The sequence below is a fragment of the Dama dama genome, chromosome 4 (assembly GCF_033118175.1).
Source record: "Dama dama isolate Ldn47 chromosome 4, ASM3311817v1, whole genome shotgun sequence".
Classification (NCBI taxonomy): Eukaryota; Metazoa; Chordata; class Mammalia; order Artiodactyla; family Cervidae; genus Dama; species Dama dama.
The window spans coordinates 30,375,717-30,492,923 of NC_083684.1; the positions used below are offsets into that span (position 1 = coordinate 30,375,717).

Below are 117,207 nucleotides of genomic sequence, written 5' to 3' on the forward strand. Positions count from 1 at the left end.
CAGGAAGATCCCCTGGAGGAGGGCATGGCAACCCACTCCAGTATTCTTGCCTGGAGAATCCCAAGGACAGGGGAGCCGGGTGGTCTATGGTCCACAGGGTCGCAAAGAGTCAGACACGACTGAAGTGGCTGAGCACACAGCACACAATCTAGGACCAAGTAAGTGAGAACATACAGTGAGGGGAAAGGCAGCCTCTTCAATAAATGGCGCTGGGGAACTGGACAGCAGCATGCAAAATAATCAAGCAGGACTACTTCTCACACCATAATCAAAAACAAATTCAAAATGTATCAAAGACTTAAATGTAGGACCCCAAATCTTAAAACTTGTAGAAGAAAACAGGTAGTACATTCTTTGACTTTGGTCTTGGTAATGCTTTTTGGATCTATCTCCCCAGGTAAGGGAAACAAAAGCCAAAACAAACAAATGAGGTTACATCAAACTAAAAAGGTTTTATACAGCAAAGGAAACTATCAGCAAAACAAAAAGTCCACCTACAAAATGGGAGAAAATATTTGCAAATGATATATATGATAAGAGTCTAATATCCAAAATACACAAAGAACTCACAGAACTCAACATCCAAAAAAAAAACAAAACATGATTTTAAAATGAGCAGAGGACCTGAACAGGCATTTTTCCAAAGAAGATATACAAAGGCCAGCAGGCACATGAAAATATGGTAATGTCGCTAATCATCAGGGAAATAAAAATCAAAACCACAATGAGGTATCACCTCACACCTGTCAAAATGGCTATTATAAAAAAGACAACAAATAGCAAGTGTTGGTGAGGATGTGGAGGAAAGGGAACCCTCGGCTCTATTGGTGGGAATGTAAATTTGGTGCAGCTACTATGCAATACAGTATGGAGAATCCTCAAAAAATTAAAAATATAACTGCCATATGATCCAGAAATTTTACTCCTGGCAGTTTATCCAAAGGAGACATAAACACTAGTTTGAAATGTTTCTTGCAGAATTATTTACAATAGGTAAAATACAGAAGCAGCCTAAGTGCCATCAAAAGACGAATGGACACTGAAGATAGGTATATATACACATATGTATATGTGTGTGTGTAAATATATGTGTGTGTGTATATATATATATATATGCTTAACCCTAAGAATGAGATCTTGCTGTTTTTGACAATGTAGATGGACCTAGCAGTTATTATGCTAAGCAAAATAAGTCAAAGAAAGACAACTATCGTATGATTCCCCTTATACAAAACAAATGAAAAAACAAAACAGAAACATAATCATAGATACAGAGAAGAAACAGGTGGTTGTCAAGGAGTGGGGGTTGGGTAAAAGAGAAAAATAGGGGAGGGAGATTAAGAATTGCCAACTTCCAGTTGTAAAACAATGAGTTGTGGATGTAAAATGTCCAGCATGGGGGATATAGCAAATATATGTGCTATTGTATAGTGAGAGATAGTAACTAGATTATCATGGTGATTTTTTGGAAACATGTAGATCACTATGTTATGTAATAGGAACTAACCGAGTGTTGTAGGGCAATTACACTTCAAAAACAAACAAACAAGCAAGGCTGTGCTGTGTTCAGCCGTGTCTGACTCTGCGACCCCATGGACTATAGCCCTCTGGGGTCCTCTGTCCATGGAATTGTCCAGGCAAGAATACTGGAGTGGGTTGCTATTTCCTCCTCCAGGGGATCTTCCTGACCCAGGGATCAAACTTGTGTCTCTTCCGTCTCCTGTATTAGCAAGCAGATTCTTTACCAACTGCACCACCTGGGAAGCCCAAACAAGCAAATAAACTAAAAAACTCATAGAAAAGCAGATTATATTTTTGGTTACTAGAGGCAGGGGTGGGGAAGGTGAAATAGTGTGAATGTTGTCAAAAGGTACAAATTTCCCATTATCAGATAGATAAATACTAGAGAGATGCAATGTACAACATAATAAATTAACACTGCATGCATGCATGCTAAGTCACTTCAGCCATGACCAACTGTTTGCAACCCTGTGGATTGTAGCCCACCAGACTCCTCTGTCTATGAGATTCTCCAGGCAAGAATACTGGAGTAGGTTGCCATGCCCTCCTCCACGGCCTCGTCCCAACCCAGGGACTGAACCTGGGTCTCTTACATCTCCTGTATTGGCAGGCAGGTTCTTTACCACTAGGGCCACCTAGGAAGCCCGGTAATTAACATTATAGTATGTTATATATGAAGAGCTTCCCAGGTTGCTCAGCGGTAAAGAATGTACCTGCCAAGCAGGAGACACAGGTTTGATCCCTGCTTTGGGAAGATCCACTGGAGAAGGAAACGGCCACCCACTGCTGTATTCTTGCCTTGTTGTGCAGTCTACTCAGTCATGTGCAACTCTTTGCAACTCCATGGACTGCAGTGTGCCAGGCTTCCCTGTCCTTCACCATCTCCCAAACTTGCTCAAACTCATGTCCACTGAGTCAGTGATGCCTTTCAACCATCTCATCCTTTATCATCCCCTTCTCCTCCTGCCTTCAGTCTTTCCCAGCATCAGGATCTTTTCCAATGAGTCAGTTCTTTGCATCAGGTGGCCAAAGTATAGGAGCTTCAGCTTCAACATCTGTCCTTCGAATGAATATTCAGGACTGATTTCCCTTAGGATGGACTGGTTGAGTCTCCTTGCAGTCCAAGGGACTCTCAAGAGTCTTCTCCAACACCACAGTTCAAAAACATCAATTCTTCGGTGCTCAGCCTTCTTTATGGTCCAACTCTCACATCCGTACATGACTACTGGAAAAACCATGGCCTTGACTATCAGACCTTTGTCAGCAAAGTAATGTCTCTGCTTTTTATACACTGTCTAGTTTTGTCATAGCTTTTCTTTCAAGGAGCAAGCATCTTTTAATTTCATGGCTGCAGTCACCAGCTGCAGTGATTTTGGAGCCCCCCAAAATAAAGTCTGACTGTTTCCATTGTTTCGCCATCTATTTGCCATGAAGTGATGGGACCAGATGCCATGGTCTTGGATTTTTGAATGTTGAGTTTTAAGTCAGCTTTTTCACTCTCCTTTTTCACCTTCATCAAGAGGCTCTTTAGTTCCTCTTTGCTTTCTGCTGTAAGGGTGGTGTCATCTGCATGTCTGAGGTAATTGATATTTCTTCTGGCAATCTTGATTCCAGCTTGTGCTTCATCCAGCTGGCATTTTTCATGATGTACTCTGCATATAAGTTAAATAAGCAGGGTGACAATATACAGCCTTGACATACTCCTTTCCCAATTTTAAACCAGCCCATTTTCCCATGTCCAGTTCTAACTGTCGCTTCTTGACATGCATACAGATTTCTCAGGAAATTCTTGCCTGGGAAATGTTATGTATGAAATTTGTTAAGAGAGTAAATCCTAGAGTTTTCATTACAAGGGGAAAAAAGTTTATCCTTAATTTTGTATCTGTATGAGATGATGGCTGTTCACGAAAATTGTGGTAATCATTTCATGATACATGTAAGTCACATCATTATTCTGTAACCTTAAACTTATACAGTGCATATGTACTTTTATTGATACTTTTAAAAACTGTTTCTGGCTTCTGAATTTGCAGAAGATCAACTGGATCAAAGGCGGTGCCCTATTAACATTACTGTCCTTTGTTCTACAAATTCACTTCTGGAAGATCACATCACTTCTTCAACAATACAGGTACATGTATTTCACAGACTCTTCTGCTTTTTCATCATTCTAAAAGCATTAAATATTTAATTACTTTCTTGTTGCAAACTTTAAAACTTCTTTATTTACAGAAAAATCCTTTATTTTTTTTTCAGATGATCTTGAATTGAATTACTAAATCAAACCCAAACAAAACTTGAAGAGATAAATCAGTCTTCACCTGTGAATTTCCTCTCATCCAGCAGAGGGCAGCAATGTAAAAGGGGAAAAAATTTCCCTTCCCTCAGGGCTCCTGGGACGCAGGTGCTGTGATAATGCTAGAGCTTAGGAGGAAAAGAAAACCATACAAAATAGTTAAGTTGCAAACCATCACCATTAACCATTGTCTCTTTTCTCTGTAATATTTGGAAAGGGGAAAAGTATAGTTCATTACCTCAAGGGCAGGAACAGACACTCAGATGTAGAGAACAGACTGCTGGACACAGTGAGGGAAGGGGAGGGCAGGAAAATGCAGAGAGTAGCATCGACATATACACGCTCCCACAGAATGGCTAGTGGGAAGTTGCTGTCTGGTACAGGGAGCTCAGCTCCGTGCTCTGTGATGACCTAGAGGAGTGGGGCAGGTGAAGGCTCCAGAGGGAGGGGTGTGTGTATATAAAGAGCTGATTTACATTGTTGTGCAACAGAAGCTAACACAACATCGTAAAGCAGTTATACTCCAATTAAAAAAAAAAGTCTGACTGAAATGACTCACAGGCAGAACAGAGTTTGGGGCCAGCGGTCTTTTCCTTTCCTATTTTTTCTAGTTTTCTATCAATCCCTCTGGGCCTCGACGGGTCGGAAGCAGTTCCTTCCCCAGCAGATTCTCTTCTTTCTACTCCTCCCTCAGCGGCCCTTTGCGCTGTGGACCTTTCTGCCTGACCGCCCAAAGCCCGTTCCTCCTCCCCGTCAGCCTCTGGTCTTGGCCACAAGTCATGGGCTCCCCCTCCTGGCAGAGGTGGGGTTCAGGACCCAGACCTGGGAAGCTGCCCTGCCTGGGCGAGCGCTGCCCTAAGACAGCTCCAGCGCACCACAGCCCCGTGCTCTGCGAGTTTGCAAGTGTGTGGCTCATTTCATCCCCTGGGAAGGGAGGCGTGGGGATGAAAAAACCTAACTTGTCATCTGATTGTGTTCAACGACAAGGGGATTCCTGGGCAAAGAGATTGCTATGCTGTGTGGATGAACTGAGTCTTACATTGGGGCCAGAAGGAATGGGGGAGTAAAAGCCAGCAAAGCTGTGTAGGAGCTTGGCCATAAATGCGCAGGACAGGGCGGGAGTCAGCCCAGTGTGCGGCGGGGCCGGTATTGTCATGGATGCTGGAGCACAGCCTCGAGGCTTAGAGAACAGTTTGTATACCTTGACCTGTAGGAAATAGATCTCTTTGTTTACAGTGGGATGATTGATAAAAGGTGAATTTACCTACCTATCCATTCATTCATCCATTATCTATCATCTGTATCTATCTATCAGGCTTCCTTGCTGGCTCAGATGGTAAAGAATCTGCCTGCAATGTGTGAGACAATGTGTGAGTTCAGTCCCTGGGTTGGGAAGATCCCCTGGAGAAAGGAATAGCAACCCACTCCAGTATTCTTGCCTGGGGAATTCCATGGACAGAGGAGCCTGGTGAGCTACAGTCTATGGGGTCACAAAGAGTCGGACACGACTGAGCGACTAACACATACACGCATACATCTATCTATCGTCTATGTATCTGGGCCCCTTTATAGACATACCTCATTTTATTGTTATTGAATTTATTGTGCTTCAGAGATACTGCATGTTTTACAAATTGAAAGTTTGTGGCAACCGTGTGTGGAGCAAATCTGTTGGTGCTATTTTTCCAAAAGCATTTGCTCACTTTGTATCTCTATGTCACATTTTGGTAATTCTCACAATATTTCAAACTTTTCTTCATTATTATATTTATTATGACGGTCTGTGACTAGTGATCTTTGATTTATTATAATTGTCTTCTGGCACCAGGAACCATGCTCTCATGTTCACATAAGATCACGAATTTAATAAATGTGTGTACTCTGACTACTCCACTGATGGACCATTCCCCTCTGTCTCTCCCTCTCCGCAGGCCTCCCTATTCTCTGAGACAAAGCCGTATTGAAATTTGGCCAATTAATAACCCTACAATGGCCTCTAAACATTCAAGTGAAAGGAAGGATTTCACGTCTCTTTAAATCAAAAGCTAGAAATGAATAAGCTTAGTGAGAAAGGTGTGTTGAAAGCCAAGACAGGCTGAAAGCTAGGCTTCTTGTGCCAAACGTTAGTCAAATTGTAAATGCAAAGGGAAAGTTCTTGAAGGAAATGAAAAGTGCTACTCCAGTAAACACAAATGATAAGAAAGCAAAACAGCCTTATTGCTGATATGGAAAAAGTTTTAGTGGTCAGATAGAAGATCAAACCAGTCACAACATTCCCTTAAGCCAAAATCTAATCTGGTGCATGACCCTGAGTTCCTTTAATTCTGTGAAGGCTGAGACAGGTGAGGAAGCTGCAGAATAAAAGTTTGAAGCTAGCAGAGCTTGGTTTATAAGGTTTAAGGAAAGAAACTGTCACCATAACATAGAAGAACAAAGAAGTGCCAAGAAACTGCAGCAAATCATCCAGATTATCTAGCTAAAATGATTAGCAAAGGCAGCTGCACTATTGACAGATTTTCAATATAAACAGCCTTCTATTAGGAGATGATCCATCTAGGATTTTCACAGCTAGAGAGGAGAAGTGACTATCTGGCTTCAAAACTTCAGAGGACAGGCCGACTCTGTTGTTAGGGGCTAATGCAGCTGCTGACTTTCAGTTGAGTCAATGCTCATTTACCATTCTGAAAATCCTAGGGCGCTTAGAAGAATTATTCTAAATCTACTCCGCTTGTGCTCTGTAAATGGAACCACAAAACCTGGATGACAATACATTTGTTTCCAACACGGTTTGCCAAAAATTTTAAGCCCACTGTTCAGACCTGGTGCTCAGGGAAAAGAAGGATTCCTTTCAAAATATTACTGCTCACTGACAATGCACATAGTCACTCAAGAGCTCTATTTTCATGCTGCTTAAACATCCATTCTGCAGTCCATGGATCAAGGGCTAGTTTAAACTTTCAAGTTATGTTATTTAAGAAATACTTTTTATTCAGGTTATAGACAATACAGGTATTGATTCCTCTGATGGGTCTGGGCAAAAGAAATTGAAAACCTTCTGGAAAGGATTCATCATTCTAGATGCCATTAAGAACATTCATGATTCATGTGAAAAAGCCCAAATGTCAATATTAACAATAGTTTAGAAGAAGCTGGTTCCAGCTTTCATGGATGCCTTTGAAGGGTTCAAGACTTCAGTGGAGGAACTAACTGCAGATGTGATGGAAATAGCAAGAGAGCTAGAATTAGAAGAGGAACCTCATGAAGTGACTGAATTGCTGCCATCTCATGATAAAACTTTTTACCTTTTTTAAATTGGAGGATAATTGCTTTACAATATTATATTTGTCTATGCCATACATCAGCATGAATCAGCCATAGGTATACACAAGTCCCCTCTCTCTTAAGCCTACCGTCCACCTCCCACCCCCATCCCACCCCTCTTGTTTGTCACAGAGCACCATGTTTAGGCTCCCTGTGTCACTCAGCAAATTCCCACTGGCTACCCATTTAACCTACGGTAAAGTATATGGTTTTTGTACAGTTCTTCTGTATATTCTTGCCACCTCTTCTTAATATCTTCTGCTTCTGTTAGGTCCTTACCATTTCTGTCCTTTATTGAGCCCATCTTTTCATGAAATGTTCCCTTGGTATCTCTAGTTTTCTTGAAGAGATCTCTAGTCTTCCCCATTCTATTGTTTTCCTCTATTTCCTTGCATTGATCACTGAGGAAGGCTTTCTTATCTCTCCTTGCTATTGTTTAGAACTCTGCATTCACATGGGTACATCTTTCCCTTTCTCCTTTGCTTTTCACTTCCCATCTTTTTGCAGCTATTTGTAAGGCCTCTTCAGACAGCCATTTTGCTTTTTTACATTTCTTTTTCTTGGGGATGGTCTTGATTCCTGTCTCCTGTACAATGTCACGAACCTCCATCCATAGTTCATCAGGCACTCTATCAGATCTAGTCCCTTAAATCTATTTCTCACTTCCACTATATAGTCATAAGGGATTTGACTTAGGTCATACCTGAATGGTCTAGTGGTTTTCTCCACTTTCTTCAATTTCATTCTGAATTTGGCAATAAGGAGTTCATGATCTGAGCCACAGTCAGCTCCCAGTCTTGTTTTTGCTGACTGTATAGAGCTTCTCCATCTTTGGCTGCAAAGAATATAATCAGTCTGATTTTGGTGTTGACTATCTGGTGATGTCCATGTGTAGAGTCTTCTCTTGTGTTGTTGGAAGAGGGTGTTTTCCATGACCAATGCGTTCTCTTGGCAGAACTCTATTAGCCTTTGCCCTGCTTCATTCTGTACTCCAAGGCCAAATTTGCCTGTTACTCCAGGTGTTTCTTGACTTCCTGGCCATGTGAAGTCATCAGACATCCTGGAATGTGAAGTCAAGTGGGCCTTAGGAAGCATAACTACGAACAAAGTTAGTGGCAGTGATGGAATTCCAGTTGAGCTATTTCAAATCCTGAAAGGTGACGCTGTGAAAGTGCTGCACTCAATATGTCAGCAGATTTGGAAAACTCAGCAGTGACCACAGGACTGGAAAAGGTCAGTTTTCATTCCAATCCCAAAGAAAGGCAATGCCAAAGAATGCTCAAACTCCTGCACAATTGCACTCAGCTCACACACTAGTGAAGTAATGCTCAAAATTCTCCAAGCCAGGCTTCAGCGATACGTGAACTGAGAACTTCCAGATGTTCAAGCTGGTTTTAGAAAAGGCAGAGGAACCAGAGATCAAATTGCCAGCATCTGCTGGATCATCGAAAAAGCAAGAAAGTTCCAGAAAAACATCTATTTCTGCTTTATTGACTACGCCAAAGTCTTTGACTGTGTGGATCACAATAAACTGGAAAATTCTGAAAGAGGTGGGCATACCAGACAACCTGACCTGCCTCTTGAGAAACCTGTATGCAGGTCAGGAAGCAACAGTTAGAACTGGACATGGAACAACAGAATGGTTCCAAACAGGAAAAGGAGTACGTCAAGGCTATATATTGTCACCCTGCTTATTTAACTTATATGCAGAGTACATCATGAGAAATGCTGGGATGAGATGGTTGGATGGCATCACCGACACAATGGACATGGGTTTAGGTGGACTTCAGGAGTTGGTGATGGACAGGGAGGCCTGGCTTGCTGTGGATCGTGGGGTTGCAAAGAGTTGGAGATGACTGAGTGACTGAACTGAACTGAACTGAGCTAATAATCTTCACAACATCTTCACCAGGAATAGATTTCATCTAAAGTAGCCACTTTCTTTCCTCATCATTAGAAGCAACTACTCAGCTGTTGAAGTTTTTTTTTTCATTTATTTTTATTAGTTGGAGGCTAATTACTTTATCATGAAAACATGTTCATGTTCAGTTCAGTCACTCAGTCGTGTCCGACTCTGTGACCCCATGAACCGCAGCACGCCAGGCCTCCCTGTCCATCACCAACTCCTGGAGTCCACCCAAATCCATGTCCATTGAGTTGATGATGCCATCCAGCCATCTCATCCTCCATTGTCCCCTTCTCCACCTGCCCCCAATCTTTCCCAGCATCAGGGTCTTTTCCAATGAGTCAGCTCTTCGCATCAGGTGGCCAAAGTAAAGTACTGGAGTTTCAATTTGAACATCAGTCCTTCCAGTGAACACCCAGGACTGATCTCCTTTAGGATGGACTGGTTGGATCTCCTTGCAGCCCAAGGGACTCTCAAGAGTCTTCTCCAACACCACAGTTCAAAAGCATCAATTCTTCAGTGCTCAGCCTTCTTTATAGTCCAACTCTCACATCCATACATGACCACTGGAAAAAGCATAGCCTTGACTAGATGGACCTTTTTTGGCAAAGAAATGTCTCTGCTTTTAAATATGCTGTCTAGGTTGCTCATAACTTTCCTTCCAAGGAGTAAGCGTCTTTTAATTTCATGGCTGCAATCACCATCCGCAGTGATTTTGGAGGCCAGAAAAATAAAGTCAGCCACTGTTTCCACTGTTTCCCCATCTATCTGTCATGAAGTGATGGGACCGGATGCCAAGATCTTAGTTTTCTGAATGTTGAGCTTTAAGCCAACTTTTTCACTCTCCTCTTTCACTTTCATCAAGAGGCTCATTAGTTCTTCACTTTCTGCCGTAAAGGTGGTGTCATCTGCATATCTGAGGTTATTGATATTTCTCCCAGCAATCTTGATTCCAGCTTGTGCTTCTTCGAGCCCAGCGTTTCTCATGATGTACTCTGCATATAAGTTAAATAAGCAGGGTGACAATATACAGCCTTGACGTACTCCTTTTCCTGTTTGGAACCATTCTGTTGTTCCATATCCAGTTCTAACTGTTGCCTCCTGACCTGCATACAGGTTTCTCAAGAGGCAGGTCAGGTGGTCTGGTATGCCCACCTCTTTCAGAATTTTCCAGTTTATTGTGATCCACACAGTCAAAGACTTTGGCGTAGTCAATAAGGTAGAAATAGATGTTTTTCTGGAACTCTCTTGCTTTTTCGATGATCCAGCAGATGCTGGCAATTTGATCTCTGGTTCCTCTGCCTTTTCTAAAACCAGCTTGAACATCTGGAAGTTCTCGGTTCACGTATCGCTGAAGCCTGGCTTGGAGAATTTTGAGCATTACTTCACTAGTGTGTGAGCTGAGTGCAATTGTGCAGGAGTTTGAGCATTCTTTGGCATTGCCTTTCTTTGGGATTGGAATGAAAACTGACCTTTTCCAGTCCTGTGGTCACTGCTGAGTTTTCCAAATCTGCTGACATATTGAGTGCAGCACTTTCACAGCGTCACCTTTCAGGATTTGAAATAGCTCAACTGGAATTTCATCACTGCCACTAGCTTTGCCCATAGTGGTGCTTCCTAAGGCCCACCTGACTCACATTCCAGGATGTCTGGCTCTAGGTGAGTGTGAGTGATCACACGTTCGTAATTATCTGGATTGTGAAGATCTTTTTTGTACAGTTCTTCTGTGTATTCTTGCCACCTCTTCTTAATATCTTCTGCTTCTATTAGATCCGTACCATTTCTGTCCTTCATTGAGCCCATCTTTGCATGAAATGTTCCCTTGGTATCTCTAATTTTCTTGACAAGATCTCTAGTCTTTCCCATTCTATTGTTTTCCTCTATTTCTTTGCATTGATCACTGAGGAAGGCTTTCTTATCTATCCTTGCTATTGTTTAGAACTCTGCCTTCAAATGGGAATATCTTTCCTTTTCTTCTTTGCCTTTCGCCTCTCTCCTTTTCAAAGCTATTTGTAGGGCCTCCTCAGACAACCATTTTGCCTTTTTGCATTTCTTTTTCTTGGGGATGGTCTTGCTTCCTGTCTCCTGTACAATGTCATGAACCTCCGTCCATAGTTCATCAGGCACTGTGTCTATCAGATCTAGTTAAAATAACTAGATTTAACTTTATTGTTAAAATAACAATAAAGATTTAGCATAATACATAAACTTCATTGGTAAAGCAACAGCAGGATTTGGGAGAATTTGACTCCAATTTTGGAAGGAGTCCTACTGTAGGTAAAATGCCATCAAACAGCATTGCATGCTACAGAGAAATCATTCATGAAAGGAAGAGTCAATCAATGCACAGACTTCACTGTTATCTTTAAAAATTGCCACAGTCACCCCAATGTTCAGCAACCAACACCCTGATCAGTCAGCAGCTATGAACATCAAGCTAAGACCCTCTACCAGCAAAAAGATTATGACTTGCTGAAGGCTCAGATGATGGTTAGCACTTTTTTTAGCAAAAAAAAAAAAAGTATTTTTAAAATAAGGTATGAGCATTGATTTTTTTTTTAAACATAATGCTATTGAATACTTAATAGACTACTATGAAAGAAAGAAACTGACGTCGCTTAGTTGTGTCCGACTCTTTGTGACCCCATGGACTGTAGCCTACCAGGCGTCTCCGTCCATGGGATTTTCCAGGCAAGAATACTGTAGTGGATTGCCATTTCCTTCTCCAAAGGATCTTCCCAACTCAGGGATCGAACCCAGGTCTCCCGAATTGTAGGCAGACTCTTTACCATCTCCGCTTGGAAAGTCCTAATAGACTGTTAGGGTGTAAATATAAGTCTTATATGCGCTCGGAAAACAAAGAATTCAGAGATTACCCATCTCCTTACTTTCAGTTTGTGTGCGTCTTCAGATCTGAAGTGAAGTGTTAGTCGCTCAGTCATGTCCGACTCTTTGTAACCCCACATGCAGGGGCTCACCAGGCTCTTCTGTCTGTGGGATTCTCCAGGCAAGAATACTGGAGCGGGTTGCCATTTTCTTCTTCAGGTTAGATCTGAAGTGACTCTCTTTTCTCTTCTTGTGTTTCTTGAATCCCTATAATGTGAATGGTATTCTGATTGATGTGGTCCTATAGGTCCCTTAAGTTATCTTCATTTTTAAAGTTCTTTTTTTCTCTTTGCTGCTCTCTTTGAGTAAGTTCCACTGCCCTGTCTTCCAAGTCACTGATTCTTTTCGACACTTCTTCCAGTCTGAGGCTGAACCCCTCCAGTGTATTTTTTGGTTCAGTTATTGTATTCTGCAGGCCTCTGATGTGTTTGGTACCTTCTCGTGTTTTCTCTTTGCTGAAATTCTGCTGTGTTCATCCATTCCTCTCCCAAATTCAGTGACCATCCTCATGACCATTGCTTTTAGACTTCTACTGGGTAAATTATCTATTTCTATTTCATTAAGGTTTTTCTGGGGTTTTATCTTGTTCTTTCATTTGGAAAATATTCCTCAATCTCCTCATTTTGTTTTGCTCTCTGTATTTGTTCCTATGTATTTATATAAGGCAAAATAGCTATCTCTCCCAGTCATGAAGTAACAGACGTGAGTAGGAGATAAAACAGCATTTAACCTGACCTAGCTTGGGTTGTCTCTTACTCTTTTGTGATTATCTAAGCAACCTGATTTTTTTAAATTTTGGGTTTAGATTTTTTAAAAACTTTCTATTTTATATTGGAATATAGTCAATTAACAATGTTGTCATAGTTTCAGGAAGACAGCAAAGGGACTCAGCCACATACGTGCATATATCCTTTCTCCCCCTAACTCCTTTCCCATCCAGGCTGTCACATAGCATTGAGCACAGTTCCCTGTGCTATACCATGGGTCCTTATTGGTTATCCATTTAAAATATGGCAATGTGTACATGTCGATCCCAAACTCCCTAATATCCCTTCCCCACATCCTTCCTCCCTAGCAACCATAAGTTCATTCTCTAAGTCTGTGAGTCTATTTCTAAGCAGCCTGATGTTTTTTCTTGATAGGTGCCAGTTTTTGAGGGTGTCAAGAACTCTCTGATTTTTCAGACCCCTGGGACCCAGAAATATAAGACTCCTTGCCACCAGAGTGAACCACTGAGTGGGTGTCCCCACTGTGGCCTGCGTGTGTCTGCTGGCTTTGGGGGAGGGTCACAGGAGCAGTGCAAGGGCAGGGTACTTGCCCAGCCAGGCTTGGCAAGACTGTAGACACCCACCCAACTGGCCTTGGAGGGACTGCATAAGTGGTTCAGGGGTGAGGCACTTGCTTGGTCAGCTTTGGCGGGGCCAAGGGAAAGTTCCAGATGCCAGATATCCCCCCCCGGAACTAGCAGGTCAGGGGCAGAGTGCAGAAAATGTGTCTGCCAAGATGATGTTAGCAAGGTAGAAGGAGAAGCAAAACGGGTGCCCACCGGTGCCTGTGTCCCCAGAGAGCATCCCAACAGGTTCCTGCCCCTCCAGCAGATGCTTAAGGATTACCAAATAAATCTTCTTCACAAGTGGTCTAGGCATCTTTCAAGCTGCTGCTTTTGTGCTAGATCCCAAGCAAGTGAGTTTGAGCATGATCTCTTTAAGAAAGAAATCTCCATTCCCTATAGGCCCATAGTTCTCCTGAAGAGGAGCCCTGCTGGGTTTTAAAATCAGGCATCCTGGGAGCTGTCTCTCTAGTTCAGGTCCTAAGGGCTAGTGGGCACAGGCCCCTCGCTCCTCAGCGGTAAGCAGTGTGTTTGTGAGATCCCTCTGCTTGTGGGTCACCACACTGGGGTGGGGTTTGGGGAACACCATGACTCTGCCCAGCCAGCCCATCTTTATGTGGCCCTCTGTTGTAGAGGAGCTGATCTACTACCATTGGTTACCAGTGAGATATTTTCTTCTGTAAATTTCCTATCTCTAGCTGTGGCCTTTCATTCTTAGAGAAGTCCCTATAGCATTTATTGTAAAGCCGGTTTTCTGGTATTGAACTCTTAGCTTTTGTTGTTTAATCGCTAAGTCATGTCCGACTCTTTTGTGACCCAGGGACTGTAGCCTGCCTGGCTCCTCTGTCCATGGGATTTCCCCGGCATGAATACTGGAGTGGGTTGTCATTTCCTTCTCCAGGGAAAATCCAGTTTTCCCTACCCAGGGATTGAACCTGCATTGGCAGGTGGATTCTTTACCACTGAGTCACCAGGGAAGCCTTCTTGTAGCTTAAACTCTTTATCTTATTTTCAAACCTGAATGATATCCTTGTCAGGTAGAGTATTCTTTTTTTTTTTTTCAGGTAGAGTATTCTTGATTGTAGGATTTTTCCTTTCATGACTTCAGATATATATGCCACTCCCTCCTGACATGTAGAGTTTCTGCTGAAGAGTCAGCTGATGCTTCATGGGAATTTCATTAGGCATAACTAGTTAGTTTAAACTTGGTGCTTTTAATAGTCTCTCTCTAACTTTTGACATTTTGTCATGTTGTCTTGGTGTGGACCTCTTGGTTTGATCTTCTTTGGGACACTCTGTGCTGCCTGGATCTGGACTTCTGTTTCCTTTCCCATATAAGGGAAGTTTTCAGCTATCATTTCTCCAAATAGAATTTCTGCCCCTTTCTCTCTCTCTTCTCTTTCTGGAACCCCTATCCTGCAAATGATAGTATACTTGATGTTGTCCCAGAGGTCTTTTAAACTTTTCTAATTTTTTTTTATTCTTTTTTTTTCCTTTTGCACTTTGGGGATCCCCACTACTCTGTCCTGCAGTTCCTGATATGTTCCCTCGTATCACCTATTCTACTGATGATTCCTCTAGCATGTTTTTAATTTCAGTTGTTCTATTCTTCAGCTCCAGTTTTCTTTATACTTTCTCATTCTTTGTTGTGCTTCTCACTGTGTTCATCCAGTCTTCTCGAGTTTGTTGAGGCTGTTTATATTCATTACCTTAAACCCTTTATGGAGTAGATTGCTTATCTCCAGTTCTTCTAGGATTTTATCTTATTCCTTCCTTGTAACATGTTTTCCTTTTGCCTCCTTTTCCCTAGCTCTGTTTTTATTTTTTGTATTAGATAGGTCAGTTACATCTCCCAGTCTTGGAGAAGTGGCCTCATGCAGCGGTTCTCCTGTGGGAGCCAGCAGCACACTCCCCTCAGGTCACCAAGATTATAGGCTCCAGTGGCGTCACCTGTGAGGATGCCCGAGTCCTCCTGTTTGGCAGGGCGGACCACTGCGGGCCCACGGTAGGTGGGGCTGGTCCCTGGGCCAGGTGGCTGCCAGCGGATCGTGAATTGGGGGTAGGGCCCAGGGCTGGTTTCAGCCCATTCATGGCAGGGCCATGTGCCAGTAGGTTGGGTGGTTTTACAGCTGGTGCTGACCTGTTGATGGGTTCTGGGCCTCCTGACGGGCAGGGCTGTGTCCCAGAGTGGCTGACTGCTCAGCCTGAGGGGTCCTGGGACTTGTGCCAATTAACTGGGGGTTAGTGAAGAGGGAGTGCTAATGGACTAGAGGGAGGGCTCCCAAATGGCACTTGCTAGCACTGGGGTCCTGGTGGTAGAACAGGAGCCCATAAATGGCTCCCACTATAATACTTTTCCTTAGGGGGTATCCCAGTTGTCTCCTGCCTCTTCAGGAGACTCTCCACGATCAGCAAGTGTATCAGATCTAGGCTCCTTTCAAATGACTGCTTCCTTGCTGGGTCTAAGAGTATGTGATATTTTATGTGCACCTTTCCCAAGGCCTCCAGTTCCCCTGCATGCTGGCCTTCAAAGCCAGAGATTCTGGGGGCTGGTCTTCCTGGCGCAGGTTCCACAGATTGGGGGCTCTGATGCAGGCAGGACTCAGACTCCTGGCTCCTTGGGGACAGCCTCTTCAGGTGTGCTTCTCCTCCCGGGTGTGGGCCACCTATGCAGGGGGCGTGGGTCTTCTCCATCCATCCTCTTGCATTGCTGCTTCCTTCTGTGTATCTTAGTTGTGGAAAAGCTTTTCTGCCAGTCTTCAGGTCATTCTCATTGTTACCCTATCTGGAGTGCCTGTTGGAGGAGGTGAGTTCAGGGTCTTTCCACTCCACTGTGTTGGCCACTCCCTTAGAAAATTATTTTCCTGAAAATAAGTTACTCAGTGGGAAAAGCATACCACTGATGACCAGCTAGTAATATAAGGATGGGAGTGCCTTGTCCACCATCATGACCACTAGGCAGGTGACCAGGCATTGTCTTCATCAAGGGTCACTGCTACTGCAGTCAATTCCTGGAACTTCAGGAGACTTTTCCTTTTGACACGCAGATCTCTGGACAGAAATAACATTATGTTGAGGCTTCCAGGTTCTTTCTGATGCCCCGTTGTGATCAGGTGATTGGATTCCCCAGATGCAGTCCAGTTCTAGGAATGGCTGAATCAGAGCCCACGTGGGGAACTTTGGCCTGGGTGGATCTTGGAGGGGAGAGCTGCACTCTTGATGCACAGAAGTTGGGGATACCTACACCCCCACTTTAACAGTTACCTGGCACCTCTAAGCCAGAGGGCTGTCTATTCCCTCCATTCTGCATCCATCTGTTGGGGGCTCCCTCTTCCCCACACATTGACTCTCCCTCTCTCTGCTCTGAAAGTAGTAATCATTGTTCTGTCATCCTTCAGCTTCCAAAATATTGTTGCCATCATCTCTTCTGTTTTGTTCGGACACAGCAGCTTGTGCCTTAACAAATGTTATTTTGCTCTCCTTTTAGAAAAACTTGAAAAGGGAGTGGAAGTAAATGCATGGGGTTTTTTAATAGATTTTTCATAATATTTATTTATTTGGCTGTGTCGAAGCTTAGTCGTGTTATGTGGGATCTTTTGCTACAGCCTATGGACTCTCTAGTTGTGGCGGGCAGGCTCAAGAGTGTTCACGTTCAGTAATTGTGGCCTGTGGGCTTAGTTGCTCTGAGGTATGTGGAATCTTAGTTACCCAACCAGGGATCAAACCCGCATCCCCTGCATGGCAGGCAAATTCTTAACCATTGGACGACCAGGGAAGTCCCCATAAATGCAAGTTTTGATCCTTCTTCTTTAATAGCAAATGCCAAACTGCTTTTTTAATGAACACTTAAAAACAGTATCATATATGTTTCTACATTTTTGACTGCTCCATAGCATCCCACAGTAGAAATACTTAATAAATTATTTAACCATTTACTTTGTTGGTCATAGGTTATTTCATACTTTTTACTACTATCAGTATCACTGAGGTGAACAATATGATACAAACATCTTTGAGCACATTCAGAATTATTCCTCAGTAGAGAATAGCTAGGGAGAAGGCAATGGCAACCAACTCCAGTACTCTTGCTGGATAGTCCTCCCTTGCCTGGAAACTTCCTCCCATGGTCGGAGGAGCCTGGTAGGCTGTAGTCCATGGGGTCGTGAAGAGTCAGACATGACTCAGCAACTTCACTTTCACTTTTCACTTTCATGCATTGGAGACGGAAATGGCAACCCACTCCAGTGTTCTTGCCTGGAGAATCCCAGGGACGGAGGAGCCTGGTGGGCTGCCGTCTATGGGGTCGCACAGAGTTAGACACGACTGAAGCGACTTAGCAGCAGCAGCAGCAGAGAATAGCTAGGGCAACCCAGATATCCTTTGTAACTTTTTGGATGTGCTCAACTGCTTCAGTCGTGTTCGAAGTCATGTTCAGCTGGAGCGGATTGCCATTTCCTTCTTCGGGGGGATAGATTTTGCCAAATTTCCCCAAGAAATGTATTAATTTATCTCCTATATCAGTTGTGAAACTTCCTGTTTTTCTTGCCAATACTTGGCACAACCACTAAAACTGTCATGAGGTGATTCCTTGCCAGTTGGATAGGTACAGTTCGATACGTATAGTTTTAATTTGCATATCTTGATGTTCATGCTTATTGTACTTGGGAGTAACATTTTTATATGTATGTGTAGCTTGAAGGGTACTTGAACCCTGGGCGATATGTTGGGGGAACCGTGGGCTGATTCAGCCTCTGCCCACACCGCACACTTGTGCCCAGTCTCCAATGTGCTCATGACCTGCTTCCTAGAAGGACAAGACAGTGATTCAGGGGGATCTCAGTGGGTTACAACTTCCCATGGCTCCTGTGACCTTTCAGAGCAAGAGACAAGAGCTCACAACAATAGATCCTGGGATCTGACAAAACTTTTTGGCATCTAGCATTTTGGAGATTCTTCTGTCATTATTCTTGCTGAGGTCTGTGGGAGCCCCTAAGGAAACACTTTCACCTGCAGAGAACTTAGCCATGTTTGGGAAGGAGAGCTCACCTACCTCCATCTTAGTGAATGTATGGAAGGTTCCTTTTAGAGTAACCCTCTTGGCCACTCCAATGGCTTACATGCTTTTCCCATATTCTACTTTCAGAAACACTCTTGGTATCTTGTCATCCCCATCATCTGGGGTGAAACCCATCTCTCCTTAACTTGGTACTTTTCAGAGTAAAAAAAATTGGTCTCTGTCCTTTATTCACCTCTCAGCCCCTGCTGCCCACCCCCAAGAAGCCTCCAAATCCACCTTGCACTGCTGCTAATGTCCTTTCTTCTCTGTTCTCCAAATCCTGCTCACCTCTTAATATCCAGTATGATCAGATGTATTGGACAGACTTGGGCTTTTATAAAACTAAACATGTATAAATATATATGTATGTTCTGATGGGCTTTCCAGTTGGTTCAGTGGTAAAGAATCCACCTGCAATGCAGGAGGCACAAGTTCAATCCCTGGATGGAGAAGTTCCACTGGAGGAGGGCATGGCTACCCACTCCAATATCCTTGCTTGGAAAATTTCATGGACAGAGGAGCCAGGAGGGCTGCAATCCACAGGGTTGAAAAAAGCCAGACATGTGATCCTGAGCACACACACAGGATCTCATGATAATAGTAATACAGATGGTATAATATAATGGCAAAAAAGCATGATGTTATTATGAGAACAACTGAGGTTCCAGAAACACTACACATGTCTAGGCTGCAGTGGAAAGTGTCGTATAATTCTATATTCACAGAATGTCGATTCGGAGTGAGTGGTGCATGAGAGATTCCCTCACCCATGGCCGCTCCTGCCTCTCACCACTCCCTTTCCAGAATAGTTGCCCAAATGCCACCCAGTGGAGTTCCCAGGTTTCTGATCTCCCAGTGCTGTGTTCTACATCATGAAGGCTTTGTCCGATTAATCCCATGGTTAACCAGACAAAGCCCAGTAAAGGACCCAGCATGACACAAGCTCATACTTGTCCAGTGCTTGTTTTCGTATGTGCTCCCTGTACATCTTTTGAATAAATTGATAGAGTTGGAAAGGTTTTGTCTTCTCTCCTAAGACCTGCCCAACTGCTTAGGAGTTAAGGTCAGTTCCTAGGATTTTACTTTCCAGATCATCTAGTTTCACATGGAAACCTTAAGGAGTTACCCAAAGGAAAGGAGATCATCCCAATCAATCACCACTGACACCTAAGAGCTGTGTTACTTATAGCGGCTGTGATGTCATAAGATTATACACACTAAGCGAAACTGAGGTTTGGCTTCAGGTTTGATAGGCTTCAGCCTTACCCACTTCTGCAGAGTCATCATGAGCCAGGTATGGGCATCCATAACTATAGCCATTCAGAGCAAGGTCTGGGAGTGGCTGCCTCTCTTTTTGAAATTGTGGGTGTTGCAAGTAGATATGTGATTGAACCATGAAATGAGGAGAATAATTCATCCCTTCTTTTTATATTTTGTTAAGACAGCACCCCACAGTCTTCATGGGCTAACAGCTAGGGTTGTGTTCCCAGAATGGAAAGGCCAAATGGCCAGGGCATAAGGCTGGATGGTTATTCCTTGACAGGCGTAGGCATTTATGAGTTTCAGTGTGAGTGTAAGTGTGTGTGTGTGTGTGGTATGTAAGTGATTAGAAACAGCCTTGTTTTTTGCTTAGGTAGACCACTTGGATTGTTCCACATGGATAGAAATAGAGGCTCCCTTTTTAGGGTGCTCATATGACCCCTGATTCTTTCTCAAATAAAAGTAAGGGAAGAAATCACGCTTCATAGAAGCAATCTTCTCTGAAGGCTGATCCCAATTCTGTTACAAAGTCCTCATCTGTAACACAGGGCTTCCCCTCACTGGCCTGCCATTGTGGCCAGAATGAGTGCAAGTGAGCATCCTTTCTAGAATGTGGGTCTCCAGAAGCTTCATTTCAGCTATAACGATACCCTTAGCCAAGAACCCATGAGCCTTTTCAGGATTATCTTGTGTTTTATAGCTGCTGGTTGCTCAGCTCTCTCTGATGTCAATATTGGTCTGGCCTGGACAAAAGCAGGCTTGCTAAATGACATTGTCAAAGCATGTGAGCATAACGGAGGTACTGCCGCCTCTTACTGTGCTGGCCTGGCTACAATTCATAAATGAAACTATAAAGTCTCTTTTTCTCTCTCTGTATGTTTATATGTATAAATATGTGTGCTGTAGATGTGTGTGTATTTTCTACCTCTAGATGGTATTTCCAAAATTAACTTGTAAAAAGAGCTCTATTTAATTAGTTTAAGAAAAATTAAGTGCTTATATAAGTCAAACTCTCAGAAATATAATAGAAACCAGCACAAATGTTTCTCAAGTTCATATGATCTAAAATAATCTTTAATAAATAAAAGCTAGTTTAAGTTTGTTGGGTATGTTAGTAAACATATCTTGTGCCACATTGAAAATTTTGCTATAAAAATTATGCTTCTAAAAATATATTGAATGAATTTTTAAATTTTTAAATAAGTTGAATGAGTTTTCATATCAAAAGTGTGTGCTCCGTTGTTCAGTTGTGTCGGACTCTGTGTGACCCCATGGACAGTAGCCTGCCAGGCTCCTCTGTCCATTGGATTCTGAGACAGGAATACTAGAGTGGGCTGCCATTTCCTTCTTCAGGGTATCTTCCTAACCCAGGGATCGAACCCACGGCTCCTACTGCCTCTCCTGCATTTCAGGTGGATTCTTTACCCTTGAGCCACTGGGAACATTCCCAATATCAGAAGTAAGCTGGTATAAACTAAAAGTTGGTTTTTTCACTGTTAAAGGGAAAATGTTTTATTGAACTATTGGTCCGATAGTGAAAGGTTTTTCTTTTCCTTTTAAAATGATCTGCCTAGAAAACAAACATTTTGAGACTTGTTAAAATAATCAGGTGTATTGTATGTTGTCTTTAATTACTTAAGTAAAACTAGTCCTCTCAATAGTAAATGAGGTAAGTTTTGCTCAGAATATATAACCTTCCATATTTGCTTGAGAAGTCTTTGTCACTTTGGTTTATTAGATAACTATGTATTGTTTCATAGTGACCTGTGATTCTAGTTGACTGTTTTTAAACCTTTTGTTGTTTTTCACAAACTTCCCCAAAGTCAAATTCTAAATGAAACCTTTTGACCTAAACTAACTTTGGGATCTTTTGAAGGATTCCTGGAACACCTTTAAAAATTTATTCTCTCTCATATGTAAAGATATTATTAGATTTATTTGATGTGTTAAGTTACATGGAAAACATTGTCAGAAAAGAAGTAAAACTAAGCGTTTTAATGTTGTATTTATGTTACTATGTATTATGTGTTCCAAAAATTGCATGAAATTCCTAAAAATCTGAAATGTCTTAGTAATTCCAGTTATTATCTTAAAATGTTGTGTGTGTCATAGAAATAACAAAATTTCTGTATCAATCACATTGTAATGAAATCTAATTAGATCTTTCACCATGGTTATTTTAAGTCTTTTGTCATTTACAGATAGTTCTTGTTTTACTTGGATGCTTTTGAAAAAGTATTCCAACAAAATGTCTCATCTTCAGAGAAATTCATACACAAGTGCTCTAAAATACTGAATGTAATAACTTTTGATCATACCACCAAACTGGGTAACAATTTTCAAAATTCTAAGGAAAAGCTAAATTCATGAAATTGCTAACAAAAGATCAACAAGAATTAATTATGTAGCACTAAATGAATTGATAAAGATCATTATAATTTTTGATTTTTTGTTTGAAATGTTGCTGGTTTGCTTATGTTTTATTCTTCCAAATTTCAGGAAACCTGTCTTCTTTCTCTTGAAGTGATTGACAAGTTAATCAATTATACCCTTGTGAACAAAGATGAAACATTTACTTTTTCTCCCTACCTAACCCCTTCAAAATTCAGAAACTCTTGAGTATTCTTTTCATGGCAATATAGTTTATTTGAGTAAGTTCAATAAGAATCTGTTCTCCTTGTAACAGAACACAATAACATTGGACATATTATCAGAGCTTTGACGAGTAGTTGTAGGGCTCGATTCCTCAGTCATGTCCAACTCTTTGCGACCCCATGAAATGTAGCCCACCAGGCTCCTCTGGCCATGAAATTTTCCAGGTAAGAAAACTGAAGTGGGTTGCTGTTTCCTTCTCCAGGGGAACTTCTGGACCCAGCCATTGAACCTGAGAATGTCATATTTAAAAGAGATGTTCAGTTCAGTTCAGTTCAGTTCAGACACCCAGGCGTGTCCAACTCTCTGTGACCCCATGAATCGCAGCACACCAGGCCTCCCTGTCCATCACCAACCCCCAGAGTTTACTCAAACTCATGTCCATCGAGTCGGTGATGCCATCCAGCCATCTCATCCTCTGTTGTCCCCTTCCACTCCTGCCCTCAATCCCTCCCAGCATCAGGGTCTTTTCCATTGAGACAACTCTTCACATGGGGTGGCCAAAGTATTGGAGTTTCAGCTTCAGCATCAGTCCTTCCAATGAACAGCCAGGACTGATCTCCTTTAGGATGGACTGGTTGGATCTCCTTGCAGTCCAAGGGACTCTCAAGAGTCTTCTCTAACACCACAGTTTAAAATCATCAATTTTTCAGCCCTCAGCCTTCTTCACAGTGCAACTCTCACATCCATACATGACCACTGGAAAAACCATAGCCTTGACTAGATGGAACTTTGTTGGCAAAGAAATGTCTTTGCTTTTAAATATGCTATCTAGGTTGGTCATAACTTTCCTTCCAAGGAGTAAGTGTCTTTTAATTTCATGGCTGCAATCACCATCTGCAGTGGTTTTGGAGCCCCCCAAAATAAAGTCTGACCCTGCTTCCACTGTTTCCCCATCTATTTCCCATGAAGAGATGGGACCAGATGCTATGATCTTAGTTTTCTGAACGTTGAGCTTTAAGCCAACTTTTTTACTCTCCTCTTTCACTTTCATCCAGAGGCTCTTTAGTTCTTCACTTTCTGCCAGAAGGGTGGTGTCATCTGCATATCTGAGGTTATTGATATTTCTCCCGGCAGTCTTGATTCCAGCTTGTGCTTCTTCCAGCCCAGCGTTTCTCATGATGTACTCTGCATATAAGTTAAATAAGCAGGGTGACAATATATAGCCTTGACGTACTCCTTTTCCTATTTGGAACCAGTCTGTTGTTCCATGTCCAGTTCTAACTCTTGCTTCCTGACCTGAATGCATGATTCTCAAGAGGTGGGTCAGGTGGTCTGGTGTGCCCATCTCTTTCAGAATTTTCCACAGTTTATTTTGATCCACACAGTCAAAGGCTTTGGCATAGTCAATAAACCAGAAATAGATGTTTTTCTGGAACTCTCTTGCTTTTTCGATGATCCGTTGGATGCTGGCAATCTCATCTCTGGTTCCTCTGCCTTTTCTAAAACCAGCCTGAACATCTGGAAGTGCACAGTTCACGTATTGCTGAAACCTTGCTTGGAGAATTTTGAGCATTACTTTACTAGCGTGTGAGATGAGTGCAATTGTGTGGTAGTTTGAGCATTCTTTGGGATTGGAATGAAAACTGACCTTTTCCAGTCCTGTGGTCACTACTGAGTTTTCCAAAGCTGCTGGCATATGAGTACAGCACTTTCACAGCATCATCTTTCAGGATTTGAAATAGCTCAACTGGAATTCCATCACCTCCACTAGCTTTGTTCGTAGTGATGCTTTCTAAGCCCCACCTGACTTCACATTCCAGGATGTCTGGCTCTAGGTGAGTGATCACACCATCGTGATGTATAAAGGCTCAAATATGACCAGACAACTTTAAGGAGCTGCTTGAAAAAGTTGACCTGTTACCTTGCTTACAGGTTTCCCAGCAACCTTACCAAGTAGTAAGGAAAATAACTTCCTGGCAGACTCAGGAACCTCAAGAAGAAAGGAATTTACCCAAACAATAGTACTGGAGGCTTCCCAGGAGACACAGCTGTAAAGAATCTGCCTGCAGTGCAGGCGATGCTGGCTGGATCCGCGGGTCAGGAAGACCCCCTAAGGAGGAAATGGCAATGAGCATCACCAACATCGCTGATTCACTTTGCTGTACAGCAGAAGCTAACACCTTGTAAAAAGCAACTATATGCCAACAGAAATTAATTTTTTTTAAAAGACTTAATACTTTAAACCCGAAACCTTTCTTTTTCTTCTCTTCCTTCCCTCTACTCTGGCAATGGCCTGGAAAGATGATGCCATCATCCATATTTCCAAGACCATTGCTAAAGGGAGGAAGTTTTCAGGCTGCTGGATCTGTCATTTTTAAAAAACTCTTGTCTGTCCATGATGCCCGGGTCACCCTGATCCATTTTTTTGTCTCTGTTAACAACCCCAAATTTGGGAAACCTTGTGTCCAGGCTGTCCGCAAGAAAATTGTACATGAAGAAAGGGTAAAACTGCCTAGGTGGTCTACAGACCCTTTTACTAGCCTCCATGGCTGTCACCTTTCCAATCTTGAGCCAAAGATTCAAATGGGAATTACCAGGAGGCATTCAGTGTTCAAGACTTGCTTCCTTTGAAGGAATGCATAAATGTAAATGGTTAGGAATAAATGTCAATAAGGCTATGATCAGGAACCTCTCCTTTACTCTTGAAAGTATTACAGAATCTGCTGCTAAAGCAATAGCTGCCCAAAAAAACTCCTTAGACTCTCTATCCAAAGTTGTTTCTGATAATAGGATAGCCCTTGATCATCTTTTTCTTTAATTTATTTTTTATTGAAGAATAATTGCTCTACAGAATTTTGTTGTTTACTGTCAAACCTCAACATGAATCAGCCATAGGTACACATATATCCCCTCCCTTTTGAACCCCCCTCCCATCTCCCTCCCCACCCCACTCCTCTAGGTTGATAGGGAGCCCATGTTTGAGTTTCCTGAGCCATAGGGCAAATTCCCTATTTTTTAAAATAGCCATCTATTTTACATATGGTAATGTAAGTTTCCGTGTTACTCTTACTCTCTCACCCTCTCCCCCCTCCCCATGTCCATAAGTCTATTCTCTATGTCTGTTTCTCCATTGCTACTCTGTAAATATTCTTCAGTACCATTTTTCTAGATTTCGTATATATGCATTAGAATATGATATTTATCTTTCTCTTTCTGACTTACTTCACTCTGTATAATAGGTTCTAAGTTCATCCACCTCATTAGAACTGACTCAAATGCATTCCTTTTTATGACTGAGTAATACTCCATTGTGTATATGTACCACAAATTCTTTATCCATTCATCTATCGATGGACATCTAGGTTGCTTTCATGTTCTAGCTATTGTAAATAGTGCTGCAGTGAACAATGGGATACATGTGTCTTTTTCCCCTGACCATCTTTTTTTTCATTTATTTTTATTAATTGGAGGCTAATTACTTTACAATATTGTAGTGGTTTTTGCCATGCATTGACATGAATCAGCCATGGATCTGCATGTGTTCCCCATCCTGAACCCCCCTCCCACCTCCCTCCCCATCCCATCCCTCTGGGTCATCCCAGTGCACCAGCCCTGAGCACTTGTCTCATGCATCCAACCTGGACTGGCGATCTGTTTCACACTTGATAAGCCTGATCATCTTTTAACTGAGCAAGGAGATATCTGTGCTTTGACCAACACCACCTACTGCACTTGCATTAACATTTCTGGGCAAGTAACTTAGTTACATATGATCAATTACATAAGATCACTGAGCAAGCCACTTGGCTTAAAAAGCTGACTCCTTCGAAGATTCTTTCTTGGACAGATTTGACTTTGGTTTAGGTCTTGAGGACCATGGCTTTACTGTGTGGTATGTGTGTGTGTGTGCATGCATGTGCATGCACACCCTCACATGCTTGGTCACTCAGTTGTACCTGACTCTTTGTGACTCCATAGACTGTAGCCTGCTGAACTCCTCTGTCCATGGGATTTCCCAGGTAAGAATACTGGAGTGGGTTGCCATTTCCTCCTCCAGGAGATTTTCCCCACCCAGGGATTGGATCTGCTTCTCTTGTGTCTCCTGCATTGAGTGCACTCCAAACATTGAGAGTTACTGTGCTTATTACAATCATAATCATTTCCGTGAGTGCACTGTATTCTCTCAAAAGTTTTAAATACATGTTCCCAGCTGCTAAGGACCAAGCAGACTCAGACTGGAATGTTGGAAAAGAGGGAAAAAGAATAACCAGTTAAGTATCATGAACTTGAAGCCATGACCTATGACTGTCATGGGGATTAAACAAGAAAAATTGTTGAGCTCTGGACACCACACAAAGGACCTACAGAAGTTGTGACCTGTAGCCAAGAGTGGAGCTTAGATCTTGCCTAGGTGCCTTAGATCTTCATCACATCTCTCAGTTTAGCTAAGTGTTTGATCAAAAGAGGACAATTTTTAAAAACAAAAAACAGGCCTCAAATGCAGTCACTTCTGCTAAGCCCTCATCATCAGATGAAGATTTAGTACCTTACCTAATTGGAGTTTCAACCTTCCCCAGGAATGGAATCTTAACCAGTCAGTCTTGAATTTCCTGGCCAGCACCAGTGAGGTAATATGCCTCACAGACCCTTTTGTCCCCTTGAAGAAAGATGACTGCCCAACGTCATCATTTTTCATTTGTTTATGATTTGCTTGTCCAACTCCCTCTCTCCCTTTCAGAACTTTTCTGCTTGCTCGATGGATTTCTGCTTTGTGTGTGAATCATTCGAAAAGCCAATTATATCTTCAAATTTATGAAGTAGAGCTTTGTTTTTTAACATAGTATACTATACATGATTAGATTTTTTAAATAATTTTCTTAAAATATAATTCAAGTACCATAAAATTCACATTTTTCACCAAGTTGTTTAACCATCACCACTATCCAATTCCATCCCCAGGAAAATTGTCATCACTCCTAAAAGAAACCTCATACCCATTAGGAGTCATTCCTTATTACCCTCATCCCCAGCCTGCAGAAACCTCTAATCTACTTTGTTTCTGTGGATTTGCTTGTTGTGAACATCTCATAAATAAAATCATTCAACATCTGGCCTCCTGTATCTGGCTTTTTCCATTAGCATGATGTTTTCAAGGTTCCTCCACATTGTAGCAAGCATCCATCCTGTATTTCTTTTTATGCCCAAATAATGTTCCATTGTGTGGATAGATTATTTTATAGATCATAATAGTTCTTTGTCCATTCATCAATTGATGGACATTTTGGTTGTTTCCACTTTCAACTCTTTTGACGAACGCTGCTCTTTGTGTGCAAGTTTTTGTATAGACATATTATCAGTTATCTTGGGTACATACTTAGGAGTGAAATTGCTGTGAAATATGGTAAGTCTGAGTTTAGTTTTTATTTATTTATTTGTTTATGTTTGGCTGCACTGGGTCTCCGTTGCTGCACGAGGACTTTCTCTAGTTGCAGGAAATGGGGCTACTCTCCATTGCAGTGCGCAGGCTTCTCAGTGCCGTGGCTTCTCTTGTTGCAGAGCACAGGCTCTAGGGCATGTGGGCTTCAGCAGTTGCAGCACACAGGCTCAGTAGTGTGGTGTACAGGCTTAGTTGCTCCACAGCATGTAGGATCTTCGCAGACCAAGGATCAAACCTGTGTCCCCGGCGTTGGCAGGCTGATTCTTAACCACCAGACCACCAGGGAGTCCCTAAGTTTAATTTTTAATCAACTGCCAAGCTGTGTCCCAAAGCAACCTTAACTATTTTATGACCTGTATTTTCCCCTTAACAATGGATCATGACTGTATTCTCTTGTCCATATGTAGAAGTTTGCATCATTAGTTTGATTGAATGGATAGTATTGTCTTAGCCAGCTAAATATCAACATCAGACCGTATTTGGAGAATTCTCTTTTGTTGGACATTTAATGATTCTATGAAACAGATTTTGAGCATCTTCTTTGCATCCCCACCAGGAAGATGACACTCTCCCAGGTATATCCAGAGCACTTTATATATATAGCACATGTCCCTATATATGGTGCTTTCATATTGCATGGCAAGCCACACATAGCTTCCCCCATCTATTTTATCTATTACATGGGGAACTCCTCTGGTCGCTAGAACGTATCTTAAATGTACCTTTGTATCCATACTTCCTAGCAAAGAGCCAAATATTTGATAGATGTTTGCAGAATGAATGAATAAAGGAAACAATGAATAGATGGAAAGATGGATGGTTAGAGTCAGGGACTGTGAAGAGACAGTATTCCTTTGCTATGAGAACATTCTGTCCAAAATCCTTGCCTTGAGAAGTAGTGAGTCCCCAGACCCTGGAGGTGTGCAAAAGGAGGCTGAGTTAATTGTCAGGAACACTGTAAAGTTAATCCAGGCATCAAAAGGGAAACGGGATGAAATTTAAGATGCTTCCAAAGTGGAAAGCATGGAATTCTATGAAACAGAAACCTGGGAAAGCTAAGAGATTTGCCATATGTTCTCCAACTGGACAGCTGTGGGCCTAGGAGTCACTCTGAAAGATTTTGAGTTGTTCTGAGGACCACAGACCAAAGCGTCAGTTCAGTCAGTTCAGTCGCTCAGTCGTGTCTGACTCTTTGTGACCCCATGGCCTGCAGCACGCCAGGCTTCCCTGTCCATCACCAACTTCCAGAGCTTACTCAAACTCATGTCCATCAAGTTGGTGATGCCATCCAACCGTCTCATCCTCTGTCATCCCCTTCTCCTCCTGCCTTCAATCTTTCCCAGCATCAGGGTCTTTTCCAATGAGTCAGTTCTTCGCAACAGATGGCCGAAGTATTGAAGTTTCAGCTTCAGCATCAGTCCTTCCAATGAATATTCAGGACTGATTTCCTTTAGGGTTGACTAGATCTCCTTGCAGTCCTACCATCTCTCAAGAGTCTTCTCCAATACCACAGTTCAAAAGCATCAATTCTTTGGTGCTCAGCTTTCTTTATAGTCCATCTCTCACATCCATACATAACTACTGGAAAACCATAGCCTAGACTAGATGGACCTTTGTGGGCAAAGTAATGCCTCTGCTTTTTAATATGCTGTCTAGGTTGGTCACAGCTTTTCTTCCAAGGAGCAAGCTTCTATTAATTTCATGGCTGCAGTGATTTTGGAGCCCAAGAAAATAAAGTCTCTCACTGTTTCCATTGTTTCCCCATCTATTTGCCATGAAGTGATGGGACTGGATGCCATGGTCTTAGTTTTCTGAATGTTGAGTTTTAAGCTAATTTTTTCACCTTCCTCTTTCACTTTAATCAAGAGACTCTTTTGTTCTTCGCTTTCTGCCATAAGGGTGGTGTCATCTGCATATCTGAGGTTATTGATGTTTCTCCCAGCAATCTTGATTCCAGCTTGTGCTTCATCCAGCCTGGCATTCCGCATGATGTACTCTGCATATATGTTAAATAAGCAGGGTGACAAGATACAGCCTTAAGGTACTCCTTTTCTGATTTGGAACCAGTCTTTTGTTCCACCAAAGTGTGCCCTTGTCTAAAGACCTCAGTTTGCTTATCCCTGCTTTGGGTAGCTCACAGTGCACTAAGGTTAGAATCCAGGAAAGGAGAGACACTTGTGAAACTAGTGGTTGAACAAGTCAGTGACTATCTGTAGTTAGGGAGTTTAATGCAGGCTCTTCTGATAAAAGTCAAAATCTAGCAGGGCGGGGCCTGGACGGGCTTGGCCGCTGAAACTTCAGCGCTTGCATCTTGGGGAGCAGGGAGAGCTTTTCTGCTGTCTCCTCATCAGGCTCTTGGGCGGCGGGGGCGGGGCTGGGGAGAGCCGGATGGGGCGGGGACTGGGCGGCCTCATTCATAGGGCCCTCGGTAGGAGCAGACACCTGAGGACGCAGAGCTTGCTGTCCCCTCACGATGTGGCTCGTCGCTCTGGTCCTGACTTCCCTCGCCATTTCCACGGCTTGGGGTGAGTCCTCCTGAAATGCAAATAGCGGGCGGTCTTTGGGAATCCTTGTGGGGGACCAGGGGGAGGAGAAGCGTACAGGGCAAAGCAGTGACAAGCCTCCGGGTCCGCAGCTGCCGAGTCCCGCTGCAGCGCGCGCTGTCAGGACTCTGAGGCTCGGCCAATTCCCGGCGGCGACAGGAGAAGAAGGGGAGGGTACACCCTGGGAGCCGCAGCTGCACCGGCCGTGCCACCTGCAGGAGGGCAGCCAGCTCACCTATCGCTGAGCAGCTGAGGACTTTGGCGAGCTCCGTGTGTTTCCCCCTTGATCATTAGTCCAATATAGCTAAAAGTGGGTTGCTGCTGCTGCCGCTTAGTCACTTCAGTCCTGTCCTACTCTTCGCGACCCCATAGACGGCAGCCCACCAGGCTCCGCCATCCCTGGGATTCTCCAGGGAAGAACACTGGAGTGGGTTGCCATTTCCTTCTCCAATGCATGAAAGTGAAAAGTGGGTTAGTGGAGTATTAATGTCCACTCTGGAGTCAGCGTGGGTGGGTTCCCATCCAAGGCAGCACTCTGTAGCTGTATGTTCTTAGACAAGGGATGTTTCTTTTCAGTGTCTCAGTTTTGCACCGCTAAAATGAGGGTGAGACTTCTATCTACATCATTGGGCTGTTGTAAGTGTGAAATGGGTTGTTTCTAAAGAGTGTCTGGAATTGGAGAAAGTGAAAAGACAGTGATTCATAAGTAAAAGAGTTGTTTTAACTTACAGTATATTAATAGACACTCTGAGGTGTGGTAAAACCCATAGATCAGGAGCCAATTGCCTTTTTTTTTCATTCATTTTTATTAGTTGGAGGCTAATTACTTTACAATATTGTAGTGGTTTTTGCCATACATTGACATGAATCAGCCATGGATTTACCTGTGTTCCCCATCCTTAAACCCTCTTCCACTTCCCTTCCCATCTAATCCCTCTGGGTCATCCCAGTGCACAATAGTTTCTTTTTCCCAGTTTCCCAGAGGAGGGGGTGTGACACCACCTGGTGGGCTAGAAGGTGAAGCACCAGGTGTGTGAGGGGCAGAGGAAGAAGGGAGGAATCAGGGCAAGAACTTTATCTTGGTTGGTGGACTGGGCTGGATAGGGTGAGGGAACTAGCTAATCTCCCCATGCTCTAGGGCTTAGGGACTGCCCACTACTGTTAGGTACTTTGCCCTAGAATGATTAGGGCAGGATGATAGTGGCCATTGTGGAGGGCCTGATGAAGAATGTGTTTGGGGTTCAGCCTCTGGCAGGCTAGAAAAGAAAGTTCATTCCTGTCTCGAGGGATCAGCTAACTCTGGGAGGGGCAGTCCCCCCAGAATCAGCAAGGCTCCCGGTATCAAAGCATCAGAATACACAGCATAGAAGACATGGTTACTACAAGGGTGCAGCAAGAGCCCTCAGAATGCATCTGTACCATTGTGTAGATGGAAAAACCGAGGCTCAGAGAGGGAACGTATGTATCCAAAGTCAGCTGGAAAATGACGCTCTGAATTCCATCCCTGTCTCCTGAGTCCAGGCCCAGTGCTCTGGCTGTCAGTGATCTGACAGCACTGTTTACACTGGGTTTAACCCTCCCCCTGGTGCTGTGACAGTGAGAGGCCTGAACTGAGGGTAAGAGCAGAGTAAGAAGCACATTAGAACTGATTATCCCCTTTCTGCTGGTTTATCTGGGTAGAGTCAGTCTCTTTCCATCTTTTACAATTCCATACTGGCTTCCTCCATTTCTTCAGGTGCCTCTTTTGTAAAATGGACATATTAATGTTTCCCTAGAGAGGCTTTTGTCATTGGAATGTCCACGTGGCACAGAGAAAGTACTCAATACACAGCATTACGTGTACCTCACGTGGTAACCGCTGCAGTTACCATCGTTGCCTATGCCCCACAGCTCATCACCCACTTTTCCACCTTTGCCAATTGGGCATCTGTCCACTTCACGTGTCTTGAAGGCTGTCATCAATGTGTCTATAAGACCAGATCTGGGTTATTCTTCTCTGTTCTGGCCACACGCTTTGAGGGAGAGGTTGTCCTTTTGTCTGTATCTAAAGAGGAACAATTGGGAGGGTGAGAGGCTGGAAATCATTTCCTGTAGGATGCTTAAACAAACTGCAGCTGTTGAGGATGGACAAGAGAGGATTTGAGAGATGAGCATGAACTGGGGTCACACTAAAGCCACCTGCCTCATGAAGGTGCAGGATGTCCCCGAGCAGCGAGGACTGGGTCTCACGTGGCAACGGTAGGAGACGCATTTGAGCCCAGTGAGAAGGAACTATCTGCTCCGTGGGAACGGGACAGACAGAATGTGACCCCCAGTCTCCCTCCCTCTGGTGACCCTGTGAGTTAGGAAGGACAGTTAGCTTCACTCTCTCTCAGATAAGAAGCTGAGGCTTAGAAAGTTGAGAGGACATTCAGGATCACACGGCAAAGGTAACAAAGTCCACCCAGAATCCAGTTCAAACCTTCACCACTGACGTGTCCTCATTTCCTCTCAATGTCCACCAGGGCTGCCACCCTCACCACCTATTGTGGAGACTTCTCAGGGCAGAGTCCTGGGAAAATATGTCAACTTGAAAGGATTTGCACAGCCTGTGGCCGTCTTCCTGGGAATTCCTTTTGCCAAGCCTCCTCTTGGATCCTTGAGGTTTGCTCCGCCGCAGCCTGCAGAGCCATGGACCTTCGTGAAGAATACCACCTCTTACCCTCCCAGGTAAGCCGGGGTGTGGCTTTTGGCATCTTTCGGCGGGGATGTTAGTCTCAAAGGGATGCAGGAAGGAGCCAAGGCAATCCTCTGAGTAGCTGATACTTTGTTCTGGAATCTGCAAGATATTGTAGATCCTTACCAGCATTCCAGAATTCTCACAGCACTGTAGAGCCTTTTATTCAACCAATATTTCTGGAGTACCTCCTGTGTGTCAGGCGTGTTCTAGTTTCCTGAGATCCATCAGTGAACCAAACAAAGATCCCACCCTCATGCAGCTTGCCTTTGTAGCAGGGAAAGACAGATCCTGAGCAATATGCAAGGTAACAGATTATATAATATGTAAGAATAGGCTAGTCGGACACGACTGAGCGACTGAACTGAGCTGAACTGAAGAATAGGCTATAAAACAAGGAGTTGAGCAGTGATGGGGGTGGGTCAGAAGTAATGATTCTGTGTATTCTCCTGTCTTGATCTTCACTGCAGCTGAGGAGTGAGGTGGACCAGGAGGTGTGTGGATGGGGAGTCTTTGGGGTATCACAAGTTCCTAACTCCCAGGTGTGACTGCTGCCTAGTAAGGAGGAGAGCAATGGTTGGTGTGTCCTAGTCACTGTGTCCATGTTGGGCAAAGAAGTCAAAGCCATCCCCCAGAACACCTAGGACATCTACATGCGTGGATCTCTGGGGATTTCCAGGATCTGCCCCATGCCGCTAGTTTCCACTCTTAGGTGAGGTCCAGAACCACGTCATTAACACAGAGAATGATGTGTCTGTCACTCTCTTCACTTAGGGAATTCCTAAGGTTTTAGGAACTCCTTGCAGGAAATAGGAAGACCAAAGATATATTTCTTATTATATCACAGTATCATATCACACAATACAGTTACCTTTTTTTTTTTTTTAAAACATAATTTTAAAATTTTATTTATTAAGTCTTTATTGGCTGCGCTAGGTCTTTGTTGCTGCACGTGGGCTTTCCCTAGTGGCAAGGAACAGGGGCTACTCTGCTGTTGAGATCCAGTGGCTTCTGTTTTTGGTGGCTTCTCTTGTGAAGCACGGGCTGTAGGGCTCGGACTCAGTCGTTGTGCACCCGGGCTTTGCTATCCCACGGCATGTGAGAGCGTCCCAGGCCGGGGAGCAAACCGATGTCCCTGCATTGCAAAGCAGACTCTTAACCATTGGACCACCAGGGAAGCCCGATACAGATACTTTGGATGTCTGCTTTGCTCATTTGTATCATGAACATGGTTATATGTCATTACACGTCACAGCCTGACATTAGATTACATTGGGTATTGAGGTATAGCTTATTTACCCAGTCTCTTATTTGGGACTGTTAAGTTCTTCTTGATATTTTTGATAGCATCATTAGCACTGTGATGAACATCCTCTAGCCAAACCTTTATGCACATTCACAGTAATTGGGGCTAAGTTCCAAGAAATGACATTTCTGAGTAAAAGAGTATCCCCTTTTGTTAAATTTCCTTTCAGAAATGTTCCAACTACACTCTTTCCATTAATATATGAAAACTTTCATTCACCAGACCCTAGCCAATGCTTGAGATTATTAAAAAATGTTTTGGCTATTGGATAGGCAAAATAATAATAAATATTAGCATAATTATTTATGTAATTTTAGAGTTTATTCTGCATTTATCTCCATACTAGTGATGTTGCACTCTCTTTCCCATTAAATTTTTATTGTCTCCTTTTATGAATACTATATCCCCTTGCCTTGGTGATCTGGGGAAAGCTCCCCGAGATGGAAATCAGAAGGGTCTCTTTGGGGCTATGACAGTCCCTTGATGGCTCTGTCATCCAAGCACCTCAGTGCTGGGGGCCGCCATGCCTGCTTTCTGGAAATCTGGAAATGTGGTTTATAATGTCCTCAGAAACATAAGCTGTTTATAGTCCTGGCTGTGTGACCTTGGGCAGGTTCTGTAACCTCTCTGTGCCACAGTGTTCTCAACTGTAAAGTGGGGATAATAATAGAAGCCATATCATGGGTCTGATCTGAAGAATTTTTAAAATACTTTTATTTATTTTATCAGTTATTTTTGGCTGTGCTGGGTCTTTGATGCTGTGCGGGCTTTATCTAATAGCAGACGGCGGGAGCTACTCTCTAGTTGCAGTGAGTGGACTTCTCGTTGCAGTGGCTTCTCTTGTGGGGCACCGGCTTCAGTAGTTGAGGCTCCCAGGCTCTCGAGCACAGACTTAGTACTTGTTGCTCAGAGGATTAGTTGCCCCGTGGCATGTGGGATCTTCCCAAATCAGGGATCGAACCTGTGTCTCCTGCACTGGCAGGCAGATTCTTTACCACTGAGCCACCAGGGAAGCCCCTGATCTGAAGATTTTGTGGTTGTTCAGTCCATAAGTTATGTCTGAATCTTGGCAACCTCATGGACTGTAGCCCATCAGGCTCCTCTGTCCTCCACTGTCTCCTGGACTCAAATTCATCTCCCTTGAGTCAGTGATGCTATCTAACCATCTCATCCTCTGCCACCCCCTTTTCCTTTTGCCTTCAATCTTTCCCAGCATCAGGGTCTTTTCCAACAAGTTGACTCTTAGTATCACGTGGCCAAAAGTATTGGAGTTTCAGCATCAGCAACAGTTATTCCAATGAATATTCAGGGTTGATTTCCTTTAGGATTGACTGGTTTGATCTTCTTGCAGTCCAAGGGACTCTCAAGAGTCTTCTCCAGCACCACAATTCAAAAGCCTCAATTCCTTAGCCTTCAGCCTTCTTTATGGACCAATTCTCACATCTATACATGACTCCTGGAAAAGCTATAGCTTTGACTGTTTGGACCTTTGTCGGCAAAGTGCTCTCTCTGCTTTTTAATATGCTGTCTAGGTTTGTCATAGCTTTCCTTACAAGGAGCAGTGTCTTTTAAATATTAAGTATTGCCTGTTACCACTGTTGGATCTTTCAGATCCTTTATTTGGGCAATGCATAACACTTGACAAGATGAGCTGACAGAATCTTAGCATGTCAGTGCTGCAAGACCCTTATAAAAATCATTCCCCTCACTTAGACATGGCAGACTGGGACCCAGAACAGAGAAGGAACCGCCCAACGTCACCCAGCATGTAAGTGGCAGAGGCAGAACTAGAACCAAATTCTCCTAATGTTGCACCACAAATATTTTGCCCTTGGCCTGTTGCATGCCTTAAATGATAGCCAACAGAGTGGCTTCTCACCGTTTTTGGAAATCTCCCGTTAACTGGAACTCCTGGTTGACCTGTAGAGGAGAGTGAGCACCCTGGACTCGCTATGCATCAGAGAGCCAGCTGCAACCAGAGCATGCAGGAAATGATCCACTTCCAGGCTCATAAGTAGCATCTTCTTGACACAATGCATTCCGAAGTCTCCTGAAAGGGGGAGGTGCCAGGCCTTCTCATTAGTCCTCTCCCCAGAAACCTTAGTGAGCCCTAGAGCCCCCTATCCTGACTCCCCGCACCCCGCCCCCAGGTAGCCGCTTACCCATTCCAGTGTCTGGAATCTGGTAAGACAGCTCTGTTTACAGGCTTAATTCTCCCAGTTCAAGACCTGGTCTCACTACAGGAGACATCTCCTTGATCAGCTCTTATTGAACAGCAGGAGTTCTTCTCTTTCCTTGCCCCTCCCAGGTGCTCCCAAAGCACAGTGTTGGCGGAAATGTCCTCTGAACTCATTAGCAACGGAACCGAGAGCATTAAGCCTAAATTTTCTGAAGACTGTCTTTACCTAAATATTTACACCCCTGCTGACTTGACAAAGAGAAGCAGGCTGCCGGTAAGCGGTGGGAATCCCTGGTCAAGGCTGGTGTAGACTGGAAGGGGATGAAGGTGGTGTTAAGTGTGGGGCCTTTTGGGCCAAGTGTCTTCTGGGGCCCCGGGGCTTTCTTTAGCACCACGGCCAAACCTCACATCAGGCAGCGCAGGTTGCCCACACCTGTTTCCCCTCAGCCAGAGTAGGGCTCCTGGGGGAGATGGCTTCACATCTGTAATGTATTTTAATTTTTCTGATGTCTCTCATGCTAATAGATGGATGAGAAGGATGACTTTTAATTACTAGATTAGAAATCTGATACCCAGAGAGTGTAAAATGTCATTTTCACAAAGTTAGAGCTGGAAGGAATCTTGGAGATGAGCCAACAAGCCAACCCTTCCTTTACAGACAGAGAAACTGAGGCCCAGTGAGGGGAAGGGGAGGTCACAGAGGAGGGTTGGCAGGACTGGAGCGCGGGGCCCCTGGAACAGCCGAGACCTCTCTGACACAGTCTAGCATGGAGCCTGTGTGTGGCCTTTCCTCAGCACACAGAGACCCTCTCTGACAGCTTTCTGTGTCACAGGTTGGAGGGCAGAGCCTGGAGCAACAAGCTTCTCCTGTCCTTTCCTTTGCCAACTATCAAGATTTTCTTGTAGTAAATTTCACTTCCTAATTATCTTTGGCCCAGGCTAGTGATGCAGTGAGTCAGCATTTCCAGAATAAATGGAGCCCAGAGACAGGGCAGCCTTCCAGACTCAGGTTGGAGGGTGGGGCTGGTCTGCTAGAAAAGGAGGGGTCAGTGGGGGTAGAGACAGGGCTGGGCGCACCCAGCCATCTCCCAGGAACACCCCTGGCATGGTGCCCAGATGTGGAGGAGGGTGTCTGAACTTGGGACTAGAAGCCTGAAGAGGTGGGGACAATTGATCACTCATGCATTCATTCACTTGCCTGTGACATACTTAGTGCTCCCACACACGTACTAGGAGTGGGGATGAAGAGAAAAGAGGAACGTAGAACTATGACCGCATAGCCCCTGCCTTTGAGGATGGGCACCGAGCTGGACTGGCTTCTTCAGCAAATCACTGCTGACCAGCCCTTGGCTCAGCCTGGACTCAAGAGATGAGTGCAAACTCAGTCCCTCCACCCGGAGGCAGTCAAGGATCGGAGGTGCTGGAGGAGCAGGGGCTCTGGGAGCCCGAGGCTGGAGAACCTCTACTGTGGACACAGACTCTGGAACTGCAGAGTCTGGGTGTAAATACTAGTGCTGCCTTTTACTGCCTGAGAGACCTGGCTCTGTTTCCTCAAATCAGGGATAATCACACGTGAGTTTTCAGTGATGAATATGAAGATTTATGGCAGTGTCTGGCACAGCACACGAGGCAACTTCCTGATGCATTAGTTAGAGTGGAAGGGAAGGAGTTCCTCCTGCCCCAGCAGCCAACCTACGGCACCATGGCCACTGGCTACTGTGTGCTGGGTGGCTCAACATATGGACTCTGCAGCCAGACTGCCTGGGTTCAAGGCTGCCTCCACTGCCTAGTAGCTGCGTGACCTCGGTGGTTAAGTGCCCCCGTTTTCCTGTCCATGAAACGGGATAATAGTAGTCCCTCGTTCATGGATGGGTTATTTTTAAATGCTTAAATTTTAAATGCTTAAATTGGCACATAGTTCATGCACAAATTTTTTGTTAATAAAATCATTACAATATTACTTTAGGTATTCTCACTTTCTTGCTATGTGAACTCCTTAAATTTGGGGACATGCATTATGAATGGCCTCAATTCTTACCGCAGTCCCTGGCACCTAGTAGGTTTTCAGATCACATTCATCAAATGGTTGAAGACTTCTTGGAGGAGGTGGTTTTTAGGCTGGGCTTTGGAGGATGGGTGAGATTTGGGGAGCAGAAGGAGGCAGTAGGAAGGTATATTAATATGAGGTACCACCCAGGGCATAGGCTTCTTGACATGATCATTCATTCACAGGAGAAGTTTAATTCACCACACAAAAGGTAACTAAGATGAAGCTGAAACAAGCTTTTAACCAAGGGCTTCTGCGTGCTGAGTGTGCTGAGCTGTGTGAGGGGTCCAGGAGTGAGGGTGTTGGGAGTGTTGGGGAGGAGATGATGCGTGAGCCTCGGCTGATCCCATGATGATGTTCTGAGCATGAAGAGCGCTGAGAGCAGGTGGCCCTGGGGCAGGGGAGACAGACAGGGGCAGCCAGGGTGCCCTAAGTTGGATGGTGGCCTGGGCCACAGCTGGAGACGGGTAGGTGACCAAACCAGACAGCCTCTGAGGTCTTCCCCAGCTCTGCTTCCTGTAACCTGTGTGGTTGCGTACCCCCCCATCCAGGTGATGGTGTGGATTCATGGAGGAGCTCTGCTGATGGGAGGAGCACCAATCTATGATGGGCTGGCCCTCTCTGCCCATGAAAACGTGGTGGTGGTGACCATTCAGTACCGCCTGGGCATCTGGGGATTCTTCAGGTAAGACCCTGGACTCTCCTGGTGGCACATTGTCCCCAGTGTGGGGGTGCCAAGACCACACTCTGGTCATGTAAGCCCTCAAGGGGATCCTTGCTAGGCTCCCTACTAAGACATTTGTGTCCCCTCCTAATTGGGCTCCTCTTACCTTCTCATTCCCCAGCCATCCTGGTCCACTTACTCCTGAGCTCTTACACATAAAACACCTAATCTACCTGACAAACTCCAGAGTGATCACTTAAGACATAAATGGAATCTTGTCATCTCTGCAATGGCTTCCCATCTTACTTACAATGACATGGATGTCCTCACCCAGACCCTCAGGACCCTCTGTAGCTGCATGTCCTAGACTCACACTTTTGTTCACTGGACCCCAGGGACTTTGCACTTGCTGTTTCTTCCACCAGGTATTCCCTTCTTTGTACATTTGTCAAGTCCATGTGCTCATAGGAAATGCTTAATAAATAGATGAAGGATGGATATGTAGAGCCCTACCGCAGAATAGGATGGAAGGAGATGAAGACCCCGTGTCAGGGCTATGGAAGCCCAGTCCTTTCCAGAAGGCTCACCTGGACCCCCAGCCCCATCTCTGGTCCTCAGGGCCCTGCCGGGACATCTCTGCTCCCAACCCCACCCTGTTCTCTCACTCACAGCACAGGGGACGAGCACAGCCGCGGGAACTGGGGCCACTTGGACCAGGTGGCCGCACTGCGCTGGGTCCAGGAGAACATTGCCACCTTTGGAGGGGATCCAGGCTCTGTGACCATCTCTGGAGTGTCAGCAGGAGGGGAAAGTGTCTCCGTTCTTGTAAGTCGTCCTGGCCCTGCTGTGGCTGCTGATGTGACCCCTTGCAGACCAGCCCATCTCGTCCTGGGATCTTTATTCCAAGACTTGGATTCAAGGCTGACCCAACTCTGCGCAACATCAGACGGTGGAAAGTTAATGGCCAGACTCCCTTGAGCCCCCGGGAAGCTCAGGGTCAACTGAGCCTCCGGGGCCGTAGCTGTAGCCACAGCTGCGACAAACACATTCTTCCTGTCCTGTGTCGGTTGAGCTCATCCTCTCCTTCTTAATCATTTTAACATTAGGACACTTAAAGTTTAACTTCTCTTTGAAAATAGAGGTGGGTGTAAATTATTAATAAGAGTAGGCAACTGTAAAGATGGACAAAGTGTTGTTATTTGGCTTGAAACCAATTCAGGAGGATGCAAGCACTAATAACAGTTTGGGGGTGCCCTCTGAGGGCATCTGGTTGCTTGTTCATGCCCAGCAGGGAGGGCAGCAGTCTCTGGGGTGAGGGATGGAGCTGGGCTGGGGGGAAGGAGAAGAAGAGGGATGTGGATTGGACAGGCGACAAGGGACACAGACGGGACCTGGGAGTGTGGTGTGGGGAGTGCTAATGAGGGAGACGCCAAGGGAGGCAAAGATGGAAAGTCAGATTAGAAGGGGCTGCAGCTGTGAGAAACCTTCCAATTACCTCACTACTGAGCACTATTACTGTCTTTTAAAACATGCGGGATCATAGTTGAATATTCAGAGAAAACTTTTTTTTATTTTATAAAATGGAGAAAAAAGAAAATCATAGATAACCCCCCCAAATAAAAATTCATCCACAATCCCATAGGCCAGTGGTTCCCACCATGGACAGTTTCGTTTTTCCAGTCTTTTTTCCATGCTGTTGTGCTGTTCTGTGCTTGGTCACTCAGTCATGTCCAGCTCTTGGCGACCCTGTGGACTATAGCCCACGAGGCTCCTCTGTCTACGGGGATTCTCCAGGCAAGAATACTGGAGTGGGTTGCCATGCCCTCCTCCAGGGGATCTTCCAGACCCAGGGATTGAACCCAGGTCTCCTGCACTGCAGGCAGATTCTTTACGATTTGAGCCCCCGAACAGCCCTTTTCCCATGAATCACCCTATCTATCATCTATCTGTATCTATGAGTTTTTAAACAGAAAAGCTTCCCTTAGATTATAGCGTATATGTTTCCCTAACCCTTAATTATTATTTCTTATGTTTTGTGTGCATGGTCATAAGTATTTCCTTGTAAGAATGAAAATACCTTATTTACCCAATGTCATATATTAAAACCTAGTGTTATTTCCACTCTTTACTGTTACAAATAACATGAACATCTTAGAGATTTTTGTTTGCTTCCAGAGAATTTTCCTTAAAAGCAATCCTGAGTAATGGAAATGGGAAATCAAAACTGTATGTTTAAATCGAAGCTAGAAACTTCCAGCTGCCTTTCAGATACTTTGACTGTTATGATCAGTGCATGCCTCACTCTGTACGCCTGGTTCCCTCTAGCAGAGGTTTTCTGGGAGAAGCTGGACTCTCCGGTCTCTCTAGGGAACAAGGTCAGTCAGGTCAAGCAAGGACCTGTCATGTCCACTGAGCCCCATGGTATCCATGGGAACAGCCCAGGACAGGGCTATGGATGGGTAGATCTCTTGAAGACCCCACTCCCCGTGAGCATAAACTCCCTTTCCTGCCACTCTCCTCCCAGGTTTTATCTCCCCTGGCCAAGAATCTCTTCCACCGGGCCATCTCAGAGAGTGGCGTTGCCCTCCTTCCTGGCCTGGTCAAGAAGGACTCTAAGGCTGAAGCTAAGGTAGGTCTCACACTGGACCGTCCCTACAGCATGCTCTGCTCTGCTGAAGTTGTCAAGGCCCTTTCTTACCACAGCGTCTGGCTGACATCCTCAAAATATCAGAGAAGTGAGGGTGGCTGACCAGGAAGGGTGAGGACACACCCCGCCCCACCTCCCGGTTCTCCTGCTAAGCAAACTGGGGCAAAGAGCAGAAGTACTTGTCACGGTCAGCCGGTGACGAGGGCAGAGCTGGACTCGGGCTCATGACTCTCGACTGCCACCCCCGGTGCACTTTGCCCTGACCATGCGTCCCGACGTGTGCCAGGTGTGGTGCGGGGCTGCACAGTGGGCAACGGCCTGTCATCTGTGTTGCCTCCCTCAGTGTCTGAGTCTGCTGAGCTCATTGGGCTCATGTGAGCCTGGAGTGGATTTTCCCTGGGGGCTTGTGACTGGGGTAGGTTCCTGGAGCATTCATTCATTCATTCACTCAACAATTAGTTTTGATATAATGTGACATCTGGCAACGTCATGAAGCTTCTATTATAATTTAGGAGATAGAGTAGTAATCATACAGCTGCAAAACTTATAAAATGTCAACTGTGACGAGCAATAGAGAAGAGGTACCTGATGTCAAAAGAATCCAAAAGGAGCACTTAGTCCAGTGGGTAGGGAGAGGTTATCAGGAAGGGCTACTGGAGAGAATAGTGATCAACAAGTTGAGATGAGAAGATTAAGCAGTAAATTACTTGGTAAGAAAAGAATATCCAGGAAGAGGGAACAGTGTCCTGTGTCCTGTGGCAGGAGCAGGTATCTCAAGTGAGAGAGGGAGGAAGGCCAATGTGGCCAGGGCAGAAAGTGCAGACAGGACCTGCAGAGAGCTCAGGATGGGGCCATCGGCAGGGCTACACTACATAGGACCTCGTGGGGAGCTTGTCTTTATTTGGAGAATGTTAGGAAGACAGGGCAGGGTGAGCAACACGAAGACCCTGCTGAGGAGTGTGCCTCAGAGAGTCAGTGATGTGGAGCATTTTGGTCAGGCTGGTTTGGTGGAGGGGTGGGGGCAGCAGCCACACTTAAAGGGAGGAATCTAAGACAATGAAGGAATCTAAGATTCTTATTCTTGCCCTCCCTCCCTCTCTCTCTCTCTCTCTCTCCCAACTCTGTCCACTACTTCCAGTCATTTCATTTATTCAGCAAACATCTTCTGAGCTCTGATTGCATGTCAGACACTGGACCAGGCTCCAGGCAGCCCGTGCACCCTCTCCAGGGTCCCACCATCCCGGCTCCTGACGTCTCCCGCATCTTCCCCTCTGGCTTCACTTTGCAAGTGACTGGCCTGAGGCCACATGACTGATAATTGGATGAGCCCAGATTCAAAATTAGACAGTGGGATCCTGGATTCCACGTTTTTAAGCTCCATACCCTGATGCCTGTCTTCAGTTTCAAGAATATTGTGCCCATTTTAACAGACATAAAGTAACAGTGCAGAGGCTGTGTAATTGGCATGACTGGGACCCAGGACCCACACAAACTGGTCTGGAGCATTTTCTTTTTCTTTCTTCTTCTTCCTTTTTTTTTTTTCAGTGTTTTGAACTTTAATTTTATCATTGTTTTTTTTAAATTATTAATTTTTTTTTTTTTTACTGTGCTGGGTGTTTGTGCTGTGTGCAGCCTTTCTCTAGTTGTGGTGCACAGGCTTCCTACTCTGGTGGGTTCTCTTGTTACCGAGCACGGGGTCTGCGATGTGGGGGCTTCAGTATTTGTGGCGCCTGGCTTTAGTTGCCCCACGGCAGGTGGAATCCTCCCAGACCAGGGATCAAACCCAGATCCCCTGTATTGGCAGGCGGATTCTTAACCACTGGACCACCAGGGAAGTCCTGGCCTGGGGTGTTTTCTGCTACCACGGGCTGCCTTTAGAAATGGAGGTTGGGACAGAACACCTCGTACTAATGGAGGGAGGAGACGTGTTTCTTGACTGCTGTCACCTGTGATCTCTGTAGCGAATTGCTGCCTTTGCTGGGTGCAAAACCACCACCTCGGCCGTCCTTGTTCACTGCCTGCGCCAGAAGACAGAGGACGAGCTCTTGGAGATAACGCAAAAGATGGTAAGAGCATCCATTCTCTTGGAAAAACAAGCCCCCCACCCTGGAAACGTGGCTGCAGGCTTCACCATTTCATCTTCAGTCCTCTTGCCCTAGAAAAATTACCTGGGATAGTTTCTCACCTTCCAGGACCAGTGTCAGCCTCTGAATCTGATTGGGGAACTGTTTTTCTTTATTATTATGAAATATCTCGAACTTTAGCAAAGTCAAAAAAAGAACGTAATGAACAATTAATAATCCTCTAGATCTATCAAAACTTATTTTTTCTATTCTCATTTTTAGATATATTTTTAAAACTTAAACATTGTATATTTCAGAGGTAACTACCATCCTGAACTTTAGGGACAGAAATATGACAAACAAATATTTTTGGAAAGATTATCACAATTTATCTTAGTTAACTTAGAAACCACTTCATTTTTAAGCCAATGGTGGGCCACTTTTCTAGATTTTTTAAGAGTCTGCCTCAGTTGTTATTCTAGGAAAGCTATACATCAAACCATTAATCCATCCAACCATCCATCCATTTATTCATCTATCCATCTATCTTATCATTCCTCTATCCAGTCCACAAATCCATTCAAAACTTTTCATTCATCTGTTATTAATTATCCATGCACCATCCAGGCACCGATATCCTCACTCCATCATCCATCCCTCCAAAATCAGGGATCCATCCATAACCCATCTACTATGTGTCATCCATGTATCCACTTGTCCATCTGACTCACCAGTACTCCACATACTGACCACTTCATCCATCCATGTATCTATGTTAAGTGTGGGAAGGGAGGGGTGGTAACAAGGAGGGTGATGCGAATGTGAATCGGGTATATAGTCCCTGCTCACAAGGAACGTTCCAGGGAGAAACACACCCACACACTTTGTGGGTTCTGTATGGTAGGAATACAGAGAGGGGAAGTGTCTGTTATACTAAGCAAGGATTTCACAGGGAAGGTGACCTGTGAGGCTTGATGGATGTCTGTGGCAGTGTCTCATCACAGAGAAGCCACAGTAGGACGGACACCCGGAAATACAGCACCAGCACCAATAGAAATTGTCCTCTGTGTCGGGGAGGGTTTGAAAGAAAGCCCAGAGTAACCGAAGCACCTGGGCTCTCTGTCTGGACTCCGGAGGGTATTCCTGGACCCCCAGAAACAAGTCTCTAACACTGGACTCTGATCTCTTTCCAGTGTGGCCTTGGGACTTAGATCCTGGCTTCTCAGGCTCACATGATGTGACCAATATATTCAAAGAATGAAAACACAACTGCTTTCTAATGCCTGAAAGGATGTAAATTTATTTCAGCACCTCTCAATCTGGCACATGAGGTCCAGTTTGTAAAGGGAGATTGGTTGGGGAACACATGTAAATCCATGGCTGATTCATGTCAATGTATGGCAAAAACCACTACAATATGGTAAAGTTATTAGCCTGCGACTAATAAAAATAATTGGGGGAAAAATAAAAAAATAAAGAGCAAAAAATTAATTCATTAAATAAAGGGAGATTGGTGACATTGGTAAAACCTGGAGCCTCTATAATCCTCCTGAGTTTCCTGAGATCATGTGGAAGTGTTTCCATGATTACCTTCTCTCGCTAACACACACACACAGACACACACACACACACGGATACACGCACCTGGATTGCAGGGCTACAACACATAATGGAGAGACCGTTTTTGGTGACCTCATACATACTGGTCAGGCCTGTTAGCTACAGTATAACAATAAAGTCAGTACAGTCGTGGTAAACTTACAACAAAGAGGATTTTCAGTGAGTTTGTATGAGTCAGGATTTTCTAATGCAAGATGAGAAAACTCATCTCAAAGTGCTTTGAGAAGAGAGGAATATGTTGTGACAGAATCTTCAGGTAACTCACTGACAAGTCCAGGAGTGGATGGCTTCAGGCATGGCTGGATCTGGATGCACTGTGTTATTAAGAATCTGTCTCTATCCCTCAGCTTTTACCTTTCTGTGTTGGCCTCACTGTTAGACAGATCTGGCCCCTAAGGAAGTTAAACAACAATACTCTAGTCTTACATCCTATCTGCTTAGAAACCCTCTTTCCCAACAACTCCAGCAAAAGTTTTGGGTAAACTCTATTGAATGGACATGGGCACGTGTCCATCCCTGAATTAATCTCTGTATTCAGGGATTTGGTACACCTGAGGTCACATACAGATGCCTGTAATCATGGAGTGAGAGTGGGGAAGAGGGGGTCCCCGAAAGGAAAATCGGGGTGTTGTTTCCTGGAGGAACAAGAAGGGGAAACGGGTGGAGGGCAGGGCAGGCACCAACAACAGTCCTCTGGGAGCTCCCCTCCCCCATCCCACCCCTGCATCCTGAGCTGGTGCCCAGGGGAGGGAGTCCTGCCCGCTTCCTTTCAGCCCAGCCAGGGAGGGGCCAGGAGGGAGCACTTGGTACCTTTGGGCACAGCTCACAGAGGTCAGCTTTCCTCCCAGGAAGCCTCCTCACCACAACCTCTGTCTTTGTCTTCACAGAACTTTTTCACTCTTGATTTCTTGGGAGACCCAACAAAGGTAAGGACCTTTGGTTTCTTAATTATGGGTTTTAAGTCTTGACACCTTTAAGCTCCAGTTATATATGAATGACAGAATTCTCCCATGCAGAGTCATAGTAGCTCCTTGTGATTACCCTGCTGATGTCCGGAGAGGGATAGAGTGCTGTCCAGGTGGCCCCGAAGGAGACCAGTCATCAGAGTAGAACCCAACACTCCGACCACGAGGCCAGTGCTGTCCATCGTCAACTCTGTGTCCCTGTCCCCAACCAGCCCATGGTCTTGTTTACATTCCTAAAATCGCCCTATTGGGAGAAGGTGAAGGAGAAACCTCCACTGCGGCGAGTGGAGATGACTGGGGAAGGGGCTCTTCAGGAGCCTTCACGAGGAGCCTGGATCGCCTCCTGGGGGGTTTCAGGTTGACTGTGCAAGTCGCACTGTTTGCAGGGATGTGGGGAAAGGAGCCATGAAATTCAGTCCTCAGGACACCACCCTCCTCCCAGCCACGTGTGAAACTCCAACAGCAGCCTCCATCTCCTTCGTCTCCTCCCACCTTCCAACGCTTCCTTCACCAGGTTCTGATGGCATTGCTTCTGTGGCGTCTCGGTCCTGGCCTCTCTGCAGATTCCTTGGGGAGTCTTACCTTAAAAGTTGTAGAGAGGATCAAAGGAGACCTAGTCAGTCAACAAATTGGGTTTTTTTTTAAGTATTTTGCATTTTTTTAAGTATTAAGTTGATTTGCAATGTTGGGCTGGTTTCTGGCATATAGTGAAATGATTCAGTTATACATACATATACACAATCTTTTTAATATTGTTTTCCATTATGGTTTATTACAGGATATTGAATATAACTCCCTCTGTAGGGGCTTGTTGCTTATCTGTTTTATATATAGGAGTTTGTATCTGCTAATCCCAAACTCCTCATTTATCCCTACTCGGCCCCTTTTCCCCTTTGGTAACCACAGTTTGTTTTCTGTCTGTGAGTCTGTTTTTGTTTTGTAAATAAGTGTATTTGTGTCATATTTTAGATTCCACATATAACTGATATCATATGGCATTTGACTTTCTCTTTCTGATTTACTTCACCTAGTATGGTAATCTCTGGGGCCATCCATGTTCCTGAAAATGGCATTGTTTCATCCTTTTTCATAACTGAAATATTCCATTGTATATATGTTCCATATCTTCTTTATACATTTATCTGTCGATGGACATTTATATTGCTTTTATGTCTTGGCTACTGTAAATAGGGCTATTTGGAACATTGAGATGTATGTGTCTTTTTGAATTAGAGTTTTCTCTGGATATCTGCCTGGAAGTGGGATTGCAGGGTCATATAATAATGATATTTTTAGCTTTTTAGGGAACCTCCATACCATTCTCCATGGTGGCTGCAGAAATTTACATTCCCACCAACAGTGTAGGAGGGTTCCCTTTTCTTCACAGAGATCAAACAAGGAGCTACTTTTTGTCTTTTTGTTTCATCTCTAATACCACTAACGTACGTTTTCATGGTCCTGTTTAGTGCCACGATTTGTATTCCTGAGTTTTGTGCTGTCAGTTTTGCTGTTTAAAATAATCCCTGACCACGGGCAGAAGGGCTGTCTAGTGTGCCTAAGTGCAGGCAGCCTACGAAGCGTCTGACTTGTGAGAAATACGAGTGAGAGACAAACTGCCTTCAGGCCTGGGTGACAGTGTTAATGAGTCAACAATGCAGAGCATCCGGAATAAGAAAAGGTTATTTGCCAATCAGTGCCTTGAGCTGCTTAGGAATATGCTAAAGTAACCTCTATAGCGTGTGACGAAGCCTTGAGAAACAAGCTTTGTTTGTGATTTTATGAGATGAAGGTGAATAAAAAAAAGCATAGTGGGCGGCACTGTTGTGAGGCTGACAGCCAAGGGCTTTAGAGTCGCATCACCCAGGAAACCGCTGAGTCCTTGTTGGCTGTTGTCTTCTTTTCTTTCCCTAGCTCCTTCTTCTATTATTTACTTAGTTTTGGCTGTGCTGGGTCTTCACTGCTGCACGGGCTTTTGCCCAGTTGCAGCGTCATGGTCTCCTCTCTAGTTGCGGTGTTCAGGCTTCTCACTTCTGTGGCTTCTCTTGTTGTGGAGCACAGGCTCTAGGCACATGGCAGCCTCTGGGCTTAGTTGCCCCGAGGCCTGTGGGATCTTCCCGGACCAGGGATTAAACCCCATGTCCCCTGCATTGGCAGACAGTCTCTTAACTGGGGGACCACCAGGGAACTCCGTCACAGTCACTTTTTAGACTTAAGTACCACAAATAATGAGAGCTGAATGAGACTGGAAAGAGACATATAGATGTGTGTGTATATATATATATATATATACATACTTCAAATATATGCACATTATATTATATATTTTTATACCAAATTGACTGAAGATCTGGCCCCATCACCTGACCCCTGCTGCCCCTGGTCAGAGTTCTCCCCTCTGGGGTCCACACAGTTATCCCCCTTTGTTAGGACTCAGGTGTCTGATACTGGTCACGGGCTTTAGCAGGTGGAGAGGGAGATGCGGTGTGACCTGGAAGGGGAAGCACAGACCCTACTCTGCCCTCTTCTCCAGACCTATCCTTTCCTGCCCACCGTGGTGGACGGAGTGGTGCTGCCAAAGATGCCCATAGAGATGCTGGCTGAAAAGAACTTCAACACCGTTCCCTACATCGTCGGAATCAACAAGCAAGAGTTTGGCTGGATTCTGCCATTGGTGAGAAATTCAGGCCTCATAGACTTATCTCCCGTGCCCGTCACATCACCCTCCCATCTGTGGTCACAGACCTCTCTCTGGGACCAGGGCAGCTGTCCCCTTCATACAAGTTGACATTTCCATGGAAACCATCTCTGATGGTCCACACTGTCATCTGGGTGCTGCAGTTCTGGGTACCCGCATCCCCACACACTCTCTGATTGTCCTCCCATCCATGAATCCCGAAATGTCGGTTCCAGGAGGGCTGGTGAAGATCATCACGGGGCAGATGAAAAACCCAAGGCCTGAAAAGAGGAAGGGGCTCGGGAGTTAAGGAGAGTGGGGCTTGGAACCTGCAGCCTCTCTCCTCAGGCTTGCTGCTTTCATACTTTCTCCATAAAATTACCCCCACCCCACCCATGCTCTCAGTCATCTCACTGGAAAGATTCAGAGGAGCCTGCTTCCTCCTGAGCTAAAATTGACTTCTAAAATTAGGAAGGGCTTTCCCTTCTGACAGAGATAAACAAAGCCAGACCCTAGGTGAAGTGGTAACAGATTTGATTCAGTTACGTCGCTGCTAGAGGGAAACGATCCATCCTGAACTGAACCCAATCCCTGAAATGAAAGCCTGGAGCTTATTTAATGAGTGGGTGGGAGTGGGGTGGGGTGGGGTGGATTGTCCATGTGACTGGACCAGCCTGTTATCCTCTCAAAGAGTTATAAAGTAACTGCTCTAAGAGGGAGTTCAGGGACCAACCTGCCTATCATCAGGTTTTGATAGAACAAATAGTAAAATTTCCTGGCAGCCCAGAGCTCTTTAAGGGGGCCTGTGGTCATCCTGGGGACATGGCCTTAAGGTTCCTTTAGCTGTCCTGGAGTTTGGTCAAGTCTCTTAGGGCCGAGTTTTAATGGAGTTGTTATGTGCAGAGTTCAATGGTTCTTCAGAATGATTTCAGAGGTTATAGCAAAGGACCAAGGTCATAATGGCAGGATTTGGGGCTCTCTCAGTTATCTGACTAGCAAAGCTGCCTGTAAAGCCCCTGGGTCAGGAAGATCCCCTGGAGTAGGGAATGGCTACCCACTCCAGTATTCTTGCCTGGAGTATTCCACTAACAGAGGAGCCTGGTGGGCTACAGTGGATGGGGTCGCAAAGAGTCAGACACGACTGAGCTACTAACACTTTCACTTTTTTTTCCAGTTCTCTGACACAGGTGGGGTACTGGTGCAGTCCATGTCATCTGCCCCAGAGCCCTTCATTTCAACACTAGGCTCGCTGAAATTTTCCCTCTCTCTCTCGACCACTCTGGGGACTCTAATCCACACACACACGCATACACACACAGACTAGGACAGCTTCCCTTAACAATTACATTATCCTTTTTACACTCCCTGGTTTCTGGATATGAAAGTCCATTTGAGTCCAAAACTCATCAAAAACCCATGTCCTACGAAGACATGACAAAGTGACCTTCAGCCTCCATTTAGTTTGGTCTGTGGGTCACTTTGGTTTTTCCTGCTATTCCCTGATGATTTCACAATTGCTTAACCTTTGTTTTAACAGCTCATGGGCTTCCCACTCTCTGCAGGCAAGATGGACCAGGAGATGGCCACGTCACTGGTGTGGAAGTCCTATCCCATCCTTGTAAGACTCTAGGAATCACAGGAACTGGCTGAGCACCAAAAGGGGAAGGGGCTTGTTCCCAATTGCAGAGCAGCTAATGGCAGAATGAAGACTGGGACTCAGGGTGGGGGTGGTTCAGCTCCTACTTTTCTGCCTTTCCGCCTCACCACCAGAGGTGGGCAGGAACAGTGGCCTGGGGCCTGAGAGGTTCACCACTAATGCAAGCCTTCCTCCCTGGCTGGGGAAGCCTGGGCTATTGACTAGACTTGGTGGTCACTTTAACTTTTGATCTATTTCAGAACATCCCTGAGGAACTGGCTCCAGTGGCCACTGACAAGTATTTAGGAGGGACACATGACCCTGTCCAAAAGAAAGACCTGCTCCTGGACTTGATGGCAGATGGGTTGCTTTGTGTCCCATCTGTGAACACGGCCCGTTACCACAGAGGTGAGTCTTCGACATTGGACAGGAGAGGGACACTGACCCCACCAGCTTCACACTGTATTCTGTCTTAGCCCTCAGCATAGAAAGATATAAGAAAACGTCAAGGTCCATTCCATATAGCCAGGGGCGGGGCACTGTCCTATTTTGATTTCCACCAGAAGCAGACTCTGAGAAAAGGGTCTAAATGCAGGTAGTGTATTTGGGGTGATCCCAGGTAACAGTGGTAGAGGAGTGGGAAAGGGACAAGAATGGAGAAGGAAGTCAGCCTACACGGTGCTGTCAGGCAAGTGTCCCCCATGGACACCTGGAGCTGGGGAGCTCTGGGAAACCAGCAGAAGACGTGGTCAGGGTTTTCCCGAGTGAGTGACAGGAGAGCTGGCGTGTTTATCCTCCAGCTTTGATGAGTCGTCAGCTGAAGGCTGTTCCCAAGGGCAGTTAATTCCCTGGTGCTTTGACCTACTGCACATGTGGGCAGAGTGGTCTCTGGCTGCCGAAGACCTCAGGCAAAGAGCTACAGATGCAGGAGGTGGAACTCCGGCCAGTGTGCCCAGAAGCAGGGGACATGGGGAGACACCTACAGTCTCTGCCCCGGGGTCTCTCACCTGAATTACAGTAGTCTGTGGGGCCACAGGGCAAATATTGGAGGTTTTGTCTTAGAAGCCTTCCAAGGTCAGAGCTAGTCAAACCAGTTTGTTAACCAGTGGAGCTGGGGATAGCGTGAGGCCAAGCGTAGGATCAGGAATGTTGCCTGGGACCAAGAAAACCCAAAGGACTGAGCCGAGGGAGGTATGGGGCAAGTGGTCTGGAGAATGTTGATGTCTGCAGCTGGCCTTGTTCCATGCCAGTGTGTGCTGGGTCTATCGCAGGATCTTTCAGCGCATCCCAAGACTGTGTGTGAGGGGGCCCTAGGGGCATGAGGCCAAGGATGGAGGAGCTCACCTGGACAGGAGGTGTCCTTTTGGAGTGCCTTGCTGAGGTCCTCACAGGACCCTCCCTTTCCAGGAGCTGTCTCTCACCTAGGGTGCAAGGCAGGACGTGGTTCTCTGACCCAGACCACTCTTTCTAAGCATGCTAGAAGGGTTTTAGAATGTGGGACTGTATAAGCATAATAAAAAGTAGCTACAGCTGACCTACCAGGTCCCCCCAGTTCAATATAGTCATGGATAGATGCTGGTTACCCTTCCTCCTCCCCAGGGTCTTGATGAAGCTCTTCAGCCAGGGGCTGCCTGGGGTCACAACTCTTCTTTCACAAACTCGGTCTTGTCTCTCCATACACGTGGTTTCCTCCGCCTCATTGTCTGTTCAGTCATCCTGGATGCATCAGGACGTGTCAGACCCCCATCAGAGTCATTTTTGCTTGGACTTCCCAGACTTTATCAACATTATGCTTTCCTTTTTTAAACTTTTCTTACTTAAGTCTTTTTTTTATACAGAAGAGAACTTATTCTGAATATAAAAATTAACGTCTTACAGTTGTAGCACATTTTGAAAATACGGAAACACAAAGAAGAAACTAGAAATTTGTAATTTCTAGTCAAGTTTCTAATCAAAGCTAGCTCTGACCTTGGAAGTTTTCAAAATTCATAGAAATATCTGCTATTAATTTTTGACATATTTTCTTCCTTAATCTTCCCATGCCTTACATATAATTAAATATTAATTTTATATTGTGTTTATTTTCATGGAATCCTATATGGTAAGCATTTCCTCAATGTCAATGAAAACTCATAAAAAGCACCCATTATCTCATGGAATAATACATTAAAATTTACTTTAGTATTCCTGTCCTATTGGATATTGAGGCAGGCTGACCATACTTTGATGCTATAAAACATTATGCTCAGCCTTATGTGCATATATCTTTATCCAAATCTCTGATGATTTTTTTTTAGATTTATTTACTAAAGGTTTAATTACTAGGCTAGCTTGTAGGACCATTTTAAAGATCTTGATATATATTGTTAAATTGCTTCCAGTATATCAGAATGAGTATTTCCTAATTCTCTCTGTTGAGATACTCAGATTAAAAAATAAAAGTAATGCTGCCAATTTCATAAGCCCCTCCTTACCACATAAAGAAAAAAGAATATCACACTGTTTAAATTTGTATATTTTTTTATTGCTAGCTCTTTCCTTCCCTCTGCTTTTCTTATTGTTCCTAAATGTTATTATTCAAACATGTGCCCTACTTATTCTTTTGAAGACTCGTGTTGTGGTTGTAGGAATTTAATAAATCTCAGAAGTTTAAGGCAGAAATGTTAAAAAGAAAAAAATGAACAGAAATATCTTTTGGGCAACATGCTCCCCAAAATAATTTCTCCCGTTCATGAAAGTTCTTTCCCCTATGGTTAGATCATGAATTCTTTCTAAAACTTTAAAATGTCAGAGCCAAGGTTGAAGCCCCTCCTTATGGCAATCTCTGCTTGACCTTGAAGTAAAGTAAAATCGTTCAGTCGTGTCCTACTCTTTGTGTCCCCATGGACTGTAGCCTACCAGGCTCCTCTGTCCATGGGATTTTCCAGGCGACAGTACTGGGGTGGGTTGCCATTTCCCTCTCCAGGGGATCTTCCCGACCCAGGGATCAAACCTGGGTCTCCAGCATTGCAGACAGATTCTTTACCATCTGAGCCACCAGGGAAGCCCACACCTTGAAGCAACTATTTAATAAGAGGCTTGTGGGCCCACAGAGGACTACTTCCTCCAAAAACCACCTCTTGCTAAAGCAAAGTGCAAAGGTGGGAAATGGGGAAGGCAATGAAACAAAATAATTTACATCCTCCTGTCAGGATGGCACATATTGTTAAACTACTGTGTGGGGAAATTTTAATGATATGAGGCAATTATTATGGTCATATGTAATAACACATACAATAGTATCATAATTTTATATGCATAAGTGGAATAAGTTCTGAAATATTAACAGAGGTTTCTCTGAGCAGTGCGATTGTAAGTGATCATTTTGTTCATTTTCCTTTTTTTTTTTAGGCATTTTCCAAATGTGATAGTATCCCCAAGGTGGGGAGGGGATGTTGTGCTATCTCCCCACCAGTCTGCCTTAGGGCCTGACCCTTCCCCATTAGAGTCACTGGCTGTGGCATAATGATTAATGCAAAGCACAGAGGTCCCCAGGTGGGGAGCCCATGAGTTAGCCCTGAAGGAACAAGATGGGCATCTCTGCTGAGCATCAGCAGGAAAACTGACATCTTCCTGGGGCTTCGAGAGGGGAGAGGAGCGGGGAGGAGAGAGCCCAGGAGAGAGGGGCTGTCCCCTTCCTCAGCCCCTTCTCCCCTCTGCCACTGCTGCACACTCCCCAGGCCACGCAGGAAGCAAGACACATGAGAGGACAGACACAAAGGAAATGAAATGCCAGACTGAGGTTTCCCGAGACACGGGGAGCAAATTTTCCCCTTTCTGCAGAGGTTTGTATTTAAGTCTGCACGTTCAGGCTCACAACTTGAATTTACTTCACTCTTGTTGGAATACATGTGAGAATCACTGGCAAGGTTCAAAAATGGACATAATGGAAGACACCTGTCAGGCTGCAGGTATTCTCAAAGGAAATGGAAGACTAGCCTGTTAGCAATGAGATGCAATAAAGTGTGCATGTATGGACATCCTTGTGTGTGGATGCATCAAAAGGGGCTTGTGTGAACTGACCCAGTGCCCCTATAATTTATTTAGAATGGAGCTACTCAAGGTTTGAACCCACTCCAGTACTCTTGCCTGGAAAATCCCATGGATGGAGAAGCTGCCGTCTATGGGGTCGCAGAGAGTCGGACACGACTGAAGCGACTTAGCAGCAGCAGCAGCAGCAACTCCAGGTTTCACCATTCATTCATTCACTCCTCACTTACTCATTCAGTAAATACACAACTCAAATCCTTTTCCGCCTCCCCCAACTACGCACCCTTAAGCAAGTGATGAAAAATTTCCAGAATTTTTCATGTGCCCATAACCAGGGGCGTCCTGTAGGAACACACAAGGCTGGCACACGGTTGGCTCTCACAGTGGGCAGCTGCTACTAATGCTGTTGTTGTTCACTCAGGACTCGGCCTGCCCCCAGTTTCTGATTGCTCACAGCCCCCCGGAGACGGACACCATCAGGTGTGTGTCTACTGAAGGGAACTGTGTATGAATCCATGTTTTCCAGATGCTGGAGTCCCGACCTACATGTACGAGTTTCAGTATCGCCCAAGCTTCTCATCAGAGCTGAAACCCAAGACGGTGATAGGCGACCATGGGGATGAAGTCTTCTCTGTCCTTGGTGCTCCAATTTTGAAAGGTTATGGCCCTTTGGTGACTATAAACTTGGAGTTAGGAGATCGGGGTTCAAGTTTGTTTGGTGACCTTGGGCAACTTTCTCCTTCTCTCCAGTCTTAGTTTCCCAAATTCACCATCACAGGGTGGAAGGACAAAGGTCCCAGCCATTCTCTTGCTCTAACGTACCTGATGGAGAATGCGTATCCTTGTGCCCTCACCCATGGTCACTCTAAGAATCCAGACCTGGGCATCAGCAAGACGGGAGCTCGGTCGCCTGCAGGGCCCTGCTCAGAGCTAGAAGGCTACCACTCACTCTGCCCTCACAAGAACACATCAGAATGTGCGTGAGGGTAAAGTTAGAGTTGTTATTACCCTTGAATCCGGACTAACATGTGTGTCTCTATCCAACCGTCTATCTAAAACTGGTATCTTTTAATATCGTAATATATCTAGGTGGTAATATATTTTTAAAAAAACTTTTCACAGATGTCTTCAATGCCTTAACCATTAGCAATTACAGACAAATTGTGTGTGACACATCACAGAACTATTCATTACACACAGTGCCTCTGGGCATTTCCTGGTTGGGTGACTTTTGCGGGATCTTGCAGCTTGGTTATTTTCCAGATTCTGTGAAAATATGTGTGGATCAAGGACACTGAGAAAAGACCCAAAGGAGAGCATCCTGGGAGGTGGGGTTAGTCTAGCAGAAACCCTGGGGTATGTCCCTGAAACACTGAAGGGGGAAGGGCAGTCAGGACGGCACAGAAGACAAGGCGATATGCTTCTGGATCGACTCCAGCCCTTCATGAGCCCAGCCTCAGTCCCCAGACTGTCAAGCTTGAAGTCCACTTGTGTTACCCAAGATCTTCTTAAAATGCAGGCTTAGACTCAGTAGGTCTGGAGTAAGGCCCCCATTTCTGAATTTATTAACAATTTCTCAAGTGCTGCTACTGCCCATGAACCACACTTTGAGCAGCAATGGCTTTGTCCCCTCCCCACAGATGGTGCCTCAGAAGAAGAGATCAATCTCAGCAAGATGGTGATGAAATTCTGGGCCAACTTTGCTCGGAATGGGTGAGCTGCCTGCAGACATGGAGCGCGGTTGGGAAGGGACAGGGCGTGTCTGTTGGGTGGGGGGAGCTTCCAACGTGTGATGGTCATGCACCCCGCCCTGTGACCTCTCAGATGAGAGCTCCCCATGATGGACTGGCTGCCCACGACATGGTCAGCCTCCTGTCTCTGGAGGCATATGAGCCTTTGGCAGAAATGAAACCATGGGGTCCCTGACAATCTCAGAGGTCCAAGACCACACAGCAGCTTTGGGGAATTTCTGTTTGATTTTGTTCCAGGAACCCCAATGGGGAGGGGCTTCCCCACTGGCCAGCATATGACCAGAAAGAAGGGTACCTTCAGATTGGTGTCAACACTCGGGCAGCCGAGAAGCTGAAAAGTGAGAAAGTGGCTTTCTGGAATGAGCTTCTGTCCCAGGACGCAGCAAAGAAGGCCCCACAGTCAAAACACGTTGAGCTGTAAACAGGGGGTTTCTATAGAAGTGTTTATGTGCCAAAGAGGCGTCTTATTGTGAAGTCTGAGGAATTATCCGATGGGAGTGGCAGAGGTCAGGGAGGGGGAGTTTCTGTTTCTGTGGCCTCAATTTGGAAATAAATGTTCTTTTGGAGACCAAGTCGATGTCTTTGTCTTGCGCTGGAATGAAGCCATCCTCCTCAGTGAGAGAAGGATGAAGACAGTGGGCACCATTGGCAAGAAGGTGCTCTGGCTGTTCTGGCTCCACCTCTGAGCGTGCAGAGTGGAGCAGGCTGGGCCCTGGGAGGTGCTGAGGGGGACACTGCATCTGCTCCATGCCTCTGGGCCATGCACAACTCCAGTGAGAGGATGTGGGGAACCAGAGTGCCAAGTCCCCCTCGTCCATGTGGTGCTGCCTGTGGAGATGGAAGCAACACAGACTGAGGATGTCCCTGGAGTGGGAAAGAGGGGACTGCGCAAGGCGAGACTGAGGCATGGCTGCCTGGCCCTTCCTGGCCCTCCCGCAATCTACACTTCTTCCTTCAACTTACGGATTGTCCTTCCAGGCCCCTCCCTGTGGCCATCTCTTCCAACAGCTCATCTGAACCCTTTCTGAGGCCTGGACCATATCAGGTCCAAACAGTGACCACTTTGGAGGGAGTCCCTGAAGTATCACCTGAAAACTGTCTCTTTCAAAATGGCTGGGGTAATTTCTGGCTTCTCTTGGGATGTAGAAATCTCTAAGAAATTTACAGCCAACCTTTCTGCAAGAAAAATCTGGATTATTCACAGCTTCATGACTTCTGATTCATTTAAAGAGGTTGCAGGACAATTACCCTGAAGTCTGAAGGAAGATGAGCACCGTGGAAGAGAGATGGGACATGAACATTGGCTGACTGTCTGCTGACAGGTGGAAAATGGAATCACCATGTGTGTGAGTAGAGTGACTTAAAATGAGAATCAAGTGTTAAAGGGCAACTGTGGGCGAGTATGGGAGTATACAGTCCTCAGAAACCAAGGACCTACAGGGGTGTTTACACTCATTGCAGGCCCTTCTGCCTGGACCTCTATCAGGGAGCTTTGAGAAATACTGGTAACAGGTAGTAAGATCGGAGAAAACCTGCCCTAGAGGGGCAGGCTAGAAGCCCTGCTCATACACTTCTTCCCCTAAGAAATGAAATCTCTTAACCACTGGGAAAAGGCAGCACACCCATCGCCACCTTTGGGTCCTGGGGACGGCCTACTGAAGTGGGGCAAGAGGAAAATTTTAGGTTGAAAGCTGGATACATTTTTTTTTAATCAGCAACATAATTTAGCTATAGTTATCCAGGATTTTACCTACTCCCACTTCAATGTCATAGATCTCAGCTTTTGAGTTTGCAAGTGAGGACTTTATAGGTCAAAAAGGAATGGACTTTTACTGGGTGTCTTCTGCCACCGAGTGGTAATTTAGTTCATTGCAAACTGTGGGAAAACCCATTTTAGTCTTAACTAGTCAATGGGACTGAGAAGGCAATGGCACTCCACTCCAGTACTCTTGCCTGGAAAATCCCATGGACAGAGGAGCCTGGTAGGCTGCAGTCCATGGGGTCGCGAATTGTCGGACACGACTGAGCGACTTCACTTTCACTTTTCACTTTCATGCATTGGAGAAGGAAATGGCAATCCACTCCAGTGTTTTTGCCTGGAGAATCCCAGGAACGGGAGAGGCTGGTGGGCTGCTGTCTATGGGGTCGCACAGAGTTGGACACGACTGAAGTGACTTAGCAGCAGCATTAGCAGCACTCAATGGGAAATAGATGAGGAAACAGTGGAAACAGTGTCAGACTTTATTTTGGGGGTGCCAAAATCACTGCAGATGGTGAATGCAGCCATGAAATTAAAAGGCGCTTACTCCTTGGAAGGAAAGTTATGAGCAACCTAGACAGCATATTAAAAAGCAGAGACATTACTTTGCCAACAAAGGTCTGTCTAGTCAAGGCTATGGTTTTTCCAGTGGTCATGTATGGATGTGAGAGTTGGACTATAAAGAAGGCTGAGCACTGAAGAATTGATGCTTGTGAACTGTGGTGTTGGAGAAGACTCTTGAGAGGCCCTTGGACTGCAAGGAGATCCAACCAGTCCATCCTTAAGGAGATCAGTCCTAGGTGGTGGCAAAGAGTCGGACACGACTGAGCAACTGAACTGAACTGAACTGAATAGTTTCAGGCGGACAGCAAAGGGACTCAGCCACATATATCCATGTATCCTTTCTGCCCCTAACTCCTTTCCCATCCAGGCTGTCACATAGCATTGAGCAGAGTTCCCTGTGCTGTACAGTGGGTCCTTATTGGTTATCCATTTTCAATATGGCAATGTGTACATGTCGATCCCAAACTCCCTAATATCCCTTCCCCACATCCTTCCTCCCTGGCAACCATAAGTTCATTCTCTAAGTCTGTGAGTCTGTTTCTAAGCAGCCTGATTTTTTTTCTTCATAGGCGCCAGTTTTTGAGGGTGTCAAGAACTCTCTGATTTTTCAGACCCCTGGGACCCAGAAATATAAAACTCCTTGCCACCAGAGTGAACCACTCAGTGGGTATCCCCACTGTGGCCTGCGTGTGTCGGCCGGCTTTGGGGGAGGGTCACAGGAGCAGTGCAAGGGCAGGGTACTTGCCCAGCCAGGCTTGGCAAGACTGTAGGCACCCACCCAACTGGCCTTGGAGGGACTGCAGAAGTGGTACAGGGGTGAAGCACTTGCTTGGTCAGCTTTAGTGGGACCAAGGGAAAGTCTCAGATGCTGGACATGCCCCCTGGAACTAGCAGGTCAGAGGCAAAGTACAGAAAACCTGTCTGCCAAGCTGATGTTAGCAAGGTAGAGGGAGAAGCAAAACGGGTGCCCACCGGTGCCTGTGTCCCCAGAGAGCATCCCAACAGGTTCCTGCCCCTCCAGCAGATGCTTAAGGATTACCAAATAAATCTTCTTTACAAATGATCTAGGCATCTTTCAAGCTGCTGTTTTTGTGCTAGATCCCAGGCAAGTGAGTTTGAGCATGATCTATTTAAGAGAGAAATCTCCATTCCCTATTGGCCCATAGTTCTTCTGAGCAGGAGCCCTGCTGGGTTTTAAAATCAGGCATCCTGGGAGCTGTCTCTCCAGTTCAGGTCCCAAGGGCTAGTGGGCACAGACACCTCCCTCCTCAGGGATAGGCAGTGTGTTTGTGAGATCCCTCTGCTTGTGGGTCACCATACTGGGGTGGGGTTTGGGGAACACCATGACTCTGCCCAGCCAGCCCATCTTTATGTGGCCCTCTGTTGTAGAGGAGCTGATCTACTACAATTGGTTACCAGTGAGATATTTTCTTCTATAAATTTCCTATCTCTAGCTGTGGCCTTTCATTCTTAGAGAAGTCCCTTTAGCATTTATTGTAAAGCCGGTTTTCTGGTATTGAACTCTTAGCTTTTGTTGTTTAATCGCTAAGTCATGTCCGACTCTTTTGTGACCCAGGGACTGTAGCCTGCCTGGCTCCTCTGTCCATGGGATTTCCCCGGCATGAATACTGGAGTGGGTTGTCATTTCCTTCTCCAGGGAAAATCCAGTTATCCCTACCCAGGGATTGAACCTGCATTGGCAGGTGGATACTTTACCACTGAGTCACCAGGGAAGCCTTCTTGTAGCTTAAACTCTTTATCTTATTTTCAAACCTGAATGATATCCTTGTCAGGTAGAGTATTCTTGATTGTAGGATTTTTCCTTTCATGACTTCAAATATATATGCCACTCCCTCCTGACATGTAGAGTTTCTGCTGAAGAGTCAGCTGATGCTTCATGGGAATTTCATTAGGCATAACTAGTTAGTTTAACCTTGGTGCTTTTAATACTCTCTCTCTAACTTTTGACATTTTGTCATTTTGTCTTGGTGTGGACCTCTTGGTTTGATCTTCTTTGGGACACTCTGTGCTTCCTGGATTGAGATTTCTGTTTCCTTTCCCATATAAGGGAAGTTTTCAGCTATCATTTCTTCAAATAAAATTCGTGCCCCTTTCTCTCTCTCTTCTCTTTCTGGAACCGCAATCCTGCAAATGATAGTATATTGATGTTGTCCCAGAGGTCTTTTAAACTTTTCTAATTTTTTTTTATTCTTTTTTTTTCCTTTTGCACTTTGGGGATCCCCACTACTCTGTCCTGCAGTTCCTGATATGTTCCCTCGTATCACCTATTCTACTGATGATTCCTCTAGCATGTTTTTAATTTCAGTTGTTCTATTCTTCAGCTCCAGTTTTCTTTATACTTTCTCATTCTTTGTTGTGCTTCTCACTGTGTTCATCCAGTCTTCTCGAGTTTGTTGAGGCTGTTTATATTCATTACCTTAAACCCTTTATGGAGTAGATTGCTTATCTCCAGTTCTTCTAGGGTTTTGTCTTATTCCTTCCTTGTAACATATTTTCCTTTTGCCTCCTTTTCCCTAGCTCTGTTTTTATTTTTTGTATTAGATAGGTCAGTTACATCTCCCAGTCTTGGAGAAGTGGCCTCATGCAGCGGTTCTCCTGTGGGAGCCAGCAGCACACTCCCCTCAGGTCACCAAGATTATAGGCTCCAGTGGCGTCACCTGTGAGGATGATCAAGTCTTCCTGTTTGGCAGGGCGGACCACTGCGGCCCACGGTAGGTGGGCTGGTCCCTGGGCCAGGTGGCTGCCAGCGGATCCTGAACTAGGGGTAGGGCCCAGGGCTGGTTTCAGCCCAATCATGGCAGGGCCATGTGCCAGCAGGTTGGCTCTGAGGTTGGGAGGTTTTACAGCTGGTGCTGACCTGTTTATGGGTTCTGGGCCTGCTGATGGGCAGGGCTGTGTCCCAGAGTAGCTGACTGCTCAGCCTGAGGGGTCCTGGGACTTGTGCCAATTAACTGGGGGGTAGGGAAGAGGGAGTGCTAATGGACTAGCGGGAGGGCTCCCAAATGGCACTTGCTAGCACTGGGGTCCTGGTGGTAGAACAGGTGCCCATAAATGGCTCCCACTATAATACTTTTCCTTAGGGGGTATCCCACTTGTCTCCTGCCTCTTCAGGAGGCTCTCCATAATCAGCAAGTGTATCAGATCTAGGCTCCTTTCAAATGACTGCTTCCTTGCTGGGTCTAAGAGTATGTGATATTTTATCTGCACCTTTCCCAAGGCCTCCAGTTCCTCTGCATGCTGGCCTTCAAAGCCAGAGATTCTGGGGACTGGTCTTCCTGGTGCAGGTTCCACAGATTGGGGGCCCTGGTGCCGGCAGGACTCAGACTCCTGGCTCCTTGGGGACAGCCTCTTCAGGTGTGCTTCTCCTCCCGGGTGTGGGCCACCTATGCAGGGGGCGTGGGTCTTCTCCATCCATCCTCTTGCATTGCTGCTTCCTTCTGTGTATCTTAGTTGTGGAAAACCTTTTCTGCTAGTCTTCAGGTCATTCTCATTGTTACCCTATCTGGAGTGCCTGTTGGAGGAGGTGAGTTCAGGGTCTTTCCACTCCACCATGTTGGCCACTGCTTAGAAACTTGTTTTCCAAAAATAAATTACTCAGTGGGAAAAGCATACCACTGATGACCAGCTAGTAATATAAGGATGGGACTGCCTTGTCCACCATCATGACCACTAGGCAGGTGACCAGGCATTGTCTTCATCAAGGGTCACTGCTACTGCAGTCAATTCCTGGAACTTCAGGAGACTTTTCCTTTTGACACGCAGATCTCTGGACAGAAATAACATTATGTTGAGGCTTCCAGGTTCTTTCTGATGCCCCGTTGTGATCAGGTGATTGGATTCCCCAGATGCAGTCCAGTTCTAGGAATGGCTGAAGCAGAGCCCACGTGGGGAACTTTGGCCTGGGTGGATCTTGGAGGGGAGAGCTGCACCCTTGATGCACAGAAGTTGGGGATACCTACACCCCCACTTTAACAGTTACCTGGCACCTCTAAGCCAGAGGGCTGTCTATTCCCTCCATTCTGTATCCATCTGTTGGGGGCTCCCTCTTCCCCACACATTGACTCTCCCTCTCTCTGCTCTGAAAGTAGTAATCACTGTTCTGTCATCTTTCAGCTTCCAAAATACTGTTGCCATCATCTCTTCTGTTTTGTTCGGACACAGCAGCTTGTGCCTTAACAAATGTTATTTTGCTCTCCTTTTAGAAAAACTTGAGAAGGGAGTGGAAATAAATGCATGGGGTTTTTAAATAGATTTTTTAAAATATTTGTTTATTTGGCTGTGTCGTGCCTTAGTCATGTTATGTGGGATCTTTTGCTATAGCCTCTGGACTCTCTAGTTGTGGTGGGCCGGCTAAAGAGTGATCAGGTTCAGTAATTGTGGCCTGTGTGATTAGTTGCTCTGAGGCATGTGGAATCTTAATTACCCAACCAGGGATCGAACCTGCATCCCCTGCATGGCAGGCAAATTCTTAACCACTGGACGACCAGGGAAGTCCCCATAAATGCAAGTTTTGATCCTTCTTCTTTAATAGCAAATGCCAAACTGCTTTTTTAATGAACACTTAAAAACAGTATCCTATATGTTTCTAATTTTTGACTGCTACATAGCATCCCACAGTAGAAACACTTAATAGATTATTTAACCATTTACTTTGTTGGTCATAGGTTATTTCATACTTTTTACTACTATCAGTATTACTGAGGTGAACAATCTGATACAGACAGCTTTGAGCACATTCAGAATTATTCCTCAGTAGAGAATAGCTGGGGAGAAGGCAATGGCAACCAACTCCAGGACTCTTGCCTGGAAACTCCTCCCTTGCTTGGAGACTTCCTTCCATGGTCGGAGGAGCCTGGTAGGCTGCAGTCCATGGGGTCTGAAGAGTCAGACACGACTCAGCGACTTCACTTTCACTTTTCACTTTCATGCATTGGAGAAGGAAATGGCAACCCACTCCAGTGTTCTTGCCTGGAGAATCCCAGGGACAAAGGAGCCGCGTGGGCTGCTGTCTATGGGGTCGCACAGAGTCAGACACAACTGAAGCAACTTAGCAGCAGCAGCAGAGAATAGCTAGGGCAACCCGGATATCCTTTGTAAGTTTTTGGATGTGCTCAACTGCTTCAGTCATGTTCAAAGTCGTGTTCGGGTGAAGCGGATTGCCATTTCCTTCTCCGGGGGGATATATTTTGCCAAATTGGCCCAAGAAATGCTGTATTAATTTATCTCCTACATCAGTTGTGGAACTTCCTGTTTTTCTTGCCAATACTTGGCACAACCACTAAAACTGTTGTGAGGTGATTCCTTGCCGATTGGATAGGTAGAGTTTGATACATATAGTTTTAATCTGCATATCTTGATGTTCATGCTTATTGTACTTTGGAGTGACATTTTATATCTATGTGTAGCTTGAAGGGTACTTGAACCCTGAGCCATATGTTGGGGGAACCGTGGACTATTTCAGCCTCCGCCCACACCACATACTTGTGCCCAGTCTCCAATGTGCTCCTGACCTGCTTCCTAGAAGGACAAGACAGTGATTCAGGGGGATCTCAGTGGGTTACAACTTCCCATGGCTCCTGTTACCTTTCAGAGCAAGAGCAAAGAGCTCACAACAATAGATCCTGGGATCTGACAAAACTTTTTGGCATCTAGCGTTTTGGAGATTCTCCTGTCATTATTCTTGCTGAGGTCTGTGGGAGCCCCTAAGGAAAAACTTTCACCTGCAGAGAACTTAGCCATCTTTGGGAAGGAGAGCTCACCTACCTCCATCTTAGTGAATGTATGGAAGATTCCTTTTAGAGTAACCCTCTTGGCCACTCCAATGGCTTATATGTTTTTCCAGATTCTACTTTCAGAAACACTCTTGGTATCTTGTCATCCCCATCATCTGGGGTGAAACCCAACTCTCCTTAACTTGGTACTTTTCAGAGTAAAAAAAAATTGTCCTGTGTCCATTATTTACCTTTCAGCCCCTGTGGCCTAACCCCAAGAAGCCTTCAAATCCACCTTGCACTGCTGCTAATGTCCTTTCTTCTCTGTTCTCCAAATCCTGCTCACCTCTTAATTCCCAGTATGATCAGAAGTCATGGATAGATTTGGGCATTTATACATATATATGTATGTATATTTATGTATATGTTCTAATGGGTTTCCCAGGTAGTTCAGTGGTAAAGAATCCACCTGAAATGCAGGAGGTGCAAGTTCAATCCCTGGATGGAGAAGTTCCCCTGGAGGAGGGCATGGCTACCCACTCCAAAATCTTGCCTGGAAAATTTCTTGGACAGAGGAGCCTGGAGGGCTGTAGTCCACAGGGTTGCAAAAATTCAGACATGTGATCCTGAGCTCACACACAGGATCTCATGATAATAATGAAACAGATGGTATACTGATATGGCAAAAAAGCATACTGGGTCACTCAGTTGTGTGTGACTCCTTGTGACTCCATGGACTGTAGCCTGCCGCACTTCTCCATCCATGGGATTTCCCAGGTAAGAATACTGGAGTGGGTTGCCATTTCCTCCTCCAGGAGATTTTCCCCACCCAGGGATGGGATCTGCTTCTCTTGCATCTCCTGCCTTGAGTGCACTCCAAACATTGAGAGTTATTGTGCTTATGCAATCATAATCATTTCTGTGAGTGCATTGTATTCTCTCAAAAGCTTTAAATACAGGTTCCCAGCTCCTAACGACCAAGCAAATGATCTCCCTAAGACTGTAATGTTGGAAAAGAAGGAAAGAGAATAACCAGTTAATTATCATGAACTTGAAGCCATGACCTATGACTGTCATGGGGATTAAACAAGAAAAGTTGTTGAGCTCTGGACACCACACAAAGGACCCACAGAAGTTGTGACCTGTAGCCAAGAGTGGAGCTTAGATCTTGCCTAGGTGCCTTAGATCTTCATCACATCTCTCAGTTAAGCTAAGTGTTTGATCAGAAGAGGACAATTGTTAAAAACAAAAACAAAACAGGCCTCAAATGCAGTCACTTCTGCTAAGCCCTCATCATCAGATGAAGATTTAGTATCTTACCTAATTGGAGTTTTAACCTTCCCCAGGAATGGAATCTTAACCAGTCAGTCTCTAATTTCCTGGCCAGCACCAGTGAGGTAATATGCCTCACAGACCCTTTTGTCCCCTTGAAGAAAGTGACACTGCCCAACGTCATCATTTTTCATTTGTTTATGATTTGCTTGTCCAACTCCCACTCTACCTTTCAGAACTTTTCTGCTTGCTAGATGGATTTCTGCTTTGTGTGTGAATCATTTGAAAAGCCAATTATATCTTCAAATTTATGAAGTGGAGCTTTGTTTTTAACATAGGATACTAGATGGGATGTTTAAAATAATTATTTTCTTGAAATATAATTCAAGTGCCATAAAATTCACATTTTTTAAGTGCACAATTAAGTGATATTGCATATTCACAAAGTTGTTTAACCATCACCACTATCCAATCCCATCCCCAGGAAAATTTTCATCACTCCTAAAAGAAACCTCATACCCATTAGGAGTCATTCCTTATTCCCCTCATCCCCAGCCTGTAGAAACCTCTCATCTACTTTGTTTCTGTGGATTTGCTTATTGTGAACATCTCATAAATAAAATCATTCAATATCTGGCCTCCTGTATCTGGCTTTTTCCATTAGCATAATGTTTTTAAGGTTCCTCCACATCGTAGCACGTATCCCTCCTGTATTTCTTTTTATGCCCAAATAATATTCCATTGTGTGGATAGATTATATTATAGATCATAATAGCTCTTTGTCCATTCATCAGGTGATGGGCATTTTTGTTGTTTCCACTTTCAACTCTTTTGACAAACGCTATTTGTGTGCAAGTTTTTGTATAGACATATTATCAGTTATCTTGGGTACATACCTAGGAGTGAAATATGGTAATTCTAAGTTTAATTTTTATTTATTTATTTATTTATGTTTGGCTGCACTAGGTCTCTGTTGCTGCATGAAGACTTTTTTTTTTTTTTTGGTAATTAGTATGGTTTTTTTTCCTATTTATTTTTACTAGTTGGAGGCTAATTACTTTACAATATTGTAGTGGTTTTTGCCATACATTGACATGAATCAGCCATGGATTTACCTGAGTTCCCCATCCTGAACCCTCCTCCCACCTCCCTCCCCATCCTATCCCTCTGGGTCATCCCAGGACACCAACCCCAAGCACTTATCTCATGCATCCAACCTGGACTGGTGATCTGTTTCACACTTGATAATATACATGTTTCAATGCTGTTCTCTCAGATCATCCCACCCTCGCTTTCTCCCATAGAGTCCAAATATTTGTTCTATACATCTGTGTCTCTCTTTTTCTGTGTTGCATATAGGGTTATTGTTACTATCTTTCTAAATTCCATATATATGTGTTAGTATACTGTATTGGTGTTTATCTTTCTGGCTTACTTCACTCTGTATAATGGGCTCCAGTTTTATCCATCTCATTAGAACTGATTCAAATGTATTCTTTTTAATGGCTGAGTAATATTCCATTGTGTATATGTACCACAGCTTCCTTATCCATTCATCTGCTGATGGACACCTAGGTTGATTCCATGTCCTGGCTATTATAAACAGTGCTGTGATGAACATTGGGGTACACATGTCTCTTTCTGATCTGGTTTCCTCGGTGTGTATGCCCAGGAGTGGGATTGCTGGGTCATATGGCAGTTCTATTTCCACTTTTTAAAGAAATCTCCACACTGTTTTCCATAGTGGCTGTATTAGTTTGCATTCCCAACAACAGTGTAAGAGGGTTCGCTTTTCTCCACACCCTCTCCAGCATTTACTGCTTGTAGACTTTTGGATAGCAGCCGTTCTGACTGGCGTGTAATGGTACCCCACTGAGGTTTTGATTTGCATTTCTCTGATAATGAGTGATGTTGAGCATCTTTTCATGTGTTTGTTAGCCATCTGTATGTCTTCTTTGGAGAAATGTCTGCTTAGATCTTTGGCCCAGTTTTTGATTGGGTCATTTATTTTTCTGGAATTGAGCTGCAGGAATTGCTCATATATTTTTGAGATTAATCCTTTGTTTCTTCATTTACTATTATTTTCTCCCATTCTGAAGGCTGTCTTTTCACCTTGCTTATAGTTTCCTTCATTGTGCAAAAGCTTTTAAGTTTCATTAGGTCTCATTTGTTTATTTTTGCTTTTATTTCCAATATTCTGGGAGGTGGGTCATAGAGGATCTTGTTGTGATTTATGTTGGAGAGTGTTTTGCCTATGTTCTCCTCTAGGAGTTTTATAGTTTCTGGTCTTACATTTAGATCTTTAATCCATTTTGAGTTTATTTTTGTGTATGGTGTTAGAAAGTGTTCTAGTTTCGTTCTTTTACAAGTGGTTGACCAGTTTTCCCAGCACCACTTGTTAAAGAGGTTGTCTTTTTTCCATTGTATATTCTTGCCTCCTTTGTCGAAGATAAGGTGTCCATGGTAGGTGGATTTATCTCTGGGCTTTCTATTTTGTTCCATTGATCTATATTTCTGTCTTTGTGCCAGTACCATACTGTCTTGATGACTGTGGCTTTGTAGTAGAGCCTGAAGTCAGGCAGGTTGATTCCTCCAGTTCCATTCTTCTTTCTCAAGATTGCTTTGGCTATTTGAGGTTTTTTTGTATTTCCATACAAATTGTGAAATTATTTATTCTAGTTCTGTGATGAATACCATTGGTAGTTGATAGGGATTGCATTGAATCTATAGATTGCTTTGGGTAGTATACTCATTTTCACAATATTGATTTTTCCAATCCATGAACATGGTATATTTCTCCATCTGTTTGTGTCCTCTTTGATTTGTTTCATCAGTGTTTTACAGTTTTCTATGTATAGGTCTTTTGTTTCTTTAGGTAGATATACTCCTAAATATTTTATTCTTTTTGTTGCAGTGGTGAATGGTATCGTTTCCTTAATTTCTCTTTCTGTTTTCTCATTGTTAGTGTATAGGAATGCAAGGGATTTCTGTGTGTTAATTTTATACTTGCAACTTTACTATATTCATTGATTAGCTCTAGTAATTTTCTGGTAGAGTCTTAAGGATTTTCTATGTAGAGGATCGTGTCATCTGCAAACAGTGAGAGTTTCACTTCTTTTCCTATCTGGATTCCTTTTATTTCTTTTTCTGCTCTGATTGCTGTGGCCAACACTTCCAAAACTATGTTGAATAGTAGTGGTGAGAGTGGGCACCCTTGTCTTGTTCCAGATTTTAGGGGAAATGCTTTCAATTTTTCACCATTGAGGATAATGTTTGCTGTGGGTTTGTCATATATAGCTTTTATTATGTTGAGGTATGTTCCTTCTATTCCTGCTTTCTGGAGAGTTTTTATCAGAAATGGATATCGAATTTTGTCAAAGGCTTTTCTGCATCTATTGAGATAATCATATGGTTTTTATCTTTCAATTTGTTAATGTGGTGTATTACATTGATTGATTTGCAGATATTAAAGAACCCTTCCATTCCTGGTGCATGAGGACTTTATCTAGTTGCAGCAAATGGGGCTACTCTTCATTGCAGTGCACAGGCTTCTCAGTGCAGTGGCTTCTCTTGTTACAGAGCACAGGCTCTAAGGCATGCAGGATTCAGGAGTTGCAGCACACGGGCTCAGTAGTGTGGTGTACAGGCTTAGTTGCTCCACGGCATGTAGGATCTTCCCAGACCAGGGATCAAACCTGTGTCCCCTGCGTTGGCAGGCTGATTCTTAACCACCAAACCACCAGGGAGTCCCTAAGTTTAATTTTTAATCAACTGCCAAGCTGTGTCCCAAAGCAACCCTAACTATTTTATAACCTGTATTTTCCCCTTAACAATGGATCATGACTGTATTCTGTTGGCTATACGTAGAAGTGTGCATCACTAGTTTGAGTGAATGGATAGTATTGTCTTAGCCAGCTAAATATCAATGTCAGAGCGTATTTGGAGAATTCTTTTTTGTTGGACATTTAATGATTCTATGAAACAGATTTTGAGCATCTTCTTTGCATCCCCACCAGGAAGATGACACTCTCCCAGGTATATCCAGAGCACATTATATATACAGCACATGTCCTTATATATGGTGCTTTCACATTGCATGGCAAGATCCCCATAGCTTCCCCCACCTATTTTATCTAGTACATGGTGAACTCCTCTGGGCACTAGAACGTGTCTTAAATGTACCTTTGTATCCATACTTCCCAGCATAGAGCCAAATATTTGATAGATGTTTGCAGAATGAATGATTAAATGAAACAATGAATAGATGGAAAGATGGATGGTTAGAGTCAGGGACTGTGAAGAGATAGTGTTCCTTTGCTATAAGAACATTCTGTCCAAAGATCCTTGCCTGGAGAAGTAGTGAGTCCCCAGACCCTGGAGGTGTGCAAAAGGAGGCTGAGTTAATTGTCAGGAACACTGTAAAGTTAATCCAGGCATCAAAAGGGAAACGGGATGAAATTTAAGATGCTTCCAAAGTGGAAAGCATGGAATTCTATGAAACAGAAACCTGGGAAAGCTAAGAGATTTGCCATATGTTCTCCAACTGGACAGCTGTGGAGCCAGGAGTCGCTCTGAAAGTTCTTGAGCTGTTCTGAGGACCACAGACCAAAGCGTCAGTTCGGTCGCTCAGTCGTGTCTGACTCTTTGCAACCCCATGGATTGCAGCATGCCAGGCTTCCCTGTCCATCACCAACTCCCAGAGCTTACTCAAACTCATGTCCATCGAGTCGGTGATGCCATCCAACCGTCTCATTCTCTGTCATCCCCTTCTCCTCCTGCCTTCAATATTTCCCAGCATCAGGGTCTCTTCCAATGCGTCAGTATTTGCATCAGGTGGCCAAAGTATTGGAGTTTCAGCTTCAGCATCAGTCCTTCCAATGAATATTCAGGACTGATTTCCTTTAGGGTTGACTGACTGGATCTTCTTGCAGTCCAACCATCTCTCAAGAGTCTTCTCCAACACCACAGTTCAAAAGCATCAATTCTTCGGCGCTCAGTTTTCTTTATAGTCCAACTCTCACATCCATACATGACTACTGGAAAACCATAGCTTAGACTAGACGGACCTTTGTGGGCAAAGTAATGCCTCTGCTTTTTAATATGCTGTCTAGGTTGGTCACAGCTTTTCTTCCAAGGAGCAAGCATGTTCTAATATCATGGCTGCAGTGATTTTGGAGCCCAAGAAAATAAAGTCTCTCACTGTTCCCATTGTTTCCCCATCTATTTGCCATGAAATGATGGGATTGGATGCCATGATCTCAGTTTTCTGAATGTTGAGTTTTAAGCCAATTTTTTCACTCTCTTCTTTCACTTTCATCAAGAGGCTCTTTAATTCTTCACTTTCTGCCATAAGGGTGGTGTCATCTGCATATCTGAGGTTATTGATGTTTCTCCCAGCAATCTTGATTCCAGCTTGTGCTTCATCCAGCCTGGCATTCCACATGATGTACTCTGCATATAAGTTAAATAAGCAGGGTGACAATATACAGCCTTAAGGTACTCCTTTCCTCATTTGGAACCAGCCTTTTGTTCCACCAAAGTGTGCCCTTGTCTAAAGGCCTCTGTTTGCTTATCCCTGCTTTGGGTAGCTCACAGTGCACTAAGGTTAGAATCCAGGAAAGGAGAGACACTTGTGAAACTAGTGGTTGAACAAGTCAGTGACTATCTGTAGTTAGGGAGTTTAATGCAGGCTCTTCTGATAAAAGTCAAAATCTAGCAGGGCGGGGCCTGGACGGGCTTGGCCGCTGAAACTTCAGGGCTTGCATCTTAGGGAGCAGGGAGAGCTTTTCTGCTGTCTCCTCATCAGGCTCTTGGGCGGCGGGGGCGGGGCTGGGGAGAGCCGGATGGGGCGGGGACTGGGCGGCCTCATTCATAGGGCCCTCGGTAGGAGCAGACACCTGAGGACGCAGAGCTTGCTGTCCCCTCACGATGTGGCTCGTCGCTCTGGTCCTGACCTCCCTCGCCATTTCCGCGGCTTGGGGTGAGTCCTCCTGAAATGCAAATAGCGGGCGGTTTTTGGGAATCCTTGTGAGGGACCAGGGGGAGGAGAAGCGTACAGGGCAAAGCAGTGACAAGCCTCCGGGTCCGCAGCTGCCGGGTCCCGCTGCAGCGCGCGCTGTCAGGACTCTGAGGCTCGGCCAATTCCCGGCGGCGACAGGAGAAGAAGGGGAGGGTACACCCTGGGAGCCGCAGCTGCGCCGGCCGTGCCACCTGCAGGAGGGCAGCCAACTCACCTATCCTGAGCACCTGAGGACTTTGGCGAGCTCCGTGTGTTTGCCCCTTGATCATTAGTCCAGTATGGCTAAAAGTGGGTTAGTGGAGTATTAACGTCCACTCTGGAGTCAGCGTGGGTGGGTTCCCATCCAAGGCAGCATTCAGGAGCTGTGTGTTCTTAAACAAGGGATGTTTCTTTTCTGTGTCTCAGGTTTGCACGGCTAAAATGGGGGTGAGAACTCTATCTACATCACTGGGCTCTTGTAAGTGTGAAGTGGGTTGTTTCTAAAGAGTGTCTGGAATTGGAGAAAGTGAAAAGACAGTGATTCATAAGTAAAAGAGTTGTTTTAACTTACAGTGTATTAATAGACACTCTGAGGTGTGCTAAAGCCCATGGATCAGGAGCCAATTGCCATTTAAGAGATAGTTTGTTTTTCCCAATTCCCAGAGGAGGGGGTGTGACACCACCTGGTGGGCTAGAAGTTGAAGCCCCAGGTGTGTGAGGGGCAGAGGAAGAACGGAGGAATCAGGGGCCAAAACTTTATATTGGTTGTGGGGTGGGGTGGATAGGGTGAGGGAACTAGCCAATCCCCCCATGTTCTAGGGCTTAGGGACTGCCCACTACTGTTAGGTACTTTGCCCTAGAATGATTAGGGCAGGATGATAGTGGCCATTGTGGAGGGCCTGATAAAGAAGGTGACTGGGGTTCAGCCTCTGACAGGCTGGAAGAGAAAGTTCTTTCCTGTCTCCAGGGATCGGCTAACTCTGGGAGGGGCAGTCGGCGGAGAATCAGCAAGGCTCCGGGTATCAAAGCATCAGAATAGACAGCATAGAAGACATGGTTACTACAAGGGTGCAACAAGAGCCCTCAGAATGCATCTGTACCATTTTGTAGATGGAAAAACTGAGGCTCAGAGAGGGAATGTATGTATCCAAAGTCAGCTGTAAAATCACGCTCTGAATTCCATCCCTGTCTCCTGAGTCCAGGCCCAGTGATCTGACAGCACTGTCTACCCTGGGTTTAATCCTCCTCATGGTGCTGTGACACTGTGAGAGGCCTGGAACTGAGGGTAAGAGCAGAGTAAGAAGCACATTAGTGCTGATTATCCCCTTTCTGCTGGTTTATCTGGGTAGAGTCAGTCTCTTTCCATCTTTTACAAATCCGTACTGGCTTCCTCCATTTCTTCAGGTACCTCTTTTGTAAAATGGACATATTAATGTTTCCCTAGAGAGGCTTTTGTCATTGGAATATCCACGTGGCACAGAGAAAGTACTCAATACACAGCATTACGTGTACCTCACGTGGTAACTGCTGCAGTCACCATCGTTGCCTATGCCCCACATCTCATCACCCACTTTTTCACCTTTGCCAATTGGGCATCTGTCCACTTCTCGCCTCTTGAAGGCTGTCATCGATGGGTCTATAAGACCAGATCTGGGTTATTCTTCTCTGTTCTGGCCACACGCTTTGAGGGAGAGGTTGTCCTTTTGTCTGTATCTAAAGAGGAACAATTGGGAGGGTGAGAGGCTGGAAATCATTTCCTGTAGGATGCTTAAACAAACTGCAGCTGTTGAGGATGGACAAGAGAGGACTTGAGAGATGAGCATGAACAGGGGTCACACTAAAGCCACCTGCCTCATAGAGGCGCAGGATGTCCCCAAGCAGCGAGGACCAGGCCTGACGTGGCAAGTGTAGGAGACGCATTTGAGCCCAGTGAGAAGGAACTGTCTGCTCCATGGGAATGCGAGAGACAGAATGTGACCCCCAGTCTCCCTCCCTCTGGTGACCCTGTGAGTTAGGAAGGACAGTTAGCTTCACTCTCTCTCAGATAAGAAGCTGAGGCTTAGAAAGTTGAGAGGACATTCAGGATCACACGGCAAAGGTAACAAAGTCCACCCAGAATCCAGTTCAAACCTTCACCACTGACGTGTCCTCATTTCCTCTCAATGTCCACCAGGGCTGCCACCCTCACCACCTATTGTGGAGACTTCTCAGGGCAGAGTCCTGGGAAAATATGTCAGCTTGAAAGGATTTGCACAGCCTGTGGCCGTCTTCCTGGGAATTCCTTTTGCCAAGCCTCCTCTTGGATCCTTGAGGTTTGCTCCGCCGCAGCCTGCAGAGCCATGGACCTTCGTGAAGAATACCACCTCTCACCCTCCAATGTAAGTCGGGCGTGTGGCTTTTTGGCATCTTTCTGTGGGGATGCTAGTCTCAAAGGGATGCAGGAAGGAGCCAAGGCAATCTTCTGAGTGGCTCATACTTTGTTCTCGAATCCTCAAGATATTGTAGATCCTTACCAGCATTCCAGAATTCTCACAGCACTGTAGAGCCTTTATTCAACCAATATTTCTGGAGCACCTCCTGTATGTCAGGCGTGTTCTAGTTTCCTGAGATCCATCAGTGACCCAAAAAATTATCCCACCCTCATGCAACTTGCCTTTGTAGTAGGGAAAGACAGATCCTGAGCAATATGCAAGGTAACAGATTATATAATATATAAGAATAGGCTAAGTGCTTTGGAATAAAAGAAGGAGTTGAGCAGTGGTGAGGGTGGGACAGAAGTAATGATTCTATATATATTCTCCTGTCTTGATCTTCACTGCAGCTGGGGAGTGAGGTGGGCCAGGAGGTGTGTGGGTGGGGAGTCTTTGGGGTATCGCCAGTTCCTAACTCCCAGGTGTGACTGCTGCCTAGTAAGGAGGAGAGCAATGGTTGGTGTGTCCTAGTCACTGTGTCCACGTTGAGCAAAGAGGTCAGCCGTCCCCCAGAACACCTAGGACATCTACATGCGTGGATCTCTGGGGATTTCCAGGATCTGCCCCATGCCGCTAGTTTCCACCCTTAGGTGAGGTCCAGAACCACGTCATTAACACAACGAATGATGTGCCTGTCACTCTCTTCACTTAGGGAATTCCTAGGGTTTTAGGAACTCCTTGCAGGAAATAGGAAGACCAAAGATATATTTCTTATTATATCACAGTATCATATCACACAATACAGTTACCTTTTTTTTTTTTTAAAACATAATTTTAAAATTTTATTTATTAAGTCTTTGTTGCTGCACGTGGGCTTTCCCTAGTGGCAAGGAACAGGGGCTACTCTGCTGTTGAGATCCAGTGGCTTCTGCTTTCGGTGGCTTCTCTTGTGAAGCACGGGCTGTAGGGCTCGGACTCAGTCGTTGTGCACCCGGGCTTTGCTATCCCACAGCATGTGAGAGCGTCCCAGGCCGGGGAGCAAACCGATGTCCCTGCATTGCAAAGCAGACTCTTAACCATTGGACCACCAGGGAAGCCCGATACAGATACTTTGGATGTCTGCTTTGCTCATTTGTATCATGAACATGGTTATATGTCATTACACGTCACAGCCTGACATTAGATTACATTGGGTATTGAGGTATAGCTTATTTACCCAGTCTCTTATTTGGGACTGTTAAGTTCTTCTTGATATTTTTGATAGCATCATTAGCACTGTGATGAACATCCTCTAGCCAAACCTTTATGCACATTCACAGTAATTGGGGCTAAGTTCCAAGAAATGACATTTCTGAGTAAAAGAGTATCCCCTTTTGTTAAATTTCCTTCCAGAAATGTTCCAACTACACTCTTTCCATTAATATATGAAAACTTTCATTCACCAGACCCTAGCCAATGCTTGAGATTATTAAAAAATGTTTTGGCTATTGGATAGGCAGAATAATAATAATTATTAGCATCATAATTATTTATATAATTTTAGAGTTATTCTGCATTTATCTCCATACTAGTGATGTTGCACTCTCTTTCCCATTAAATTTTTATTGTCTCCTTTTATGAATACTATATCCCCTTGCCTTGGTGATCTGGGGAAAGCTCCCCCGGATGGAAATCAGAAGGGTCTCTTAGGGGCTCTGACAGTCCCTTGACAGCTATGTCATCCAAGCACCTCAGTACTGGGGGCCGCCATCCCTGCTTTCTGGAAATCTGGAAATGTGGTTTATAATGTCCTCAGAAACATAAGCACTGCATAGTCTGACTCTTCCTGGTCGTGTGATCTTGGGCGGGTTCTGTAACGTCTCTGTGCCTCAATTTTCTCAACTGTAAATTGGGAACAATAATAGAACCCACATCATGGGTCTGATCTGAAGAATTTTAAAAATAATTTTATTTACCGTTTATTTTTGTCTGTGCTGGGTCTTTGATGCTGTGTGGGCTTTATCTAGTTGCGGACAGCGGAGGCTACTCTCTAGTTGCAGTGAGTGGGCTTCTTGTTTCAATGGCTTCTCTTATGGAGCACTGGCTCCAGGGCACGCAGGCTTCAGTAGTTGAGGCTCCCAGGCTCTAGAGCACAGACTTAGTACTTGTGGCTCAGAGGCTTAGTTGCCCCGTGGCATGTGGGATCTTTCCAGATCAGGGATTGAAACTGTGTCTCCTGCACTGGCAGGCAGATTCTTTACCACTGAGCCACCAGGGAAGCCCCTGATCTGAAGATTTTGTGGTTGTTCTGTCCATAAGTTATGTCTGGATCTTTGCAACCCCATGGACTGTAGCCCATCAGACTCCTCTGTCCTCCACTATCTCCTGGACTCAAATTCATCTCCCTTGAGTCAGTGATGCTATCTAACCATCTCATCCTCTGCCACCCCCTTTTCCTTTTGCCTTCAATCTTTCCCAGCATCAGGGTCTTTTCCAACAAGTTGACTCTTAGTATCACGCGGCCAAAGTATTGGAGTTTCAGCACCAGCAATAGTCATTCCAATGAATATTAAGGGCTGATTTCCTTTAGGATGGACTGGTTGAATCTACTTGCAGTCCAAGGGACTCTCAAGAGTCTTCTCCAGCACCACAATTCAAAAGCATCAATTCTTTAGCCTTCAGCCTTCTTTATGGACCAATTCTCACATCTATACATGACTACTGGAAAAGCCATAGCCTTGACTCTACAGATCTTTATCGGCAAAGTGATGTCTCTGCTTTTTAATATGCTGTCTAGGTTTGTCATAGCTTTCCTTACAAGGAGCAAGTGTCTTTTAAATATTAAGTATTGCCTGTTACCACTGTTAAATCTTTCAGATCCATTATTTTGGCAATGCATAACACTTGACAAGATGAGCTGACAGAATCTTAGCATGTCAGTGCTGCAAGACCCTTATAGAAATCATTCCCCTCACTTAGACATGGCAGACTGGGACCCAGAACAGGGAAGGAACTTGCCCAACGTCACCCAGCATGTAAGTGGCAGAGGCAGAACTAGAACCAAGTTCTCCTAATGTTGCACCACAAATATTTTGCCCTTGGCCTGTTGCATGCCTTAAATGACGGCCAACAGAGTGGCTTCTCACCGTTTTTGGAAGTCTCCCGTTAACTGGAACTCCTGGTTGACCTGTAGAGGAGAGTGAGCACCGTGGACTCGCTATGCATCAGAGAGCCAGCTGCAACCAGGGCATGCAGGAAATGATCCACTTCCAGGCTCATAAGTAGCATCTTCTTGACACAATGCATTCCGAAGTCTCCTGAAAGGGGGAGGTGCCAGGCCTTCTCATTAGTCCTCTCCCCAGAGACCTTGGTGAGCCCTAGAGCCCCCTATCCTGACTCCCCCCTCCCCACCCCCAGGTAGCCGCCTACCCATTCCAGTGTCTGGAATCTGGTAAGACAGCTCTGTTTACAGGCTTAATTCTCCCACCCCAAGACCTGGCCTTACTACAGGAGACATCTCCTTGGTCATCTCTGATTGCACATCAGGAGTTCTTCTCTTTCCTTGCCCCTCCCAGGTGCTCCCAAAGCACAGTGTTGGCGGAAATGTCCTCCGAACTCATTAGCATTGGAACCGAGAGCATTAAGCCTAAAATATCCGAAGACTGTCTTTACCTAAATATTTACACCCCTGCTGACTTGACCAAGAGAAGCAAGCTGCCAGTAAGCAATGGGAACCCCTGGTCAAGGCTGGTGTAGACTAGAAGGGGATGAAGGGGGTGTAAAGGAGGGGCATCTTGGGTCAAGGGTCTTCTGGGACCCCGGGGCTTTCTTTAGCACCACGGCCAAACCTGACATCAGGGAGCACAGGTTGCCCACACCTGTGTCCCCTCGACCAGAGTAGGGCCCCTGGGGGAGATGGCTGCACATCTGTAATGCATATTTGAATTTTTCTGATGTCTCTCACGCTAATAGATGGACAAGAAGGATGACTCTTAGTTGCTAGGTTAGGAATCTGATACCCAGAGTAGGTAAAACATAATTTCCAATAAAGTTAGAGCTGGAAGGAACCTTGGAGATAAAGCAACAAATCAACCCTTCCTTTACAGACAGAGAAACTGAGGCCGAGTGAGGGGAAGGGGAGGTCACAGAGGAGGGTTGGCAGGACTGGAGCGCCGGGCCCCTGGAATAGCCGAGAGCTCTCTGACACAGGCTAGCATGGAGCCTGTGTGTGGCCTTCCCTCAGCACACAGAGACCCTCTCTGACAACTTCCTGTCACTTGGTATCACAGGTTGGGGGGCAGAGCCTGGAGCAACAAGGTTGCACTTTCCTTTGCCAACTATCAAGATTTTCTTGTAGTAAATTTCACTTCCTAATTATCTTTGGCCCAGGCTAGTGATGCAGTGAGTCAGCATTTCCAGAATAAATGGAGCCCAGAGACAGGGCAGCCTTCCAGACTCAGGTTGGAGTGTGGGGCTGGTCTGCTAGAAAAGGAGGGGTCAGTGGGGGTAGAGACAGGGCTGGGCGCACCCAGCCATCTCCCAGGAACACCCCTGGCATGGTGCCCAGATGTGGAGGAGGGTGTCTGAACTTGGGACTAGAAGCCTGAAGAGGTGGGGACAATTGATCACTCATGCATTCATTCACTTGCCTGTGACATACTTAGTGCTCCCACACACGTACTAGGAGTGGGGATGAAGAGAAAAGAGGAACGTAGAACTATGACCGCATAGCCCCTGCCTTTGAGGATGGGCACCGAGCTGGACTGGCTTCTTCAGCAAATCACTGCTGACCAGCCCTTGGCTCAGCCTGGACTCAAGAGATGAGTGCAAACTCAGTCCCTCCACCCGGAGGCAGTCAAGGATCGGAGGTGCTGGAGGAGCAGGGGCTCTGGGAGCCCGAGGCTGGAGAACCTCTACTGTGGACACAGACTCTGGAACTGCAGAGTCTGGGTGTAAATACTAGTGCTGCCTTTTACTGCCTGAGAGACCTGGCTCTGTTTCCTCAAATCAGGGATAATCACACGTGAGTTTTCAGTGATGAATATGAAGATTTATGGCAGTGTCTGGCACAGCACACGAGGCAACTTCCTGATGCATTAGTTAGAGTGGAAGGGAAGGAGTTCCTCCTGCCCCAGCAGCCAACCTACTGCACCATGGCCACTGGCTGCTGTGTGCTGGGTGGCTCAACATATGGACTCTGCAGCCAGACTGCCTGGGTTCAAGGCTGCCTCCACTGCCTAGTAGCTGCGTGACCTCAGGGTGGTTAAGTGCCCCCATTTTCCTGTCCATGAAACGGGCTATTAGTAGTCCCTCGTTCATGGATGGGTTATTTTTAAATGCTTAAATTAATACTTGGCACATAGTTCATGCATGAGTTCTTCAAATTTTTTGTTAACAAAATCATTATAATATTACATTAATTATTCTCACTTTCTTGCTATGTGAACTCCTTAAATTTGGGGACTTGCATTATGAATGGCCTCAATTCTTGCCACAGCCCCTGGCATCTAGTAGGTTTTCAGATCACATTCATCAAATGGTTGAAGACTTCTTGGAGGAGGTGGTTTTTAGGCTGGGCTTTGGAGGATGGGTGAGATTTGGGGAGCAGAAGGAGGCAGTAGGAAGGTATAGTAAGATGAGGTACCACCCAGGGCATAGGCTTCTTGACATGATCATTCATTCACAGGAGAAGTTTAATTCACCACACAAAAGGTAACTAAGATGAAGCTGAAACAAGCTTCTAACCAAGGGCTTCTGCGTGCTGAGTGTGCTGAGCTGTGTGAGGAATCCAGGAGTGAGGGAGGTGGGAGTGTTGGAAAGAATATGATTCACGAGCCTTGGCTGATCCCATGATGATGTTCTCAGCATGAAGAGCGCTGCTGAGAGCAGGTGGCCCTGGGGCAGGGAAGACAGACAGGGGCAGCCAGGGTGCCCTGACTTGGGTGGTGGCCTGGGCCGCAGATGGAGAATGCGTAGGTGACCAAACGAGACAGCCTCTGAGGTCTAACCCAGCTCTGCTTTCTGTAACCTGTGTGGTTGCGCACCCCCCAATCCAGGTGATGGTGTGGATTCATGGAGGAGCTCTGTTGTTGGGAGGAGCATCACCCTATGATGGGATGGTCCTCTCTGCCCGTGAAAACGTGGTGGTGGTGACCATTCAGTACCGCCTGGGCATCTGGGGATTCTTCAGGTAAGACCCTGGACTCTCCCGGTGGCAAATTGTCCCCAGTGTAGGGGTGCTAGGACCCCACTCTGGTCACGAAAGCCCTCAATGGGATCCTTGCTAGGCTCCCTACTAAGACATCTGAGTCCCCTCATAACTGGGCTCCACCTACATTCTCATTCCCCAGCCACCCTGGTCCACTTACTCTTGAGCTCTTACATAAAGCACCTAATCTACCTGACAAACTCCTATTATTCCTACAAAGCCCAACCCATTGTTATCTCATCTGATCTACTTATCTCTTTTTCACTGTGCTGCCTGGCATGTTGCTCTGTCTCTAAGATGATAGTCACAGCACTTGTAACACAGCACTTGGAGGCTCGCACACCTTATCTCCTGGGAAGTAAATGTATATCACCAAGTGTGAAATAGATGACCAGTCCAAGTTCAACGCATGAAGAGGGCACTCAAAGCCGGTGCAGCGGGACGACCCAGAGGGATGGGGTGGGGACGGAGCTGGGAGGGGGGCTCAGGATGGGGGGGACACATGCACACCCGTGGCTGATTCGCGTCAATGGATGGCAGAACCCACCCCAATATTGTAAAGTAATTAGCCTCCAATTAAAGTAAATAAATTAATTTTTTAAAAAAAGGAAAGGGCAGATTCATGTGGGAGCTCTGTGGAGCCTTGTGGGTGAAGGAACAGGTGCCTGGAACTGGGAGGTTGTAAGGAGCATCTGACTCCAGGGGTACATCTACCGGGAGGAGCGTTGGGCCCACTCAGACCATTTCCTTCCTGGACTTTGGCACATGCATGAGTGAAGGCTGAGTCTCCCACGTGGATTCTCCATGGACAGGAACCAGGTCTCCAGCAGGCAGTTACTGAGCTTTTCCTGAATGCACTGGCGCCAGGACCTCTTACCCTGAGATGCTGGGGGGTGGGCCGGGGGAGGGGTGGTCACCTCCCTGCAAAGACCTGTGGGCCAGGGGAGGGTTGTCCCAGGGGAGTCGTGCCCCAGGAAGTATCCCCTTCACAGAGGTCCCTCAGCTCTTCCCCCCACAGCCCGTGTCTGCTCCCAGTGACAGTGTAACTGCACATACTCGCCCCACTTCCTCTCCCCCGGCCTCTCCTCCACCACGTGAGCCAGGGTTTCCCCCTGACCAGACACCAGACTACTCTGGTCCAGGTCACGTGCCCCAGCATCTCTTGGCCAACCTTGGCAGATCCACACATGAGCCCTCAGTTCTTCTTGAAAAGCTGACCTCTCTTGGCTCCTGGCCACCTCCTCCCTCAAGGGTGCTCCTTCTCAGCTCCTCCCTGGCCCTCCTCCTCCTGTCTCAGCCTCTGTGTGCATCTTCTTCTCTGTCCCACTGATTCCTTGAGTGACCTCAGGGAGGATATCCAAGCTTCCTACTTTTAGTCCCATTTCTCCACTGAAGCCCACAAGTACACCGTGAAGTGCCTCCTACCTTCCCCATGGGACGTCTGAGGGCACCTCACTCCTCCACAAACAAACATAACCCTTGACTCCCACCGTCCCTCTCTGCAAACCCTCCTCCTCTCCCCACAACAGGGCCTCCTGCTCAGCTATTGGCAAATACACCCTTCCAGTTACTCTGGATAAAAACCTTGTGGTTGCATGAATTCTTCTTTTTTTCACTCCCCACATCCAGTCACCACCAAATCCTCTTGGTTCCACAGTAGCCAGAGTGACCATTTAAGACATAAATGGAATCTTGTCATCTCTGCAATGGCTTCCCATCTTACTTACAACGACATAGATGTCCTCACCCAGACCCTCAGGACCCTCTGTAGCTGCATGTCCTAGACTCACACTTTTGTTCACTGGACGCCAGGGACTTTGCACTTGTTGTTGCTTCCACCAGGTATTCCCTTCTTTGGATATTTGCCAAGTCCATGTGCTCATAGGAAATGCTCAATAAATAGATGAAGGATGGATATGTAGAGCCCTACCGCAGAATAGGATGGAAGGAGATGAAGACCCCGTGTCAGGGCTACGGAAGCTTAGTGCTTTCCAGAAGGCTCACCTGGACCCCCAGCCCCATCTCTGGTCCTCAGGGCCCTGCCGGGACATCTCTGCTCCCAACCCCTCCCTGTTCTCTCACTCACAGCACAGGGGACGAGCACAGCCGTGGGAACTGGGGCCACTTGGACCAGGTGGCCGCGCTGCGCTGGGTCCAGGAGAACATTGCCTACTTTGGAGGGGATCCAGGCTCTGTGACCATATTTGGAGAGTCAGCAGGAGGGGAAAGTGTCTCCGTTCTTGTAAGTCTTCCCGGCCCTGATGTGGCTGCTGATGGGACCCCTTGCAGACCAGCCCATCTCGTCCTGGGACCATTACTTTCAAGACCTTGATTCAAAGCTGGCCCGACTCTGTGTAGCCACAGCTGCGACAGACACACTCTTCCTGACCTGTGTTGCTTGAGCTGATCCTCTCCTTCTTCAACATTTTAACGTTTGAGCTCACATCACTTCTCTTGAGATTAGGGGTGTGTGTGAATGATTAATCAGAGAGGCGACCATGAGGTTGGTCTGAGTGTCCTGGTCTGACTACAGTTCAGGGAGACGCGAGCACTGAGAACAGGTGGGGGCCCCCTCTGAGGGCAACTGGTGGTTTGTCCATGCCCAGCAGGGAGGGCAGCAGGCTCTGGGGCTGAGGGATGGAGCTGGGCTGGGGAGAAGGAGAAGAGGAGAAGGGATGGGGATGGGACAGGGGACAAGGGACACAGACGGGACCTGGGAGTGTGGTGTGGGGAGTGGGAATGAGGGAGACGCCAAGGGAGGCAAAGATGGAAAGTCAGATTAGAAGGGCCTGGGAGCTGTGAGAAACCTTCCAATTACCTCACTATTGAGCACTATTACTATATTTTTAAAACATGTGGGATCATACTTGAGTATTCAGAGAAAACTTTTTTATATTTTATAAAATGGAGAAAAAAGAAGATCATAGATAACCCCCCAAATAAAAATTCATCCACAATCCCATACCCAGTGGTTCCCACCATGGACAGTTTCGTTTCTCCAGTCTTTTTTCCATGCTGTTGTGCTGTTCTGTGCTTGGTCGCTCAGTCGGGTCCAACTCTTTGCAACCCTGTGGACTGTAGCCCACCAGGCTCCTCTGTCCACGGGGATTCTCCAGGCAAGAATACTGGAGTGGGTTGCCATGCCCTCCTCCAGGGGATCTTCTAGACCCAGGGATTGAACCCAGGTCTCCTGCACTGCAGGCAGATTCTTTACCATTTGAGCCTCCGAACAGTCCTTTTCCCATGAATCACCCTACCTATCATCTATCTGTATCTATGAGTTTTTAAATAGAAAAGCTTCCTTTACATTATAGTGTATATGTTTCCCTAACCATTAGTTATAATTTCTTATGCTTTGTGTGTATGGTCATTAGTATTTCATGTATTAAAACCTTGTGTTATTTCCACTCTTTACTGTTACAAATAACATGAACATCTTAGAGATTTTTGTTTGCCTCCAGAGAATTTTCCTTAAAAGCAATCCTGAGTAATGGAAATGGGAAATCAGAACTGTGTGTTTAAATAGATGCTAGACATTTCCAGCTGCCTTTCAGATACTTTGACTGTTATGATCAGTGCATGCCTCACTCTGTACGCCTGGTTCCCTCTAGCAGAGGTTTTCTTGGAGAAGCTGGACCCTCCGGTCTCTCTAGGGAACAAGGTCAGTCAGGTCAAGCAAGGACCTGTCATGTCCACTGAGCCCCATGGTATCCATGGGAACAGCCCAGGACAGGGCTATGGATGGGTAGATCTCTTGAAGACCCCACTCCCTGTGAGCATAAACTCCCTTTCTTGCCACTCTCCTCCCAGGTTTTATCTCCCCTGGCCAAGAATCTCTTCCACCGGGCCATCTCAGAGAGTGGCGTTGCCCTCCTTCCTGGCCTGGTCAAGAAGGACTCTAAGGCTGAAGCTAAGGTAGGTCTCACACTGGACCATCCCTACAGCATGCTCTGCTCTGCTGAAGTTGTCGAGGCCCTTTCTTACCACAGGGTCTAGCTGACATCCTCAAAATATCAGAGAAGTGAGGGTGGCTGACCAGGAAGGGTGAGGACACACCCCGCCCCACCTCCCGGTTCTCCTGCTAAGCAAACTGGGGCAAAGAGCAGAAGTACTTGTCACGGTCAGCCGGTGACGAGGGCAGAGCTGGACTCGGGCTCATGACTCTCGACTGCCAACCCCGGTGCACTTTGCCCTGACCATGCGTCCCGACGTGTGCCAGGTGTGGTGCGGGGCTGCACAGTGGGCAACGGCCTGTCATCTGTGTTGCCTCCCTCAGTGTCTGAGTCTGCTGAGCTCATTGGGCTCATGTGAGCCTGGAGTGGATTTTCCCTGGGGGCTTGTGACTGGGGTAGGTTCCTGGAGCATTCATTCATTCATTCACTCAACAATTAGTTTTGATATAATGTGACATCTGGCAACGTCATGAAGCTTCTATTATAATTTAGGAGATAGAGTAGTAATTATACAGCTGCAAAACTTATAAAACGTCAACTGTGACGAGCAATAGAGAAGAGGTACCTGATGTCAAAAGAATCCAAAAGGAGCACTTAGTCCAGTGGGTAGGGAGAGGTTATCAGGAAGGGCTACTGGAGAGAATAGTGATCAACAAGTTGAGATGAGAAGGATAAGCAGTAAATTACTTGGTAAGAAAAGAATATCCAGGAAGAGGGAACAGCCTGAGCAAGTATCCTGTGGCAGGAGCAGGTGTCTCAAGTGAGAGAGGGAGGAAGGCCAATGTGGCCAGGGCAGAAAGTGCAGACAGGACCTGCAGAGAGCTCAGGATGGGGCCATTGGCAGGGCTACACTACATAGGACCTTGTGAGGACCTTGTCTTTATTTGGAGAATGTTAGGAAGACAGGGCAGGGTGAGCAACATGAAGGCCCTGCTGAGGAGTGTGCCTCAGAGAGTCAGTGATGTGGAGCATTTTGGTCAGGCCGGTTTGGTGGAGGGGTGGGGGCAGCAGCCACGCTTAAAGGGAGGAATCTAAGACAATGAAGGAATCTAAGATTCTTATTCTTGCCCTACCTCCCTCTCTCTCTCCCAACTCTGTCCACTACTTCCGGTCATTTCATTTATTCAGCAAACATCTACTGAGCTCTGATTGCATGTCAGACACTGGACCAGGCTCCAGGCAGCCCGTGCACCCTCTCCAGGGTCCCACCATCCCGGCTCCTGACGTCTCCTGCATCTTCTCCTCTGGCTTCACTTTGCAAGTGACTGGCCTGAGGCCACATGACTGATAATTGGATGAGCCCAGATTCAAAATTAGACAGTGGGATCCTGGATTCCACGTTTTTAAGCTCCATACCCTGATGCCTGTCTTCAGTTTCAAGAATATTGTGCCCATTTTAACAGACATAAACTAACAGTTCAGAGGCTGTGTAATTGGCATGACTGGGACCCAGGACCCACACAAACTGGTCTGGAGCATTTTCTTTTTCTTTCTTCTTCTTCCTTTTTTTTTTTTCAGTGTTTTGAACTTTAATTTTATCATTGTTTTTTTTAAATTATTAATTTTTTTTTTTTTACTGTGCTGGGTGTTTGTGCTGTCTGCAGGCTTTCTCTAGTTGTGGTGCACAGGCTTCTCACTGTGGTGGGTTCTCTTGTTACCGAGCACGGGGTCTGCGATGTGGGGGCTTCAGTATTTGTGGCGCCTGGCTTTAGTTGCCCCACGGCAGGTGGAATCCTCCCAGACCAGGGATCAAACCCCGATCCCCTGCATTGGCAGGCGGATTCTTAACCACTGGACCACCAGGGAAGTCCTGGCCTGGGGTGTTTTCTGCTACCACGGGCTGCCTTTAGAAATTGAGGTTGGGACAGAACACCTCGTACTGATGGAGGGAAGAGACGTGCTCTTGAATTCTGCTGTCACCTGTGATCTCTGTAGCGAATTGCTGCCTTTGCTGGGTGCAAAACCACCACCTCGGCCGTCCTTGTTCACTGCCTGCGCCAGAAGACAGAGGACGAGCTCTTGGAGATAATGCAAAAGATGGTAAGAGCATCCATTCTCTTTGAAAAACAAGCCCCCCACCCTGGAAACGTGGCTGCAGGCTTCACCATTTCATCTTCAGTCCTCTTGCCCTAGAAAAATTACCTGGGATAGTTTCTCACCTTCCAGGACCAGTGTCAGCCTCTGAATCTGATTGGGGAACTGTTTTTCTTTATTATTATGGAATATCTCAAAGTTAAGCAAAGTCAAAAAAAGAACATAATGAACAATTAATAATCCTCTAGATCTATCAAAAGTTATTTTTTCTATTCTCATTTTTAGATATATTTTTAAAACTTAAACATTGTATATTTCGGAGGTAACTACCATCCTAAACTTTAGGGACAGAAATATGAAAAACAAATATTTTTGGGAAGATTATCACAATTTCTCTAAGTTAACTTAGAAACCATTTCATTTTTAAACCAATGGTGGGCCACTTTTCTAGATTTTTTAAGACTCTGCCTCAGTTGTTATTCTAGGAAAACTATACGTCAAACCATTAATCCACCCAACCATCCATCCTTTTATTCATCTATCCATCTATCTTATCATTTCTCTATCCAGTCCACAAATCCATTCAAAACTTTTCATTCATCTGTTATTAATTGTCCATGTACCATCCAGGCACCGATATCGTCACTTCATCATCCATCCCTCCAAAATCAGGGATCCATCCATAACCCATCTGCTAGGTGTCATCCATGTATCCACTTGTCCATCTGACTCACCAGTACTCCACGTACTGACCACTTCATCCATCCATGTATCTATGTTAAGTGTGTGGGGAGGGAGGGGTGGTAACAGGGAGGGTGATGCGAACATGAATCAGATCTATAGTCCCTGCTCACAAGGAACTTTCCAGGGAGAAACACACCCACACACTTTGTGGGTTCTGTATGGTAGGAATACAGAGAGGGGAAGTGTCTGTTATACTAAGCAAGGATTTCACAGGGAAGGTGACCTGTGAGGCTTGATGGATGTCTGTGGCAGTGTCTCATCACAGAGAAGCCACAGCAGGACGGACACCCGGAAATACAGCACCAGCACCAATAGAAATTGTCCTCTGTGTCGGGGAGGGTTTGAAAGAAAGCCCAGAGTAACCGAAGCACCTGGGCTCTCTGTCTGGACTCCGGAGGGTATTCCTGGACCCCCAGAAACAAGTCTCTAACACTGGACTCTGATCTCTTTCCAGTGTGGCCTTGGGACTTAGATCCTGGCTTCTCAGGCTCACATGATGTGACCAATATATTCAAAGAATGAAAACAAAATTGCTTTCTAATGCCTGAAAGGATGTAAATTTATTTCAGCACCTCTCAATCTGGCACATGAGGTCCAGTTTATAAAGGGAGATTGGTTGGGGAACACATGTAAATCCATGGCTGATTCATGTCAATGTATGGCAAAAACCATTACAATATTGTAAAGTTATTAGCCTCCGACTAATAAAAATAATTGGGGGGAAAAATAAAAAAATAAAGTAAGAGCAAAAAACTAATTAAATAATTGAAGGGAGATTAGTGACTTTGGTAAAACCCGGAGCCTCTATAATCCTCCTGAGTTTCCTGAGATCATGTGGAAGTGTTTCCATGATTACCTTCTCTCACTAACACACACACACACACAGACACACACACACGGATACACGCACCTGGATTGCAGGGCTACAACACATAATGGAGAGACCGTTTTTGGTGACCTCATACATACTGGTCAGGCCTGTTAGCTACAGTATAACAATAAAGTCAGCACAGTCGTGGTAAACGTACAACAAAGAGGATTTTCAGTGAGTTTGTATGAGTCAGGATTTTCTAATGCAAGATGAGAAAACTCATCTCAAAGTGCTTTGAGAAGAGAGAGGAATATGTTGTGACAGAATCTTCAGGTAACTCACTGACAAGTCCAGGAGTGGATGGCTTCAGGCATGGCTGGATCTGGATGCACATATGGTGTTATTAAGAATCTGTCTCTATCCCTCAGCTTTTACCTTTCTGTGTTGGCCTCACTGTTAGACAGATCTGGCCCCTAGGGAAGTTAAACAACAATACTCTAGTCTTACATCCTATCTGCTTAGAAACCCTCTTTCCCAACAACTCCAGCAAAAGTTTTGGGTAAACTCTATTGAATGGACATGGGCACGTGTCCATCCCTGAATTAATCTCTGTATTCAGGGATTTGGTACACCTGAGGTCACATACAGATGCCTGTAATCGTGGAGTGAGAGTGGGGAAGAGGGGGTCCCCAAAGGAAAATTGGGGTGTTGTTTCCTGGAGGAACAAGAAGGGGAAACGGGTGGAGGGCAGGGCAGGCACCAACAACAGTCCTCTGGGAGCTCCCCTCCCCCATCCCACCCCTGCATCCTGAGCTGGTGCCCAGGGGAGGGAGTCCTGCCCGCTTCCTTTCAGCCCAGCCAGGGAGGGGCCAGGAGGGAGCACTTGGTACCTTTGGGCACAGCTCACAGAGGTCAGCTTTCCTCCCAGGAAGCCTCCTCACCACAACCTCTGTCTTTGTCTTCACAGAACTTTCTCACTCTTGATTTCTTGGGAGACCCAACAAAGGTAAGGACCTTTGGTTTCTTAATTATGGGTTTTAAGTCTTGACACCTTTAAGCTCCAGTTACAGATGAATGACAGAATTCTCCCATGCAGAGCCATAGTAGCTCCTTGTGTTTCTTGGAGAGGGATAGAGTGCTGTCCAGGTGGCCAGGCAGGAGACCAGTCATCAGACTAGAACCCAATACTCCGACCCCCAGGCCAGTGCTCTCCATCGTCAACTCTGTGTCCCTGTCCCCAACCAGCCCATGGTCTTGTTTACATTCCTAAAATCGCCCTGTTGGGAGAAAGAAGGTGAAGGAGAAACCTCCACTGCGGCGAGTGGAGATGACTGGGGAAGGGGCTCTTCAGGAGCCTTCACGAGGAGCCTGGATCGCCTCCTGGGGGGGGGGTTTCAGGTTGACTGTGCAAGTCACACTGTTTGCAGGGATGTGGGGAAAGGAGCCATGAAATTCAGTCCTCAGGACACCACCCTCCTCCCAGCCACGTGGGAAAGTCCAACAGCAGCCTCCCATCTCCTTCGTCTCCTCCCACCTGCCAACGCTTCCTTCACCAGGTTCTGGTGGCATTGCTTCTGTGGCATCTCAGTCCTGGCCTCTCTGCAGACTCCCGGGGGAGTCTTACCTTAAAAGATGTAGAGGATCAAAGGAGACTTAGTCAGTCAACAAAGTGGTTTTTTTTAAGTATAGTTGATTAGCAATGTTGGGCTGGTTTCTGGTATATAGTGAAATGATTCAGTTATACATACATATGCACAATCTTTTTAATATTATTTTCCATTATAGTTTATCACAGGATATTGAATATAGCCCGCTCTGTAGGGGCTTGTTGCTTATCTGTTTTATATATAGGAGTTTGTATCTGCTAATCCCAAACTCCTAATTTATCCCTACTCGGCCCCTTTTCCCCTTTGGTAACCACAATTTGTTTTCTGTCTGTGAGTCTGTTTTTGTTTTGTAAATAAGTTCATTTGAGTCATATTTTTGATTCCACATATAAGTAAATCATATGGCATTTGTCTTTCTCTTTCTGACTTACTTCACCTAGTATGGTAATCTCTGGGGCTATCCATGTTCCTGCAAATGGCATTGTTTCATGCTTTTTCATGGCTGAGTAATATTCCATCGTATGTTCCATATCTCCTTTATCCATTTATCTGTCGATGGATATTAGATTGCTTTCATGTCTTGGCTACCGTAAATAGGGCTGTTGTGCACATTGAGATGCATGCGTCTTTTTGAATTAGAGTTTTCTCTGGATATATGCCTGGGAGTGGGATTGCAGGGTCATATAATAATGATATTTTTAGCTTTTGGGGGAACCTCCATACCATTCTCCGTGGTGTCTGCACAAATTTACATTCCCACTAACAGTGTAGGAGGGTTCCCTTTTCTTCACAGAGATCAAACAAGGAGCTACTTTTTGTCATTTTGTTTCATCTATAATACCACTAACACACCTTCTCATGGTCCTGTTTAGTGCCACCGTTTGTATTCCTGAGTTTTGTGCTGTCAGTTTTGCTGTTTAAAATAATCCCTGACCACGGGCAGAAGGGCCGTCTAGTGTGCCTAAGTGCAGGCAGCCTACGAAGCGTCTGACTTGTGAGAAATACAAGTGAGAGACAAACTGCCTTCAGGCCTGGGTGACAGTGTTAATGAGTCAACAATGCAGAGCATCCGGAATAAGGAAAAGGTTATTTGCCGATCAGTGCCTTGAGCTGCTTAGGAATATGCTAAAGTAACATTTATAGCGTGTGACGAAGCCTTGAGAAACAAGCTTTGTTTGTGACTTTATGAGATGAAGGTGGATAAAAAAAAAGCGTAGTGGGCGGCACTGTTGTGAGGCTGACGGCCAAGGGCTTTAGAGTCGCATCACCCAGGAAACCGCTGAGTCCTTGTTGGCTGTTGTCTTCTTTTCTTTCCCTAGCTCCTTCTTCTATTATTTACTTAGTTTTGGCTGTGCTGGGTCTTCACTGCTGCACGGGCTTTTGCCCAGTTGCAGCGTCATGGTCTCCTCTCTAGTTGCGGTGTTCAGGCTTCTCACTTCTGTGGCTTCTCTTGTTGTGGAGCACAGGCTCTAGGCACATGGCAGCCTCTGGGCTTAGTTGCCCCGAGGCCTGTGGGATCTTCCCGGACCAGGGATTAAACCCCATGTCCCCTGCATTGGCAGACAGTCTCTTAACTGGGGGACCACCAGGGAACTCCGTCACAGTCACTTTTTAGACTTAAGTACCACAAATAATGAGAGCTGAATGAGACTGGAAAGAGACATATAGATGTGTGTGTATATATATATATACATACTTCAAATATATGCACATTATATTATATATTTTTATACCAAATTGACTGAAGATCTGTCCCCATCACCTGACCCCTGCTGCCCCCTGGTCAGAGTTCTCCCCTCTGGGGTCCACACAGTTATCCCCCTTTGTTAGGACTCAGGTGTGTGATACTGGTCATGAGCTCGGCAGGTGGAGAGGGAGATGCGGTGTGACCTGGAAGGGGAAGCACAGACCCTACTCTGCCCTCTTCTCCAGACCTATCCTTTCCTGCCCACCGTGGTGGACGGAGTGGTGCTGCCAAAGATGCCCATAGAGATGCTGGCTGAAAAGAACTTCAACACCGTTCCCTACATCGTCGGAATCAACAAGCAAGAGTTTGGCTGGATTCTGCCATTGGTGAGAAATTCAGGCCTCATAGACTTATCTCCCGTGCCCGTCACATCACCCTCCCATCTGTGGTCACAGACCTCTCTCTAGGACCAGGGAAGCTGTCCCCTTCATACAAGTTGACATTTCCATGGAAACCATCTCTGATGGTCCACACTGTCATTTGGGTGGTCAGTTCTGGGTACCCGCATGCCCACACACTTTCTGATTGTCCTCCCATCCATGAATCCTGAAATGTCGGTTCCAGGAGGGCTGGTGAAGATCATCACGGGGCAGATGAAAAACCCAAGGCCTGGAAAGGGAAGGGGCTCGGGAGTCAAGGAGAGTGGGGCTTGGAACCTGCAGCCTCTCTCCTCAGGCTTGCTGCTTTCATACTTTCTCCATAAAATTACCCCCACCCCACCCATGCTCTCAGTCATCTCACTGGAAAGATTCAGAGGAGCCTGCTTCCTCCTGAGCTAAAATTGACTTCTAAAAGTTAGGAAGGGCTTTCCCTTCTGACAGAGATAAACAAAGCCAGACCCTAGGTGAAATGGTAACAGATTTGATTCAGTTACATCCCTGCTAGAGGGAAATGATCCATCCTGAACTGAACCCAATCCCTGATATGAAAGCCTGGAGCTTATTTAAGGAGTCGGTGAGAGTGGGGTGGAGTGGGGTGGATTGTCCATGTGACTGGACCACCTGGATTTGTTAGTTGGCATTTATCTGGAGAAGAAACAAACTTCTGTCTTTATGACAGGAGGCAGTGGTGTAAGTAGAATCAAGATTCCCCTTAAGTTAGGCCTTTCTCCTCTCACAGGGACTGGAGGAGAGAGCAAGAATTATCCCCTGAATGCATGTTTTTCATAGAGATGACTCTCAGGTCCTTGAGGAAACAGCTTTGGGTGGTAGATTTACATTTAAAGGGACAAAGAAAAGATTTATAATTACAAGGTTTCTAAAGTAACTGCTCTAAGAGGGAGTTCAGGGACCAACCTGCCTATCACCAGGCTTTGGCTGAAACAAACAGTAAATTATCCTGGCAGCCCAGAGCTCCTTAAGGGGGCCTGCGGTCATCCTGGGGACATGGCCTTAAGGTTCCTTTAGCTGTCCTGGAGTTTGGTCAAGTCTCTTAGGGCCGAGTTTTAATGGAGTTGTTATGTGCAGAGTTCAATGGTTCTTCAGAATTATTTCAGAGGTTATCCCAAAGAACCGAGGTCATAATGGCAGGATTTGGGGCTTTCTCAGTTATCTGACTAGCAAATCTGCCTGTAAAGCCCGTGGGTCGGGAAGATCCCCTGGAGAAGGGAATGACTCCCCCCTCCAGTATTCACGCCTGGAGAATTCCACGAACAGAGGAGCCTGGTGGGCTACAGTGGATGGGGTTGCAAAGGGTCAGACACAACTGAGCTACTAACACTTTCACTTTTTTTTACAGTTCTCTGACACAGGTGGGATACTGGTGCGGTCCATGTCATCTGCCCCAGAGCCCTTCACTTCAACATTAGGCTGGCCGAAATCTTCCCTCTCTGTCTCGACCACTCTGGGGACTCTAATAGTTTGTGTGTGTGTGTGTGTGTCTACACACACACACACACACACACACACACACGGACTAGGACAGCTTCCCTTAACAATTACATTATCCTCTTTACACTCCTGTCTCTGGATATGAAAGTCCATTTGAATCCAAAACTCATCAAAAACCCATGCCCAATGAAGACATGACAAAGTGACCTTCAGCCTCCGTTTAATTTGGTCTGTTGGTCGCTTTGGTTTTTCCTGCTATTTCCTGATGATTGCACAATTGCTTAACCTCTGTTTTAACAGTTAATGGGCTTCCCACTCTCTGAAGACAAGATGGACCAGAAGATGGCCTCGTCACTCGTGTGGAAGTCCTACCCCATCCTTGTAAGACTCTAGGAATCACGGGAACTGGCTGAGCACCAAAGAGGGGCAGGGTTTTGTTCCCAATTGCAGAGCAGCTAATGGCAGAATGAAGACTGGGGCTCGGGGTGGGAGGGTTCAGCTCCTACTTTTCTGCCTTTCCACCTCACCACCAGTGGTGGCCAGGAGCGGTGGAATGGGGCCTGAGAGGTTACCACAAATGCAAGCCTTCCTCCCTGCCTGGGGAAGCCCGGGCTGTTCACAGGGCTTGGTCACTTTAACTTTTGATCTATTTCAGAACATCCCTGAGGAACTGGCTCCAGTGGCCACTGACAAGTATTTAGGAGGGACACATGACCCTGTCCAAAAGAAAGACCTGCTCCTGGAATTGATGGCAGATGGGTTGTTTTGTGTCCCATCTGTGAACACGGCCCGTTACCACAGAGGTGAGTCTTCAACATTGGACAGGAGAGGGACACTGACCCCACCAGCTTCACACTGTATTCTGTCTTAGCCCTCAGCATAGAAAGATATAAGAAAACGTCAAGGTCCATTCCATATAGCCAGGGGCGGGGCACTGTCCTATTTTGATTTCCACCAGAAGCAGACTCTGAGAAAAGGGTCTAAATGTAGGTAGTGTATTTGGGGTGATCCCAGATAACACTGGTAGAGGAGTGGGGAAGGGACAAGAATGGAGAAGGAAGTCAGCCTACACGGTGCTGTCAGGCAAGTGTCCCCCATGGACACCTGGAGCTGGGGAGCTCTGGGAAACCAGCAGAAGACGTGGTCAGGGTTTTCCCGAGTGAGTGACAGGAGAGCTGGCGTGTTTATCCTCCAGCTTTGATGAGTCGTCAGCTGAAGGCTGTTCCCAAGGGCAGTTAATTCCCTGGTGCTTTGACCTGCTGCACATGTGGGCAGAGTGGTCTCTGGCTGCCGAAGACCTCAGGCAAAGAGCTACAGATGCAGGAGGTGGAACTCCGGCCAGTGTGCCCAGAAGCAGGGGACATGGGGAGACACCTACAGTCTCTGCCCCGGGGTCTCTCACCTGAATTACAGTAGTCTGTGGGGCCACAGGGCAAATATTGGAGGTTTTGTCTTAGAAGCCTTCCAAGGTCAGAGCTAGTCAAACCAGTTTGTTAACCAGTGGAGCTGGGGATAGCGTGAGGCCAAGCGTAGGATCAGGAATGTTGCCTGGGACCAAGAAAACCCAAAGGACTGAGCCGAGGGAGGTATGGGGCAAGTGGTCTGGAGAATGTTGATGTCTGCAGCTGGCCTTGTTCCATGCCAGTGTGTGCTGGGTCTATCGCAGGATCTTTCAGCGCATCCCAAGACTGTGTGTGAGGGGGCCCTAGGGGCATGAGGCCAAGGATGGAGGAGCTCACCTGGACAGGAGGTGTCCTTTTGGAGTGCCTTGCTGAGGTCCTCACAGGACCCTCCCTTTCCAGGAGCTGTCTCTCACCTAGGGTGCAAGGCAGGACGTGGTTCTCTGACCCAGACCACTCTTTCTAAGCATGCTAGAAGGGTTTTAGAATATGGGACTATATAAGCATAATAAAAAGTAGCTACAGCTGACCTACCAGGTCCCCCCAGTTCAATATAGTCATGGATAGATGCTGGTTACCCTTCCTCCTCCCTAGGGTCTTGATGAAGCTCTTCAGCCAGGGGCGGCCTGGGGTCACAACTGTTCTTTCACAAACTCGGTCTTATCTCTCCATACACGTGGTTTCCTCCGCCTCATTGTCTGTTCAGTCATCCTGGATGCATCAGGACGTGTCAGACCCCCATCAGAGTCATTTTTGCTTGGACTTCCCAGACTTTATCAACATTATGCTTTCCTTTTTTAAACTTTTCTTACTTAAGTCTTTTTTTATACAGAAGAGAACTTATTCTGAATATAAGAATTAACGTCTTACAGTTGTAGAACATTTTGAAAATATGGAAACACATAAAGAAGAAACTACTAGAAATTTGACTAGAAACTAGAAATTTCTAGTTTCTAGAAGTTTCTAATCAAAGCTAGCTCTGACCTTGGAAGCTTTCAAAATTCATAGAAATATCTGCTATAAATTTTTGACATATTTTCTTCCTTAATCTTCCCATGTCTTAAATATAATTTAAATATTAATTTTATATTGTGTTTTTTTTTATGGAATCCCATATGGTAAGCATTTCCTCAATGTCAATGAAAACCCATAAACACCATCCATTATCTCATGGAATAATACATTAAAATTTACTTTAGTATTCCTGTCCTATTGGATCTGAGGCAGGCTGACCATACTTTAATGCTATAAAACATTATGCTCAGCCTTATGTGCATATATCTTTATCCAAATCTCTGATGATTTTTTTTTAGATTTATTTACTAAAGGTTTAATTACTAGGCTAGCTTGTAGGACCATTTCAAAATTCTTGATATATATTGTTAAATTGCTTCCAGTATATCAGAATGAGTATTTCTTAATTCTCTCTGTTGAGATACTCAGATTAATAACTAAAAATAATGCTGCCAATTTCATAAGCCCCTCCTTACCAAATAAAGAAAAAAGAACATCACACTTTTTAAATTTGTATATTTTTTTATTGCTAGCTCTTTCCTTCCCTCTGCTTTTCTTATTGTTCCTAAATGTTATTATTCAAACATGTGCCCTATTATTCTTTTGAAGACTTGTGTTGTGGTTGTAGGAATTTAATAAATCTCAGAAGTTTAAGGCAGAAATGTTAAAAAGAAAAAAATGAACAGAAATATCTTTTGGGCAACAAGCTCCCCAAAATAATTTCTCCCGTTCATGAAAGTTCTTTCCCTTATGGTTGGAACATGAATTCTTTCTAAAACTTTAAAATGTCAGAGCCAAGGTTAAAGCCCCTCCTTATGGCAACCTCTGCTTGACCTTGAAGTAAAGTAAAATCGTTCAGTCGTGTCCTACTCTTTGTGGCCCCGTGGACTGTAGCCTACCAGGCTCCTCTGTCCATGGGATTTTCCAGGCGAGAGTACTGGGGTGGGTTGCCATTCCTTCTCCAGGGGATCTTCCCGACCCAGGGATCGAACCTGGGTCTCCAGCATTGCAGACAGATTCTTTACCATCTGAGCCACCAGGGAAGCCCACACCTTGAAGCAACTGTTTAATAAGTGCTGTTTCGGCCCACAGAGGACTGCTTCCTCCAAAAACCACCTCTTGCTAAAGCAAAGTGCAAAGGTGGGAGATGAGGGAGGCAATGAAACAAATTAATTTACATCCTCCTGTCGGGATAGCACATATTGTTAAACTACTTTGTGGGGAAATTTTAATGATATGAGGCAATTATTATGGTCATATGTAATAACACATACAATAGTATCATAATTTTATATGCATAAGTGGAATAAGTTCTGAAATATTAACAGAGGTTTCTCTGAGCAGTGCGATTGTAAGTGATCATTTTGTTCATTTTCCTTTTTTTTTTTCAGGCATTTTCCAAATGTGATAGTATCCCCAAGGTGGGGAGGGGATGTGATATCTCCCCACCAGTCTGCCTTGGGGCCTGACTGTTAGAGTCACTGGCTGTGGCATAACGATCAATGCAAAGCACAGAGGTCCCCATGTGGGGAGCCCATGAGTTAGTCCTGAAGGAACAAGATGGGCATCTCTGCTGAGCATCAGCAGGAAAACTGACATCTTCCTGGGGCTTCGAGAGGGGAGAGGAGCGGGGAGGAGAGAGCCCAGGAGAGAGGGGCTGTCCCCTTCCTCAGCCCCTTCTCCCCTCTGCCACTGCTGCACACTCCCCAGGCCACGCAGGAAGCAAGACACATGAGAGGACAGACACAAAGGAAATGAAATGCCAGACTGAGGTTTCCCGAGACACGGGGAGCAAATTTTCCCCTTTCTGCAGAGGTTTGTATTTAAGTCTGCACGTTCAGGCTCACGACTGAATTTACTTCACTCTTCTTGAAATACATGTGAAAATCACTGGAAAGGTTCAAAAATGGACAAAATGGAAGACACCTGTCAGGCTGCAGGTATTCTCAAAGGAAATGAAGACTAGCCTGTTAGCAATAAAATACAATAAAATGTGCGTGTATGGACGTCCTTGTGCATGGGTGCATCAAAACGGGCTTGTGTGAACTGACCCAGTGCCCCTATATTTATTTATTTAGAAGGTTTCACCATTCATTCATTCACTCTTTACTTACTCATTCAGTAAATACCCAGCTCAAATCCTTTTCCGCCTCCCCCAACTACGCACCCTTAAGCAAGTGATGAAATTTTTCCAGAATTTTTCTTGTGCCCATAACCAGGGGCGTCCTGTAGGAACACAAAAGGCTGGCACACGGTTGGCTCTCACAGTGGGCAGCTGCTACTAATGCTGTTGTTGTTCACTCAGGACTCGGCCTGCCCCCAGTTTCTGATTGCTCACAGCCCCCCGGAGACGGACACCATCAGGTGTGTGTCTGCTGAAGGGAACCGTGTATGAATCCATGTTTTCCAGATGCTGGAGTCCCAACCTACATGTACGAGTTTCAGTATCGCCCAAGCTTCTCATCAGAGCTGAAACCCAAGACGGTGATAGGCGACCACGGGGATGAAGTCTTCTCTGTCTTTGGATTTCCAATTTTGAAAGGTGATGGCCCTTTGGTGACTATAAACTTGGAGTTAGGAGATCAGGGTTCAAGTTTATTTGGTGACCTTGGGCAAGTTCCTCCTCTCCAGGTCTTTGTTTCCTGAATCACCATCACAGGGTGGAAGAACAAAGGTCCCAGCCATTCTTTTGCTCTAATGTACCTGATGGAGAATGCGTATCCTTGTGCCCTCACCCATGGTCACTCTAAGAATCCAGACCTGGGCATCAGCAAGACGGGAGCTCGGTCGCCTGCAGGGCCCTGCTCAGAGCTAGAAGTCCACCACTCACTCTGCCCTCACAGGAACACATCAGAATGTGCGTGAGGGTAAAGTTAGAGTTGTTATTAATCTTGAATCTGGACTAACATGTGTGTCTCTATCCAATCGTCTATCTATCTAAAACTGATATCTTTTAATATCGTAATATATCTAGGTGTGTATTATTAAAAAAAAAACTTTTCACAGATGTCTTCAGTGCCTTAACCATTAGCAATTACAGACAAATTGTGTGTGACACATCACAGAACTGTTCATTACACACAGTGCCTCTGGGCATTTCCTGGTTGGGTGACTTTTGCAGGATCTTGCAGGTCGGTTATTTTCCAGATTCTGGGAAAATATGTGTGGATCAAGGACACCGAGAAAAGACCCAAAGGAGAGCATCCTGGGAGGTGGGGTTAGTCTAGCAGAAACCCTGGGTTATGTCCCTGAAACACTGAAGGGGGAAGGGCAGTCAGGACGGCACAGAAGACAAGGCGATATGCTTCTGGATCGACTCCAGCCCTTCATGAGCCCAGCCTCAGTCCCCAGACTGTCAAGCTTGAAGTCCACTTGTGTTACCCAAGATCTTCTTAAAATGCAGGCTTAGACTCAGTAGGTCTGGAGTAAGGCCCCCATTTCTGAATTTATTAACAATTTCTCAAGTGCTGCTACTGCCCATGAACCACACTTTGAGCAGCAGTGGCTTTGTCCCCTCCCCACAGATGGTGCCTCAGAGGAAGAGATCAGTCTCAGCAAGATGGTGATGAAATTCTGGGCCAACTTTGCTCGGAATGGGTGAGCTGCCTGCAGACATGGAGCGCGGTTGGGAAGGGACAGGGCGTGTCTGTTGGGTGGGGGGAGCTTCCAATGTGTGATGGTCAAACACCCCGCCCTGTGACCTCTCAGATGAGAGCTCCCCATGATGGACTGGCTGCCCACGACATGGTCAGCCTCCTGTCTCTGGAGGCATATGAGCCTTTGGCAGAAATGAAGCCGGGGGTCCCTGACAATCTCAGAGGTCCAAGACCACACAGCAGCTTTGGGGAATTTCTGTTTGATTTTGTTCCAGGAACCCCAATGGGGAGGGGCTTCCCCACTGGCCAGCATATGACCAGAAAGAAGGGTACCTTCAGATTGGTGTCAACACTCGGGCAGCCGAGAAGCTGAAAAGTGAGAAAGTGGCTTTCTGGAATGAGCTTCTGTCCCAGGACGCAGCAAAGAAGGCCCCACAGTCAAAACACATTGAGCTGTAAACAGGGGGTTTCTATAGAAGTGTTTATGTGCCAAAGAGGCGTCTTATTGTGGAGTCTGAGGAATTATCCGATGGGAGTGGCAGAGGTCAGGGAGGGGGAGTTTCTGTTTCTGTGGCCTCAATTTGGAAATAAATGTTCTTTTGGAGACCAAGTCGATGTCTTTGTCTTGCGCTGGAATGAAGCCATCCTCCTCAGTGAGAGAAGGATGAAGACAGTGGGCACCATTGGCAGGAAGGTGCTCTGGCCGTTCTGGCTCAACCTCTGGGCGTGCAGAGTGGAGCAGGCTGGGCCCTGGGAGGTGCTGAGGGGGATGCTGCATCTGCTCCACGCCTCTGGGCCATCCACAACTCCAATGAGAGGATGTGGGGGACCAGAGTGCCATGTTCCCCTTGTCCATGTGGAGCTGCCTGTAGAGATGGAGGCGACACAGACTGAGGATGTCTCTGGAGTGGGAAAGAGGGGACTGCGCATGGTGAGACTGAGGCATGGCTGCCTGGCCCTTCCTGGCCCTCCCTCCCCCTCCCGCAGGTCTACATGTCTTCCTTCAACTTACGGATTGTCCTTCCAGGCCCCTCCCTGTGGCCATCTCTTCCAACAAATCCTCTGAAGACTTTCTGCGGCCTGGACCACACCAGGTCCAAACAGTGACCACCCTGAAGTGAGTCCTTGAAGTGTCACCTGAAAATTGTCTCTTTCAGATCCCTGGGGTGACTTCTGGCTTCTCATGGGATGTAGAAATCTCTAAGAATGTTACGGCCACCCTTTCTGCAAGAAAAATCTGGAATATTCCAAGTTTCATGACTTTTTCTGATTCACCCAAAGAGACTGCTATTACCCTGAAGTCTGAAGGAAGATGAGCACCCTGGAAGAGAGATGAGACATGAACACTGGCTGACTGTCTGCTGACAGGTGGAAAATGGAGTCACCGTGTGTGTGAGTAGAGTGACTTAAAATGAGAATCAAGTGTTAAAGACCAACTGTGGGCGAGTATGGGAGTATACAGTCCTCAGAAACCAAGGATCCACAGGGGTGTTTACTCATTGCAGGCCCTCCTGCCTGGACCTCTATCAGGGAGCTTTGAGAAATACTGGTAACAGGTGGTAAGATCGGAGAAAACCTGCCCTAGGTGGGCAGGCTAGAAGCCCTGCTCAGACACTTCTTCCCCTAAGAAATGAAATCTCTTAACCACTGGGAAAAGGCAGCAAACCCATCCCCACCTTTGGGTCCTGGAGAAGAAGCTGAGGGAAAGGAAAATTTTAGGTTGAAAGCTGGATACATTTTTTTTTTAATCAGCAATGTAATTTAGCTATAGTTAACCAGAATTTTAAGTATTTCCCTTTCCAATGTTATAGATCTCAGCTCTTGAGTTTGCACGTGAGGACGGTATAGGTCAAAAAGGAATGGTCTTTTACTGGGTGTCCGCTGCCACCTGGTGGTAATTTAGTTCATTGCAAGCTGTGGGACATCCCATTTTAGTCAACCAACCAGCACATGAAAAGGTTGAGACAATCAGACATGCTTCGCTCAGATCCCAGAACGTAGTTCTAAGTTTACAGCTGACAGGCCCTTGAGTAAACAGTTTGGAGTTAGTATGAACTGGTATATGTAGTGACCCCCCCCCCTTTTTTTTTCTAGGGTCTTAGCTTGAATTTTTAGGACCTTGACTTTGTCCCCAGCTTCCCTGCAACTAAAAGCCCTATTTGGAATGCATTTATAAAGCTATAGTCAAGCATGGTTTAATTCATCATGTGAAGATGTTTTTGAGAATTTCGTAGTACAATTGGACATAATTATACATATTTAGGATGCCCAAAACTGGGAACATCTTGTATTAAAGCACTGTTTTCCAAATTGTCTGGTGTTAGAAACATAGCAATACAGCAGGCCCAAGGCAGGACCTTCCAGTGACTGTTAGTAGCAAGGAGGCCCAGGGACCTCAACGTCAGAAAGTGTCGACACTGTCGCTATGGTGACACAGGATGCTGGCTGAGCTTGAGGATGGTGAGTAGTCCCAAGACTCAGTTTCCAGGCTTCTGCCACTTCCCTGTCCCTCTGGGTCCAGATAAAATGGTTGTTCAGAGCTCAGTCTTGGCCAGAAGCCAAGTTCCACAACTGTTATTAATATGAATAATATTTAATAGCAATAACAATGGTGTTTCAAGAGGCTTCAAGAGAATTCAGCTAGGATTTTGGTCTGTTCTTAACATAGACTCATCCTGGTAGAACGTGTCATCAAACCTCCAATGGCTCAGCACTTCTCTGGGAGTAGAAACCAAAGTCCTTATGTTGGCTCACAAGGCCCTACATGACTCCCTCCCACTAGCTCCGTTTGCCGAGCCCTATACCATGGGACTATCAGAAATGTTCTGCCTTGGGACCTTGTCATCTCTGGTCCTCCGTGCCTGCGATGCTCTGTCAGTGGACTCCCTCCCTCTTTTCTTTCAAATCTCAGCCCCTCCCCCCAGAAACCTACCCCTTCTCCTGTCCAACTTTTTTTTTTTCCTGAGCATCTGTCATTATCTATCCTCCCCTAACAGAAGGCACACTCCATGAGGGCAGGGACTTTATTATGGAAAAATCCTTGCTTTCTCCAGACATTAACGGGCATGGTGTGCACATAAGAAATAAGTCAGACAAGCAAACTTGTGAATTAAAAGTCTCTTTCTTTGAAACAGAGACGTTATATGAAGGAAACCATTCTTAAGACTTCCCAGGTGGAGCTAGTGGTAAAGAATCTGCCTGCCAATGCAGGAGACGTAAGATATGTGGGTTTGATCCCTGGGTTGGGAAGATCCCCTGGAGTAGGGAATAGCAACACACTCCAGTATTCTTGCCTGGAAAGTTCCACAGACAGAGGAGCCTGGCAGGTTACTGTCCATGGGGTCCCAAAGAGTCGGACACAACTGAGCAACTGACTGATTCATAAGGCATTATATAGTTACTATAAAAAGATGTCTTCTATTTATGGTTTAAAAGGCTTAACTTTTTACTTATCCCATGAAGCAACATAACAATCCCCCATCTTGGTTCCATAGATTCAGATGAGATCTGAGCTATGTTTCTTCATTTCTCCTATTTGTTACCTTAAGGTTTTATTTAGTCAAGGATGAAACAAGAACAGTGGAGGGCAGCTGTGAAGTAAATTGCCGTAGGTCTCTGAATTACCACATTGGAGAAATTAACTGTGAGTGCTCTGGTGGCCCTAACAAAATCAAGAATTTCATCATTGGTGGTCTGGGGTCTGAGGTTCTGGGGTCAGTATCAGATATGGTGTCAAAGGCTGAGGTCCATCCTTGTCTTTGCTTTTTACAGGGCATGTCACTGTGGGTCAACCCCAGTGCCCGAAGTGTCTGGCACATAGTAGGTGCTCAGTGAAAAGGAAGCTGGACTTGGCAATGCATATTTGGGGATACGTGAGTGGATGGTCAGAAGACCCTTGGGATTCACAGGGGGTCCCAGGTGGGAGAGAAAGGTGGACCTGAAGGATCCTCTCCTCTCCTTTTTTGATGGATTCTGAACACTGTCAATTCCACCAACACTTATTGATGCCCACAGGCCAGTGCTTGGAGTGGAGGAGCGGGCAGGGAGGTCAGAGGCCAGCACGGAGGGCCCACCCAGGAGGAGTTCACTGCCAAGTCCACAGGGCCAACCAACACAGAACGAGGTAGCCTGCACCCCCGTGGGGCCCAGAGGCCACTGAGTGGGGAGTGAGCTGTTCTGTGGGAAGGCGCTGGGGACCAGGACACCATGGTAGGTCCAGGAGAATGAACCAGAGATGATCCAGGAGGAGAAGTGGGGGCATCATTTTGTGGCAATAATGTTACATTTGTTTCTTTTTGCTCCCTCCCTTCCTTCCCCACCTTGATTGCTAAAGTCACATATTCTCTCTTGGTAGAAAATTTATAAATTATAGGAAAGAACTAAAAAAAACCTCACCACACAGAGATGGTGCTTCCCGCCATTTTAGTGTATATTCATGTAGACTATTGGGGGCATTATTAAATTTTTAACTATGAATAATACATGAATATAGTCTTCTTGTAAAAAATTAAAACATTATAGATAGGTCTCAAGTCCCTTTAGACAGCCAGCCCCACTCTTGGAGCTGGCTCCAGCCCTTGCCTCCCAGATGACCACTCATCAGAGTAGTAAGTATCATTCCAGACTGTTCCCTATGTATGTGGAGGTGTGGAGACCTGGGTTTGTTTGTTTTTTTTCTATTCCTTATCTATATATTTTACATTGTAAATTCAGTTCTGTGGGTGCATCTTTCTACTTCACATTTGAGTACTTATTCTATATGCTCTCATATGTACCTCTAGAAAATACGTTATTTTGTTGGGTTTTTTTTTTTTTTTCATTTGTTTGAACTGTGTTTATCCTGTTGTGATTTATTGACTTAGGACAAAGCGGTTGAGAGCTTAGGCTCTGGAACTTGATTCCGTAGGTTTGAGTCCTGTCTCTACCGCTTCTTAGCTGTGTAACCTTGGGAAGATTACTTAGCCTCTCTGCTCTTTGATTGTCTCCTTTAGAAAAATGAGCTTTTAGTAGTTAGTATCTCATCTCCCTTCCTAAAAGAGTTGTCATGAGGACAAAATGAGATAATACATGTCAACTGTTAAAAACAGGGGCTGCCACGTGGACGACTTCAAATGAATGTTAGGTCTGACAAATGTGCTGATATTTCTAGGACCATTTCATCATCAAATGGTGAGATAGCCTGACGGCTGAGAGCATGGGCTGTGCAGTCAGGCCAACAGCTCCCTGGGTTCAAATCCCAGAACCACCACTGGCCCAGTGAACTTTGGGCAAGTTTCTCAATTTTTCTGTTCTTTATCTACAAAATGGCTTGACAATAATACCTACTTTACAGGGTGAGAATTATGTTAGCATGCCTAAGTATTTAGAAGGATACCTCACTTAAGTGTTCTAGTAATTTTCTTTTTGTCTGCTGCCAAATTTTCAAAGAATAATTATAGTACCATTGTAAAAGCCATTTTCCAATTAGTAGATACTTCAGCTGTTTACCATCTCCTTTCTCATATGTGTTTCTCTACCCAGAATTGGAATTGCTGGGTCATTGGGCATGTACATTTCAATTTCTTTTTAAAATATTATTCTAATGGTTAATTTCTTAATATTTTTTAAATGCACATATAGATGTATTATTTTAAACAGTTGGATTAGTAGTTGCAGCCAGTTTTCTTTCACTTAACAACATAGTGAATAATTTCCAAATACAACAGCATTTTCTTTATCCATCTTTTTATATGCATTTTATTATGGAAAATTTCAAACATAAAAGTAAAGAGGATAGTTGAATGAAATGTATCCATCCCTTAGCTTCAACAAATGTCAACATTTTGCCATACTCTGTACGGCACTGCTAATAATGGTGGAATATGCATTGTAAGGGTGAACTGTGATTTATCAAGCTGGCCTCTGTTGTTGCAAAACTAAGACTTTATTTTTTCACTGTGATAATGGGATTTTTAGCATCTTGAACTTAGCGATGGGGTTTCTTGCCATCCCATCTTAGGCATTGCCCTGCTCTCTTCTCAGCCCAGCACTCTTCTGCCCACAGGTTTCTCTGATTCCCAGCTGGAGACAAGAATTCCGTGCAGGTGACTTTTTGAAGGTGAGAAGGAGTGAAGGAGGGGCCCGAGCACAGATAACTGTCAGGGCCCCTCTATCCTGCACCTCTCCCACTAGGTGCGGGGCAAAGCTCATACTGCTGAGCTGTCCTGCCATGAGCAAGGGTTTTGATTCCCTCAGGTCTGCCCAGCAGTGAGATGCAACCTGCCAAGCATCTTAGGGAGAGGCAGAGGCCCCAGTGTAAGGCGAAGGATGGTGACAGCCTGTAAGGGGGTCTGGAAGGGCAACATGCCCACATTGTGCATCGTGAGACCCAGCTGACGCCTACTGGCGAAAGAGGTTTCATAAGAAGCACGTGGGGGCGGAGGAAGGGAGGCTTAAGAGGGACGGAGTATGTGTATGCTTATGGCTGACGCACATTATTGTATAGCAGAAACCAACACAACATTGTAAAGCCATTATCCTCCAACTAAAATAAAATTTAAAAATAAATAAATAAAATACACATAGGGTTTACGAGTTTGGTATGAAAAAATAAGACCTCATTAAAAAAATTTTTTAACATTTGTTACATGTTGAAATAATAGGATATATTGCATTAAATAAGACATTATTATATTTTAAAAATACATTGTACAATATGGGGATTACAACCAATATTTTAAAATAACTGTAAATGGAGTGTGAACTTTAAAATTTGTATTAAAACATTTTTAATTAAAAAAAAAACATGAAGCATGTGTGACATTAAAGCAAATCTAACCCCCAGCACCTCAGAATGTGGTTGTATTTGGAGACTGTCTTTAGAGAGAGAATGAAGTTACCATGAGGTCATGAAGGTGGGCCCTCGTCCAATATGACTGCTGAACTCATAAGACAAGATCAGGACACAGACACGCAGAGAAGGAAGACTGTGTGAGGACCCAGGTAGAATTCAACCATCAACAAACCAAGGAGAGAAGCCGCAGGGGGGAAATATCAACCCTGCTGACACCTTGACTTGGGCCTCGTGGCCTCCAGAATCGTGAGAAAATGAATGTCTGTTGTTTACACCAAAAATGAGCTTGTGGATTAAACTGGAGGATGTGGGGTTGGAGAGCCAGGAGGCAGGAAATGAATCTCTCCTCCTTTCATATCTGGCTGCAAAGCCCACAGACGCCCAAGCTCAGGCTGAAGCTCGATAGGGAGTGAGATAAGAGATTGGGCAGCATGATGGCTCAAATGGAATTTAAGAAACAAAAAATGTGTACCAGCCAGTAAACTGAGCAGGAGGCAGTGGGACGTGCGGGAACAAGGCGGGAGGCAGCTCTGGCAGACGTGAGGGCCTTTGGAAAAACTGGCATGGGGCAGAGGAGCCACTGAGGACGGGGCGGTTAGAGTCTGGGACAAAGTTATTGACTGTCAGGAAGGAGGGGAGCACGCCGACTCGAGGGCAGGGCAGGGCTCCCCTGGCCACGCCAGAAAGTTCAGGTTCAGTACACAGGGGAGGGTGGGCTCTAATGGAGCTAAATATCCTCACCCTTAGACTGCTGAGGCCAGACCTTCTGAAGGTCACTGGCCTGCCATCCATCCTGCCACAGGACACCCAGAAAGCAGAGAAGAGCCAACATTGCAATCGGCAACCCCAGGGTTGCATCCCACCCACCCACGTTTCACTTGACTGGAATGTGAACCAGAAGGATCAGAATCTTTAAACATCTGGGTCTCCAGAGCACTGGACCGGTGTTGCTGCATGTCCCCGGGGACCATCTCAGCAACGGCTGCCCCCTGCAAAGTGGTCTTGCCACAGTCCCCACCACTCCCCACCTGCTTTGTTACTCATGAGCAAGAGTTCCTGGCCCTGCAAGGGGCTGTGGCGTCCCACTCACCAAGGCTTTGAGGAGTCCAACCTCAGTTTCTTTTTTTATTTTTATTTTCCTTCAATCTCCTTTTGAGGCTGCATATTCTACCTCTGGCTACAGCAGTTTGTCTGATGCCCAGGAAAGCAGGGATACAAGGGCTAGGGGTCAGTGGAAGGGGAAGATCCGCATGGAGGGTGAGGATGTAAGCCCTGCAACCAGGCTGTCTGGGTTCACATCCTGGCTCCCCTGGCATCTCAGTTTTTTCACTTATAATATGGGAGAAACGAATAGATATCAATACACGTACACTTCTTCGCACTCAGTGAACGATAACTATTAGTTTGATTCCTAGTGAAATAGAGTCCCCCCCGCTAAAACTGAGCTCCTCCACTGAGTTTATGATTAGCCTCTGTATCCAAAACTTTATTTCCTTTCTTGTTCCACACCTATTCTTCCTCAGGATTGAGGAACAAAACAAAAAAAAAAGGAAATTGTCATCAAGGAGGACCCGAATGGGCCTTTCTGGGACAGACCTCCCTTCCCTATGTCCTCTACCTGCCTCTTGGTTGTAGAAAAACTTTAGCCTCCTCGGCCTCCACCAAGTTCCAAAGAATAAATTTAATCAGAGAAGTGAGAAAATGCAGGAACAAAGGAAAACAGTCAAGCAAGACAAAAGTGATAGTTTAGCCATTAAAGTCGAGGATCTGCAGTTCCTCCTCAAGGGCAGGAGATTCTGAGCCAAATCCTTTCAAATGCTTTGCAGTGACTGAACCCCCCATCAGGTGGGAGAAGTTAACTGCCTGTTGCCCACAAGCACATAGATTCCAGACCAGCTGGAACCAGAAGGTTGAGGATGTTGACTCCCAATTACCTCACCGCCAGCCAATCAGAAGGCTGTCCACACCCCTGCACCCCTCCCCCTCTCCCTGTCTTTATAAGCCTTTCCCTGACCGCCATGGGGAGTTTGGGCCTTTCAAGCATTAGCTGCCCTGAACTGTCTGCTTGGTGCCCTGCAATAAACACTGCACGTTCCTTCACCACAACCTGGTGTCAGTAGATGGGCTTAATTGCATGCAGGTAAGCAGATCCAACCAGTACATCCTAAAGGAGATCAGTCCTGGCTGTTCACTGGAAGGACTGACTCTGAAGCTGAAACTCCAATATTTTGGCCACCTCATGCGAAGAGCTGACTCATTGGAAAAGAGGGATTGGGGGCAGGAGGAGAAGGGGACGACAGAGGATGAGATGGCTGGATGGCATCACCGACACGATGGGCATGAGTTTGAGTGAACTCCGGGAGTTGGTGACGGACAGGGAGGCCTGGCATGCTGCGATTCATGGGGTCGCAAAGAGTCGGACACGACTGAGTGACTGAACTGAACTGAAACAGACCGAAGTTTGGTTCGGTAACGCTAGCCCTGGGTTGTTCTTCCACTGGCCATCATCTCTAGCCGCTCCAAGCAGGCCACAAAGACATTCTCCCAGCTGCCCTCCCACTGACCACAGGCCTTCGTGTTGGGGCCCTGCCTGCTCCCCCAGGGCCCAGGCACTAGGCCCCAGGGTGATGAGCATTCTTGCACCTCCCCACCCGAGGGGCCGGGCCCCCTGCAGGGCATTGTGTGCTGTGGACCCAGGCCCCCCTCCCCTCCTCCACCCTCCACCTTGGGGTCCTCCAGAACTCAGGGAGCCACTCCCATCCGAGCCACACGGCCTTCACGGCTCCCTCCCCGATTCCAGAAACCACATCAGGTCTGTCCACCTGCATCAGGACACCCTGAGGAGGGGGGTGATTAAAATGCCAGATCCTCAGCTGAAAAACATCAGTTTCCTAGATCCCATGAATCCAAATCTCTGAGATGAGGGCTGGCAATTCACACACACAGTTTTTGAGATTAAATTACATTTACATTCAGTAAAATGTGCAAACATTAAATTCATAGTCTGATGGGTTTTGACAAATGAATATTCCCATGTAACTCACACACCAGACGTGACATAGAACATGTCCATCACCCTAAGAATTCCCCAGCCCCTCTTCCAGTCAATATGTCTCACCCACCCACAACCCCTGTTTCATTTCTGCCCCATATTAGTTTCATCTATTCATGAACTTAATGTAAACAGAATCCTACAGTCTAGTACTTGTTCTGGCTTCTTTTACTCAGCCCAGTGCTTTTGAAATTCAACCATATTATTGCATATATCAATAGTCTATTCTTTTATATCTGAGTAGCATTCCATTGTATGCATGCCCCACAGTTAGCTTATCCCTTCTTTGCTGGACATTGAGGTTTTTCCATTTGGGGCCATTGTGAAGAAAGCGGCTATGAGCATTTGTAGGTAAGTCTTTTTGTGGGCAGCATGCTTTCATTTCTGTTGGGTAGACACCTAGCAGTGGATTTTCTGGGCCTTTATTAGAAGCTGCCAAACTTTTCTAGAATGGCTGTAACCTTTAAGACTCCATCCAGCAGAATATGAGAGTTTCAGTTGCTTCACATTTCTGCCAACACTTGGTATTATCAGGCTTTTAAATTGTAGTCATTCTAGTGGGTATGAAGTGGCAGATCATTGTGACCTGAATTTACTTTTCCCTGATGACTAAGAATATTAACTATTTTTTCATGTTTATTGGCATTTTATATGCTCTTTTCATGAAGTGCCTATTCAAGTCTTTTGACCATTTAGAAAAATGGGTTGTCTTTTAAATTATTATTAATAATGATTAATTTTCAGATATTCTTTTATATATTCTTATAGTGTAAGCTCCGACAGTATTTTCTTTTTTCTAGTGCAAGTGCCTGACACACTTTGGTCACTGAGGCATCTATTTCAAAGAAGCATCCACTTCAAAAACAACTATTTAGAGTAAACACATTGCACGTCACACAGCAAGATAAAGAGCCAGGCTGCCTCCCCCAACCAAGGTTCCTTTCTTTTTAGAGGTCTTGGTTGATAACAACTGACCTTTGGTGCTACCTTTTTTTTCTCTTCCCATGTTTTAAAATTCCCACTTTTATATTTTAAATTCATCAATAAGGAGTGAATTCAGGAAAACCTACACTCCCCACCCTACCCTCAACCTCAATAAAAGAGGAACCCCAGGCCCATGCAGTCTCTCTCTCTCCCCTTGACCTTGCTGTGTGGCCCCAGATGGGATGTATCATTTCCAGATCTTATAAGTCTTAAACCTCATTTTTTTTTCCCAAAATTTCATGATGGTTGTAGCTGAAGGGTGTCTTCAATCATAAGAACCACATGGACTGGTCCAACCAAAATATTGGTTATTGATAGGCTGAGACCAGCACACAGTTTTGGTCATATGTCTTTTGTCATAGATAAATATTAGGAAATTTTCCTTTCAGTCAAGGGCTTGCCTTTTCATTTTCTTAGTGGTATCTTTTGATGATCAGAAATCTTAATTTTTGTTGAAAACCAGTTTGTTATTTCGTCCTATTTTGATGAGTGCTAGTTTTCTGCCTAAGAATCTGCCTACTGACTGTGTGTTTAGCAAGCTTCTCAGGTGGTTCTGCTTTGCACTAAAATTTGAGGTCTCAGTGGTGCAGTGTTAGGTATTTTCTCCTGCTGGCTCCCTTCCTCCTAACACATGTGTGCATGTATGCACGTGCGCACACACTCACATACCTGGACAAGGAATCCAGAACTTAAGAACCCAAGATATGATGGGTAGACAATGGGTTTTCCCTCGCTATGCACCCCCTTCCTCTTTGTAATAAGAACCCAACAATTGTCTGGGATGCGAATGTCCTGCTAAGACTACATTTCCCAGCTTACTTTGCAGCCAGTGGTGGCCATGTAACCAAGTTTTGTCCAATGACTGGTAAGTGGAAGTGGATATAAAACTGTAGGAATATATCCTTGAAGGAATGAGGAGCTTCTTCAGAGTCTTGCCCTTCTTTATGCTAGCTGGAACCTGAATGCAATAGCTGGATCTTAAGCAACCACGTTGGCCAGTGAGGAGGGATATTAAGGCTGATGGAGCAACAGTGTAGAAGGAGCCTGGGTCCTTGATGACTTGGGAGCCACCAGATTGTCTGGATGGCCTCTCTTCAGACTTCTCTTACGTGACAGAAAAATAATATCTTACCTTGTTCAGGTATTGGTGCTGTTACTGCGTTTGGGTTTTGTTTGTTTTCTGCAGTTGAATTGAATACTAACTTCTGCACCTGGCTGTTTTCCTTTGAGGGAGATGGAGAAAATGAACTCTCCATTCTTTGTAGAAGATGCTGACCAGAAGGGGGAAAAAAGGCAAAGCAAAACAAAATGAAAAACTGATACCAATTAATTTCTCAGGAACTCAGTCACATCTTATTTGGAAAGAAGTCAAGGAATCTGGAACATTCCTACAGCCTCTAATGTTTTCAAAGCACTTCCATGCATATCTTTTCATAGAGCCTCATTGCATCCTTCCAGGTGGGTTGTTTTTGGACACACAGTATCAACTTCCCCTGACACAGGCAAGGTCTGAGATTCAGAAGGCAAGTGACTTGCCCAATCCTCCCCTCCATGGCCCACACAGACCACAGGCAGTGTTGGGATACCCTGACTTTTTGCCCAGGGCGCTATGGAAATGCCTGAGAACCACAGTGGTACAGAGATGTCTGGGCATGCAGCATCTCAGAGGGCAAGGGTGAAATCCTTTTCCCCCCGATGACAGTGGGGTCTGCCAGAGCTGGGGCTCAGGTCAGGCAGGGGGCCACCCACTGTCAGGTGCCATGGGATGATCCTCCATGAGGATCTTGCCTCATCTGAGTCCCTGCCGGGGAATGTTCAGCTCAATTCTTTGTCTAAACAGCAGCCCCTGATTCTTCTACAAAGAGAATGATATGGTGGCAAGACCATGGGCCACAGCAAAAGACCAACTTTTGGTTCAAAAATCCTTCTCTAGTTACTTCACTACATGACCTTGAACATTTTCCTCTGCTCAGCTTCCTTTCTGCTCTGAAACACACGAATACTTTGAAAGCACTGTTGGAGGGATTAAACTAAACAGTATAAGTCAAGTATCTGCCATGTGAGTTCCTTTCCCCTCAATTGCCCTTTATGATAATAGGGTTCCTGGTATTCATTCTCCCAGAGAAGCAAGAAATTGCTAATTCATTACACTAATTACACACCTTCTGGGTATAAAGTATGATGCTAAGATTATTCACCAGGTAGAGATAAAACAACCTGATCCAGCTATCAGTGAGGCGTGTTCTGATTGTCAAACAACCATTCCTGGCTGGCTGAATGGAAGGCAGAAAGCAAAGAACCCTCTCTGCCAAAATAGATCCTGACAGATCCTCCCTAAATGTTGCTGGTGGGTGAAATGAAACGATGGGCTGAGTCCAGCACAGTCAACTCCACAACACAGAAGTTACCCCACTTCTTTTCAGGCTTTCATGTTAATATTTCTCTCATTCACTTGACATTTATTAAATATTCTATACAAGACCTTGAGTTGAAATGAATGTATTTTAATTTTACTTGTGGGAATTAATTTCATTTAAAAAAACAACAACAACAAAGAGAAACACTGATTCTTGCCAGGATAGATTTTTCACAAAAACTTCATAGAAATTTTGATAGATGATTTTAAAAATTGAGACCATACTGGATAAAAACTCTCCCTTCAAATCTTCCAGTTTAAACTGAACCATGAAACTGATGGTCATACTTTTCATAATATAAAATTAAATGCATTACAAAAAAGTAAATGCTGTGAAGACACATGGATTAAAAACATAAACATATTTTCCATTAAAGTTATATTATCAACCAGATGGATAAAGAAAGTTTTATTCTTACCTAAATGCCCCTCTTCTATGACTTTCAGAGGACTGTTTTTTCTTTTTCTACTCTAAAAAAGGATGAGACATCTAAGACAGATTTCAGCCAGGGGCTGTAGCCTGGCAAGTGTGCGTGAAATGGTTTTCATAAGGGTAAACTCTGGCGTTGCTTCACTGAAGTCTGAGTATTCAGCAGTCTTCTATCTCAAGGCAAGACAAGGTCTGGCCACATCACGTTTCAGGAAATGTTTCCAGTGCCCAGGAATATTACAGAACCCCTGACCACCAAGATGGGGCTACATGTAAGATCTCACTATATCACACATACCACTGTTAACCCCAGTCTGAACCAAATGCTGAGGGTGCTAATTCTATTTGAGAATCTCAGGTTCTGTGTTCCAGGGGAGTTGATAGGCTGGGGACGCTGGAGCCTTTGTTCTGAGGATCCCAGCCAGGGGGTCAGGTTGGTCCTTTTTCAACTAGCATTCACTGATCGCCCCCTGGTGGACATAAACCAGAACGTGCCGTGACCCGGCTCTCAAGGTGAAAGTTATAGAGAGTTGCCATGTCCTATGATGCACATGGAACAACAGACTGGTTCCAAACGGGAAAAGGAATACGTCAAGGCTGTATATTGTCACCCTGCTTATTTAACTTATATGCAGAGTACATCATGAGAAACCCTGGGCTGGAAGAAGCACAAGCTGGAATCAAGATTGCTGGGAGAAATATCAATAACCTCAGATATGCAGATGACACCACCCTTATGGCAGAGAGTGAAGAGGAACTAAAAAGCCTCTTGAGGAAAGTGAAAGAGGAGAGTGGGAAAGTTGGCTTAAAGCTTAACATTCAGAAAACTAAGATCATGGCATCTGGTCCCATCACCTCATGGGAAATAGATGGGGAGACAGTGGAAACAGTGTCAGACTTTATTTTTTTGGGCTCCAAAATCACTGCAGATGGTGACTGCAGCCATGAAATTAAAAGACGCTTACTCCTTGGAAGGAAAGTTATGACCAAGCTAGATAGCATATTAAAAAGCAGAGACATTACTTTGCCAACAAAGGTCCGTCTGGTCAAGGCTATGGTTTTTCCAGTGGTCATGTATGGATGTGAGAGTTGGACTGTGAAGAAAGCTGAGTGCTGAAAAATTGATGCTTTTGAACTGTGGTGTTGGAGAAGACTCTTGAGAGTCCCTTGGACTGCAAGGAGATCCAACCAGTCCATCCTAAAGGAGATCAGTCCCGGGTGTTCATTGGGAGGACTGATGCTGAAGCTGAAACTCCAGTACTTTGGCCACCTCATGCGAAGAGTTGACTCATTGGAAAAGACCCTGATGCTGGGAGGGATTGGGGGCAGGAGGAGAAGGGGACAACAGAGGGTGAGATGGCTGGATGGCATCACCGACTTGATGGGCATGAGTTTGAGTAAACTCTGGAAGTTGGTGATGGACAGGGAGGCCTGGCGTGCTGCGATTCATGGGGTCGCAAAGAGTCAGACACGACTGAGCCACTGAACTGACTGACTGACTGAACTGATGATGCCTAGCATGGGGTGAGGTGGAATGGGATGGAGTGAGTGAGGGCAGAGGGTGGCTTGGTCCTGGTGGGTCAGAGAAACCTCTGCTCAATTCTAGAATATTGTGACAACAGGCTCTGCCAGAAATAAAAACAATGTTTACTGAGCACCTAACATATGTTAAGACTGCTCTAAGCCCTTAACATGCATTAACTAATTTAATCCTTAGAGACAACCCCTCATAGTGGATTACTATTATCCCTATGAGAATAGTCACAATGTGAAAGATGTAATCCCCCCAGAGTTAGCCTGCATGGCCTTGGGTGTAGTTTCCAAAGAAGGGAGACTGTGTGGTGGAAAGCCCCAATGCCACCCAATGTCCATTACTGTCCACCACACTTGTTTGCTGATATTAATTTTCTCCTGGGTTTTCAGAGAAGGATTAAGTCCTCTGATTTCTAAGAGTGGTAATGCTAGAAGTCTGTTTCTGTTTTCTACTTTCATTCTTGGGGACAATTTTCTTTTGTCATTTAAGGTTTTTTTTTTTTTTTCTCTGAACCTCCAGCTGCAAATATGTTTAATAATCAACCACAACAGAGCCCCTGACAGATAAGCCTCAAAACAGATGGCTCTATTGAAAAGCAACAATTGAAAATGGAGGGTAATTTGAACCAATCAAGAAGATAGGGTCTCTAGGAGGCAAAGTTTCTACAGAAACTGTAACAAACTATAACCATATCCCCCAAGCTCCACCCGCAGATGAGCCTTTCTTGGGGGTGGATCCAACTTTTTTTTTAAACATCTGGAATGTTGAAAAGGAAGAGAGAGAAGCCCTAGGGACTTGTCAATCAAATTCACTTTACTTTTGGCAAATTCAGCATCAGTGACAAATTGTGCAATTTGACATAAACAAAGTTGATAGATGTCGGCAAAGCTGTCTTGAAACAGCAGCAGTGAAGAAATGTGTAGGATTTTTTTTCCTTTCACTCAACAGTTTGTTTAATAACAAATAAAACAACCAGATGTTTAAAAAAATCCTGCCACCTCCACAATGTCATCTGAGAGTTAACTGCTGATTAATGAGAATGTGAGGTTCGTTCCCATCCCAATTCAGAAACTTGGCAAGAAAGTCCATCTGAGAACTTCACTGCATAGCTCTTATTACAGTTCATGAAGGCTTCTAAGTTCACCTCTGAGGCTTTTATTGGACTAGAAAACACTGGCCTTGATATCGGAAGACTTGAGTGTAGGCTCTAGTCTGCCACTACCTCCCTCTGTAACCTTGGGTATATCACTTAATCCTCCTGGAGTTTGGGTTCCCACGGGATGCACGATGATCACCAGCCCTGCCCTGCCTACCCCCGGGTTGTTGCAAGGTTCAAGTGCGATACTAGATGTGAATCACATTTTCTTTAATTTCAAGCTTATTAATCTTTTCATTGAGAGATAATTACATCTGGTGAAGTACACAAGTCATAAGCCTACAGCTCAATAAATTTTTACATATGTATACACCTGTGCATGCGTGCTAAGTCGCTTCAGTCATGTCCAACTCTTTGCAACCCTGTGGGTGGGATGTAACCCACCAGGCTTCTTTGTCCATGGGATTTTCCAGGCAAGAATGCCGAAGTGGATTGCTACGCCCTCCTCCAGGGGATCTTTCAGGCCCAGGGGTCGAACCCACGTCTCCTGCATTGCAGGGAGATTCTTTACCCACTGAGTCATCAAGAAAGCCCATTTTATAGGGTAAGAACTGGCTATCCTGTTAGATCAGCAGCATCTTTACTGCCTCAAGATGGAGTTCACACTGAGGATGACCCAGCAGAAAGCTGGAAGGTCCCTGGACACTCAGCTGCTGAATCAACCAACCTGCCATCTACTGCCAAACTTCCAATTAGGTTAATAACACATTTCCTCATGGTTCAGGCCAAATTCAATCAGTTATTCAGAGCTCAAACATCCTGACTGATACACTAAATGATCTCAGAGCTCCTCTATTGAGCTTGGAACTACCCTCAGTATCTTTAACACATGACTTCTGGTAGACCCAACCAATTGTGCCGACACAGGAGTTAGAATTCTGGTCAAAGCCTATTTGCCATCCCTGATAATGCCAAGTCACCTTCTGTGCAGCTGAAATTAAATTCATCTAAAGTGCAAAGTAAGAAGCTTCCCTTTTAAGCTTTTAATGACTATTAAAGAATACTGCTGATCACTCAGTCACAGATCACAAAGCATTATGCAATTTGCTGCCACCCACTAAGAGCCCATCTCCAGCAGTAGCAGCTCAAGATAGGGGGCAATTGTGGAGCTGAATTCTGTCATTTAAGATATAATTCTAGCTTTCTTCCCATGTACCACATGCTAAGGATTGTGGGGGATACCAAGGAAGTAAAACAAGGTTCTAAACTGCAAATACTTGAGGAAAGTGAAGTGATAGGAATTCTGGGTAGCAAAATTATCAAACATTCCATAGTGAAGAGGATATTTTCCCTTTTTTAACTTTTATTGTATAATGAATAATATATGTGTGGTAAAGTATATAAATCTTAAATGTGCAGCTCAATGAATTTTTAAAAAGTGAATACATCCATGTGCCCAGCATCCAGATTAAGAAACAGACCATTAACAAACCTCAGAAGATTGTCTCATTTCCCTCCCTAATCAACAACCCTTCCTCCCTTCAAAATAACTACTGATGTGCCTTCAAAGTACTGCTACTGATCTGACAGTCTGTCACCATAGATTAGTTTTGTCTGATTTGAACTTTATATAAATGGAGTCATACATTTGGATCTGGGTTTTGCTTACCATTATTTATGAAATTCATTCACGTTATTATATGTGGATGTAGTTCACATATTCTTTTATTTACTGCAGTATTTTGCAGTATCACATC

General features: G+C 45.4%; 2 protein-coding genes across 6 annotated transcripts; both read left to right on the forward strand.

The window, feature by feature from the left end:
* The first annotated feature begins 30,000 nt into the window (after positions 1–30,000).
* On the forward strand, positions 30,001–57,020 carry LOC133053997 (liver carboxylesterase-like). 2 transcript variants are annotated; one of them, XM_061138545.1, is made up of 14 exons: positions 30,001–30,133; positions 32,656–32,860; positions 36,482–36,626; positions 38,951–39,084; positions 39,735–39,888; positions 41,588–41,692; positions 43,672–43,776; positions 46,281–46,319; positions 48,820–49,029; positions 50,570–50,650; positions 50,929–51,076; positions 55,224–55,355; positions 56,338–56,410; positions 56,686–57,020. In XM_061138545.1, exons 1-14 carry the CDS (start codon positions 30,082–30,084, stop codon positions 56,867–56,869), a joined length of 1,767 nt encoding a protein of 588 aa, XP_060994528.1. In that variant the 5' UTR covers positions 30,001–30,081; the 3' UTR covers positions 56,870–57,020. The 2 variants fall into 2 exon arrangements, with proteins under 2 accessions (XP_060994528.1, XP_060994529.1); XM_061138546.1 differs by having other exon boundaries at positions 48,889–49,029.
* Positions 57,021–71,614: 14,594 nt separating this feature from the next.
* LOC133053999 (liver carboxylesterase-like) lies at positions 71,615–99,716 on the forward strand. Of its 4 annotated transcripts, none has more exons than XM_061138547.1 (14): positions 71,615–71,755; positions 73,947–74,151; positions 77,739–77,883; positions 80,220–80,353; positions 82,460–82,613; positions 84,182–84,286; positions 86,260–86,364; positions 88,881–88,919; positions 91,453–91,593; positions 93,397–93,477; positions 93,752–93,899; positions 97,921–98,052; positions 99,035–99,107; positions 99,382–99,716. In XM_061138547.1, the coding sequence occupies exons 1-14, from the start codon at positions 71,704–71,706 to the stop codon at positions 99,563–99,565; spliced, it is 1,698 nt and encodes a 565-aa protein (XP_060994530.1). In that variant the 5' UTR covers positions 71,615–71,703; the 3' UTR covers positions 99,566–99,716. The 4 variants fall into 4 exon arrangements, with proteins under 4 accessions (XP_060994530.1, XP_060994531.1, XP_060994533.1 ...); XM_061138548.1 differs by lacking the exons at positions 99,035–99,107; positions 99,382–99,716 and adding exons at positions 98,170–98,227; positions 98,551–98,752; XM_061138550.1 differs by lacking the exon at positions 77,739–77,883.
* Positions 99,717–117,207: the final 17,491 nt, after the last annotated feature.

Excerpts from the sequence above, each read along its gene's own strand:
- LOC133053997 (XM_061138545.1), top strand. The coding sequence starts at position 30,082 with ATGTGGCTCGTCGCTCTGGTCCTGACTTCCCTCGCCATTTCCACGGCT. Across the intron at positions 43,777-46,280 it reads TGGAGATAACGCAAAAGATG|AACTTTTTCACTCTTGATTT; the intron begins GTAAGAGCATCC and ends TTGTCTTCACAG. Across the intron at positions 56,411-56,685 it reads GCCAACTTTGCTCGGAATGG|GAACCCCAATGGGGAGGGGC; the intron begins GTGAGCTGCCTG and ends ATTTTGTTCCAG.
- LOC133053999 (XM_061138547.1), top strand. The coding sequence starts at position 71,704 with ATGTGGCTCGTCGCTCTGGTCCTGACCTCCCTCGCCATTTCCGCGGCT. Across the intron at positions 86,365-88,880 it reads TGGAGATAATGCAAAAGATG|AACTTTCTCACTCTTGATTT; the intron begins GTAAGAGCATCC and ends TTGTCTTCACAG. Across the intron at positions 93,478-93,751 it reads GGAAGTCCTACCCCATCCTT|AACATCCCTGAGGAACTGGC; the intron begins GTAAGACTCTAG and ends GATCTATTTCAG.